The 117,627-nt window shown below is 37.5% G+C and overlaps 1 protein-coding gene across 5 annotated transcripts; it reads right to left on the reverse strand.

The window, feature by feature from the left end:
- Nucleotides 1-6,084: 6,084 nt before the first annotated feature.
- On the reverse strand, nucleotides 6,085-113,547 carry SLC9C1 (solute carrier family 9 member C1). 5 transcript variants are annotated; one of them, XM_078452990.2, is made up of 30 exons: nucleotides 113,462-113,547; nucleotides 112,906-113,103; nucleotides 95,310-95,556; nucleotides 94,085-94,185; nucleotides 91,467-91,595; nucleotides 89,044-89,209; nucleotides 85,718-85,843; nucleotides 80,896-81,057; nucleotides 76,343-76,442; nucleotides 70,628-70,771; nucleotides 69,235-69,409; nucleotides 65,653-65,734; nucleotides 63,347-63,513; nucleotides 61,401-61,526; nucleotides 57,812-57,909; nucleotides 51,927-52,046; nucleotides 43,934-44,129; nucleotides 42,298-42,483; nucleotides 40,287-40,436; nucleotides 38,501-38,552; nucleotides 37,025-37,173; nucleotides 28,575-28,700; nucleotides 27,117-27,215; nucleotides 26,420-26,593; nucleotides 19,326-19,457; nucleotides 19,007-19,192; nucleotides 17,239-17,365; nucleotides 16,334-16,380; nucleotides 9,135-9,222; nucleotides 6,085-6,497 (listed from the first exon to the last, which is right to left on the reverse strand). In XM_078452990.2, exons 3-29 carry the CDS (start codon nucleotides 95,458-95,460, stop codon nucleotides 9,157-9,159), a joined length of 3,537 nt encoding a protein of 1,178 aa, XP_078309116.2. In that variant the 5' UTR covers nucleotides 95,461-95,556; nucleotides 112,906-113,103; nucleotides 113,462-113,547; the 3' UTR covers nucleotides 6,085-6,497; nucleotides 9,135-9,156. The 5 variants fall into 5 exon arrangements, with proteins under 5 accessions (XP_078309116.2, XP_078309117.2, XP_078309119.2 ...); XM_078452991.2 differs by lacking the exon at nucleotides 112,906-113,103; XM_078452993.2 differs by lacking the exon at nucleotides 70,628-70,771.
- Nucleotides 113,548-117,627: the final 4,080 nt, after the last annotated feature.

A 117,627-nucleotide genomic window follows, 5' to 3' on the forward strand; every position in this document is an offset into this window, starting at 1 on the left:
TTACCAAATTAATTTAGGATGGATTATGTGTGGCAAGTGGTACAGTTAATTCTCTTGTTTAGGACTAGTCATTGTTAGTCTTGAGAAAATGTATACAATGGATTGTATCTGCTTGGTTCCATAAAAGGGCAAGATTCTTCTGTTTTTGCAGTCTCCTTAGTGAATTACCTGTGGTTTGCCTCACAACCCAGTTTAGTGCTTATTCAATAATGAAAGTTTCTACTTTTGTAGAAAGATTTTCTGGGGCAGCAGGGGATTTTGTTTTTCATTGTATTTCTCTAACAGTACCTCCATTCAAATTATCATTAACCTTCAGGTAATCAACTCTAGGAAAGATGGAAGGTGGCAGATTTTCTTATCTTGGAAATATCTGAAATTCAGGAAATGCTGTCCTCAGTAAATTAAATGAAACAATGAAGTAAGAAAGAAAAGTCTTTTTTTTTAAAGTTGAAGACAGCGCAGATGTGTGTGTGTGGTTGGGGGCGGGGGGAGGGCGGTGGGGAACAGAGAGAGGGAGAGAGAGAAGCTGAAGCAAGCTCCATGCTGCCAACGCAGAGCCTGACGTGGGGCTCAAACTCACAGAACAGCCAGATCATAACCTGAGTGGAAACCAAGAGTCAGGCGCTTAACTGACTCAGCCACCCAGGTGCCCCTAAGAAAGAAAATTCTTAACAAAGCATATATTAAAAATTAGCTGTGTCCACTGAATACAGGTCAAAGAAATCTAGAGCTGCACTAATCTGTTTCTCCCATTCTCTTCTGTCAAAACCACTTCCTTGTCCAGGCTGGATAACTACAATAAATTTTAGGAAATATCTTCCAAGTTATCTAAAGCCTTCTTTTTTATGTATAGGAAATCTGGGATAACAGCCAATGGTCTGCCATTCTGTGTATGAAAAAAGTGGTGGGTGTTTGTGAGTGTGTGTGTGTGTGTGTGTGTGTGTGTGTGAGAGAGAGAGAGAGAGAGAGAGAGAGAGAGAGAGAGAGAAAGAGAAAGAGGATATGAAGTAGTCTTGACACATTGTTATAACTTAGAATTAACCTTTCTCTTCCCCATTACCTTCAGGAAACAATGAAAAAAAATTCAATGCAATCTAAAAGTCCCTCTCCTCAATGGTTTCTGTATCTTTCACACTGCCTAGAGGTCAGCAGCAGGCAACCAGAAATTTTCAGCATCACGAAGACAAAATGGCCCAGGACGTTTAGCCAGTGAGTAAGACTATTACTGACTCATCAGTATGAATTAAGATATCCCAGATTTGGGGTAGAGTGGTTTGAGCAAACAGGCTGGACATTGCCCCATGGGTTGCTAGATTCATTCCAATGTAGAACAAAGGCTTCCTTGAGTGCAGTCAACGTCACAGGGATGAGGGCTGGAAATCAATCTGCCATTGCTGGGAATCACTCCTTAACTTTTCAGTTTCACTTTTACTTGGGCCACTAGATGGAGAAGTTGAGCTGAGTGAACGTGTTAGCCATGCTCGCGAAAATTTCCTATGGTTGTGTGAGGTAGCAGGAAAGAGCGGGACATTTATAATACACACATTTATTGCAATTAAAACGACTCTGGACTAAATAATCTACCCTCACTTCACAAATGAAAGTAAAGCAGCCCACATCCCACAGAAAGAAGCCAAAATAACGAAACTTAGAATCAGACCATTCTCTTTATCCTTCTCCGTTCTAACCCCAGTGCCTACTACATGAGAACTATAGGAATTGAATTGGAAATAAAAGCCTGGGTCTTGTTAAGCAGATGATGGTGAAATCAGAGGAAAGTTGAGTTGAAATCTTCAAATTTACTCTTCTATCCTTTGGCATTACTGTAGACAATTGGTGACCCATGCAAAGACTGTTTTGCTGTATCTCAAGATCATAGACTAATATAATAAAAATAGTTATTTGTTGAGAGCTTCCTATGATCCATGCACGTGTTATATGTTTTTAAATATAGAAGCATCTGGGTGGCTCAGTCGGTTAAATGCCTGACTCTTGATTTTGGCTCAGGTCATGATCTTATGGTTGGTGAGATCGAGCTCCACATGGAGCTCTGCACTGATGGTGTTGGAGCCTATTTAGGATTCCTCTCTCTCTGCCCCTCCTCCTCCTCTCTTTCTCTCAAAATAAATAAAACTTAAATGTTTTTAGATATAACTTCTCATTTGCTCATGCGAACATTCTATGAGTAAATACTATTTCCTCTATTTTATAGATGAGGACACCCAGGCTCATAGAAGACAAATTAATGGGGTTTTTGGAGTGGTTGTGGTGATAAGGTTCTGGGGTGATAGGGGTTTGGAGCCGACGGCCAAGAAAGAATTCTTGAAGACATCATTGGTGCAAAAAGGTGATTTTATTAAAAACAAGGGGACAGGACCTGTGGGCAGAAAAAGCTGTACTGGGGTTGTGAAGAGTGACTGGTTATATACAGTGGAGTTGGGGGAGGTAAAGCCAAGAAGAAATTTCTTAAAGGGATTTCCATATGCTAAAGAAGACTCAGAGATTACTGGAGGCCTAGCCATTGTCAAGCTAAGGTTGTTTTTCTTTATAGCAAAGCACTAACATTAAGACAGTAGGGAGTTCCTGGACTTTAGGCTATTGATAAGATTGCCTTTTTTTTTTTTTTTTTAATTGTACTAAGGTATTTGCAAACTGATGGACACTCATCAGTTTAACCATTTGTTTTCTGACATTTCCTTTGTTCTTGGGTGGCCAGAAGTGCTGAGGAATATTACATGTATCTCCCCTGGGGGGGGGGGGGGAGTGGGCAGGATGTGCTAGCTTGTGTTTTGCCCTCAGCTTGCCTTATGTTCCCTCATCAGTGGGGTCTAGAGCCGATGGCCAAGAAAGAATTCCTGAGATGTCTTTGGTGCAAAAAGGTGATTTTAGTAAAGCACGGGAAAAGGACTCATAGGCAGAAAGAGCTGCCCCAGTACAGGATGGATAGACTGATATACTTGGGAGTTGGGGGAGATAATGTCAAAAGAAAGCTTTCCAAAGGGATTTTCATATGCTAAAGAAGACTCACAGGATCCTGGAGGCCTAGCTATTGTCAAGCTAAGGTTGTTTTCTCCTCTAGCAAAGCATTAACATTAAGACAGTAGGGAGTTCCTGGAGAAATGTGATACTCTGCCTGCCTCAAGTATTTGTCAATGGGCTGTAGGTTCTAAGGAAATTTAATTATATCTGCCATTTCCTTCTGCCTTTGTTTCCCACATTAAAGTGGCTTGCTCAAGGACACCCCATAATAAACAAGAGAGCTGGAAAGAAGTCCAAAAAAAGAGTGTGGACCTTATCTATTCACTGTCCTATTCAATTAGTACTTGTGAAAAGAGGAACTTGGCTTTGAATTCTGGTCTGTGTCATTCCGATGTGTCTGGAAAGACTGAAACATGCCAGATATTTGGAGTGTGTTGTGCTTCCCAGTTCCTGGGTAGCTTTCAAACGCCTGGCTGGTTCAACTGCCAAGGCAGGTTAGAGACCTTTCAGTGAAGAGTGATTCTTTAAGCTTCTTCAATCTCAAAGAATTGGATGCGATAGATCTAGCTCTAGCCTACTCCTTTGTAGACTCTTGTGGTTAGAGAAGGGAGCTGGGAGAGATATTTATCTGTAAGGAAAACCCTTATGGATCATTGTATGCTAGGAAAAGACCTGGTTAATTTAGGAATTCTTGTAGAGTTAGGAATCTAACACCTTAGCTAAGATTTCCCTGGTCTGCTTCCTTCCCAAAGGTCTTAAAGGGAGGGTCAAGACTGCATGGTGTGATAGTATTGAGAGGTATTCCTAAGGATAATTTTCCAACTGCTTACTTTGTGGTGCAGAGTATGAGCTGATTAGGAGTCCTGGCTAATGTCAGAGAGTTAGTTATGTATTTGAAACTGTGGCTATTTGTTGCTGGTATTCCCCATTAATGTGCATTTGGTTTGAAACAGGAGTTTCAGTACCTCCCTAAGTGAACTTTGGGGCTGGGATGTTCTCATATAGCTCCACTGACTTGCCAGGAACCGTAACACAGAGGGTAATTTTTGATGGTAAGAGGACCATTTGGCGACAAAATGGGAATTTGTCCAGCTTACTGAAAGGGCTCTTATAAATCTAATTACAGGTGGATGGTATAGCACTTCCCTGTCACTGTTTGAGCCACAAACGACACTTGGGAAGAATGTTCATTTGCAAAGTTTCCTGTTTCTCATTAGTAACACTAATATAGAACACAGAAGATTAAAATGAAGTGTCTGGGGGAAAAAATGACAAACTAGGTTTCAGCACTGTGAACGTTAAAAACTAAATTAAAAAATCCAAGAACCAAAGGACCAAGGAAAGCCTTTTATCTAAGAAAGTTAAAAGCAGACGTTCTGGGCTTTGTAAGCAAATAAGTGGGTTTCCTCTGAAGAGTCAAATGGAAGTGAACTCTAAGCACCCTTCTCAGGTCAAAGTCTGTGTATTGCGTTCTTTCAGATGAGGGGACAGTCCTGGGCACACAGACACCAATATCCTGTTGATAGGGGGTGGGTACCTGTCATACATGGTGCTGGGATTATTTCATATCTCAGTGCCTTGTTCAGGGTTTTTTCCCCACGTGAAAATGTTTATACCCCAGGACACAAACATGATCAGACACTGACCACGACTGATATTTATGGAGTGTATCCTCTTCTCCAATGGCTCAGATATCCAAGATAAAGTCTAGGGAATTTAAAAAGCGTCACAAATTATACTGAATGTCCTTGCAGGATTTAAGGCTCAGTGTCATTACATCTGTGTGACTGAGTAATTTGCCTGAATTCCCTAAGTTCCATTATTTTCTCTGTAAAATGAGGCAATGATAGAACCCACTTCCTACAGTTTCTGTGAGGATTGCCTGAGAGTCCGGGGCTTACTGAGCTTGCTGTAAGTGACAAGCTACTACTGGTGGAGAGCTCCTTCCCCACCTGGCGTCTTGTTCAGGGTGGAGGGCTCTACTCTCTGTTGCCCTGACACTCATGGTCTGTCACCATCTCATTCATTCTGCTGAGGTGGAGTGGCTTATCAGGTTGATGAATCTGGAAGCAGGATCTCGACGTTCTTTGTCCAGCCCCTTCTTTCTGATTTGAGAATGAATTTGACCTTACGAATCTTACATTTTCTATTGTTCTCAGCTAGGCAGTAAGCTTAATGATATATACCTACAATGGTCAATCCACCAGTTTTGGGGGTCAGAAGGCAACCATGTTCTTCATGTCAGTTCCATCACTAATGAAGGTGTATGTATGTGTGTGTGTGTGTGTGTGTGTGTGTGTGTGTGTGTATGTGTGGTTTAGTCTCTAACGGCCTTAATCTTTTCTTTTAAGTTTCATTTGGTTCAACACTTAGCAGAAGAAGGGCACTCATTAACAGGGTTCCTTCAAACACTATCAGAGCTGCTAGTTAACTATCACTGGGGGGAAAAAAGCTGTTGAGTTCAGTTTTATAGAGAAGTGATAGTAGTTTGATTTGACTTTCCCAACAGAAACAAACCAAACTGTCTTCTCTGCAAGGACGTTTTATGAATGGAGTCTTTACTCTTGGCCTCTGAAAATGTGTCTACCACCAGCTGTAGAAGACAGCATTTAGCATTCAGGTTTCCAACCCCGGGTGGAAGCATGGTCCTGAAGATATAGATTTAAATGCTTATTAATTCTTCAGATATTTATTTTAGGATGTACTGTACTGGAGGCACATGTGGTATAAGAGCTAATCACGGGCTCATTTTCAAATCTGTGAGATTTTTGGCAAATTACACTCACCCTTTCAGTTTACACATTTGTAAATTGGAAATAATAGTACCTACCTCTCATGCTTGTGGTGAGGATTACATAAGCATTTGTTAAACACCTAGCATATAGAAAGCATGCAACAGCTCTTAACTGGTTGGGATTATTTTTTAAAAGGATGCCAGGCATCGGGCTCGTTGTTGTAGTGAATCGATGAACAAAATGGACACTGGAAGTTTCATTTAGGACTGAGTTACATTGTGTAAGTCTAAATCAGTTTCCATTCTTTACTATTTTAATTCACTGAGTGCTCCCCAAATAAGTGAAGTACAATGAATGACAGAAATCAATACTTGGTTTAAGATCAACATTTAAACTGCGTTTTATTAGTGTTCTGTTTTTCACAAAATGAATCAAACCATTTTTACTCTAAGAGCATTATGCAAACTATCTAGGTGGCCTAAGCTTATTTTCTGGCTCTAAAACTAAAATTTGTTCTATGATTTTCTGAGATGTTCTAGATACTTAAATTAATAGATATTTTAAATGAAGAAAATTTTCCAAGAAATATGTTTTAGATGGAATGGTTGCAAGGTGCATACATATTTCCATGTGGCACCAGGATCATCCACACAGGATCCAGCTTGAACTTACTCCCTTCTGATGCAGGGAAATGTGTTTCAAAGCACATTCAAAACAGGAGGCATCTTGTGACAACAGCGCCGTTACATGCGTCAGTTTTCAAAATAGTATTGTCAACCATGCCTAACAGAGGTAGGAAGGGAAAAAAAAAAACAGATGTAAAAGAACTTTCAGTCTTTCAACATTGACTTACAACCCCAAACAGGATATACTAGAGGGTCAGTTTCATTCCCGCAGGAAATACCTCCTGGTCATTATTGCTAAACGTGAGGAAGGACGTTGGGTGAAATGTGAGTTACTCCTGATTCACAAAGTGGTGGTAGTGTGGTATAAACTGGGAGTCAGAGTCCAGGAAGCCACTGGGGCTTGCTGAACTGGACAGGGACAGTTTATGGACTGTCAGGAGCATGATGTGTCATTGTGGGAAACACTGAGTCTTAGCTCTGGCTGTTACCACTCCTTCTCACAGCACTGGGATCGCCCCCAGTGCCAAGTGTAAAGGGTGACAACTTTCAGATCATGTATGTTGGAATAATGCTTAGTAGTTTTACAATCATGTTGTTCATTACAAGGTCAATAAAACTATGTAAAATAAGAGAAGTGAGCACACCCATCCCTACTCTTACCTTTCTAACACCTAATTGAAACATTTGGGTTTATCTCTTCTGGATTATTTTCATGTTAAAAAAGCTGTATGTATGGGTTTGTCTTCCTTTTCATATTTTACATTGTACTGTATACAACTAACCTTTTTAATGGTTGGATGATATTTCCTCTAATGGATGTTCTGTAGCGAAATTAAATACTTTCTTACTATTGGACACTTGGGACTCTTTTTAATTTTTTGGCATTAGAAATACTGGTGCACTGGACAGTTTGTACATATGTCCACTTCACTACTTTGGATTATTCTCTTTGGATTGGTTCCCAAAAGCAAATTCATGGAGTCAAAGTGTATGAACATTTTTATGACTTTTGTTTCAAATTCCTTTTGCTCATCTACCAGCAAAATATAAGAAAAGTATTTTCATTTCTGTTTCATCAACTCTATTTCAAAGGAAACAGATGTTACCATGGAATAAAATTTGTTAATTTGAAAAAGCAAATGTTGATACTTCATTATTTTATTTCGTACTTCTTATTTTCTCTATAGTCTGGGTATTGTCTTTTTCCTGAAGAAAAATTTCCTGAAGGCAAATTTCCTTAAATTTACCTATTGGAGTCATGGTGTTTTCCTGATAATTTTGCATATACTTTTCCCAGGTAAAGATGTTGATCATAATACAAATAATTCTTGCAAATAGTTTTTCATGAATACAATTTATTGTCAGATTGGTTGACATACAACATGCAGTGCTCATCCCAACAAGTGCCGTCCTCAATGCCCATCACCCATTTTCCCCTGTCCCCCACCTCCCACATCCACCCTCAGATTGTTCTCCGTATTTAAGACTCTCTTGTGGTTTGCCTCCCTCCCTCTCTATTTGTAACTATTTTTTTCCCCTTCCCTTCCCCCATGGTCTTCTGTTAAGTTTCTCAAGATCCACATATGAGTGAAAACATGGTACGTGATTTTCTCTGGCTGCCTTATTTCACTCAGCATAATACCTTCCAGGTCCACATTGCTGTGAATGGCATGATTTCATTCTTTCTCATTGCCAAGTAGTATTTTATTGTATATATAAACCACATGTTTATTTTTGAGAGAGAGTGAGGGAGGGAGCAAACCGCTACTGGGGGAGGGGTAGAGAGTGCAAGAGAGAGAGAATCCCAAATAGGCTCTAGGCTCAGCTCAGAGCCAGACATGGAGTTTGATCCCACAACTGTGGGATCATGACCTGAGTCAAAATCAAGAGTCAGACACTCAACCAACTGAATCACCCAGGTGCCCTTAATCTATTTTTAAAACGGTCTTTGTCACAGGAAGTAGCATCTAAGAATTAGAAGTTTTTAAATGGAGATACAAAGATTTATCTGAAGGTCATTTTTTAACCCAGAGATATGCTTTATGTAGATTAGAATCATATAAAGCATGCACACGCTCTCTCTCTCTCTCTCTCTCTCTCTCTCTCTCTATATATATATATATATATGTATATATATATATATATATATATATATATATTTCCCCATTGGTGCTGCATTTTGAACAACCAACAGCCAGCAGACTGGTCTACTCCCTAAACGTCTTGCTGTCTTGTGTCCCTTTTCTAAACATCCTCTTCCCTTCTCAACAAAGGCCGTGTTTATGTAAAACAGGAGTTGTTTCTCTTTGGATTCCTTTGAGTTTAAGCTGCCACTCTCCACAGTGTATCTTGTGTTGTTATATAACTGCCTTCTAATCAGTTTTGCTTCCTTAACTAGAACAGAAACTTGAAAATTAAAGTCATCACGAACTACCTGTTTATATCTTCCATCATACATGGCAGCCTGAAAAATGACTTCCTGGGTTGGGGGGCAGCCAGTTTTGCATGTACAATTAAGTAGTAGAATGTAGAGAGGAGACCATGAGTCTATAAAGTTTTCAGAAATCTAGATCAAGGAATCTTATTTTAAAGTTAATTTTCCAAGTTAGAATTTGGAAATAGTGTCATTAGAAGAATGAACTGGCTATTGGAAAGTGACCATATTGCAAATAATGGCTAGTGGAAAGTGATATAATTCACACTGTCACAAAAGAGCCACATAAATATGGCTTTAGCCTGTATCTCCAAAGACAGGCATGATCCGGATCACATTGAGGAAACTGAGGCAGCTTACCAGATTTTCATTTAGTTTTATTCTAGATGACCTCATAGACGTCCATTTCCTCCTTGATACTATCCAATAGCCCTGTAGATTCTTGAATCTAGAAATGGAGATAGGAGATAGGAGTCAAATTCTGAGACTATTAATAAGAGTCCGATTTATAAAGCAGGACAGATGTCAAATCTGGTCTACAGAGCAGGGGACTGAGAATTAGAACTTCTGGCATTGGCAGCGCTGTGTGCTCCATCCTGGACCCCAGAACACTTTGTAAGGAGCTGCTGGATTTGGGGCATGGGACTTTTTATTATGTAAAGGTATAGCCACAGTTCTAGAGTGTGGTGGGAGGAGGGGTTGGGGGAGGAGGAAGGGAACTGGCCCAGAAACACCCGTAACCAGGATCTAACATCAGGGAGAAAAAGCATTTACTAAATAACACAAGTTGACAATTGTCTCCATAAGACTCACTCGGTGGTGTTTTTACCATTTAATAAACTGTCTCTCATTTCCACACTATTTTCTCTATATTAACCGCCTCACGCAATCAGTTTTTTTTTTTTAATTATGAAAACGGAGCACTTTGGGGGAATCTGTACAGGGAGATCATTAGCTTCCCTGGCTTCTCACTCAGTTCTTCAATATCTACTATTAAGCTGACTCTTATGAGTGAGGCAGCCTGCCCAGGCTAAGGAGAAAGAAAGGCTAACCAGTGGCCTCCAGGTACCATCTAATGCTGGAAGCCGAGCTATCCAATCCAACCAGCCTGATGGCAGGGCCCCAGGCAGTGGACGGATCGGGACTGCAGGGCGGCCCATAGACAGTGAAACTTCTTGTACTTCCACTTTTATGTAATTTGGCCTTAATAAAAGTACCTGGGGAATTGTCTGTTGGGGAATTGCCCTAGACAGGCCCCCTGGGAAAAGAACTATTGGGGAAAGAAATAAGGTTCCACAAGGAAATTGTGCGGCCCTACGTTTAGCCCTTGCCACCCCCTATAAAGACTCCTCTACCTGAAGGAAGGATAGCCCCATATATTTCCCAGCCAAGGAGGGGCAAATGGATTTGAAAGCCCCACACCGGCAACAGAGGAGTGTATCTATGGGCACAAGTTACTCCAACTCGTAGGCCCACTTGGCCCCCAGGAGGCATTCCAGATGATGACTGAACCTAGTCGGTTAAAGTACAGAATGGTCCATTAGTTCCTAGGTGCATTGTGTCTCTGAGAATGTATAAGGTGTGGTTCCTAAGGCCCTCCTGGCCCCCTCCTGGCATCTCACACCGAGGGGAACATTTTTGTTCCTCAAGCCACAAATGGTTCAAGGAAACAACTAAGAGGTCATGTCCCTGTAACTGTTCCACTTGAGGTGTTGAGAGATAGATGACCTTTCATGAAAACAGCAAAGCAAATGCTCTATAGATTATAGATAAATGTAGATACATAATGAAAATAACGTAAGAAATTAATCAATAAGCAAAGGGCAGGAAGGAACGTTATGAGAAAATAACCATGTTATTCCTTAAAGGGTGATTACCCATAGGAACATTTTTAGAATTAGGTAATGCTAGAAAACATAGATGATGCATGCTACAAGGAAATTGCTAACAAATATATAATGCCACGTTTGCCACAATAAAACAGCCAGTTCAACACAATAAAGCAGCCAGTCCATTTTTATTTTTATTTTATTTTTTTCACTTTTTCGCCGATGTCATTCATCCTTCGGGAGCCCCTGGACCTGCTGGAGTTGGACTCCGGCAATCTAACATTTTGTCTTAAGTGTTCTCCTCATCTTCTTCATTTTTGAAATTGTAATTTCCCTTTGTTATTTCCTAGTCTTCAGCAGCAGCCATGTTTGAGAGAATTAGAGGAGATGCCTGTATCCCTATTGTTTTAGAAATTTAGTGCCTGGAGGGCACAAGAAGTTTGGAGTAGTCTACCATGTTAAGAAGGGGTTAGCAGAGAGTAACAGAAATTAATGGGTACAGATTGCTTGTTATGTGCCAAACGCTATGCAGTGTACTTTCCATTTCTTTAATCTGCATGGCAGCACTACACGAGATACATATGGTTATCATTCCTGTTGTCTAGATGCAGGAAGTGATGCTTAAACAGGTTAAGAAAACTGTCCAAGGTCATGTGGCTAATAAGTGATGGAACCAGGAAGTAAACCAGGAATCTCATGCCAAAGCCTATATTCTCAGCTCCTATGCTATTCGGTCTACAGTTCCAGGCACTGAGCAACAACCAGGAAATGTTTGAGGAAAAGATTCCCCAGAAAGACCCCAAAATATTAAAAAAAAATTTTTTTAATGTTTGTATTTATTTTTTTATTAAAATTTTTTTTAATTTTACTTTTTATTTTTTAAAATTTACATCCAAATTAGTTAGCATATAGTGCTACAATGATTTCAGGAGTAAATTCCTTAGTGCCCCTTACCCATTTAGCCCATCCCCCCTCTCACAACCCTTCCAGTAACCCTGTTTGTTCTCCATATTTATGAGTCTCTTCTGTTTTGTCCCCCTCCCCGTTTTTATATTCTTTTTGTTTCCCTTCCCTTATGTTCATCTGTTTTGTCTCTTAAAGTCCTCATATGAGTGAAGTCATACGATTTTTGTCTTTCTCTGACTGATTGATTTCACTTAGCATAATACCCTCCAGTTTCATCCACATAGTTGCAAATGGCAAGATTTCATTCTTTTTGATTGCCGAGTTATACTTTATCCATTTTTTCTATTCATCCATCGATGGACATTTGGGCTCTTTCCATACTTTGGCTATTGTTGATAGTGCTGCTATAAACATGGGGGTGCATGTGTCCCTTCAAAACAGCACACCGGTATCCCTTGGATAAATGCCTAGTAGTGCAATTGCTGAGTGGTAGGGTAGTTCTATTTTTAGTTTTTTGAGGAACCTCCATACTGTTTTCCAGAGTGGCTGTACCAGCTTTCATCCCCACCAACAATGCCAAAGAGATCCTCTTTCTCTGCATCCTGGCCAACATCTGTTGTTGCCTGAGTTGTTAATGTTAGCCATTCTGACAGGTGTGAGGTGGTTTTGATTTGTATTTCCCTGATGATGAGTGATGTTGAGCATTTTTTCATGTGTCGGTTGGCCATCTGGATGTCTTCTTTGGAGAAGTGTCTGTTCATGTCTTTTGCCCATTTCTTCACTGGATTCTTTGTTTTTTGGGTGTTGAGTTTGATAAGTTCTTTATAGATTTTGGATACTAACCCTTTATCTGATATGTCATTTGCAAATATCTTCTCCTATTCTTTTGGTCGCCTTTGAGTTTTGCTGATTTTTTCCTTCGCTGTGCAGAAGCTTTTTATTTTGATGAGGTCCCAGTAGTTCATTTTTGCTTTTGTTTCCCTTGCCTCTGGAGATGTGTTGAATAAGAAGTTGATGCAGCCAAGATCAAAGAGATTTTTGCCTGCTTTCTCCTCGAGGATTTTGATGGCTTCCTGTCCTGCATTTAGGTCTTTCATCCATTTTGAGTTTATTTTTGTGTATGGTGCAAGAAAGTGGTCCAGGTTCATTCTTCTGCATGTTGCTGTCCAGTTTTTTCAGCACCACTTGCTGAAGAGATTGTCTTTATTCCATTGGATATTCTTTCCTGCTTTGTCAAAGATTAGTTGGCCATACATTTGTGGGTCCATTTCTGGGTTCTCTATTTTGTTCCATTGATCTGAATGTCTGTTCTTGTGCCAGGACCATACTGTCTTGATAATTACAGCTTTGTAGTTTTGTTTGAAGTCTGAGATTATGATGCCTCCTGCTTTGGTTTTCTTTTTCAAGATTGTTTTGGCTATTTGGGATCTTTTCTGGTTCCATACAAATTTTAGAATTGTTTGCTTTAGCTCTGTGAAGAATGCTGGTGTTACGGTGATAGGGATTACACTGAATATGTAGATTGCTTTGGGTAGTATTGACATTTTAACAATATTTGTTCTTCCTATCCAGGAGCATGGAATCTTTTTCTATTTTTTTGTGTCTTCTTCAATTTCTTTCATAAGCTTTCTATAGTTTTCAGTGTATAGATTTTTCACCTCTTTGGTTAGATTTATTCCTAGGTATTTTATGGTTTTTGGTGCAACTGTAAATGGGATCGATTCCTTGATTTCTCTTTCTGTCACTTCATTGTTGGTGTATAGGAATGCAACCGACTTCTGTGCATTGATTTTATATCCTGCAACTTTGCTGAATTGATGATTCAGTTCTAGCAGTTTTTTGGTGGAGTCTTTTGGGTTTTCCATATAAAGTATCATGTCATCTGAGAAGAGTGAAAGTTTGACCTCCTCCTGGCTGATTTGGATGCCTTTTATTTCTTTGTGTTGCCTGAATCCAGAGGCTAAGACTTCCAGTACTATGTTGAATAACAGTGGTGAGAGTGGACATCCCTGTCTTGTTCCTGACCTTAAGGGGAAAGCTCTCAGTTTTTCCCCACTGAGGATGATATTAGCGTTGGGTCATTCATATATGGTTTTAATGATCTCAAGGTACGCTCCTTCTATCCCTACTTTCTTGAGAGTTTTTATCCAGAAAGGATGCTGTATTTTGTCAAATGCTTTCTCTGCATCTGTTGAGAGGATCATACGGTTCTTGTCCTTTCTTTTATTGATGTGATGAATCATGTTAATTGTTTTGTGGATATTGAACCAGCCCTGCATCCCAGGTACAAATCCCACTTGCTCGTGGTGAATAATTTTTTCAATGGTTTGTTGGATTGGGTGGCTAATATCTTGTTGAGGATTTTTGCATCCATGTTCATCAGGGAAACTGGTCCACAGTTTTCCTTTTTAGTGGGGTCTCTGGTTTTGGAATGAAGGTAATGCCAGCTTCATAGAAATAGTTTGGAAGTCTTCCTTCCATTTCTATTTGTTGGAATAGTTTCAAGAGAATAGGTGTTAACTATTCCTTAAATGTTTGGTAGAATTCCCCTGGAATGTCATCTGGCCCTGGACTCTTGTTTTTTGGGAGAGTTTTGATTACTACTTCGATTTCCTTACTGGTTATGGGTCTGTTCAAATTTTGTATTTCTTCCTGTTTCAGTTTTGCTAGTGTATATGTTTCTAGGAATTTGCCCATTTCTTCCAGATTACCCATTTTATTGGCATATAGTTGCTCATAATATTCTCTTATTATTGTTTTTATTTCTGTTGTGTTTGTTGTGATCTCTCCTCTTTCATTCTTGATTTTATTTATTTGGATCCTTTCCTGTTTCTTTTTGATCAAACTGGCTAGTGGTTTATCAATTTTTTAAATTCTTTTAGAGAACCAGCTTCTGGTTTCATTGATCTGTTCTACTGTTTTTTGTTTGTTTGTTTGTTTGTTTTTGGTTTCAATAGCATTAATTTCTGCTCTAGTCTTTATTATTTCCTGTCTTCTGCTGGTTTTGGGTTTTATTTGCTGTTCTTTCCCCAACTTCTTAAGGTGTAAGTTAGGTTGTGTGTCTGAGATCTTTCTTCCTTCTTTAGGATGGCATGGATTGCTATATACTTTCCTCTTATGACTGCCTTTGCTGCATCCCAGAGGTTTTCGGTTTTGGTGTTATCATTTTGATTGACTTCCATATACTTTTTAATTTCCTTTTTAAGTGCTTGGTTAGCCCATTCATTCTGTAGTAGGATATTCTTCAGTTTCCAAGTATTTGTTACCTTTCCAAATTTTTTCTTGTGGTTGATTTCGAGTTTCATAGCGTTGTGGTCTGAAAATATGCACGGTATGATCTCGATCTTTTTGTACTTACTTAGGGCTGATTTGTGTGGCAGTATATGGTCTATTCTGGAGAATGTTCCATTTACACTGGAGAAGAGTGTATATTATGCTGCTTTAGGATGGAATGTTCTGAATATATCTGTTAAGTCCATCTGGTCCAATGTGTCATTCAAAGCCATTGTTTCCTTGTTGGTTTTTGATTAGATGATATATTTATTTTCGAGACAGAGTGAGACAGAGCATTGAACGGGGTAGGGTCAGAGACAGAGGGAGACAAAGATTCTGAAGCAGGCTCCAGGCTCTGAGCTGTCGGCACAGAGCCCCAGGTGAGGCTCAAACTCTCAACCACGAGATCATGACCTGAGCCAAAGTCAGATGCTTATCTGACTGACCCACCCAGGTGCCCCAGAAAGACCCCAAAATATTAAGGGAGGGAGTGAACTTCCTGCTTTTATGCAGGGGATGGGCAATGAGTATTTAAGAGAAGTGTTGGCCTCTTGAAGATCAGAGAGACACAAGAGAAACACCTTCAGCCTCCCCCACAGAACCTGTAATCACCTTTCATTCAACATACATTTGTGAGTAGAGATTCAGGGGAGAAGCAGCATGCGTTCTCAGAGTTACATATGCAGTGCTAATGGGCAAAATGGACTTGATGTAAAACCTATTTCTAATAACCAAATACACAATTTTCTGGCTTGTATATTTTTAGCAGACATCTCTCAGGTTCTGGGTATTATAATCAGCATCTCCTGGAGTAATACAAACAGCTTGGCACAAACTAGATTTAAAAATAAATTCTCTACCCTATCTGGAACTCTCAAGGATTCAGTCTACAGGCAGGCTGGTGTAGATGTAGTGAGGTACTTCCATTTAATTCTCTGCCCCAGTTTCATTTCCAGGGCCCTACACTGTTTCATAACTTGGGATCTTGCTGTAAAGTTGGCCCAGGATTTTGAAGATCCCAAGATCCCCAAATTACCTATCCAAGTTCATAGCAGAGTGTGAAATTAATATTTAGGGGATTTTCTGAAGAACTTAGGTTAGCCTGGGGTAGATTAAATTAGTGCATTTATTACGGAGCTCCTGCTTTGTGACAGGCCTTGTGGATAATCGGGCAAACTGTCTTCAGGTTGGGAGCTCCTGGATGCAAAGCCAAGGTAGCAATGAAGGCTTCAGACCAGTCAAAATTTCAGCCCCAGGTGGAAACATGGGAGGAGCTCGTGTACATGACAACCCTTGCCACCCCAATAGTACGTGGTTGCTAATATTCAAAAGGAACATTCTGGTATCTTCTGAACTTCCTTTCTATTTGTCATTTATTTAATATTTAGCTAAAAATATAAATACAATTTCCACTGTACCCTAGTCTAAGAGACAGTGCTCATATCGAAATCTGTAAAATGATTAGCAGGTAAACTCCTCCCGATTAAGAGTTTAAATTCCAGACTCTCTTTTCCCCAAAATAAAGCTTTTAAAAGTACTGTTTTAACTTACCTCACTCTTTGTTTCACATTGAAGATCTTTATATAGTCTGCTTGTAGCTGGTTCGAAAAAGACTGTGTTAGTTCAAGCACTGAAACAAAGGACTATTTCAATTAATCCAACTATCACATTAGACCAGGTTTAATCATTCACACTCAGGGCCTGTGATTTGAAATTGGTGGTAAACTCAATTGGTGGGAAGAAGGGTCACTTTTTTCAAAAAAGGCTTAAAAGTCTTTTATAATAAACATTATGTAGTGACACCTGGGTGAGTCAGTTGGTTAAGTGTCCCACTCTTGATTTTGGCTCAGGTCATGCTCTCACGGTTCATGAGTTCAAGCCCTGCATCTGGCTCTGTGCTGACAGCACAGAGCTTGCTTGAGATTGTCTCTCTCTCTCTCTCCCTGCCCCTCCCCTGCTTGCTCTCTCTCTCTTTCTCTGAAAATAGATAAATAAATGCATTTTAAAAAAGATTATGTAACAAACAAAGTTTAGAAAGAGAAAAAATTACCTATTGTTCTATCGTCTCAAACACATTTATGTTAATGTGTGTTGAGAATGAATGCCGGGCCCACTGGTAATTGGAACAGTCACGCAGTACAACACTACTGTCATTATTACTACTATATAAAATATTTTAATTTGGGGGAAGAGCTAAAATTCTCTCATTAAACTTTTTCCCCATATTGTTTTGATTACATGATTATACATGTTTATTTTTATAGTTGAAATATAGAATAATTTCTACCATAACATGGATATTCTCAGTCTGAATTCACCCATTGGATATCAAATATGGCAATTAAAATTATTTCTCAATGCTCTAGATAGAATTCATACAATAGTTCCCAAATACATCTATGGGTATTTTATAAATGGAAAGTAAGTTCTCAGTTACTCAAAGAAATCTAACTCACATGTTGGTGTTGTTGGAAGAGATGCTTTACGTGAAGGTACATACTTTCTAGTGTTCCATCTGAATTTTTTCACATCAACGAAATTTTGAACAATCATTACCTTTGTGAAATCTTCAGTGCCTTGCACCTGAAGTTTGACAGAATATAAGGTAATAAATGAGTATATATCATACAACTAAATGTTTCTCTGGTAAGCTCCTAACTATCTCAAGACCTCTCTAAATATCTGGGCTGAAAAGTAAACATAAGTATGAGACAGCTACCTTAAAATACCTGGATGTGTTGGCTTTTTGAAACTCAATATTCCATATACTTTCACTGATTTTTAAAGTTTCGCTCATTTCTCTTACAAATGAGAAAAATGATTAAGAGTTAATCATTAACGGTCCTTTAAAACATCACCCAGAGAGATTTTCTATGTGGCGAAAAGAAAGTTTAAAAAATAGTGAATTTCAGGGTGCCTGTGTGGCTTAGTCGTGTCCTACTTAAGTGTCCTAATTGGGCTCAGGTCATGATCTCACAGCTCTGTGCTGCAGCTCAGAGCCTGGAGCCTGCTTCTGATTCTGTGTCTCCCTCTCTCTCTGCCCCTCCCTGCGCACGCTTTGTCTCTCTTTCCTTCAAAACTAAATAAACATTAAACAATTCTTTTTAAATAGTGGATTTCAAGAAATCCTTCAACCTGTGGGTGGTTTTGGTATTTTTGGAATCACATTGGTACTCAAATCTACAGTAAGTGGGGCTTTCTGTCTAGGAGAGTAGACAGACTTGGGTAGGTTTTAGGCTGCCTTGAGAATCTCTTAGTTGGCCATCTAAATTCCCAACCAGCACCCACACCCAAGCTCTGTTATTATGTATTCAAGCATAGAGGTAGGGAGCACCACAGTTAAGAGTAATGTCTTACTTCCTCTCATGTGGCTATCACGTTGGTGCTGGTGGCGTCCACTCAGAAAATTTTTTCTTGTGACCCCTTCTCACCTTGGGATTCCTCTTATCCCCACCTCATGTTTTTCTTGTGTCTCAAATCTACCCTGTAAGTACTTCTATCATAGCTGTACACGTTTTCTTAATATATTTATATGTTTTTCTTTTCACTTAGTTGGCAGATTTTTTGAGGGCAAGCTGCAGATCTCATTTGTCTTGATCACTTTAGCATCTAGCACTGTTTCTGTCATATATTAATTGCTTAAAAATATATGCCTAATTTAATTGACTCTAGGTACCTCTTTCAATTTACTTTCTGTAGCTATATTTTGTATGTCCCCTGATTCCTCCTGACATGTGCCTCTCTTATGCTACCCAACACACACACACACACACACACAGAGCTTAAATATGAGGAGTCTTTCACTTCTATATTCACTTGAAAAGTAGCTGAGGAAATACCACTGATACTCAGTTCAGCATGGGCCTGGCAGAGCCTTTCTAGAGTACTGTTGATGCAGTCCAGAGAAAGTGGTCCTTCTGCATTGTGTAAATGAACTTAATAGACCCTCTTTTGTTATTTACAACAGCACCAAAATCTAACTATAGCCAAAAGGTACAACTTGGCCAGCCTCATTAACATTGAACAGGGATATCTTGGTGTTTGGGCTACCCTTTGCCAAAGGTATCAGCGGACTTGGGGTGTGTGTGCTGTGTATGTGTGCTTCTGGAGTGGTAAGGGAAAGGGAGAGGATGGAAAGGTGGAAAAGTGGCAATTTTTGTAATGTTAACACATTGTTGGACATATGGCATATTGACCCGAAGACATGAATCAACATTTCCCTACCTGATAGCATGTTATAGGAATTAAAGAAGGTGCCTTATAAGCTTTCCGTAACTGACAATCTTCTACAGCTCCATGTATGAGAATGACATAGATTACAGTTTCATCATAGATATCAGTTTTGGTGTTCTTTGGTATGTCTTTTATGCAGACGTTACAGAGTTTTAATTGCATCTTGTAGTTCCAATCCTACAAGGAAAACACAGTTTCATAACCTATGGTTTATAAGGTTTAATATAAATTCCTAAATAGTTAATTAATAACAGTACTTTAATAAAACTCCATTCAGAGAGAAGAGTGAGTTCATACAAACACTTCTTACCTTATAAGATAAACGTTCCCTGATTTTTTTGGCAGTAATAGAAAGACCAAGTTTTAGCCACATTTTATATTCAATGTGAGGACAACATTGCTCAAAAGCTTCATACAAGTGACTTTTGGGAATAAAACATGTCTGAAAAAAGGAGGATACAAATTTAATATTTCATTCTGTACACCTATAGTTTAAGGATATAAGGTTTCCTCATTTACATATAACATTAAAACTAAGAATTTAAATGATGTAACATTCATGTTGTTGCCTGGAAATCTGATAAGATGTGTACAGTAGTAAATATTGGTGTGATTTTGTCATAAATTAAATATTAAAAGGCTACATGCTCCAATGAGATGTTCGTTATTATTGTTATAGATTCTGAAAAAAAAAGAAAATAAAGTATAAAAAATTATTTAAGCTTTAACTAAAGATATGAATATTTCTAAAAATACATTATTTTAGAGAAGTAAACTTTTTAACTAACAGTAAAATGCCAATGCTAGCAATGATCAGAATATTGGCTATCAGGAATAAGCTATTAAGAATATACAAGACACTGTGTATGTTGCTTTTTATTTCTCATGGGTAAGTATGTACGAGTGGTATTGCTGGGTAATATGGTAATTGTGTGTTTAACTTTATAAGAAAGGGTTGAGACATTTTACAGTCTCATCAGCCATGGGTGGGAATTTTAGTTGCTTTATGTCCTTGCCAATACGTGGTACTCATTATCTTTATTTTTAGCCGAAGTAGTGGGTATGTAGTGATACCTCATCACGACTTTTAATCTGAATTTCTCTGAGAGCTAATGATATCAAGCATCTTCTCTATGTGCTTCTTCTTTTGTGAAATGTTTGTTCAAATCCTTTGTGTAATTAAAAACAATTTTTTTAAGTTTATTTATTTATTTTGAGAGAGACAGAGACAGCTTGAGTAAGGGAAGGGCAGAGAGAAAGATGGAGAGAGAGAATCCAAAGCAGGTTTTGTGCTGCCAGCGCAGAGACTGATGCAGGGCTCAAACTCAAGATCGTGACCTGAGCTGAAACCAAGAGTTGGAGGGAACTTAGCCAACTGAGCCACATAGGCACCCCATTTTTCCCAATTTTTAATTTGGTGATTTGTCTTCTCATTTTTGAGTTGTAAGAATTCTTTATAAGTTCCATTGTCAAGTACTTTTTCAGATAGATATTGTGAAAAATTCCCCACCGTCTGTGTTCCATATTCTTTATGGTGTCCTTTAAAACAGAAGAAGATTTTAATACTAGTGACATTCCATTTATCAGTATTTCCTTTTATGGTTAGTGTTTTTTGTGTCCTGGAAGAAATCTTTGCCTACATCAAGATCTTTGTGTCCCTTTAGAATTTTTGTAGCTCTAATTTTAATGTTTAAGTCTACAATCATTCCAAATCAATTTTTGTGCATAGTGTGTGGGGCCAAGGCTCATAGCTTCCATGTGGATATTTGGAATTTTCAGGATCGTTTGTTGAAAATGATATTATTGTTAAAGATCGATTGACTGTGTATATATGAATCTGTTTCTGGATTTTCTTCCTTATTCCACTGATCTATATTGTCTTAATCTTAAGCTAATTCCACATGGTTTTGATTATAAGGATTTATAATAAGGCTTTAAGTTAGATAGTATAGTTTGTCTAACATTATTCTTTTATAAGTTTTAATTCACGTGTATGTAATATACAGTGTTATATTAATTTCAGGTGTATAATATAGTAACTCAACAATTCCATATATTAGTCAGTGCTCATCAAGATAAGTGTACTCCTGGGGCTCCTGGGTGGCTCAGTTGGTTAAGCATCTAACTTTAGCTCAGGTCATGATCTCATGGTCCATAAGTTTGAGCCCCTCATCGGGCTCTGTGCTAACAGCTTCGAGCCTGGAGCTGCTTCAGATTCTGTGTCTTCCTTTCCCTTTGCTCCTCCCCTGCTCGCTCTCTGTCTCTGTCTCTCTCTCTCTCAAAAATAAATAAACACATTTAAAAAAAAAAAGGTAAGTGTACTCTAAATTCTCTTCACCTATTTCACCCATCCCCCCATCTTCCTCCCCTCTGGTGACCACTTGTTTATTCTCTAAAGTTAAGAGTCTGTTTTTCAGTTTCTCTCTCTCTCTCTCTCTCTCTTTCCCCCCTTTGTTTGTTTGTTTTTTAAATTCCAATGAAATCATATGGCATTTGTCTTTCTCTGACTGACTTATTTCATTTAGCATTATACTCTCTAGATCCGTCCATGTTGATGCAAATGGCAAGATTTCATTCTTTTTTAATGGCTGAATAATATTCCATTGTATAATATTCCATTGTATATACATATATACTAGATCTTGTTTACCCATTCAGTTTATCCATTCATCTATTGATGGATGCTTGGGCTGCTTCCATAAATTGACTATTGCAATTTGAGTATTGACTATATATCCCTTCAAATTAGTGTTTTCAAATTCTTTGGGTAAATACCCAGTGCAATTAGTGTATCTTAGGGTAGTTCTATTCTTAATTTCTTTGAGGAAACTCCATACTGTTTCCACCATGGCTGCATTAATTTGCATTCCCACCAATAGTGCACAAGGGGTCCTTTTCTTCCACATCTTTGTGAACACTTTTTTTTTTCCTTGAGTTTTTGATTTTAGCCATTCTGACAGGTGTGAGGAGATATCTCATTGTAGTTTTGATTTGCATTTCCCTTATAATGAGTGATGTGTCTGTTGGCCATCTGTATGTCTTCTTAAGAAATGTCTATTTATACGTTTTGCCCATTTTAAAATTGGATTATTATTTATTTTCTGGTGTGGGGTTGTATAAGTTTTTTATATATTTTGGATACTAACTCTTTATCAAATATGTCATTTGCAAATATCTTCTCCCATTCAGTAGGTTATCTTTTAGTGTTTTGTTTTGTTTTGTTTTGTTTTGAGAGAGAGGTAGAGAGAAAGGGTACAAGTGAGTGAAGGGCAGAAAGTGAGAAGGAGGGAGAGGGAGAGAGAATTCCATGAGGGGCAGAGAGAGAGAGAGAGAGAGGGAAAGAGAGAAAAGTGAGGCTCACCTGAAGTGGGGCTCATGTGGACCCAAAGTGGGGTTTGAGCTCACCCAAAGTGGGACTTGAACTCATGAACTATGAGATCATAACCTGAGCCAAATTTAGATGTTTAACTGACTGAGCCACCCAGAAACCTGGTTATCTTTTAGTTTTGTTGGTTGTTTCCTTCACTGTGCAGAAGGTTTTTATTGTCATGTAGTCTCAACTAGTTAATTGTTGTTTTTATTTTCCTTGCTTCAGGAGACATAATTAGAAAGTACTGTTACAGCCAATGTCAGAGAAATTACCACCTGTTCTCTGTTCTAAAATTTTATTATTTATTTATTTATTTATTTATTTATTTATTTAAGTCAACTCTATGCCCAACATGGGGTTTAAACTCATGACCGTGAGATCAAGAGTCACATGCTCTACTGACTGAGACAGTCAGGCACCTCTATTCTAGGATTTCTATAGTTTCAGGTCTCACATTTAGGTCCTTAATCCATTTTGAGTTTACTTTTGTGTATGGTGTAAAAAAGTGGTCTACTTTACTTTTTTGCATGTAGCTGTCCTGTGTTCCCAACACCATTTTTTGAAGATACTGTTGTTTCCCCCCCATTTATTATTCTTGTCTCCTTTGTCAAATGACCATATAATTGTGGGTTTATTTCTGGATTTTTTATTCTATTCCATTGATCTATGTGTTTCTTTTTGTGCCAGTACCATACTGTTTTGATTACTACAACTTTGTATTATAATGTGAAATCTGGAATTGCAATACCTACAGCTTTGTTTTTCAAGATTGCTTTCACTGTTTGGATTCTTTTGTGGTTTCATTCATATTTTAGGATTGTTTGTTCTAGTTCTGTGAAAAAATGCTGTTGGTATTTTGATAGGGGTTACATTAAATCTGTAGATTACTTTGGGTAGTACAGACACTGTAACAATATTTGTTGCTCCAAGCCAAGAGCATGGAACATCTTAATTTCTTTCATCAGATTAGGCTGGGGGGAGGGGAGAGGAGTTAAGACGGCAGAAAAGTAAGGGGACCAGGATTTCCCTTGTCCCTCAAACACATCTGAATTGAAGTCAAATCACTTGGAACACCCAGAAAATCAATCTGTGGAGTGGCAGAAGGATCTCCACAGGTGGAGGGAGACAGCTTGGTGGGATTGAGGTGCATGTATGTGAATTGGGGAGATAAAATGGCATAGGCACAGAGGGTATGGAACCCCTTCTGTGGAGAGACAAAAGGAGAAAAAGAAAAGAGGGGCTGTGAAATTGCGGTATTGAGTTAGCACAAGAGGAAAACCTCTCCAGACCATGGACTAGCAAATGAGAAATATGAAGAGAACCAGTTTCTATTTTGCAACAGCCGTTTGAAACTTGGAGTTTTCAAAAATGCACAACTTTCTCCAGACCAGAGCTGGCCATTGTGTGCACCTGGCAGGGAGGGGAGCTAGACCCAGGGCAAGGCCCGAACACATGAACTGTGAGATCATGACCTAAGTGGCAGAAGTTGGATGCCTCCCTGACTGGGCCACCCAGGTGCTCCCAGATATTGTTTCGTTTTATGGAATCACTTAGTTCTCTAATTCTCCCCGGTGATCTAGTAATTTCTGTTCCCTCCTTTTTTCAGTTTCATCATTTTCAATAATTTTATCTTCTAATTTTTTGTTATGTTTATTTTTGAGAGAGACAGAGACAGAATGCAAGTGGGTTGGGGCAGAGAGAGAGGGAGGCACAGAATCCAAAGCAGGCTCCAGGCTCTGAGCTGTCAGCACAGAGTCCGACTCAGGGGCTCAAACCCACGAGCTGTGAGATCATGACCTGAGCCGAAGTCGGATGCTCAACTGACTGAGTTACCCAGGTGCCCCAATTATTTTATCTTCTATTTCACCTATTCTTTCCTTATTATTTCTATTATTTGTCTTCTAGTTCTTTGACTCTTAAAATGTTTTCTGTAATGTTTTATTTATTCCTGAGAGAGAGAAAGACAGAGCATGAGTGAGGGAGGGGCAGAGTGAGAGAGGGACACAGAATCCGAAGCAGGCTCCAGGCTCTGAGCTGTCAGCACAGAGCCCCACTTGGAGCTTGAACTCACAAGCCCCAAGCTGTCTGACACTCAACCAACTGAGTCACCCAGGCACCCTTGACTCTTTTTTACTGCTATCTCCAATTAGGTGTTTTTAGTTCTAAAATTTCCATTTGACTCTTTTCTATATTTCCACAATATCCTGATATTTTCTATCTCGTTTCTCATTAAGGATATATTTTCCTTTAATTTTTTGAACATATTTCAAAGAACATAGTTCTTCAAATCTATTATCAATAATTATTTAGTGCCTAATCCATATTTTGGACAATTTCAATGTTGTTTTCTATCCATTGGGCACTTTTTTCACACTATAGACCACATTATCATGTTTGTTTGTTTAGTAATTCATTATTGTTATTCTGTAACCAGAAACAGAAGGCTATAATATGTTTATGAAAATCTCAGGTATCATATAATTTTACTTGTAAATATTCTAATATCCATCACTGAATAATAGACACATTAAGTTTTCCCTTACCCTCTTCCTTCTCCCATTCCTTTTTATATGTCATTGGTGTGTTGAGAAAAAAAATGGATCATTCATTCTGTGGACCTCCCACATCTTTGGATTTAGCTAGTTATTCCCTTCTGATGTCAATTAACTTGTTTCTCTCCTTCCTGAATTTTCTATAAACTGGTTAGATCTATATGTTTTTACTCTCTCAATTTTTTTTTTTTTTTAATTAAAGAAAGGGGCACCTGGGTGACTCAGTTGGTTAACATCCATCTCTTGGTTTTGGTTCAGGTGATGATCTCATGGTTCATGAGTTTGAGCCCTGTGTCAGACTCTGTGCTGACATCATGGAGCCTGTTTGGGATTATCTCTCTCCCTCTCTCTGACTCTCCCTGACTCCCACAGGCATGCTCTCTCTCTCTCTCTCAAAAAAAGCAACCCACAAATATGTATCTATCTATTTATCTATATATATATATATATATATATATGTGTGTGTGTGTGTGTGTGTGTGTGTGTATGTATACACACACACACACACACACATATATATATAGGCTTTTAGTTTTTTCTCATTCAAGAAGACTTCATGGTAGTGCCAGTACTTCTGCTGCATCATATCATGAGGTACGTGATGCCCAATTGTCCAACTTTTAGTGATGCTACAATTGTTTTTAGGTGGTGCAAGCCTTGTCCTTTCATTATGATGTTTCCCATTAACGTTACACTTAGTAGTTTCAGCATCAATTGATAGTTGTTGCCTATTTACATTATTTCATTTCAGATGGCAAAATGAAATATGCTAGGTCTCTGCTTCTATATTTGTTAGCTGAAATTCTGTATAGAAGAATATTACTTAATTTTTTGTTGTTGTTACCTTGAAAAAGTTCATAGAGGAAAGGCAGGATAAATGTTTAATTCTTTCTATTTTTTAAAAGAACAATCCATGTTTAGAGTAGTAAGTTGATATTCCAAAAACCTTATTGGAAATTAAATGAATTTTGGTATCATTATCAGCTTATGGATTTTTATATATTGTGGGGTTCAATTGTTTGAAGTCATTGTTCTTTTAGAGTTCAAATTAGGCCAGTGAGAGCCCCTGTTGTTTTGAGAATTTTGTCCTCATTGTGTCTAGGGAAACTTCCATCTACTTTGTTCAACTTTTTTTATTAATAGCTATTAGTTCTCTGACTTTTTTCCTTACTTAGTCCCCCGAATTATGGTGTTTACAGTTAAAATATCTCCTCTAATTTCCCCATGAGAGACCTCATTTAATCAGTTTTTCTGGTTAAAATCTTTTTTTCAACATGGCAGAGCAATATTTATAAGCCATTTTGTCAGGGCATTATACTGGGTAAGTATAATTTGGTAACAAGTTTTGCTCCCTTACTATTCCTATATTTTTTAAAATTATCATCAGACAGCAAACATATGCTAGGTACAGAAACAACCTTAAATTTGATACTACATATTGAATGAGATACAACAGTAAGACAAAATGTGATGTTTTCTGACCTCCACTACAGTTTTGCAGGTAGCAGAACATATCATCGGTTTATTCGTTAAGCAGTTTAACTCTCCTATTATTTCCCCACTGATCACAAAGTCTGTGTAAGTTATCTGATCATCATTCTCCTCTGACTCCCAGAGCATTTGGTCAATTCCCAAGCCAGGCTTTGATCTTTGAAGCTGTTCAGAACAAAGAAAGATAAAAAAACATATGTCAATTACCCAAACTGTCTAAATTTTGACTTTTTTCTTTTGGTTTTAACAATTTTAATATGTACATATTATTTTGAGGATATTTATTACTTGTACCTTTTAATTCAAATTTATTAAATTAGCAATAACTTAGAAAGAAAAGAATTCTTAGATACTGCAGTCTTTCTGATTTCTTCTACTCAACTAACCTATACCTGCTTTAGGATGGCTAAATACCTGATTCAGATAAACATAAGAAGAAAACAACTTATACGATAATATTCCATCATAAAGATGATCCTTTGGATGGTTTCTTACTATCTATGGGAAAGTATCACTTAAAAGGTGATACATAATGCTAACCATTATGTTTGAATAAGAAAATTGAATGGAAGCTATTGTCCTAAATAAAGGAATAATGCAGTTCTTAACATGGAAAACTATGAATTCTCAATTTCATAGAGTTTTTAACTAATGTTCACAAATGCATTTATGAATAACTCTGACTTACCTTCACCATACCTGATATTATTATATAAATTCCTTTGGGCTCATCACCTTCTTCAAATATATCATTTCCGCAATCAAATGTTACCACTCTGGCTCTTTCCTTAAAAATATCACCAAATATATAAGATATAAATACTATTTTAGCAGTAGTTGGTGATGTTGAAATTTATATTTTAATAAATTTTTTGCATTTTAAAATACCACTTAATAAGATCTGACATGTTGTGTTAGTAAATTTATAAGAGAAGATAGGAATTATGAATATCAAAGAAAGAAAGTGGATATTCATAGATCTATATAACTTCATAAATGGGGTATTTATACATGGATTAGAACAGAAATAATTTAATGTAAGAATAAGAATGTAAGGGAAAGATAAAAAAAATATTTAATCTGGATGGACAATAATGAGAACAGATGCAGGCTAATGTCATATATATGTCTCTTACATAGTTATACTGTAAACAACAGATAAAGTAAATAAAAAATTCATTCATTCAAAATATATTAAGCAGGTGGATAAATATAATTGGTCCTTTGGCACCAAGTAGATACAAAAAGAGAATGTTATTAGAACAAGTTAGACCTATTTATTTCCGCATTCAACAAACACTCTTTGAGCACTCTTTGTGTAATATGCAGAGTGCTAGGGTTTGGGTATACAAAATATGGATGAGCTAAAGAGTATAGTACAGGGGCGCCTGGGTGGCTCAGTTGGTTAACCATCCGACTTTGGCTCAGGTCATGATCTCATGGTTCATGAGTTCGAGCCCCGCGTCGGGCTCTGTGCTGACAGCTCAGAGCCTGGAGCCTGCTTCAGATTCTGTGTCTCCCTCTCTCTTTGCCCCCCTCCCCCCCAACTCACACTCTGTCTCTCTCTCTCTCTAAATAAACATTAAAAAAAAAGAGTATAGTACAGAAGAGAGATGTAAAGGTGATTGCAATGCAATGTACTTAATGCTATAATGAAAGTATATAATGGATACAACGCTGACACCTTTGGTCCTCCAAACTCAGAAAGGATCACAGGTTGATCTTCTATTGGTGGGATATTTGCCTCCAAAGCCTACTTTTCTGAGTATTTTGTAAGGATGTTTCCAGAGAAGCAAGATTTGAAAAAAAAAAAAAAAAAAAAAAAGTAAAAACAAAGGGCATTTCAAGAAAAGTAGCACCCCCAGAAGAATGGAATTAGAAAATAGTGTTAAAGGGCTTGGGGCACCATGCAAGGTTCAGTATGAGGTATATGATGAATAGGCAACAGAAGATTAAAATGGAAAGGGAGGCAAGAGACAGACTGTGGATAGACTTTGCATGTCATTTAAAGGGATTTTTGGGATTTTATCCTACAGGCGATCAATGACATTTAAAGACTTTTAAGCTGGAGAGTATCATAGTCTCTTTTTAGAAAATCATTTGTTGGTACATTAAAAATGGTATTACCAGGAAATAAAAATATTACCTGAATGAAGCTTATATGATCTTTTTCTTTATCTAGCCATGGAATATTGTAGAGTGCTTCTTTAACAGTAAGTGGTTTGATAACAGGTTGAAAATCAAGTATCTCTCTTTTTTTGGCCATTATTAACTAAAACCATAAAATTTAAGAAAAAGGATGAATAAAATTGTGTTCAAAGAATGTTTAAAAAATATGACTTTGTACTATTTCCTTTTCTTGCTCTTCTGAGATTTTGTTCTTCTATGGAACCCTTCAACCTCTCCCCACTGATATCCTTTTTCCGGTATCATTATTCTGAAATCATAGATTAAACACTTAAAACTAAACCTTTTTACTGAACTATAGCAGATAAAAAACACACAAATTATAGAGTCTAATGGAGTTTAAATGGGACTTAAACCCTCTCCTTTCTCCTTTCTCCCTTTTTTGTTCAGTCCCTGCGGCTGTTTCCACTTTTCCACTTTCTCTCCAGCTACTTTTGGGGAGGGCTGCTTTTCCCGTACTCCCCACCCCCCCCCAACCCCAGTCTCTGTCCTCTCTCTGAAAGCAAAAACAGCTCCCTGCCCTCCGTGGTTTCTCTCTCCCCCAGTTCACCTCTCTGCACTGTGTACCTGCTGAGTTCTGTGGTTCAGGTTGTGCACATTGTTGTGTTAATCCTCAAATCAGTTTTCTAGGTGTGCAGGATGGTTTAGTGTTGACCTCAAAAGTGCACAAATCATAAATGTCCACAGAAAGAACATTTACAATATGAAAAGATCTGGGTAACCAGCACCCACATTAAGAAATAAAACATTTACTGCACCCTAAAATCCTCTCTTATATTCTCTTCCAGTCATTTCTTGTATCCAAAGACAACCACTCTTCTATTACCAGAGTTTAGCTTTGTTTGGTTTTGAGCTTTATCTGCATGAAATCAATGAGTATGTACTTGTTTGTGTCTGGTTTGTCTACTATTGATCTACTATTCATCAACATTTGGGGTGCTCCAGTTCTGGGCTTTTGTAATGCTGCTATATTTGCTTGCTGTACATATGTGCACATTTCTGTGACTATATGGTTCCGTAATCCAATTGCTGTGTCATATATATGTGTTCAAATTGAGAAGCTTCTGCCTACCAATTTTCCAAAGTGTTTGTGTTACTTTACACTCTCACTCTGATGTTCCAGTTGTTCCACGTGATGGCCTACAGTTGGTATTGTCAGTTAAAAACCATCAGGTATTCTGGACATAAGCCCTTTGTTGGATATATTTGTTTTGAAAATATCCCCTACCTTTTTGTGGCTTGTCTTTTAATTCTCTTGTTTTCTTAATAAAGAGAAGTTCTCAATTTTTGTGTTGCTGAAATCCAATTTTCTATCCTGTTTAAGAAATCTTTGCCTATGCCAATATCATAAAAATTATCTTATATTATCTTCTAGAAGTTTATTGTTTTACCTCTTACAGTTATGTACAATCCATCTAAAATTGATTTTTTCGTGTGTGGTGTGAGATAAGAATTCAGGTTCATGAATGAAATAGGTTGAAGAACAGAAAAACACAAGAACTACTGAGCCAAAGTTAAAACTAAAGTGGAGAGATACGTTAATAGATTGTCAATATTACTAAGATGTCAGTTGTCTCTAAATTGACATACAGGCTTCTTGGAATCCCAATGGAAAGTTCATTAGATTATTTAATGGAAATTGACAAGTTGATTCTAATGTTTATTTGAAAATACAAAATGCCAAAACTAGTCAAAATAATCTTGAAGAAAAGAGCAAAAGCTGGAAAATACATAAAATCAGATATGAAGATTTATTATTAAGTTCCAGTATAAGATGGTGTGATATACATTGAGAAAGATTCAATGACAGATAAATAAAATGATGAAACAAGAATCCAGAAACTCATCAACACATACACAGTCATTTAATTCATGAAATACTCCACTGAAGTTTAATAGGGTATGATAATCATTTCTATAAATGAGGTTGAGTCAATTGATTACCCATATAGGAACAAAATGTTAATTATTTTTTTAAGAGAAAGAGAGGAGTGTGAGTGGGGGAGGGCTAGAGAGAGAGGGAGACACAGAATCAGAAGCAGGCTCCAGGCTCTGAGCTGTCAGCACAGAGCCTGACATGGGGCTTGAACTCACGAACCGTGAGATCATGACCTGAGCTGAAGTTGGACGCTCAACCAACTGAGCCACCCAGGTGCCCTGGAAAAAAAATGTTAATTTTAACCTAGCATTGTTATGTAAGGCATTCTAGAGACCCTTAACAGTAGAGAACAAACTGAGGGTTGATGGAGGGATGTGGGTGGGGTGATGGGCTAAATGGGTGATAGGTATTAAGGAGGGCACTTGTGTTGAGCACTGGATGTTATATGTAAGTGATGAATCACTAAATTCTACTCCTGAAACCAATGTTACATGATAGGTTAACGAACTAGAATTTAAATAATAATTTGAGGGGTGTCTGGGTGGCTCAGTGGGTTAAGCATCCAACTTCAGCTCAGGTCATGATCTTACAGTTCGTGGGTTCAAGTCCTGCATCAGGCTCTGTGCTGACAGTTCAGAGGCTGGAGCCTGCTTCAGATTCTGTTTCCATCTTTTTGCTCCTCCCCCACTCATGCTCTCGTTCGCGCTCTCTCTCTCTCTCTCTCTCTCGAAAATAAATACATGTTAAAAAAATTTTTAAAAAAATTTGGAAGAGAGAGAGAGAGAAAACCCTTAATGTTAAAATCCTCTAATCAACTGGTATGATTTTTTGCTCAATCAATCAATCAATCAATAACATTGGTTTGGGTTATTATTTCTATTTTCTACAGAGTAAACTTTTCCCATAATCAGGTATATTGGTCTTAGTGGTTTTTTTCTTTTTTCTTGTTTATTTATTTATTTTGAGAGAGAGAGGGAGAGAGAGAGAGAGAGCCTGATGCGGGTCTTGGACTAAGGATGATGAGATCATTCCCTGAGCCGAAATCAAGAGTCTGACACTTAACTGACTGAGCTACCCAGGTGGCCCCAGTCTTAGTTGTTGTTTTTTTTTAGAGAGACAAAGGGTGTGAGTGAGAAGCAGAGAGAGATGGGGAGAGAATCCCATGAGGGGCAGAGAGAGATAGACAGAGAGAGAGAGAGAGAGAGAGAGACAGGGCTCACTCAAAGTGGGGCTCATGCTCACCAGAAGTGGAGTTTGAGCTCACCCAATTCAGAGCTTGAACTCACAAACCATGAAATCATTACCTGAGCTAAAGTCAAATGCTTAACTGACTGAGACACCCAGGTGCCTCATCATTCTGCTCTATTTAAATCCATTTTCTCATAACCTCATTAGCATTGAACACTGACTCCCCTCCACCCCATTATTGCTGATTTAATGGGCAAAATGTGGTATGTGTTAATAATTCAGTTTCTATTTCCTTAGTTACTAGAGATGTCAAATATCTTTTCAAACATTCATTAACAACTTTTCTTTTTGCCTGTGAAATGCCTGTTTCATATTCTTCTCTCACTTTCTATAGGATTCTTTGTCATTGATTTGTGGGAACTTTTTAGGCATTATTGCTATCACTACTTTGTGTGTAATTAAAAAAAATTTTTTTTAATGTTTATTTATTTTTGAGAGAGACAGAGACAGAGTGCCATCTGGGGAGGGGCAGAGACAGAGGGAGACACAGAATCCGAAGCAGGCTCTAGGCTCTGAGCCATCAGCACAGAGCCCAGCATGGGGCTTGAACCCACAGACTGCAAGATCATGACCTGAGCTGAAGTCAGTTGCTTAACCAACTGTGCCACCCAGGCACCCCTGTCTTGAGTATTTTTAAGTGTACAGTTCTATTTTATGTGTACATTCATACTGTGGAATCATAGCACTATTCATCTTCAGAACTCTTTTCATCTAGCAAAACTGAAGTTCTATGCCCATCAAACAATAATTCCTTATTCTTCTCTCTCCTCAGCTCCTGGAAACAACCATTCTTCTTTCTTTCTTTCTTTCTTTCTTTCTTTCTTTCTTTCTTTCTTTCCTTCTTTTAACTTTTTATTTATTCATTCATTTAAGTAATCTCTACACCCAATGTGGGCTTGAACTCATGACCCCAAGATCAAGAATCACATGCTTTTCTGACTGAGCCAGCCCAGTGCCACCACCATTCTACTTTCTGTCTGTTAAGATTTTGACTCTATACAGAAGTGGAATCATATTGTATTTGTGTTTTTGTGACTATCTTATATCATTTAGACTGTCCTTGAGGTTCATCCATGTTGTGGCACATGTCAAAATTTTCTTCTTTTTTTTTTTCTTTTTAAATTTTTTTTAACGTTTATTTATTTTTGAGACAGAGAGAGACAGAGCATGAATGGGGGAGGAGCAGAGAGAAAGGGAGACACAGAATCCAAGGCAGGCTCCAGGCTCTGAGCCATCAGCCGAGCCCGACGCGGGGCTCGAACTCACAGACCGCGAGATCGTGACCTGAGCTGAAGTCGGACGCTTAACCGACTGAGCCACCCAGGTGCCCCAGAATTTTCTTCTTTTTTAAAAGGCTGAATAGTATTCCATTCTGAGTATATACCACATTTTGCTTACCCATTCATCCATCAGTGGACACTTCAATTGCTTCTTTTTCTTAGCTAGTGTAAACAATGCTACTGGAGTGCTATCAACAATAGGCAAATTATGGAGAGAGCCCAAATGTCCATCAATTGATGAATTGGTTGAGAAGATGTGGTATATACATATACAATGGAATACTACTTGGTATGAAAAAGAATGAAATCTTGCCATTTGCAACAACGTGGATGGAACTAGAGGGTATTATGCTAAGTGAAATAAATCAGTCAGAGAGATATATGATTTAACTCATATGTGGAATTTGAGAAACTTAACAGATGAACATAGGGCAAGGGAAAGAAAAATAAGATAAAAACAAAGAGGGAGACAAGCCATAAGAGACTCTTAAATACAGAGAACAAACAGAGGGTTGATGGGGAGGATGTGGGTAGAGGGTGGGTTAAGTGGATGACAGGCATTAAGGAGCACTTTTTGGGATGAGCACTGGGTGTCATATGTAAGAGATGAATCATTGGGTTCTACTCTTGAAGCCAAGACTACACTGTATGTTAACTAACTTGAGAATAAAAACAAAAACAAAAACAAAGGAATGCCGCTGGGATCTCTTTGAGATCCTACTCTCAGTTTTTTAAAGTATATTCTCAGAAGTGGAATTGCTAAAACTTAGGGAAATTCTTCTTAAGTGCCATACTGTTTTTCACAGTGGCTGTACCATTTTACATCCCCACCAATGATGTACAGGGTTTTTGGTTTTGGTTTCTTTCATGATACTCATCCTAATTGGTATGAAGATTTCATTGTAGTTTTGAGTTGCATTTCCTTAATAATTAATGGTGTTAAGCATCTTTTCGTGTGTTTATTGGTTATTTGTGTATCTTTTTTGAAGAAAATATCTATCCAAGTCCTTTGCCTATTTTTGAATTGAGCTGCTTGGTTTTTGTTGTTGACTTTCAAGAGTTCTCTATATATTCTGTATATTAATTCCTTATCCAATACATGATTTGCAAATATTTTCTCCTATTCTGTTTGTTGCATTTTTATTTTGGTGATAGTGCCTTTTGATGCACATGAAGGTCATAATGTACATTTTTTTAAATTTCCTAATTTTCATGAAGTCCACTTTTTCTATTTTTTTCTTTTGTTGCCCGTGCCTTTGGTGTCATTTTAATAACTTATTGTCAAATACAGTATCATGAAATTTTGCCCTCTATTTTCTTCTAAGAGTTTTACAGTGTTAGGTCTTACATTAGGTCATGGGTTCATTTTGAGTTAGTTTTTGTAAATGGTGTCAGGTAGGGGTGCAACTTCATTCTTTTGCATGAGGATATCCAGGTTTCCCAGGAACGTCATATAGTTGGATCATGTTTTTGTCTATTTGCCAATCTTTGTGTTTTGTTTGGAGAGTCAAATCCATTTATATTTAAAGTAATTACTTATAAGGGAACAGTTACTTCCATTATTTTACTATTTTTCCTACATATAGCTTTTTGTCCTTTATTTCCTACATACTGGCTTCTTTTGCACGTAGGGTTTTTTGTTTTGTTTTGTTTTGTTTTGTTTTGTTTTGTTTTGTTTTTGAGTGAAACACTTAAATTCCTTTCTCATTTATTTTTTGGGTATATTCTTTGTTATTTACCTTTTAATTTCCATGATGATTACATTTAACTCCCTAGAGTGTAGTACTCTAATTTAAATGTATATCAGCTTAACTTTCATGACATATAAAACTCTGCTCCTTTAATAGTTCCATCCACACTCCTTTCTGTTGTTACAAATTTATATCTTTATACGTTGTGTGTCCAAAATATATGTTTTTAAATGTGTAGTCTCTTATATGATGTAGGAAACAACATATAGACTTACAAGCCAACATTATCATAATGTTAGCTTTTAGACTAATAATTGTTTCAAATGTTCTAGTCTCTTAATCATGTAGAAAACAAAAAAAAAGTGGAGTTGCAAAAAAATTATTACAATAATATTATCTTTTATCATTGCCCATGTAGTTATCTTTACTAAGATCTTTATTTCTTCATATGGGTTCCAGTTATTGTCTTCTGCCCTTTCAATATGTAGGGCTCCTTTTAACATTTCTTTCAGGGAAGATCTAGTCATAATAAACTCCCTCCACTTTTGTTCATCTGGGAATGTCTTAATTTCTCCCTCATTTCTGCAGGACAGTTTTGCTGGATATAGGATTTTTGGTTGATAGTTTTTTTTTCCTTTTAGCACTTTGAATATATCAGCCTGCTTCTTTCTGATCTCTGAAGTTTCTGATGAGAAATCTGATAATAATTGTATTGAGGCTTGCTCATGTGTGATGAGTTGCTTCTCTGTGGCTGATTTAAAAATTTTCACTTTGTCTTTTGACAGCTTGATTACAATGTGTCTTGGTGTGGGTTTTTTTGAGTTCATCCAACTTGGAATGTATTGACCTTCTTGAATGTTAATATTTATGTCTTTCATCTAATTTGGGAAGTTTTCAGCCATTATTTCTTCAGATATTCCCTCTGTCCCTATCTCTCTCTCTCCTTGTGAGATTCCCACAGTGCATATGTTGGATCGCACGAGTCCCTTAGATTTTGTTCACTTTTCTTCAATCTTTTTCTTTCTGTTCCTCAAATATGATAATTCCCATTGTTGTGTCTTCAATGTGACTGATTTTTTTTTCTACATGTTCAAATATGCCTTTCAGTTCTTGCCACATAAGTGTTATATACTTAATGTTAGGTTCACACTTAAGGATTTAGTTTTTAATTAATACTGTGAATAGAATATTTTTCTATATTTTCTTTAGTTGGGGAAGAATTTTGAATGTTGATAGTATTTCTGAATATTCTATAATTTATCTTATTAAGCCTATATTATTAGGCTTAATATATCTTATTAAGTCTATTAATTCTCTAGGATTTTAAATTAAACCATCAACATATAATAACTGTCTTTTCCTTTTCCCCAAAATTTTACCTCTCAATTTCCTTTTTTTTTTTTCTTGACCTGGCTAAGACTTCTTTTTCCTGACTTTAAATGGTATACTTATAAGTGTTTTGACATCTAATACTATGTTTTAAATTTTTAATAGAAACTCTTTATTGGATTAAAGATGCTATTTGTTAGTCTTGTAAGAATTTTTAAAAATATTTTGAACAATTAATTTTGTCAAATGTTTTTTTCTTCTTTTTAAATCTTTGAATAAGTTCTATAGCTATTTTATGAGCTAAAACCTTCTTAGTCATAGTATATTACTTACTAATATATATTTTATCATATATATTACTTACTAATATATTACTTACTAATAATATATACTTACTAAACTTTTAATATGTTACAAGATTCAATTAGCTACTATTATGTTTAAAAGTTTTGTATATGTATTCACAAGCATAATAGCTTTTGGATTTTTTTTATACGGTTCCCAATTTGGGGAATAAATTTTCTACTTATGGAATTAGTGGGACCCTCTATATTTTTATATGTCATGGTACTAATAATTACCTTAGAGAAAGGAAATGTAGTTATTTTTCACCCTATAGTTGGGTGTTCTTATAAATCATGGAATTCTATGGGAAAAGCTGTTTCGGTGGCACAGGTAATTCCCAGGAAAATATTGATACCCACTCTAGCTTAGTAAGGAGTAGTTTTATCATACCCCTGATTTGGGAGCAAAGCATAGAAAGAGATGGTCCCTCACTTTGGCAAGAAATGGAAAGAAAAGCTGACCACTGGAATTCAAGAAGGAAATGCTTTATGCTATGTGCTTTTCTTTAGACAATTATTTTAATGTGGATATTCATATACCAGAGATGGTCTGTAATGGAAAATCAAAAGTAGGTTTGAAGATCATGGATGACTATATATCAAGAAAGTATATTTGTTTTTAAAATATGCTACCTTACCTTATTAATTTCAGAACCTTCGATTTTATGAATAATCCCTTTTGACCTAAAAACCTTAACAATTTCTCTAGCCAAATTGAGCATGACATTAATCTCCTCCTTTGTTTTCATAGTAATAGCAATTTCCGGGTGATCATACTCTAAGTAGCCTGAAAAATAACACAATATTTTCAGAAAAAATAAGAACATTATTTAAATATTTCATGTGGACAATAAGCTCAATATTTTTGCTCTAAATCCATGGAGTACAACCCTCAACACAGAGAAATATATCTTTCCCTGATGAGTCCTCTGCAATCAATCATAATTCACCAGCAGCAGCATAGTTCTGTTTACCATTTTCTTGTCGGCTTGTACTTACACCTATGCCCATGACGAAGGACAGACAGCCCCAGTCGTAGGATTAGCAGTTACACTGATCCACTTGCATGGAACACTGAGAGGCTCTTCTGGTTTCTAGGTCTGGGGTTTATGTCCCGCTTTTCCATTCTGTTTGAATTAGGATTTTTGACTACAAACTGTGCACTTAGATATGGCTTTTGATTAAGTCCTCTCATTCATCCTGGGTTATTGCCCACCCAGCATGCCTGTGTGTCTAGATGACTCATCCATCTATGCTCTTCTGCCTGTCTTATCTGGATTCCTAAATGCCCACAGAGCTTCATTCACTTAGATTCTACATTTGGGCTTTTATGCTCTTCTGCCTGTCTTATCTGGATTCCTAAATGCCCACAGAGCTTCATTCACTTAGATTCTACATTTGGGCTTTTCCTTGGTGATGACTTCTTGTCTGGCTTGATGACTACCTGCCGTGCAAGATCTCTCAAGTCCAGTTCCATTCTCATGCTTGCTGTACCCTTTTACTGCCCACCATCTGTATCAAACCCCCTCCTTCTCCTCACACATGAACACTATACTATAGGAGTGTGTCTGTCCCACTTCCAGTATTAATCCTCTACTAGGAGCATGATGTGGCATGACTCAGGGAATAAGCTGGTGCCATGTTTAGGCATAGAGCCTTCCAGGAGACATATCAGAGATCTGTGAAGCTCGGTTGTGATTTCAACTTATGAAGCTAAATCTTCACATGGCAACTCTATGGCAAGTGGAGAGAAAAAGTAACTTTTTCCCCTGTATTGCTCAGGAAGGTATGTGTACTTTTGGTTTGGAAGAAAATAGAATTTATAAGGTGATAATAGTGTGTATAAACATGCAGTGCTAATGTGTTTCCTTTAAAGAGGAATTAAAAGGGCTTCATTGAGGTATAGGGCAGAAAGAACAAACGTGGAGAGGTAATATTACACTAAACCCATGCAGCCAAAGATATGATCATGTTGATTGTTGAAGTTACTCACTTTATTATTAGTAATAAATAGGTTGCCTTAACAATCGGTTTAGTTGTCAAAACAACTGCCTTTCAGAAGTAATGATAATAAGAGATGGTTGTGCTTAATCTTTAGAATGAGGGTTACCTACCTAGCTCTTTCAGAGCACGTCCTGTATTCTTCATTATTCTCCTTAATAATACCTACGAAATAAAAGAAGCATTATCCCCATTGGAAAACAAGCTGTTATAAAATGTCTTTACATTTGCAGCTGATGGATTTTTAACCTAACTAATAACTTTAAAGAAAAATATGATGGGGAGCTTTTTAGGGATTAGAACTGAGTTTTGTGCAATAACCTTAATTTGCTCCAGGAAGAGTGGTAGAGAGAGTAAAAAGTGGCATAACAGGTTGATTTTGAGAAGCCTGAAGGCACGTCATATTTTTTTTCTCTAAAAGTAACTTGCTTTAGGTTACTATTGATTCTGAAAAACACACGCATGGTAGATATTTTCCTCTTCAATGTTATTAAAGCCTCTAAATTGGGGATACAGGGGAAGCTTTCAATCTTAAGTGAGGTAAAATGTTTGGCCAAGCTGTGTGAGAGCAGTAGGGACTAAAACCAGACAACATCTTAGAGATTCAGGTCCTTTTATATTTCCTACTGTGTATTCTCAAATTCCAGGGCTAAATATCCTTTTTCCAGGTTAGAAAAGGTAACAAAATTCAGAAAAACAGTTTGATTTATTTATTTTTTTTATGTTTATTTATTTTGAGAGAGACAGAGACAGCATGAGCAGGGGAGGGTCAGAGAGAGAGGGAGAGAGAGAATCCCAAGCAAGCTCCTCATTGTCAGCTCAGAGCCTGATGTGGGTCTCGAACCCATGAACCATGAGATCATGACCTGAGTAGAAACCAAGAGTCGGTCGTTCAACCGACTGAACCACCCAGGCACCACCAAGAAAACAGTTTTAAAGTTCCAGGTGATAAAGAAAGGAAAGATAATTTTGTGTTCTACTACATATCATCAGTTCAATTTTCCTGACTATCGAGATTTGGGTACATTTTACACAGAATTTAGATGTTCTAAATTGCCTTGAAAGGTAAATGTTTCACATAGTTGACAAACTTGTGAGAACATAGTGTTAGTCTGCCTCAGTCAAAACAGTAAAAAACAAAATCTAGGGGGTGTCTGGCTGGCTCAGTCAGTAGAGCATGCAACTGTTGGAGCCACACATTGGGTGTAGAGCTCACTAAAAAAAAAAAAAAAAAAAAAAAAAGGAAAGGAAAAAGAAAAGAAAGAAAAAAGAAAACTAAAATCTAGAACTTAGGCCCTAGAATTCTCTTTGCTGTTTACTACCTATGTGACTTTGAGCATAATCATTCAACCTCTCTTGGCTCCCCCCCACCTTAACTGTGTAGTGAAAGAATTAGACAAGGTTTCCTTCTAGATGAGTTATTATTACTCTTCCCAGTTTCCAGATCCCCATCCTTTGCTTCTATTACTATTTACCGTGGGGAAATGAGGCATATAGACAGGAGGGGAGCCTTTGGGAACTATGAGGAAGTTCTGGTTGATCAACACTGCCATCACGTCTCATCCTCCAGTGTTTCCTGTTGAGCACAGCTATAGGTGAAAGATCCTGCAACTTGGATCAGGAGGGAACTACCCACTGCACACAGGCTTTACAAGAGCTTCCACAAGAATGAAAAGGTGGGTTGCAAAAGCCTCATGACTTGCTACTGTGGCACAGACATTTCATTAAGGAGGCACTTGAGTAATACAGGTGTAGACTAGTTTAAGTTTTTACAGAAATCACTCAGGGAATCAGGAGTCAGGGACCACACCTACACATAGGGACAGAGAACATAATGGGTGGGGCAGTGGAGGGACTGGAGGAGTAAACCCTCTCCTTAGTATTTAAAGTTTTTCTCACCTGTTTAACTTGCTTAGAACTTGAAATTTGATCAATTATAGTCATTATGTCTGCTTCACCTTGGATATAACCTTTTAGTATAGCATATTTAAAGGATAGCTGATGACTCATCTTTTTATCTATTATTTGCAGCAACTTGGGGGTTATGAGCTGAAAAAAGCAGAACTACTATTTAATATAAATTGTATACATTTAGTTAATTATATGTCTATTAGTTTACCTAAAGTAGATAATGCTAAGAAATAACATTCTTTCAACGATAACATTCTTTCAACGAGGTTCTTAGTTATTTTATTCATGATAACTTTATAACTTCATGACTACAGCTATTTCCTAGTAACTAATAACGTTGGGCACCTATGTGAAGTGATGACTTTACTCTTTACTTATGTCCCTTATAGAGAACTGGATGTTATTTTCAACTGACTTAACTTCTTGGAAAACAAAGCAATTAATCTTTTGGGTTTAAGTCAAAAAATGTCTATAAAGTATTGCTATTTTACCTGCAAAATCTCCTACTAACCTTCTTGCTAGAAGGTTTATTTGGAGGTTAGAACCCACCACAATTATGCTTCTTGTGTGACCCCACCATTAACTTCTCGTTGTTTCTTTGCTGAGGTTTACATTTCCAGATTATCTCTTACCACTGAGCAATCCCCTCACTTCAGTAGAGTTGGCTATTTCTGGTGTCCTGTCTATGCTCCATAACCTCCATAGTCTGCCTTCCAACCACCTGCCATTAATCCTAGAAGAGCTAGTTTATGTTCATCTTTCAAGATTCAGTTCAAGTATCACAAGTATCACCTAATAAAGGAAGTCTTTTTTTTTTTTTAAATCTCATTAGCGTTGTGTACAGACTCTGTTTTGCACTTGTATATTCTACAATATAACATTGGAACATCTAGATGACATATCATTTCCCTTCTACAATGAGTTCTCTGGGGGTAGAGAGTACAGATAATTTGTCTTCATGTTCCAAGGACTATCATCTGACATAAGATAAGAGTTCAGAGTTTCCTGAATATATATACAAACTTTTCTTAAGTTGTTTACCAGTTTTTTTCATTTAAAATATTTGGTAGACTCTGCATATCTTCCCATCAGAAAGAATTAAGTAGTCACTGAATACACTTTACTTGCCTTCCTTAGGTCAAATTGCACACTAGCATTACTTACGGTCTCATTTAGTAGTAAAACTGGAAAAGCTACCAGTTGCATACTTTTAGACCTAGTTATTTCTCTTGGTAGCACAATTATTTTTTAAGCATATGTAAAAAAACTTTAAATGTAAAGATTCTAACCTATTAGTTTTATTTCTAGATGAACTATGTTTTACTTAGCCTTGTATCTCTCACAGTGCTTGTATGTGTATGTACCTTATTTGTGTATGAAGAGAGAGAGAGGTGGTGAGAGAGAGGGAGAGTATATCTGTATCCATATACATACTTCATATGCTTTGTGATGAGTGAGTTTCATGTCATTGAAATAATTGTATAGAAAAAATATCATACTTGTCATAGAAAGGTGTATTAGACAATCAAAGGTCATTTCGATGCTGTGATTTTATATTACTATGAATTTATATAACATGAAATGTGCATTTTTCGGTTTCGTGACGTGTATGAATTTATACTATTTGTTTTGTCACTGTGAATGGTTTGCATGGTTGTTTTGTTGATTTTATACCAGGTATCTATACCAGGTATCTATAAAAATATACATAATTTTGGGGTTAGTTTATATTTACATTAATACGGAATTTGTCATGTACTCTATTCAAGGAAAAGCTGTGATGAACATTTCTATACTTTCATATGCTAAGTAAACTACAAATATAATTTGGATACTCATAAAACACTGTTACAAAATCTAATTTGTGAAAGGGATATAACATTTGAAATATAAACATCATTCCAATAGAAAGTGGAAGCCATAAAACTAGTAAACTTTAGTCCATATTTCATGAAGCAGTCATTAGAATTTGAAAATGAATGATTTTATAGTTCTTTACCTTTAAAATACGTAGTATGCGAAGAAATCGAACAATTTTAAAAAAGATTACAGTTTGAATAAATTCAAAAGTATAAGTAATGTAATTTGTCTCAGTAAGAATTACATCTATGATGCCGACTAATGTAATTGTCAACTCAAATAGATTCCAGGTATGTGAAAAATATTCCTTCCTCATTGCAGCCATCTGTTGATTTTAAAAAAACAACAACACATTATCTTGTTTGTTTTTGCTTTTACTGCAACATTTTCTACAATAACTGAAATATCACTCATTAGGTTTTTTTCTCTGATCTACCTTAAGACTACTTGTCTGAAATACTAGTAAATAATCATATTAACTTGAAATTAAAATGGTTGGAATATTGAAGCGTCCATTCCAAGGGAGAAACTATTCAAAATTCCCTACTATTTTATGACAGTTCATTCTTTCATTCCTTCTTTGTTTCAGAAAACCTACTATAGCTAAAAGAATGGGAAGTATTAAAAATGACTGGATTCAAGCCTGGGAAATTGGATTTCCAGTGGAATTTTGAAGGGAGAGTAGGCTTACAGAAGATAAATTTGTTAAGAATATGCTGTTTGAGATGTTTGCACAGTATTTTGTTGGGGAGATCCAGTCATCAGTTGTCTGGGAAGTCATTAGACTATAAATGGTAGTTGATGCCAGGGAAGTGAATGAGATAGGTATGGTGTGTGAAGCTCTTTATTCTTTACGTCCACATCTCCTATCTCATATACCATATCCTTCATGCAAATCTAACACCTTTCCGATCTCCATGCTGACCAACCCATCCCTAAGCTCCAGTCACTGGGAGTGACTTTCTTTCTTGTGGGCGTCCTAGTGTTGCTTCTGACTTTTCCCTTATTTTTGTTCATCAAGCTATGTACTCACATACTCAACCTCCACTTTTCGATCCATATGACACAATACTATAATCAATTTGTGGGGGGTTATTTCCTCATTTTACAACTACCTTTATATTTGATTTAAAAATCAAATCATGAAATGTTTTTCAAGTTTACAGGGATATGTATCACTCTACCTATCTATCTGTTTATCTATCTAGTATTAAAAAAATAAAATGAACACTACTACCCTGCTAAGTTTAAGAACACTGCCAACACCTTTGAGACTCCCTTCAACACACACCATTTTGAACTTTATTTGTGCAAATACAAAATCAGTTCTTAAAGTATGGATGTTGGCTATTGAGTTGCCTTAAAAATTTACTTATCTTTAACGTTTTATTTATTTTTGAGAGATAGAGCGCGAGCAGGGGAGGGGCAGAGAGAGAGGGAGACACAGAATCTGAAGCAAGCTCCAGGCTCTGAGCTGTCAGCACAGAGCCTGATGCGGAACTCACACCCATGGACGGTGAGATCGTGACCTGAGCTGAAGTCGGATGCTAAACCAACTGAACCACCCAGGCGCCCAAAAAATTTACCTTTAAAAATTAAAGTTTATTTGTTTGAGAAGTGAAAGAGAATTTCACATACTCCTTTAGAAAATTGTGTATAGCTAATGCTGAAAAATGAAGTTAGGGAATCTCTCTGTGAGACATATAGCATGTTCATGCACATACACACACACACACACACACACACACACACACACACACACAATTTTGGATTACCTTAAGTAGGGCCTCCATGATATAAAATGTAAGAAAAAAGTAGTTAGAATATTTTAATTCATGCTCATAGATATCATTTAATTCAGGTATCCAAGAAATTGTAATCGGAAACATATTCATCATTATCACAAGATATCCAACATACTCAAATTCATTAGTAAATACGATTTTATGGCATGACTGAAGAAAGCAATGTCTGCAAAAAAAAAAAAATAAGTTTTATCTGATAAAATAATTATACGGAATTATTTTCATTATATGCTCAGCTATGTTCTAATCATCTATAGCACAGAAGCCAGCTTAGTTCTGGGTAGGAACAGTCACTCCCTAACACTTTCTGACATCCCACTTCAGATGCTGTCCTTTTAATTTCCCCCTCTGCTAAATGTCTGCAGGCTGATTTCCTTTCTTTTTCCCCCACCTTGGTCAACTTTCATTCACTTTTACTTTTTTAAAAAAATTTTTTTTTAACGTTTATTTATTTTTGAGACAGAGAGAGACAGAGCATGAACAGGGGAGGGGCAGAGAGAGAGGGAGACACAGAATCCGAAACAGGCTCCAGGCTCTGAGCCGTCAGCACAGAGCCCGACGCGGGGCTCGAACTCACGGATGGTGAGATCATGACCTGAGCCGAAGTCAGACGCTTAACCGACCAAGCCACCCAGGCGCCCCTCATTCACTTTTACTTTTAATAGAAATACTTTTGGTCACAGATGGGAATAATGCAAACTGAAAGTATTTTAAAAAATCATAAAACAGGGGCACCTGGGTGGCTCAGTCAGTCAAGCCTCCGACTTCAGCTCGGGTCATGATCTCATAGTTTGTGAATTCCAGTCCTGCATTGGGCTCTGTGCTGACAGCTCAGAGCTTGGACCCTGCTCCAGATTCTGTGTCTCCCTCTCTCAGTGCCCTCCCCACCCCCGCGACCCTGTCTCTCTGTCAAAAATAAATAAACATTGGGGCGCCTGGAAGGCTCAGTCAGTTAAGCGCCCCACTTCGGCTCAGGTCATGATCTCATGGTGTGTGGGTTCCAGCCCTGCATAGGGCTCTGTGCTGACAGCTTGGAATCTGGAGCCTGCTTGGATTGTCTCCTTCTGTCTCTGCCCCTCCCCCACTCGTGCTCTGTCTCTTTTTCTTAAAAAGAAATAAACATTAAAAATAAACAGACAAATAAATAAACAAACATTAAAAAAATCATAAAACAAAGTCAATCCCTTCCACCTTCCGGAGATGACTAGGATTAATAGTTTGAATACTGTTTTAAATGTAATCATTATCTATAAACACAAAAGAAATTATATTATACGTTTTGTTCTGTAATTTTTTTTCTTTTCTCTTAACAATGTGTCATGAGCATCTTTCTTTGTCAAGGCATAAAATCTGAGGGAAAAAAATGCCAGGAGGTGTGGTAGTGGAATAGTATACATCCACACTTCACCAAAAAATGTAAATTCATGCATATGTTTTGAAAAATAGTTTCTGTACCAAGTATGCCAGGGACTGGAACTGTGGATACAAGGATTTACTTATGTATTTTTATTTTTTCATTTTTCAAGTAATATAATAATGCATTATATTGTTAAAACTCAAGTGACGTGATTAATCAGCTGCTGAATTCAGATTAGGTAAGTAGTGGATCGATCTCCCTACTCTCAGAGGTGGATCTGTATTACTCAGGACCTGAAACTTTTACAATTTGGGACCCTGAAGATGACATTAGGAATAAATTATGATCCTGTCTTCACATTCCCAGGGACCTCTAAAGCCTTCGGCAGTGACTGTGTGAGGGAGGAGCCATAGAGAGAAGCCTTGTTAAAAGGCGCACTATTTATATAATTTGAAGAGAAACCAGAGTATAAGCGAAGCCTTGTCAAATTCTGCCCATCTCAGTTCTATCTCCAGAATGCTATTTTTACCTTTTTTAAACTTTCAGCTGTATTGAGGTATAATTAGATATAAAATTGTAGATATTTAAAGAGTACATCGTGGTGATTTAATGTATACATTATGAAAAGAGTCCCCACACTAATGAATTAACATATCCATCATGTCCTATGATTACCTTCTGTGGGGGATGAGACCTTTCAGGTTCTAGTCCTTTAACAAATTTCAACTATACTATTGAGGGTTTTCAGCTAGAGTCACTGTGTCTTATATCAGATTCTCAGACCTGATTCATCTTCTAGCTGAAAGTTTGTAACCTTTTACCATCCTTTCTTTATTTCTTCAACCCCTCAGCTGGTAACCAGGTAACCACTTTGCTATTCTCTATTTCTATGAGTTGATTTTTTCATTTTTTTCTTTTGTATACTCAACACATTAGTGATATCATGCAGTATTTGTCTTTTTCGGGCTTATTTTCACTTATCATAATGTCCTTGACGTCCATCTGTATTGTTGCAAAAGGAAGGATTTCCTTCTTTCTCATGGCAAATGATATTCTCATATACCTTATTTTCTTCAATCAATCATACACTGATGGACAATTAGGTTATTTTCATATCTTAGCTACTGTGAATAATGTTGCATTGAACATGGGAGTGCAGATCTCTTTGATATCTTGTTTTTATTTCCCTTGGATATGAAAGGAGTTTTCACTGGATTGCTAGATCATATGGTAGTTCTATTTTGATTATTTTGAGGAATCTCCAAGCTGCTTTCCATAGTGGCTGCATCAATTTACATACTTATCAACAGTGTACAAGGGTTCCTTTTTTTCCACATCTTTGCCAACATGTACTATCTCTTGTCTTTTTGACGATAGGCATTCTAACAGGTGTGAGGTGATATTTCATTGCATTTTGATTTGCATTCCCCCGAGGAGTAGTGATATTAAGCACATTTTCAGGTATTTTTTTTACCATTTGTATGTCTTCTTTGGAAAAGTATCTATTTATTTCCTCTGAGCATTATTTAATAGGGTGTTGTTTTGCTTTTTTGTTGTTGTTGTTATTGAATTGTATGAGTTCTTTACACCTATCAGTTACTAACCCCTTATCAGATACATGATTTGCAAATATTTTCTCCCACTCCATAGCTTTTAATTTTGTTTTTTTCTGTGCAGAAGGTTTTTATTTTAAAATAAATTTTTAAGATTAAAATTTTAAAATTAAAATAAATTTTAAGATCACTTGTTTTATTTTTTAATTAAAAAATATTTTTTAATGTTTATTTATTTTTGAAGAAGAGACAGAGTATGAGCGGGGGCAAGGGAGTAGAGAGAGAGGGAGACACAGAATCCAAAGTGGATTCCAGGCTCTAAGCTGTCAGCACAGAGCCTGACATGGGGCTCAAATCCACGAGCCATGAGATCATGACCTAAGCCGAAGTTGGATGCTCAACTGACTGAGCTACCCAGGTGTCCCTATTTATTTTTGAGAGAGAGAGAGAGAGAGAGAGAGAGAGAGCACATGCACACACATAAGTGGGAGAGGGGTAGAGAGAGAGGGAGAGAGAGGGAGAATCTTAAGCAGACTCTATGCCTATCCCCTGACTGTGAGATCATTGTGGCCTGAGCCAAAATCAAGAGTCAGATGCTTACCCAACTGAGCCACCCAGGAGACCATGTGCAGAAAATTTTTAGTTTGATGTAGTACCACTTGTTTACTTTTGGTTTTGTTGACTTTGTTTTTGATGTCAAATCCAAAAAGTCATTGCCAAGACTGCTATCATGGAGTGTATCTCCCATGTTTTCCTCTGGGAGTTTTATGGTTTCATGTCTTACATTCAAGACTTTAGTCCATTTCAAGATTATTTTTGTGTATGGTGTCAGATAGTGGTCTAGTTCCATTATTTTGCATGTAGCTGTCCAGTTTTCCCAATGTCATTTACTGAAAAGACTGTAATTTCCTCATTGTATATCATTGATATACTCATCCCATCTATACACTCGGGGATTCAGGGAAATAACCACACAGTGGACTTGCTGGATTATTATGAAACAGACTGGGTCAGAGACTCCCATATATTATCTGGCCTAAAAGCTTCCTGTCTAACTTGAGAGCTATAACAACATTTCAAGCCTTTGGTATCAGTACCATTTCTAATGCCATATCCCATGGTCTTTAAAAAAGTCTGGGTATTCTTTTTTTTTTTAATTTTTTTTAACGTTTATTTATTTTCGAGACAGAGAGAGACAGAGCATGAACGGGGGAGAGTCAGAGAGAGAGAGGGAGACACAGAATCCGAAACAGGCTCCAGGCTCTGAGCTGTCAGCACAGAGCCTGATGCAGGGCTCGAACTCGTGGACCGAGAGATCATGACCTGAGCCGAAGTTGGACACTTAACTGACTGAGCCACCCAGGCTCCCCAGGGTATTTTCTTTTTCTCAATGCAAAGTAACTCTGGTAAAGTGACTTAAACGTCGATCTGAGAAAAGATTGAGGCAATATTTATCCCATGTATTTGTGGTATTGCTGTAGATCTTTCTCAAGGGCTCTGGTTCTGAGAACTGACTCAGAAGGAAAGGGTGGGGAATCATGATCTTCCTTTGTAGTAGTTGATCTGATCCCTTTGCTCACCAGTTCTCTATCTTTAGAAAAGTCAAGTAAAATGTAATTAACTATTTGTCTATATTGCCCTTTGACACACATTATTTGTTAACCATTCCCAGGTCAAGGTACTCTGACCGCTACTCCAGGTTTGCTGTCCACAAAAGAAAGTATGCTCACCTTGCTTCTGACACTTAAGTGCTGCCATCTGTCTTCTGCTATTCCCAAATCCTTTCGATACTGGTAAGATGAATTCCATGGCAGCCCCCACTACTGTCAACTGTGCCTTGCAGAAGACATCTATCATTGAGTTTCTCAGTGTTGCCTCATGAAACTAAATGTCCTCTGGTCCTTTCCAGGGAGCAAAGTCATGTGGTGGGTCATTCATTCTCATATAATGATCTAGTTAAATATTCCAATTTTTATCATCTGCACTTCATTTACTGTAATTTATTGGCCTGGTCAAGCTTCAAAGAACCATCCCAAGAGTATAATAGTACCAGCTCCAAGTGTCCTTGGCAGAATGTTGAACCCTGAATCATCACGGATAAGACCACTATGCCAATAAATTCTCCCCAATCTGGCCTTATGTTGTAACCTTGTGGTCCAATACCCTCAAGACCCATTCTCTTATATGTTCTACTAGTATTTGGTAGTATTAGTCAGGCCCTGTAATTCCTTTAGTAGATGAGTTGTAGTCTCCTAAAGAAGGCACTATATTTTCCCCTCTGACCGTGTTGAGATCTGACCCGGGAAATTACCTTAGAAGCAATGAAAGGTAGTAGAGAATAACCTGGAAACAAAGAAAAGTTTTACCTTGTGATATATTTGTGGGCACTGAAGGTGACAGAAGGCTACTATTCTCTAGCAGGAAAAAAGATGGCTCCTCTGCCAGGTTAGCGTATACACAAGCATGTGGGGGTTCAAGATCCTCAGCTCTATCCATCCAAGTGTTACCACTTTAGATCTCAGTGTCCTGACCCTTTTCTCTCAGAGCCCTCATACTGACACAGAAGCCTTGTCATTGCTCTAGGCATTTCTTATTCTTCGTGCAGCTCTAGTTGCGTCCCCTTAAAACAGATACACTATACCCACTTTTTGTTCGATTCGGAATCATTTAAGTTGAATTTTTAATTTTAAGAATTATGTGTGTTTTTGTATCCAGTTTCTTTCGGTGATTGGACTTGTTCACGTTTGTGATTCCATCACATCTTTTTTACACATTTACATTATTGGAATGTTATTCAGCCCTTAGTAATAAATGCTCCTATCTGGTAAGTACTTACCCAGTGCTAGTCCCTGGACTAGGTGCTTATAAGCACACTATACATTCTTTCCCACAGTCCCAGGAGGAACAGAGGAGAACCCAACTGGCATACTTTGGTACCCATTGTGGGTCAGTTACCTTGTCAGAGGCCTTACATATCAGCCTCTAGAATATGACACAGATGTTGAGAACTGAAAAGCTCATTCAGATAATAAATGGCAGAGACTGAGATTCTAAACCAAGCCATTGGGACTCCAGAATCTGCACTTGAGATGAATGATATTTAGAGACAGCCTACAGGGTACACTATCAATTATAGTTTTTAAAATCTCTCTTTCTTTAAGTTTCATCATCAAAAATAATTACTCAGAAAGTTGTAGCTTTGGTCAGTATTGAAGGCTTAAAAAACTATAATATGGAAATATCTTTCTAGTATTTATTGAGTATGGTAGATTAAAGAGAGCCATATAACCTTTGATACTCTTATTGAGAAGAGGGGTCTATATTTCTTCCAGTTACATCTAAGAAAAGAAATAAAAGGCATCCAAATTGGAAAAGAGGAAGCAAAATGATCTCTATTCATAGATGACATAGTCTCGTATATAGAAAATCCTAGCAAATTCACAAAAAAGCAGAAGAGCTAATCAATGAATTCAGCAAAGCCTCAGGATGCAAAGTTAATATACAAAAATCACATACTAGGAATGGGCAATCCAAAAATGAAATTAACAGTTTCAGGGCACCTGGGTGGCTTAGTCAGTTAAGCATCCAGCTCCTGGCTTTGGCTCAGGTCATAATATTGCAGTTTGTGAGTCTAAGCCCCACATAGGGCTCTGCGCTGACAGTGTGGAATGTGCTTGGTATTCTCTCTCTCTCTCCCTCTCTCTGCTCCTCCCCTGCTCATGCCCTCTTTATCTCTCTCAAAATAAACAAATAAAGAAAATAAATAACTTAAAATTAAAAAAAAAGAGAAAAGTTTCATTTATAGTAGCATCAAAAAGAAAAAAAATATGTAGGATTAATTTTAACCAAAGATTTCTTTGCCGAAAACTACAGGATATTCCTGAAAGAAATTAAAGACCTAAATAAATGAAAAGTCACCTCAAGTTCATGATTTGGAAACCTTCATATTGTTAAGATGGCAATACTGCAGATTCAGTGCAAAATCCCTATGAAAGTCTCAATGCCATTTGGTTTTGTTTTTTGCAGAACTAAGCACATCGTAAAGTTTATATGGAACTACCTACATCATTACGCCAATCTTGAAAAAGAGAGTAAATTTGATAGATTTATATTTCTTGATCTTGAAATTGTATAACAGCTATGGAGCAATTTGGTGGTTCCTCAATAAATTAAACATAAAATTATGATATGCTCCAGCAATTTCATTCCTAGGTGCACACCCAAAAGACGGAAAGCAGGTATTCAAATACTTGTACATAAATGTTCGTAGCAGCACTGTTCACAATAACCAAAAGGTGAAAACAACCCAAATGTTCATCAATGATGAGTAGATAAAGAAAATGATATATCTGTACAATTAAGCCATAGGAAGGAATAAAGTCTTGATACATGCTACAAAGTGGATGAAACTCATGTTACTGATACATTCTACCATGTGGATGAAAACATTGTGCTGAGTGAAAGAAGCCAGAAACAAAAACTATGTATTGTATGATTATAATTATATGAAACATTCAGAACAGGTAAATTCATAGAGACAAAGCAAACTTGTGCTATGCAGGAGCTGGGGAGCAGGGAGATTGGGGAGTAACTAATGAGTGCTGAATTTACACTGGATGCAATAAAAATGGCATGGAATTTGATAGAGATGATGGTTGCCAAACATTGTGAATGTACTAAGTAACACTGAATGATACACTTAAAAATGGTTAATCTTGTTATGTGAAGTTTACTTCCATAATAAAAAAAGTTGTTATACTGTTTCTTTTTTTCTTCAAGTAATTTTTTGCATGTATATAAGTAATTTATTTATAAACTACCCCCAAATATTTTCCAATTTATTCAGGATATAATTTAAAAAAGTTTGTAAAATATTTTATTTTTAAGTAATCTCCACACCCACTGTGGGTCTTGAACTTACAACCCTGAGATCAAGAGTCACATGCTCTATGGACTGAGTCAGCCAGGCGCTCCCAGGATATAAATTTAAAAAATTAAAAGGGAATTTAAAATCAATATAATAGCACTTCTAGTAAGGTTTAAAATCACTTACCTTGATGGGATCCCTTTTTCCTTTTTAGTATTGTACACCCAATTGAGCAATACTTTTCTAATAAAGGCAAGAAGTTTTTTGCTTTCAGAATAAGTCTTTATTGTCTCAGGACTCATATATCTGGGGGGGGGAAAGAATCATTAAATATGCTTTAAAATTTGGGGGATAGATATAATGTAGTATTATCAGAAAGTAGTAAGACAATTTTGTCCATCGATAACTGGAATTAGGGCACTCTCATGAGCATAGGTCCAAGTCACAAAGTTGTAGATACAAGTAGATATATAATTATGAATTTAGATTGTGGGGCTCACTCATTAGAGTATAAAAAACCCAGAGAAACATGGTTTATAATGGAGAGGTCAAGGTTCGGGGAAGGAAAGAATAACACGATTTAAATATTTGGAATTCAAATACTTCCAGGCTTTCATGTTGGATCCCCCATTACCTAGTGAAGCAATAAACAAATTACCTCACTAACCTGTTTGCTCTATAAAATAGATGTAAAAATATACATGCCAGTCAGGGATAATTAAATGAGAAACTAGATATGAAACATCCAGCCTGTCTCACACATCCTCTTATTCCTTTGATTTTACCTTCTGGGCAGGTAGTTGGGAAACTTAGGGGGAATATACACATGGTGGGTAAAGAGTTATGGGTACTTAGGAAAATCAGTGGTCATAAAACCCCAAAAGACAATTTGGTAGCATGTATCCCATTGTCTCTAGGTTTCTTCTGGCTTTTTATTGAGGCAGCTCAGATCTATATGCTGTGATTTGGTCTTGCTTAGGCAAGTCCCTTAGTTTTCATTATCTTCATCAGAAGGAGGATAGGGTTTTGTCTTTGGGTCTGAAGCCCCACTTTAAAATATGCCTTAAATAGAAGGGCATTGGTGACTTGCATTCAAAGGTGTACCTTGTCCTTCCTCTTGATTATACTGTTCTTACTCTGAAATTTGAGCAATTTCTCTGCTGCAAGGATACAGGCATAATTGAAAAGAAGAAAGTCACTGCATTCTTTGTGATTCAATAAAATAATGTAGCAATTACATGGAAAATCACCAACATACATAGGACTTGATTTGTTCCTAATCTTAAAAATATTTATTGAACGTATTATGTTTGCTAAAAGCTGGGGAGAAACCATAAACGAATACGGATCTCTGCCCTTAAGGATCCAGCAGATAAGTAGAGTAAAACATGAAAATAACAATTGTAGTGAAGGGCAGTAAGTGTTGCTGGGGAGATGATAAACAGTAGGGCACTTTGGATCCATCAAATGGGGGGCATTTAATATAGTCTTGGGGAATCAGGAAACCTTCCTGAAGGAATTAATGACTCAACTAAGATCTGGTCATTTGATTAGTTCCTACCAATCCTAGAATTCTGTGATACCAGTAATTCTGTGGTATTTTACAGCCCAAACAACTAAGTAATTCAAGCTCCTGAATTCTTATTTTTTACCAACACATTCACTGCTTAGACCTGATTTAGGAAAACAGTTATATATCTCTTTGGTTGGATAGTGAGGCAGGTTAAACTTTGAATGGGAGCTCTGTAATCTATTATTCAAGTGACATGGGGTAAATTGTTTATAATCTCTTAGTGCCTCTTCGTTTCTCATCTGCAAAATGAAGATAATAGCACTTACCTCACAGGACTCTTAGAACATTAAATTGGTAGTACATGTAACATGTTTAAAACTATGCTTGGCACAGCACTTAATAAATGGAAGCTCTCTATTCAAAGAATTCTTTCTTAGGCAATGACACAGGCAGTTAGCACAGGACCTGTTTAAATCCCCAACTCTTTATCTCCTTAGACTTGTTTTATTGCCACAGGACACACACTTGTTTTATTGCCACACAGGACACAGGCTACTGGTAGGAACGACCAGCAAATGGCAAAGTAAATGCCAAGGCAGCCCAGCAAAGCAAGTACTGAATATAAGTGTAATTAACAGGAAGTTCTCTGGGGATTGGAACACCATTCCACTTATCTTGCTATTCCCCACAGTACTTGGCATACACCTTTGCACATATTAGTATTTCATATTTATCTCCTTCATGTGTGACTAAAAAATTATATATTCTAAAATTTGCCTTTGTTATCCACTATGCGTCCGTTCAACACTTTGACCCCCTTCTCCCACTGTTGGCCTCCTGGTTTTGGGTCATCATAAGCATATATTGCTTCTGCCTTCCTGGAGGATTTAAAGAGGAAAAATCCAGGCATTGGGTTGAATTGCTCAATGTTGCTTTTTTTTTATATTAACCTTGCCTGAAGAATGCAGCAATAATGCTTTTCAGCATGTTATATTCATTCTTTTATAAACTTCCACTGTACATCTGTCTTCTTTAAGTGTTCATCATATTGGATACTCTATATGGAAAATCCAAAAGGTTCCACCAAAAACCTGCTAGAACTGATCCATGATTTCAGCAAAGTTATAGGATATAAAATCAATGCACTGAAATCGGTTGCATTCTTATACACCAATAATTAAGCAACAGAAAGAGATATCAAGGAATTGATCCCATTTCCAATTGCACCAAAACCCATAAAACAGCTAGGAATAAATCTAACCAAAGAAGTGAAACATCTGTACACTGAAAACTATAGAAAGCTTATGAAAGAAATTGAAGAAGACACACACACACACAAAATGGAAAAATATTCCATGCTCCTGGATAGGAAGAACACATATTGTTAAAATGTCAATATTACCCAAAGCGATCTACATATTCAATGCAATACCTATCAAAATAACATCAGCATTCTTCACAGAGTGAGAACAAACAATCCTAAAATTTGTATGGAACCAGAAAAGACCCCAAATGGCCAAAGCAATATTGAAAAAGAAAACTAAAGTAGGAGGTATCACAATCCCGGACTTTGAGTTGTATTACAAAGGTAATCATCAAGACAGTATGGTACTGGCACAAAGACAGATACTCAGATCAATGGAACAGAATAGAGAACCCAGAAATGGACCCACAAGTGTATGGCCAACTAATCTTTGACAAAGCAGGGAAGAATATCCAATGGAATAAAGACAGTCTCTTCAGCAAGTGGTGCTGGGAAAACTGGACAGCGACATGCAGAAAAATGAACCTCAACCACTTTCTTACACCATACACAAAAATAAACTCAAAATGGATGAAAGACCTCAAGGTAAGACAGAAAGCCATCAAAATCCTCAAGGAGAAAGCAGGCAAAAACCTCTTTAACCTTGGCCGCAGCAACTTCGTACTCAACACGTCTCTGGAGGCAAGGGAAAAAAAAAAGCAAAAATGAACTACTGGGACCTCATCAAAATAAAAAGCTTCTGCACAGCGAAGGAAACAATCAGCAACACTAAAGGCAACCGATGGAATGGGAGAAGATATTGGCAAATGACATATCAGATAAAGGGTTAGTATCCAAAATCTATAACGAATTTATCAAACTCAACACCCAAAAAACAAATAATCCAGTGAAGAAATGGGCAAAAGACATGAATAGATGCTTCTCCAAAGAAGACATCCAGATGGCCAACCGACACATGAAAAAATGCTCAACATCACTCATCATCAAGGAAATACAAATCAAAACCACAATGAGATACCACCTGATATCTGTCAGAATGGCTAACATTAACAACTCAGGCAACAACAGATGTTGGCAAGGATGTGGAGAAAGAGGATCTCTTTTGCAATGCTGGTGGGAATGCAAACTGGTGCAGCCACTCTGGAAAACAGTATGGCGGTTCCTCAAAAAATTAAAAATAGAACTACCCTACGACCCAGCAATTGCACCACTAGGTATTTATCCAAAGGATACAGGTGTTCTGTTTCAAAGGGGCACATGCACCCCCATGTTTATAGCAGCACTATGAATGGATAAAGAAGATGTGGTATATATATACAATGGAGTATTAATGGGCAATCAGAAAGAATGAAATCTTGCCATCCAACTATGTGGATGGAACTAGAGGGTATTATACTACCTCTAGTGAAATCAGTCAGTCAGAGAAAGACAAATATCATATGACTTCACTCATATGAGGACTTTAAGATACAAAACAGATGAACATAAGGGAAGGGAAGCAAAAAGAATATAAAAACAGGGAGGGGCACAAAACAGAAGAGACTCTTAAATATGGAGAACAAACTGAGGGTTACTGGAGGGGCTGTGGGAGGGGGGATGGGCTAAATGGGTAAGGGGCATTAAAGAATCTATTCCTGAAATCATTGTTGCACTATATGCTAACTAACTTGGATGTAAATTAAAAAAAGTAAATTAAATAAAAAAAAAACTGAATAGGTGCCGTCTTAGCTCAGCAGGCAGCGTGTCAGTCCGATAAAAAAAAAAGCTGAATAAAGAATATCACTTTTACAAATAAAAAAATAAAAATAAAGAGGGTAGATCTCATGTTAAGGGTTCTTATCATGAAAAAGGAGGGTCGGGGGAGGACATAAGGAAATTTGGGATGTGTTGGATATGCCTATTACCTTGACTGTGGTAATGGCATCATGGGTGTTTGCATATGGGGAAACTCATCAAATTGTATTCACTAAATATGCGCAGTTCTTTGTATATCAATTATACACCAATAAAGTTGTTTTCAAAAAAACTAAAAAAAAAAGTGTTCATCATATTGTTTTAAAGTGATCACATTTGCCCAGCCCTCTTCCCCAGTCCCCTAACACCACTGAGGTCCCATAAGCATTTGAACGGCCTCAAGCTGGCGGGGCGGGGAATGGAGGCCCTTGTACTTATACTCATTAATCAAGAAAACAAAATTTTAAGTAAGATATATTTTATCTTCCTACCTTGACAATATAATGTTATAATTATTTGTATGGCTAGGCTTGAAATGGAATCTCTTATTCTCTTCAACATCTGTACTTGAACTGCAATGAGACTGCTGCAATGAGACTCCAGTCCGGCTGCTTCTCTTCCAACACACGGCTTTATCCCTCTCTGTGCCACAGGCCAGTACATGTGAGTGGACACCATGCTGGCACTTCTCTTGGCTCTCAGGGTGTGCACACCAAAGGCCCAGTTTGCTTGTGAGCTAATGGCCCAGGGGAAAAGGCCCAAGAGGGCCTTACAAATGAGCTGAGGACCATCTGAGCAGATTATTGGGGTCCTTAGCACCAGGGGTGTGGTCTAGAATAAGAAGGTATGTCCGAGCTTTGGGTGGCCATCATGTACCTGCATGACAGTTTAACTCATCCCTTTGCCCACTCAAATATCTTGCGTCCTTCCAAGGAGATCTGAGGCTATTCTTAATGTGCTGACTTTAAGGAACTTGCTATGTACTACAGAGGCTTACAGCAAAAGTAACTATTACAAGAACATGCTGAGGATTAAGAGAGAACATATAGGGGCACCTGGATGGCTCAGTCAGTTGAGCATCTGACTCTTGGTTTCAGCTCAGGTCTTGATCTCAGGGTCATGAGTTCAAGCCCTGCATTGGGCTCCACAGGAAGGCATGGAGCCTACTTTAAAAACAAAAATTAAAATTAAAAAAAGAGAGAATACTCATTAAAAGATGTGTCTGGAGGAATTAAGGAAGTCTTTGACCTTACTGAGGCATTCAAGTAGTCTACAAGAGTCTTTTACCACAGCTCAGCTGTGGAGGCAAAAGGAGAAAGGGAAGAGAATCTCAGTCAGAAGAAGTGCCTTGTTCAAATTTACAAAAGTGTGAAAAAGTAGAGCAAGTTGGGAAATTAAAAGTGGGTCATTTGGCCTGATTTGGGGGTGTAGAGCAGTCAGTGGCTTTCACACATAATATGGGATGATCCCAAAGTCGAAGAAAGAGCAAGAAAACTCATTTGCCCGATTCCCTAAATGCAGTGGCTGGGGATGGCGGTGTTCTCTTGCCAATATACTTACTCTCCCTTCTTTTCACCGAAGCTTCCCACTGCACCCACCAGCACCTGGGCCGCACTCTGGGACAGAGTCTCATTCGTGTATTGTCTCTGGTAGCTTGCCTAAAAGAAACATGCGGTCCAATTGTTATGTAGCATGGTTAATGATAACACATTAGTATTCCCTTTATGGAAAAACAGTCTGTGAGAAAAAAATTCAGAATCCCTAAATAATCTAGTATCGTTATAAAAAGAATGTTTCTGTAAAGTCCAGATCTTGAGATCAGTGTAGAAGGTCTGTCTGTGCTTTGGATGGAATCAAACTGGTTCTATGGGAAACTAGGTTCCTGCTAGATGTGAACTAGACTTTCAAGAATAAGTGGAGTTCTGGGGCCCAATAAATGTGGGAAGTTCCTGCTGCGAGTATATCCCTATCTTAAAAGCTTATAATGCATCTTAGAAATTTAAAGCTCTGAGAAATCCTGTAGTAGAGGATCCTGGTTTATATGTTTAATTTTTCCAAATGTTTTGACAACAGAACTCTTGTTTTCTCCAATCTATCATAAGTATTAAGTGAATTGCCACTGTGTACAGAAAATATTCATTTGTTTATTCAGTCTGTATAGTGAGAGACCACTTTGCTTCAGGCACTACTTTTGATGCTGAAGAAACCATTGTCCGACACTGCCCTGGCCTCAGAGTGCTGACACTGTTAAAAATCTCTGTATGAACCAACTTTCTAAATTGGAATGCATGATGTAACTAAAGACTTCTGCTTTCATAGAACATATCCTGTCTGTACAGGATATGGATATTAAAATGCATTTTTGTTCTTGGGGGATGCCAGAAAGGGATAGAACTAATTTAAAGAATGAGGGAACAAAAGGTTGTTTGTCCATGATACAGGAATTCAACAGTCTACTTAAGCTTCATTAAAATATTTATAAAATAATGTGAGATAAACATATTTTCAATATCCTCAAAAGTAAACACCATAGTATGTAGAAAACTAAGGAAACTGAAAGTAATATGGAACTCATGAAAGCTTAGCAACACAAATGACAATGCAGTTAAGATACTAGAAATATGTTAATTCTTAAGTGATCATTCACACCAAAATGTAAGAATTTAGAGAATGGTTGATTCCTTAAAATAACCACCATTTATTGATCTCCCTACCATACTATTACATTAACTGACATGTTTTATGCAGAATTATTTAATTCTTGCAGGAAACTTATGGGGACGATATTTTAATCTGTATTTCATAGATGAGAAAGCTGAGGCTCAGAGAATTAAGTCATTTTCCCAAGATCACATTAGAAACCCAGTTCTCTCTGAATTTAAAACCTGTCTCCTCTTCCCCCAATTATGGTTGGGGGATGTTGCCTCTTCTATACCACTGTCTCACCATGCTGTGCTTCCTCTTCTAATGTACAATAGTAGAGAAGATATTGTCCCAGTGAACAATAACTGACTGAGGAGCGCCTGGGTGGCCCAGTCAGTTAAGTGTCCAGCTCTTGATTTTGGTTCAGGTCATGATATCACAGTTTGTGGGATCGAGACCAATGTCGAGCCCATAGCCTGCTTGGGATTCTCTCCTCTCCCCCTCCCCTGCCCCGGTCTCTCTCTGCCCCCCCCTCTCAAAATAAATAAATAAAATCTTAAAACAAAACAAAACCAACAGTAAATGGCTGAGATTTATTTTTTTTAATGTTTATTTATTTATAATAGAGAGAGAGAGTGCAAGTGGGAGCAGGAGAGAGAGAGAATCCCAAGCAGGATTGGGATTGTGCTGTCAGCACAGTGACTGAGATTTAAATAAAAACTATCAAAGCTTTAAAAACTGTAATAGACCAATTAATATTATGGTTGGAGCAGTGAGCATTAGAATTGACATTGTAGAAACCAAATCAACTAACCAAGGTAAGTGTGAAAATATGTCTAGAACAAAGGAGGGCTAAAAAGATGTGAGGCAAGATAAAGAGCTGGAGAACAGAGCAGAAAGATCCAACTTACTTTAAAAAATAAGGATTTCCTGGGGCACCTGGGTGGCTCAGTAGGCTGAGCATCTGACTCTTGATTTTGTTTCAGGTTGTGATCCCATGGTTCTTAGAATTGAGACCTGCATTGAGCTCTGCACTGCTAGCATAGAGCCTCTCTCTTCCTCTCTCTCATAGTCTCTGCCCCCCTCACTTGTGCTCCCATGCTCTTTCTCAAAAATAAACAACAACAAAAACAAACAAACAAAAGTATTTCCTGATTCAGACCCAACACGTAGCACAAAAATCAACAAAGATATAATGGTAGAAAACAAACATTTAGGGAAAGAAACCAAAAAGATTCATGGTGGATATGTTGCAGAAAATGTAGAATATCATATATGGAATGAATCCAAGAGTTCCTGTAGTTAGCATTTTCCTATTTTATGAATGGAGAGAATAAAGACTGAAAAAGAATAAATCCTAAGACATACATCATATTATTAATGAAAAGCAAGATCCAAAATGGAATGTCCTGTATTGATTTTGAGAGATCTCGAATACATATTTTCCTGAAATAAATTAAAAATCTGGAAGTGACTCAAAGACATGATGTCATAAAATCTGCTGGTGGAGCAAAGCACCATATGGGCATAATAAGTTCATCCTTAATGGCACTGCCTCAATTGCTTAATGAAATTTATTCAGGTCCTTGGAAAAGCTGCCTTTGAGATTCAACCTGTCTGCCAGGACTACTGCTGAAGAGAGGACAATTATACCCTACAAACCTTCCATTTCCCAAGTTAGATTGAACATATAGAATGCTTGGAATCCCGTATGGTTAGAATAGATGAGACATGCACGACAGTTCCATATGCAATGAGGAAGGCCCAACATGAACAATAGTAAATAAGCTATTAGCAAATTCCCACAGAGTCTGCTTTGTGGCTGTGTCACAGAATTTCTTTAATTTTTATTCAAGATTTGATCTGGAAGCTACTACTATCTATTTGCAGTTATTAGCAGACTTGGTGGTATCTTTCACAAAAACTTGGTGTGGAACTGGAGGTGGATGGTGTCATCGAAATGACCGCATAACACGTGTGAAGGTTGAATTCAACTGTAATTCCTGCCATTGGGATCTGTGAGATTCCCAAATCCTCTTAATAAAACACCTTTTACTTAGGCCAATTTGGATGGATCCATTTTTCTTTTCTCTCTTTTGGCAATCAAGCAGATTCCTAAGACAATGCCAAACTTCCCTTTGCCTTTATAACAATCTATTCAGTTCAGCAGGTAAGCAAAATCTAGATGTCTTTAGCAAGGGAGAAAGCTTTCAGTATAATTTTAGGCCAAAATATAATTTTATTTTTTTATTTTAGAGAGAGATAGAGCTCAAGTGGGAGAGAGAGGCAGAGGGGGAGAGAGGCAGAGAGAGAGAGAGAGAGAGAGAGGAGAGAGAGAGAATCCCAAGCACGCCCCATGCTGTCAGTGCAGAGCCTGATGCAGGGCTCAATCTCAGGACCCTAGGATCAAGACCAGAGTCAAAATCAAGAGTTGGACGCTCAGCCAACTCAGCCACCCAGAAGCCCCCACAAATATCATTTTAAAAGTGTATAATCAAGTACTAACTATTTGTGCTGACAAGAGACGCCTGTTGGCCAACTCCATTGCTTCAATGTTAAGGGTCTCATCTATTTCCTTGTTACAGGCTAGACATTTCACCTTTTGATGTTCTGTTGTTTCTCCTTGGCTCAACTAAGTAGAAAGAAATAACAAAAAAGTAATACATGAATATTAATATATTGTTTAGCATAGCCCTCAAGCAATTCACATAACAATTTGGTTTGAAAATTATAGAAAATCTGCTAGATACAGAAAAAATGTTCAGATGAGTTTCGTCATCATTTCACAGTTATCTAGAAGGTAAAATAATTGCCAGTTTTTGGGAAAAGGAGTTATATCATATTTTTACCTTTACATGGCATTATTGAGAGTTTATAAAGCTACCATGTGTATAATCCCACTTTAAGCCAATGCTTCTGAAAGTGTGGTCCCCCAGCAGCCTCAGAATCACCTGAAAATTGTTAGAAATGCAAATTCACGTCTGGGGGAACAGGGCAGAAATCTGTGATTTTACAAACCCATCCCATGATTCTTGCTGCAGTTACAGTTTGACAATCACTGCTTTAACCTTATCGATTAAGGTAGAATAGAAAATGAACTTGGCCTTGAGAGATGGGAGTTATGGATAACTTCATTTTACATATGAGAAAAGCTGAAGCTTAGAGAAAATAAAACATTTGCTCAAGATCACAAAGCTATTTATTAAAGTGACAAAGCTAGGATACGAACCCAGATTTTCTGAGTCCAAGGCCAGTGCTCTATCTGTTATACTGTTATAGTCCCCCTTGTCTGCACTGTAAAGAGGAGATAGCAGTTGTTTGGTCACCTGCTATCTGAAACAGATAAGGTATCAGAGTGGGGGCCTCAACGTTGACTCTGAAGTAGAATCAGCTGGGTAAATGGAATAAAAATACATATTGTTAGGACCCTCTTCAGGCCACTTGCATCAGAATTTCCGGGGGAGGGGTTGGGAAATAAAGCCATATTTTAATAAACTTTCTAGAAGATTCTGATGCAGCCAGGTTAGCAAAAGGCCACAATCAGAAATTGGGAGCTATTATAGAAAATAATTGAATTTGATTTGGTGCTTGTCTTATCCGGAAATTCCTGGCAGTATTCCTATAGATAGGGGGCTTGGTTCTGGATCCCCATCTAGAGCGTACTGGTTAGTGGATATGAAATGGATTTTGAGGAATCCTACTTTATAGCAACCAATTATCTTATGGCTATACTCGTAGAATTTGGCTCCTCATATTGTATGATGCAGAAAAACACTGCAAAAACTGCATCATACAATATGCATTAAAACACTGCATTGAAAACTGGACATGACATAGGAGATAGCAAAACAGCAGTAACATTGAGAAGATTCCAGAACAACTTTTATTATTTCTTCTTATGGCAACCATTACTGATTGGTGAGTTACATATGCTTCAACCACAGATATTCTAAAGCATATCTCAGAAGCAGGAGGTGACATCTCACTCACACCTAAACTTATGACACTGGCTTTGAATTCTGTTTTATATCAAAAAATAATATTAATCATAAGTTAGGGGCTAGCAAGTGCTTGGCAAATACAGTAGTGTAAATAAATGCTGAACAAAGGCACCTGTCCACCATCAATCTAGCAAAAAACTAGCCATTTTCTAAGACTCACTCTCCTCTTTTTATGGTAACTTTTAAAGGGAGCTCCAATTCATCACTCCTTTTGAATTTTACACCACTTATTTTCTACCTACTCAAAGAGGTTGTCACTTCTATGCTGCCCCACAATGATCACAAAATTCCCTAAGATCCCCTTCTTACTATTATGACAGTGAGCCCCCAGTACAACTTCTGTATTGCAAGTATTAAAAATTGTGAATTAATATTTACAACATTTATACTTACTTAACATAATTAGTTATATCTGCTTTGAAAGAATCAACAAAAGATACTATTTGCTTACTGCATATGGGTTTTGAAGGACAATTGCTTTCTCAACCATATTCCAATCTGCATTAGCAAGATCTTTGTCAAATTTGAGTGCAGAAGCTGCAGATTTGGTTAGCTCTTGAAAGTGTTGAAATGTACAATAAAGAGATTTATATTTTGTTGATGTGACGTCATGAAGACCTTTGATACAGAGAACATGTTTTATCAATAATAAAGATGCCACCATTTTGAATATGGATTATAAGTTTCCCTTTGTATTTTTGATTTAAGTTAAAGACTCAGCATATATTGTTTAATAATGGGAACCCTGACAATTTTAAGCTTTTCTACTTTCATACTCCTCAAAAACACTGAGGTACATAATGGTAACAGTAATAGTTAATAATTATCGAGTGCTTAACATATGCTGAAAAACACATCTCAGCACCTTGAATGTATTGTCTCTGATTACCTTACCCACCTTTTAAGGTAAGTCCCTTTTCCCAGTTTGATAGATGAGGAGACAGAAGAGAAGAGGTGTGATGATTAATTTTATGTGTCAACTTGACTGGGTTACAAGATAACCAGATATTTGGTGTGTCTGTGAAGGTGTTTCTGGGTAAGAATAATATTTAACTTGGTAGACTTGAGCAAAGCCGATTGACCTCTTCAATGCAGGCAGGCCTCATCAAAACCATTGGAGGCCTGAACAGAACAAAAGAAAATTCATTCTCTCTGCCTCATAGTCTTTGAGTTGGGACTCAGTCCTTTCCTGCCTTCACAATTTGGACAGGAACTTACACTATTGGTTTTCCTAGTTCTCAGACCTTTGGACTGTAGATCTTGGGGCTTCTCAGCTTCCATAATCATGTGAGCCAACTTCTTATTGTAAATCTCTTTATAAATATATGATATATACATATAATATCATATACAGAATAGATGACATATACATATATATGTGAGATATAGGAGATATATATCTACACATTCATATATCTGTACTTCTGACATATACATCCTGACATATACATCTCATATATATGTACATATATACAAATATACAGACTATATGTAAATATACATATATGCAAGAGATACACATGTAGGAGGTATTGATATAGATATATACATATATATACAGAGTATATATACATATACAATCTACCCTACTAAATATAATATTGTATATATTTATATGATAAGTGTTTGATATGTATTTGTCTCCAGACCTCATTAAGGTTTGAAGGACTCTCAATATTAAGCACAAATTCCTTTTTATGAGCCATAGACGTTTCCTTGGAAAGCAACGATGTTCTGTAAGCAAATGTTCACTGCTCTTAGTGCAAGTAAACATACTCCACAATAAGAATTTTAAGTTTATTTAGCTACTAAGTAGAACATATGATGCTCTTTGCAAAACTTTCCCTCTTTAATCTTTCCTTTCCAATTTACTATGTTAAGGCTCAGAGAATTTAAAAAAGTAAAGAGAAAAGATTTTGTTACAAATACAAGGAAGGAATGCAGATTGGGTAATGAAATACCATTCATAAAGATGGACTCTCAGATTGATTAAAAATGCCATTAGAGGGGCACCTGGGTGGCTCAGTTGGTTAAGCCTTGGCTTAGGTCATGATCTCACAGTTTCATGAGTTGGAGTCCTGTGTCCGGCTCTGTGCTGATAGCACAGAACCTTCTTGGGATTCTCTCTCTCCCTCTTTGTCTGCCCATCCCTCACTCATTCTCTCTGTCTCTCTCTGTCTCTCTGTCTCTCCCTCTCCCTCTCCCTCTCCCTCTCTTCCTTCCTCTCTCTCTCTTAAATTAAAAAACGAATTGCCGTTAGAGTGAAAACGCTGTGTGCAATGGGAAGGGTGATAGAGCAGTTGAGAATATAATGGATTAAAACATCAGAGCCATTTTTTTTTTCTAGGTTTTCAACTGCCACATGAATTTTTAACTCTCTAGATCTCGACTTTTCAATTGTTAAAAAGTAGGGGATGAAAACGGACATATTGCATAATGCAGTTGCTTCCTAAAATTGCTATTTCTGCTTTAATGCTCTTCAGCCCACAATCAGTTATCCACAGAAGTAGTGTTAACCATATAATTACACTTACTTGCTTAAAACCAGCCAAGAAATTCCTTTTGCTGACAGTGTGGAGCCTGCTTGGGATTCTCTCTCCCTCCCTCTCCCTCCCCTCCTTTCTCTCTCCCTCTCTCTCTCTCTCTCTCTGACTTCCCTTCCCCTACTTGAGCTCTCTTTCAAAACAAATAAACATTTTAAAAAATGTTATTAGAAAATGTTTCTCTTCACTCAGAATAGTAATTAGTAGGGCTTACCTAGTTTAGTAACTGCCATTGGCAAAATAAATCTATTGACAATCAAGGTAACTAAGCAAACTGACACTCCATGAAATAATACCTAGAGTAGAAAGAAAAATACAAAGTAAGTAATCATGACAATTTCATGCACTATATTCTATATTTGCTAATGTAAGTTAAACCAGGCTGTATTAAGTCAATAAATGCTCATAGTAGAGAAGAATATGAATGTCAGGCATGATGAAAGTACTCTGGGTATTCTCTATCTCCCTGCATAGATTTTATTCATGCTTTTGGAACCAAATCAATACTCAGGACACATGATCTGACAAGTAAACAAATACTTATGGAGACATTGGGAACATAAAAAGCTTGTCCTTAAATTTCACTGCTGCACTTCTTGGGCCTTGGGAATATGCTTGTACTTTATCAGTTCTTATTCACTACACATGCCACCATGTGCATAACCATGAAGTTCTGTGTTCAACACTACCAGGCACCTCTGTATCAAATAATTCTCTTCATCTGGGGTAAGAGAAGAGCTCGGGGGTCTTGCTATGTTTGCTTACCTCATGTTTTGCCTCTCTGCCATCCCGTCATTGTCAGGAGGGAGGGACAATTAATATCTCTGGTGCCACTAGATTTTTTTTCTCTGCTTATACTCCCAGTTGGAACAATACTTTTCAATCTAAGACCGCACACTTCTGTTGACTTACATAACTCTAATTTCCAGAACTTATGTCATACCCCCAGCCTTTCATTTTTTTGTGGCTACAGATGGAGGTTAGAGACAGAGCCTGAAACCACACCAGAGACTCTCCAGGTGGCATATTAGAATCATGGGGAAACTTTAAAATACTGGTGCCCAAGATGCTCCCACTGAATATTCTGATTTATACGAGGGTGGAGCCCACACATTAGTAATTAGAAAAACTGAGGTATAATGTACATACATTGAAATGTACTTGTTTACCATTTGATAAATTTTGACATTGTATACACCCACATAACCTTCAATCCTATCAAGATGTAAAATATTCTTATATCCCGCCCCCCCCCCCCCAAATATCTCTAGTTCTCCTTGCCAATCAATCCCCTACTCCACAGGAGGTCTGATTTCTATTTCTATAGATAAGAACTACCAATTCTAAAACCTTCATGTAAATTGAACATTATGTTTCTCATTGTAGTTTTAATTTGCACTTCCCTAAAGAAGTGATGTTGAGCATTTTTAATGTGCTTAATGGTAGATATAGCTTTCTTTGTGAAGTATCTGTTTATCTCTTATGCCTGTTTTAAAAAATTAGGCTGTTTTTCGTTTATTATAAAATTGTAGAAAATTTGAAAACTGTATTCGATCACTTCATATATTTTAACCAGTTTTATAGTTGTTTACTATAGGAAATAAGTCTGATATCCACTATTCATCATGGCCATGGCCAGAATTCCACACGCACTGATAATTTTCTAAAAGTTCCTGAAGCATTCTAAAGTGCGTCCAAAATTGAGGATCACTAAGTTCGTTAATTTAATAGTAATAAAAGTTAATTTCTATATAGTAAGCATAGAGCACGATATATCAGGCTTATTTAATCCTCACAACAGTTCTGTGAAGTGAATACCAATATTGTCCAATTGCACAGATGGGAAATTTAGGCACTGTCACTTAGCCAAGGTCAATAAACTTGTGAGTAGTAGACACAAGATTAAGTTATTTTTAACCTTTACTCTAGTGCTGCTTTGTGAGTATTAAAAAGTATTAAAAGGTTAGCTATAGGGTTCAGCCAAATTAAATGAAGTGTTACTTTCTTTTCAACTAGTTACTACTCTAGTGAGGGCATCTCACTAAATGATTTTATTTACTAAGGTTTTATCTCAAAGCATTATAATCATCAACATAGCTCATATTTATTGTACATTTACTATATGCTAAACAATGTATTAAGTATTTTATGTACATTTTCTATTTCTCATACTAACCCTTTGAGATAGTGGTGTGCTAGAGCTGGTTTTTCCCAGTTCATGAGAGCTGATCATTAAATTTTCAGGAAGTTATTGAGCTGATTGATGTTCTCTTAGTGAGAGTGATTACACAATGGAAATTGGCAAATACTACAAATTAGGACTCCCTCTGACCCCTAAAAAAGTTATTTGTAAACATTTGCTAAAACAACCATTGGTATTATTATCTTTTAATTTTTTTAATGTTTATTTATTCTTGAGGGGGGTGGGGGCAGTGTGACAGAGGGACATTGAATCCGAAGCAGGCTCCAGGCTCTGAGCTGTCAGCACAGAGCCCGACACAGGGCTTGAACTCACAAAGCTGTGAGATCCGTGACCTGAGCCGAAGTTGGACACCCAACTGACTGAGCCACCCACGTGCCTCAACCATTGGTATTTAGTCCCTTTTAGAATGATGAAACAGACATGTGCAATGAGGTAGGAATTAAATAACTTGGTGATGGTGATACAGCAAATAGCAGTCAACTAGAAATTTCAGAACCCAGATCTGTGCACGATGTCTACCATTGAACTGGTCAATATGTATGGTAAGGAACTGACCTTGATTCTTTAGGCATGTGTATATAGGTTAAAAAGGAGGAGAAGGTCATGGGATAGTAGATAGTTTTGGTTTTAAAAGAAGTGTTTGAATGCTTAATTTTTTAATGTTTGGACTATTATCTAATTAGACATACATATATTCCCTGGATGCTCTTTCCTTTATATTTGGAATTTATGTGTAAAAGAAAACAAAAACAAAAACAAAAAACACCACAATGGAAGTATTAGATGCTTGTGATATCCGCACAGGAAATTTCTTACAGAGCTCCTTGTAATGATCTTACCTTAAAATAAGGTAGAGGGAGAGTCAAGCCCATTATGTTCTGTTAGGTAGAGTTTGGGGCAACTGTAAGTGAAAAGGTAACTTCACTTGACAATTAAAATGTTCTGATTCCTAGCATTACTAAATGTGGCTTCACAAAGTTACAGAAAGCAATAGAGCTAATAATAAGCAGGTTTCTGCTTATCTCGAATGGTTATTAGGAGTAAGTAAAAATAAAAACACTTATTAGGTACATACTCTGTTTCAGGTACTATTTTAAATTATTTATAAGTATTTTTTAGGTTCATTTATTTATTGGAGAGACACCGAGAGAGAGCGTGTGTGCTTGTGCACATGGGGAAGGGGCAGAGAGAGAGGAAGAGAGAACCCCAAGCAAGCTCCATGCTGTGAGTATAGAGCCGTACACAGGGCTCGATCCCATGACCATGAGATCATGACCTGAACCAAAATTAAGTGTTAGATGCTTTATCAACTGAGCCCCCAGGCGTTCCTTAAATTATTTATAAGTTTTAATTCCTTTAACCTTTGTAATAAACCTATTTTAAGAGTGTAATGAAAGGATTTAGGAATTCCTAAGCCAGAATGTTCCCCAGGAAGAGGAATGTTGCCAGGTGTTCTTCCTCTATCCAATCTTGGCATCATGGCTAGATCACTCCCACAGTCCAAGTGGCATGAGCTACCTCACTACTAAAATATATTTTAAGTACACAGCAACAGTATTCATAATATGTGAAAAAAAAATCATTTATCTTTACTTGAGATTTTTCCCTCTCAGTTCCAAGAGGAAGGTCAGAGTAGGCAAGGAGAAGAGCCATGTTTATATTAGGTGTTCCTTTCATTTCACTCCAGATCATTATGAACGCCCAACGCCAGCTGAACCCATGACCAAGTCGAGACAAAAGAGGGCTCATTAATAGAAAAACCAGAAGTCTAGAAGACAAAAGAGATTTTTAAAAGTTATTGTTGCCATAGATATTTTCACCACTACCCCCATTTCATTCTATTCTACTCCAATATATTTCCTGTGGAATACCAACTCTCAAACAAATGAGCCATATTTCACACACTGTTAGCATGGCACCAGAAAAAAAAAAAAAGGCAGAAGGGCATTTCATGGAGAGATACAAGAGTATGGCATTATTCTCTTCATTTATTTCTGTTAGGTTTCTAGAAGGTTAATTCCACATCACCCTTGAGTGGCGTTTCTTGAGGTAGAAAAGAAAAAGTTAGAGATGCTTTGTTGATATATTTTATTCTGGATCCCAAAAGGAAATAAAAGCAAATCTAATGAGTGAGAAGTGAAGGGAAAAAGTGCCCTCCTTTTTTTTTTTTCCTTTGTAGATTTTAATCTTGCTGAATCTATCTGATATTGGCCAATTCATTTTTATTTTTTTCTTTTAATCGCACATCTCCTACATTTTACGCTAGTTGTATCTCATAATTTCGGACTCATTTCTATTTATTTGGCACTAGCCAACTGATGTCAACTCCCTATTAATTTTCCTAGATGGAAGCAGCATGTTAACAACACTAGTGATGGAGATTGAAGAATCCTGAGACTGCAGTGATGGTGGTTGTTCCTCCTCTGTGTCACCTCCTCTTCCCTTACAAGGGCAAGGGCAGACTCTTTCCCACCTCTTATCATTGAAAGAGAGCTACAAAAATTATTTAGGCAAAAAGGACATTTACAAAGAAGATATTCTTATGATTGTTAAAAAGCTATTTCTAACTATAATTTAATCACAACAGGAAATTATTTGTTATATAATATTAGGCAAACTAAAGCAACATAGAATTTTTATTTAAGATCAGTGTTGAACTTTATGAAACCTCATCGGAAAAATAACATTGGATGAAATATACCAAATGTTAATAGCAGTTGTCTCTAGGTAGTAAAATTATGAAAGGTTTTTTTCCTTCTAATTATCAAAAATTTTATAAAGTGCTTAGATTGCTTTGAAATTCAGTTAAAACCGGAATTAATACAGTTACAAAAAACACTAAAACACTAATTTGCTAGTGATTCCTTGGCAAGTTTAAAAGGCAATTCTTCATATTCATGCTAAGGCATGAAACATTTCTATTTAAAAAATCTCTTTGGGTTTAGTCAATGCCTTATAAATAGAAAAATTCAAATGAAATTCTTACCTTAAAACAATAAGTGTGAAATAGATATTTAATGAATAATATATATCAGAAAATGATATATATAAATATGTATGTGCAGGAATTAGAAGTCCAGTGAAGGTAAACACCATAAGAAAAGCAACAAATGATAGACAATTCCAGAATCTGCATTTTCAGAAAAAAATGTAGTTAATTATAGTTAACTAATCTAACACATTTATCACAAGGCTTATCTATGTGAGGCATTGTGCTAGGCCTAGTCAAAAACATAAAGACAGGGCACCTGGGTGGCTCAGTCAGTTGAACGTCCAATTTTGGTTCAAGTCATGATCTCATGGCTTGTGAGCTTGAGCCCTCTATTGGGCTCATTGCTGTCAGTGCAGAGCCCGATTCAGATCTTCCCTCCCCTCTGTCTGTGCCCCCTCAAAAATAAATGAAACATTAAAATAATAATAATAATAATAAGAAGAAGAAGAAGAAGAAGAAGAAAAAGAAGAAGAAAATAAAGGTAATTAATGCATTTACCTACACACTCAAGGGGCTTATAATTTAACTGGGAAGAGAGGAGCACTCAGACAAGTAAATAAATAATTCTAAAGCAACTTTAATCAGTTTACACTACAGGTAAATTAGTGTCTTTCTTTTGGATTGATTTTGAAAACATGTTTTGGTTGTAGTTGTACTATTTGACAGAATTTATTCGGGCATTATGGTTCATGTAGCTTGAGAATACTGATTGTGAACTCCTTGTATCATTGGAAAGAGCTAAAATCATTTATCTTTAAAAAAAATACTAAACTGCCAGTCTGCTTTACACAATGATAGGATGAAGGCTTGTCCTAAAATCTAGCTAGTCCTTGGAAGATGTAAATTAATCCTTTATTCTAATGAGTGCCCTTTGTAGATTTTCCACTGGGGATTTGTGAGCATGTGTACATCCTATGAATTTTATGTATTCAATGTCACGATATTATATTCATAAAAAAATAAATTGAAAAGATTAGAAGGGTACATGAATACCATTTTATGAGATGAAGGTAGCTTGGTTTAACCATATGCTACCCTTTAAAGATAATGATTATTTTTTCTCCAGGACTCCTGATTGGCCAAAAAACAAATTCAGTATAAAAATTAAATCTTTCCCTGTTACATTAATAAGAATTTTCAGGGGTGCCTGGGTGGCTCAATCAGTTAAGCGTCTGACTTCAGCTCAGATCATGATCTCACGGTTTGTGAATTCAAGCCCCACACTGGGCTGTGCACTGATGGTGCAAAGTCTGCTTGGGATTTTCTCTCTCTCTCCCCCTCTCTCTCTGCCCCTTCTACTCTCTCTTTCTCTCTCAAAATAAATAAATAAACTTAAAAAAATAAGAATTTTCAGTTTTGAACTATATTTAAGAACCACAAATACCTAGGCATTATTAGAGAAAAATTCAATATAAAACATCCTATATTAGGAAATGTTAAGTCAAAACATTCAAAATACTTTCTTTATGACTGAATTTAGGCTAATTACTCTAGGCTGTGACCAGCATTCAAATCACCAAGGAGGAAGTCAAACTTTCACTCTTTGCAGATGACATGATACTTTAGGTGGAAAACCCAAAAGACTCCATCAAGAAACTGCTAGAACTGATACCTAAATTCAGCAAAGTCACAGGATATAAAATTAACATACAGAAATCGGTTGCATTTCTATACACCAATTAATGAAACAACAGAAAGAGAAATCAGGGATCAATCCCATTTACAATTGCACCAAAAGCCATAAAATACCTAGGAATAAATCCAACCAAAGAGGTAAAAAAATCTATACACTGAAACTATAGAAAGCTTATGAAAGAAATTGAAGAAGACACAAAGAAATGGAAAAATATTCAATGCTCATGGATTGGAAGAATAAATATTGTTAAAATATCGATACTATGCAAAGCAACTTATGTATTCAAAGCAATCCCTATCAGAATAACACCAGCATTCTTCACAGAGCTAGAACAAACAATTCTAAAATTTGTATGGAACCAGAAAAGACCCCAGATAGCCAAAGTAATGTTGAAAAAGAAAGCCAAAGCTGGAGGCATCACAATTCTGGACTCAAGCTGTATTACAAAACTGTAATCATCAAGACAGTATGGCACTGGCTAAAAAACAGACACTCAGATCAATGGAACAGAATAGAGGACCCAGAAATAGACCCACAGATGTATTGCCAACTAATCTTTGACAAAGCTGGAAATAATATCCAATGGATAAAAGACAATCTCTTCAGCAAAAAGTGTTGTGAAAACTGGACAGCTCCATACAGAAGAATGAACCTGGAGTACTCTCTTACACCAGACACAAAAATAAACTCAAAATGGATGAAAGACCTAAACATAGGACAAGAAGCCATCAAAATCTTAGAGGAGAAAGCAGATAAGAACCTTTTTGACCTTAGCTGCAGCAACTTCTTACTTGACATGTCTCTGGAGGCAAGGGAAACAAAAGCAAAAATGAACTATTGGAACCTCATCAAGATAAAAAGCTTTTGCACAGTGAAGGAAACAATCAGCAAAACTAAGAGGCAACCAAGAGAATGAGAGAAGATATTTTCAAATGACATATCAGATAAAGGGTTAGTATCCGAAATCTATAAAGAACTTATCAAACTCAACACCCAAAAAGCCAAATAACCCAGTGAAGAAATGGGCATAAGATATGAATAGACACTTTTCCAAAGAAGACATCCAGATGGCTAACAGACACATGAAAAAATGCTCATCCTTCATCAGCAAATAGAAATCAAAACCACGATGAGATACTACCTCACACCTGTCAGAATGGCTACAAGTAACTCAGGCAGCAACAGATGTTGGCAAGGATGAGGATAAAGAGGACACCTTTATCCACCTATTCTACCACTGTTCATGGAATGCAAACTGGTGTAGCCACCCTGGAAAACAGTATGGAGATTCCTCAAAAATTAAAAGTAGAACTATCCAACAAACCAACAATTGTACTACTAGGTATTTATCCAAAGGATATAAAAATGCTTATTCAAAGGGGCACATGCACCCCAATGTTTACAGCAGTATTATCAACAATAGTCAAATTGTAGAAAGAGCCCAAATGTCCATCTACTGATGAATGGACAAAGAAATAGTGGTATATATGTACAATGGATTATTACTCAGCAATCAAAAATAATGAAATCTTGCCATTTGCAACAATGTGGATGGAACTAGAGTGTATAATGTTAAGTGAAAGAAGTCAGTCAGAGAAAGACAAATAAAAATATTATTTTATTCATATGGGGAATTTAAGAAACAAAATAGATGAACATAGGGGAAGAAAAGCAAAAATAAGATTAAAACAGAGAGAGAGACAAACCATTAAAGACTCTTAAGTACAGAGAACAAACTGAGGGTTGCTCTCAAGTGTTGGGTAGGGGAATGGGCTAAATGGATGATGGATATTAAGAAGGGCACTTGTTGGGATGAGCACTGGGTGTTATATGTAAGTGATGAATCACTAAATTCTACTCCTGAAACCATTATTACACTACATGTTAACTAACTGGGATTTAAATTTTGAAAACTAATTTTAAAAAGGTAAAAAAAAAAACAAATAAAAAAATTTTTAAAAAGACTTTACCTATTACCAAAAGAGATGAGAAGTTATTAGGTGGTTTTAAACAAAAGAAATGATTTGGGTAAGAAGGAAGTGAGGTGGATGAAGATCAGTAAAAGGTCATAAGATTGACACAGTGTAGTGTCAGCCTATTTGCAGAACTGTTCAAATCTGGGTCCTAGAGGCTGTAAGCTGAAAACATGGGAGATGATGATCCCCTTGTCTTGGAGAGTCGCAAGGCCCTGCAGCAGATTGTTGTAGAATATAGGAGGATTTGCTATTGTCATCTTAGGTTTTTACTGTCTTGGAGAGTAGGATCTGACACATGTCATATTTTTGACAGTAAGATTCTTAACATTGAGATTATGATGTGCTCATTTATATGACCATGTACGTGGGTGGCTGAAGCAGGGGGGCTGAACAGGCTCATAGGAAGAGAGGAGGTCCAGGAACTGAAAGGTGGAATAGAAGGATCAACTGTGTGGGTATTAACTGAAATCACTGAGAATGGTGATGGGGTAATGGTGCTGGAGAGTCACAGTGAGAGGACGGTCAATATCTTCACGAAATGGAGAGTGTGATTCAGGGATCTAGACATAACTACAGTCAAGAGAGTGGCAGAGAGTAAAATCTGATGGCATGAGCTTCAAAACTGGGTTCTTCTCGGGAAGAATGAGAAAGTATGATCTAGAAATGACTTTAAGGTATAGAAAGATCACCAGCCTCAACTCTAGGCTCAGTAGTACCCAGGATGTGGGTGAGAAAAACAACTTCTAAAGGAAGCAAGGGAGTAAATGCCTTCAGGGGAGATCCAGCATTTAGTTAGAGCAAAAAGGTGAAGGGAGACTTCAGAATCACTTCACAAAATCAGATTTAAAACATGTAACATTTTTATTTCTTCCTACAATAATTAATTGTGGCCCAAGTAATTCTGCCTAGGTGTTGGTACAATTGGCTTCCTTTGTAATTGACATGAAATTTCAGTAAAGAGTTCCAAAATTCTATTAAGATTCTATACTTTCAAACTTCTGACTTCTGAGTTTATTCTATCTTCTATAACATCCTGCAAAACTCCAAAAATCATTGATTATGTTCAGGGCCTCTTTTACTCTATGTTGTCATTGTGCGAGTTAAGTCAAGTTCTCAGCCTGTGTGTTGTATCATTACAGAAAGCACCCTTCTAGCAGGCTGGCACAAATTCCACTCTCCCCTAAGCTGGATGCCCTTGAGCAGGGCACAATTTGTAAATTTGTACATATGGCCATATTTTCTTTTATAACACTGCCAATCCTCTTCAAATGCCCTAGCTTTATCTTTTAATTTGCTTTGCATGCCATCTCTTCATTGTCCTTAAAATATTGGTCTTCTAGCAGCAGCGCCAGGCTGAGCCATATTGGAGCTTGAAGCAAAAGGAACTATCAGTAGTCTTGTTCTAATATTTCTTTAAAATGTTTACATTTTCACCAGGGTTTTTTTGCATTAATTTCTTTTTTTTCAAAAATAATGCATTAAAATTTAATTAAAATTTTTAAAAAATGTTTATTTATTTTTGAGAAAGAGAGACAGATTGTGAGCAGGGGAGGGGCAGAGAGAGAGGGGGACACAGAATCTGAAGCAGGCTCCAGGCTCTGAGCTGTCAGCACAGATCAGACACAGGGCTTGGACCCATGAACTTTGAGATCATGACTTGAGCCGGAGAAAGACGCTTAACTGACTGAGCCACCCAGGCGCCCCCAAAAAGTATTGCATTAAAAGATTATTTATCTTGATTACTGAGTCTTTTGGCACCTTCTTAAATTTTGTGCCTGTGATGAGTGTCTCGCTTGCCTTACCTTAGTCCTCGCCTTGTCTAGTGGGATTATACTGGGAATTACCGAGTAGATGGTCAGAGACTTGAGAGAATTAGGGGGAAAATAGAGCCAACATGAACTCAGGTAAGGTTACAAATTTTGCCTAAAATTAGAGGATTAGAAGACACAAGCAATAGAGTTTCTAGGAAAGGTTTTTATTGAGTAGTTTTCAAGTCAATATCTTACTTTGATAGATATGTAGATATAGATATAGCTATTATTACAATATTATAGCGGCCAATGCATGAAAAAATATGAAAATATGCTAGCTACTCACTCTAGAAGAAGTGCTTCAACTCCTGGTTTAAAACTGGTAGAATTTAAAAAAAGTCCCATAATGGCCAGGGTAAATATTCCAGACATTCCAACTAGTTCACCTATTTTAAAAAGAAATAAATATAAAGTATTAATTTAAGATCAACAGTGGTACAAATTTTGCTCAAGATGAAAATATCAGATATCTTGATAGTATAGTAACTTTATAGAGAGGCTACCCTACTTGGTTTCAACTGGATTATATTGCAGGTTATTACCACCACCTATTGTCCCTCTTCCTCCTCAGATTCACACCCAGCTGTATTGTGGCGTCTAACATTCTTGCACAGTTTTGGCTTCAGATCATTGCCAACAATTTGAAGCTCATAAAACTCTTTTACTGTGTTCTCGTGCAGCCAAAGCACCCTCTACAGGAGTCATGTTTTTAGAGGGGCTCTGGAGGGATAAAATGGAAGTGAGCAAATGGGTTTTTTGGACTAGCCCACTTCATATGCTGTCTTTCTTGGGAGACAGTAGGAGATAGAAATGGTTTGACTTTGTGGCAGGACTAAGGGAGTCAAACTGGTAGAAACCCAATAAGGATATACTTCCCCAGTTTAATTTTGTTTGGGTGCATTTACTGTGTGAGAATGAAAAGCATGAAAAACTGGAATATTCTTAAAAGTAGCTGTAGTAGACTTATATTCCCCCTTGCAATATGAAAGTAGCATATTATCAATGTAAAAAATCCAAATAATATGGTACAGTATAGAGATTATATATATATATGTGTGTGTGTGTGTGTGTGTGTGTGTGTGTGTGTGTGTATTTTTTTTTAATTTTAATTTTTTTTAAAGAGGACCCATAATTCAATGACCCAGGCTTCAGGTCCAGATCATCCCCAACTTATGCAAGTTTGACTTACAATTTTTTGACTTTACAATGGTGTGAAAGCAGTATGCATCCAGTAGAAATGGTACTTCAAATTTTGAATATTGATTTTTTTTTCTCAGTCTAGCATAACCTCTTGTGATGCTGGGCAGTGGCAGTGAGCTGCAGCTCCCAATCAGCCAGGCGATCATGAGGGCGAACAACCAATACACTTACAACCATTCTGGTTTTCTCTTTGAGTCAGCACTCAATAAATTACATGAGATCTACTTTATCATAGAATAGACTTTGTGTGAGATGATTTGCCCAACTGTAGACTAATGTAAATGTTCTGAGCAGGTTTAAGGTAGACTGGGCTAAGCTATGATGTTCAGTAGGTTAGATATACTAAATGCATTTTTGACTTACGAAATTTTCAACTTACGATGGGTTTATTAACACATAGGCCCACTCTAAGTCAAGCAGGATAGGTATAATTTTAACAAAAAAATTATTGGAATTTCTATAATGGAGAGAACTACATTTTCTCAGAAGAAATAATTTGATAAGCTAGTTGAGAATAGAGAATGAGACCCAAAAAGGAGCTTCAAGTATTAAAGGATACTTGCTGAATTACAATACTGGACACAAGTGGTAAAAATTAAGCAGGAAACGTGGAAAAGTGAGATTAAAGGTAGCTATCAGGTTTTATAAAATCATGAATTACATAATGTAACTTCCCTTATGAGCTTCCTTGTCCCCATCTTCAGTAAAATTTACTAAGAACCAAAAACATCTATATATTTAAAAGGAGGTAGCAGAGATCATGAGGAGCTAACCTACAAAATTTTTCAGAAATCATGAGGAGATAGATCTTTGGGTGCTCAGAGGCTAAAGAACTGGGAATTTAAGATAATTGGATCAAGATCTTTGAGAGCAGTGGAGTGAGTTCCCAGTGAACACTCACCATGGCATACATCAAGCATACATGCACACAAAGTCACACAGTAAAAAAAGCTATAATGAGATTGTACAGTAATAGAGTTCTGTAACTAGTTTCTTTTTTCCACTTACTGTTTAGCAGACTCTGTTCTAGTTAATAAATAAAAATAAAAATTAAAATTAAAATTTGTTTTAATAGTAAAGAGTATTGTGGATATTCCACCTTTATCATATTGCCATTACTTGTCAATTGCCAGGTGTATTTGGATCAGTTATTTTCCCTTCCATCTCTTTGGCTTACTTTACATTACTTTGTTACAACAGTTGTATTTTAATTACTGGTGGCTTGTTAAATATTTAATACCTACCTAATAGAGAAAGTTCTCCACTTTTTTTTTAAGCTATCTTGTCTATTCTCACATTTAGTATTTCCAGATGATATTTCAAATTGTTTTGTAAAATTTCAACCCCCCCCCTCAAATTTCTATTATTTAATTCGGACTGTAATACATTTTAATTTTATGAAATTGGTATCATTATCACACTACCGAGTCTTTCCCTTCCAGAGATGGAAAATTACAAGTTTTATATTCTTTAGTTTAGTCCTGGCTAGAAATGGTACCTTAAGCCAGGAACTAACACTTTGGTTAGTCAGTTTTGAATTATAAAAGAAGAGGAAAATGTGGACATGGGCACTTTGAGGAGATCAAGTCCTGGACTAGTTATTGTAATTTATTAGGTAACAGTGACACCTGGAAAATATTTATAGGGAATATCTTGAAGATACTAATAATATGAACATTAAGCCAGGTTGGAGTGAAAGTCCTTTTACATTAGATTTATATTTCCTCTGTACCTTGTTTTCAGGAAATTCTGTCCTAGAAGTTTTCTTTCTAAAATATTTATAGAGACATTTTAGCTCTAAAAGTTTATAATTATTTTGGGGGGTATAACCCTTAACCTTGAGGCTATGCTCACTTACTAATTAATGTTAGAGAAAAATTATATTTTCTGGAATATATTTTTGTAGAAATTTAGGTATCCACAATTAAAGTAGTACGTGATGAATGTATCTGTACTGGCTGTTCCCTAGATGTCTATTAATTCATTAATATGATTCTATAAACTCACTTGGTTATAATTGGCTTTAATCTCCTGATTAGTTAGGAAGCCTCAAGATCCTATATTCTACCTTTCCTTCCTCAGACATGAAAATAATGACTCTTGTTAGTCTAACAATTCTAAAAAGATTTTCTCTGTTTCAGTTTATTCCAATTTTATATTTCTCAGTAAACTCTTATAATTTTCCATGTTTAGACTCAAACTTCTTAAGTTTATTCCTTTATATTTTATAAGTTTTTGCCAATGTAACGAGTATCAAATTTTCATTATATTTTCTAACTAACTACTGCTGGCTTATAAGAACACGATTTTTTTTTGTATATTTATTTTATATCAAGCTATTAAAAAGCCTTTTGGGCTTAGTTTACTAATTAATTCTTTTGAGTTTTCTATGTAATTTAAAATGTTGTCACTAATGACATCATTTTCTCTTTTAAAATTATGGATAAATGTCTTTCTTTTTTTTTTTTTTTCTTATTGCATTAGCTAAAGCTTCCAGAACTACTTTAAATCATCAATATGAGAATAGGCAACTGTTTTACTCCTAAATGTAAATGAAAGTGCACAGTATAAGTTGGTAACTAGATAACTAGGTATTAGAGTAAAACCTTGGATTGTGAATAACTTGTTCTGTGAGTGTTCCACAAAATGAGCAAACATTTCTAATAAATTTTAACTTGATAAACAAGTGATGTCTTGCCATACAAGTAGTATGCGACACCAAACACCATGTGATCACAACTGGGCGAATGGTTCTTGAAATTCACTTTGATAAACAAAGTGCTGTGGATTACAAGCACGTTTCTGGAAAGAATTATGTTCACAAACCAAGGTTTTACTATATTTACTGCACATGCTAACTCCAAGTCCTTTGCAGGGCTGTCTGGAAGAGCAGGGTTGAATGAGATTCTGAGGCTGCATCAGAAAACAGTAATATGATGAATGATTAATAACTACCATACTCCTGTGAGGAAGAAATGGTGGCAAAGGGATTAATAATATTGATAGATTTTCTAATATTTAGACTTACTTGATATGAAACTTCTATTTTGATTTCCTTTTTGATCTAAAAGCTGTCCAGAAAAGTATATTTAATTTCAGGCTGTTAGAATGACTATTTTTAAAGACCCTCCTTTTGTAATTAGTAAATTATAATTGCATTGTGATTGAACAATATTTGGGATTTTATTAAAATGCTCTTCGAGTCTAGTTCATTTCCGTAAATGGTCTACAGGTATATATGTAAAGGATATGTATTTGGTTTGGGAAGATAAGACTGTATATCTTATAAACCAAACACTTAAGTGTTTATTTATATCTTTTTATAGCCATAATTATTTTTTGTTCAATTGGTTATGAAATTATCTGGGAAAGGCATGATAAAGTATCTCATTGAAATTGTGATTTTGTCAAATTCCTTTGTCTTTTATAATGGCATTTACTTTATATATCTTGACACATTGATTTCTGTTGTATAGATACTAATATTTTTATCAATTCTGATAGGTTATTTTAAAAAAAACATTCCTCCAGATAAGTTGAATGGTTTATTTTACCAACTTTGCCTGGTATGTATCTTCCCGTATCTTTGTATTGAGTTTTTTTGTGTCATTTAATTTTAGGCATAGGCCCCAGACTTACAAATAAAAAAGACGAGGTACAGAATTGACAAGCTGAGACTTATGTGATTGACATCATCACCAAAAACAGTAGCCATCCACAATTGGATCAGTTTTGAACTCAGAATTCCAAACAAGAAACTTGCTAGAAAATAAGACCAAATTTCAAATAGGATGTCAAAAACTGAAAGAAAGGGGAACAAACAGAAAATAGTTAATAGAGCTTACTTGATCTTAACTTTAAGTGATAATCTGGGTCAACTTTTCTTTTTGTTCCTATCTTTAAAACTAGCCATTGGGGTAGATGTATGGCATTTTCTTATTCCTACATTGAAAGAGTTTCTATTCAAATGCTGAGAGCCATACAAGTTGGCAAAATTCAGTCAGTTTCATTAAAGAGCTTCTTTTGATCCCCAGTAAGAAATATACATTTATTCAGTGCCAAACAGTGTAATAAATTTTGGAGATACAGTAATGAATAAGAAGTAGAAAGTCTCCAAACTCTTGGAACTTATATTCTATATCTAACATGATACACACAGGAAATACAGAAAAGGAATGCCTCTGGGTCCCAGCTTAGTGAATCTCCTGTATTGTTGTGGCTTGTCAAAGCAACTGATTGGTTCCTTATTGTTGAGTATTTCATTTGCTTCCAGTTTTTTCCCTGATAAAATGCTGCATTGTATATTGTGTATATTTCTGCACATGGTTTTTTGTACTTCTCTGATTACTTCCTTAGGCTCCAGAAGTGGAATTTGCACTAAAGAATAGTTGCTCCTTTACTGATATTGTCATATTTTGCCAAATTTCTTTCCACAATCGTTATGACGTCCTTCCCAGGAAAACAGGAAGCCTAAGCCCTTGATGGCCTTGGTTGCTGGAATCAGGCATGCCAGTGGGTGAGAAAATACCCCCACTTTTACAGGGTGAGGAACAGAGGAATAGAATTTGAATCACAGATAAAAGCAGGTCCTGGGGTCAGGAAAGCAGAAGGGTCAACTGCAACAGAATAGGTGGAGAGCAAGAACGAAATGAAAACAAAGAATGGCCAACAGAAAATAGAGCAACCACAACAAAAAGCGAGACTAAATTTGAGAATAAGTAAATCTTGAACTGTGTTCTGAGGTGGCAAAATGAAAGAGAAAAAAATCTTTTATGAGTCCCATTTATAAACGTCCACTATGGGAGAGCACACTGCTCAGAGTGCTGAGACAATTTAGATTCCTTCTTACCTAGTCCTGTGCCCATGTTTCTAGGTCTGCTAAGTGGAAAGATGTAGCATCTGTAGGGATAGTATGAACATGGAAGGGGAGTTTCAGGAATGGCCTTCTAGGTCATACCTGTTCAAGGCATGGGGTTACCCGTAATGGCAATCTGGGGAGTCTAGTACCTCCTACAACTGAAACAAAGAATGGAGGTCGACTCTGGTTTCAGAAGGATGCAGGGAATGGGAGTTAGAAGACCCAATTTGAAGGTTGCTTTCTTTTTTGAGGTGCCTGGGTGATTCGGTCAGTTAAGTGTCCGACTTTTGATTTGGGCTCAGGCCATGATCTCATGGTTCAAGAGTTCGAGCCCCATGTCAGGTTCTGTGCTGACAGCTTGGATCCTGCTTGGGATTATTTGTTTCCCTCTCTCTCTGCCCCTCCCCCACTTGTACCCACAGGCATGCAGGTACATGCTTGCACTCTCTCTCAAAATAAAATAAATAAACAAAAAAGAAGAAAGTTGCTTTCTTCTTCTCTTTTTAATGTTTATTTCTGAGAGAGAGAAAGAGAGACAGACAGAGTGTGAGTGGGGGAGGGGAAGAGAGAGATGGAGACACAGAATCTGAAGCAGGCTCTAGGCTCTGAGCTGTCAGCACAGAGCCTGAAGCATGGCTTGAACTCAGGAACCTACCTGTGGGATCATGACCTGAGCCGAAGTCAGATGACTAACTGACTGAGCCACCCAAGCACCCCAGTTTCTTTCTTTTTATTTTTTAAAATTTTTTTAACGTTTATTTATTTTTGAGACAGAGAGAGACAGAGCATGAACAGGGGAGGGTCAGAGAGAGAGGGAAACACAGAATCTGAAACAGGCTCCAGGCTCTGAGCGGTCAGCACAGAGCCCGACGCGGGGCTCGAACTCACGGACCGGGAGATTGTGACCTGAGCCGAAGTTGGGCGCTTAACTGACTGAGCCACCCAGGCGCCCCTCCACCCCAGTTTCTTTTTTAAGAAAGGAAAATAGTTTCTAATCAGGAAAATGTTTACTGAATGTAATTATTAGACTGGGAAAAACCTCAAAGCAAATCCAATATTTCTTACAAATTTTTTAAACTCCTATGCAAATTGGAAAGACAGACCTCTAAGTACAGTAACTCTTCTTAATTTTTCTCTTTATGAAATATGCGCTAACTTCAAAAGACAGAGCAACAGTGTTTAAATAATTGCATGAGTTTTTAAAGATAATAATTATTATCTGAGTTATCCAAAAATTATTGATTCACTATTTTGTCAATTGGTATAAATGAAATATCAGCAAATCTTGTCATACATCTTTTTTCTTAAAGGAAATTTTTCTTTCAACGCTGTTAAAAATTCAGAGAAACTCCTAAGGGCTGAGGGAATAAGTTCACTGTTCTGTTCCTCCTTCAGCAGAGTTTTTATTATTGTAGAGTGACTACTTATAGTTTTTACTCCTCTGAAACCTAAACACAAAATTCTATTCCATTAATTATTATCAAAATTATGAAGCAAACTCTGTGAAAGCAGGGACTATTATGTTCATGGTTGAAGCACTAAGGCCTAGAATAGGAACTGTCACATAGTACATATCAATAAATAATTGTTGTATTAATGAATGAATGAATGGGTTAATGAATGAATTTCCATATCAGTACCCCCCTATATTCTTTTGACTTGCCAGTGAATATAAAAAATATTCTCTCGATTACACTGTAGATGTCAACTCTGATAAGGTTCTCTGACATTCTGTGGTCAATATTTACTATCTTAAATGGAGCTTAGTAGAATATTGGACCAAGTTTGGGCCTGGGCATGGATCCTTCCAACCAGCATGTATGATGATACCTCTCTGCATTTTTCAGTTTCCCCCAAGAGTGGTCCTTGAGTTTTTAAGATGTTTCTGAACATAGACCTCTCTGTGTTGCTCACCCTGGTCTTCTTCAGGAAAGCCCTATCTGCAGGAGGTCTTATGGTAAAAACTCTCTGAGTGACATATTATATCACTTGCTTGTGTGGTCTGGATTTTGGAAGAGGTTGAATGTCTATGGTAGTTAGACTTTCTCACATACCACAGATGGAACATATGAAGCACTTAAAGAAGATGTACCTTCCTGTGCTAAATTGGGTTTCCAGGTTCACCACAGATGTTCCAAGTTGCCATGGCCTGGGTAAGCTAACTGGATATAGAGCAAGGCTAAAGGTGGGTTCTCCTGATGCCCAAGTAGGGTAACTGTCCACCATGTGGACGAGCTCCCTTGAGGAAGACATGAGAGGGGTGATGATCCCTAGAATGTGTGTTATTCAGAAAAAAATAATCTTTAATTCTTAGTTTTAGGCATTGATTATGAAGATGTAAGGCAAAGATGGGTCAGAAGAGAGGTAAACAGGAACATTGGCTGCCCAACAGTGAGGTAGTTTCCAGGGACCATGAAAGCCACTACATATAGCTAAAACTTCCTCTTCCTGAGTGATTAGAAAAGTAATTTGAGATATACTTAATTGCTGGGGAAAGGGGGTAGTAGAAGGATCTGGCTCCAATATAACGTATTATTTGTCATCTTAAAGACCCCTTTGATGCACTAGAATGTAGTCTGGAAGCACCCCTTAAATGCTCTTTTTTCAGGACGATAGAAGGGTGAAATGAGATAATGCCACAGAAGGCCTTAGGGCACAAAAGACATCCAGTGAGTGGAATAGTATACGTCAAGAATTTTCTCCAGGAGACTCTAATCATCACTTTTCCAAAATTGGTGCAAATAGCAGCACACTAAAAAAAGTAAATAACTTCTTAATATTACTTTGAAAATATTTGACTTCATAGACATCCTTAAAGTGTCCTGTGGACACCCTCTCCTGCCGCCCTGCCCAAGGTAGTGACTATCCTCTGAGAACCACTGTTGCAGGAAGAGGGTATGGGGTTTTGATCAGGGAGGGGCATATAAGATGGTTCTGGGATTGCTGGTGACACTATATTTCTTGTCCTGAGTGATAATTACACATCTATATATTTTATAATCATTCATCATAGTGTGCATGTATCATTCATTATATATATAAAATACACAGACATATGATAGAGTAATCAACAATACTTAGGTTCAGGGTTTTCTGAATGTGGTAAATGAACTCATGAAGGCCTTGCAATCTCTCTGCTTAAAGCCCTGTTCTCAGGCCCTGAAGATGGCCATGTCACTCACACTTGCTCTTTAAGCTGACAGCTTTCCATGTTGCCCAGTGAAGCCAAGGGCAACGGCTGCATCCCTCTCACCACCAGCAGGTGCACTGCCTAGCTTGTCTTCCAAGTTCATCTTCAACTCATAGAAAACAACATCTCTCATGTTCTTGTTGTTGAGCATTTGGACTCAGCCTAGGTCTGTAGAATGCTTCCCCTATAAGCGTCCTCATGAAAAGTCTCAACCGAGTCTCACAATAAAACCACAACAAATATTAAATAAGAAATATGTGGTAGTGCTTGTAAAGGGTAAATCATTATACTAATGCTCACGATTATATTTGTACAAGCATAAATTATGGTAAAAGATTACAATATCCATGTCAGCTTTTAGAAAATACAAGATTCTAATTTTAAGAAATTTAGGGAAAAAAATAGGTCCTTACCTAATGAATTGTTCCCCTTTTGTAGGTTGCCATTAATATCATCAATACTATTAAACATAATCAAAGACATTATAGAGGTCATCAGACTTTCTCCATTAATTAAATTGGTGAGGCTTCTAGAAAGACCTATGGAAAAGAAAATATTTTGTTTCACTAAAGAAAATCATCAATATTAAAGATTAAACTTTTATTAGCAAGTAGAAGTATATTCTTATCTATCGATTTATATCACATACTTTTCCCATATACTTAAATAGACTTTAGTCATATTTGAAAACTCCCTTCAAGGAAATTTAATTATATATCAACTTTAAGTTAAGTCTAGACTTCCATAATTAGGAATCAAATTTATTGTGGTTGAGTATGGTTTATTTAACTAAGATAATAAGCTAGAGCTGTTATTGCTTGTTTTAAAGCCCAGATGAAAACATGAAGTTCATTATTTTTTTAATTTGGTGATTTAGTCAATATAAATACACATTATATATTTAAGGCAAGATAGGGAACAATGACAGAGGGATAAAGGAAATTCATAAGCCAAGCTTTATAATATGGTGCCTAAGCAAAGTATTCATGCAATTGTCAAGATAATCTCACTATGATTAGAAATTCTCTGACTTTTCCATACATTCCTGTCAAAGGTTTTAGAGATTAAGCTCTATGAAATGGAAAGCACCCTCATATTATGTACTCCCATCCTAATTTCCCTCCACTTGTGGTGATACTCTAAGTTTAGCGATCAATGATCATTTTTCTCTATTAAATATGCCTGTAACGGCAAAACTGTAACTTTGAGCATCTTTAATGACTTTCTAGATGTCTGTAGGAAGGAAATGTTATTTCATGACCCAACCATTCTATGATCACAACCTAACACACTAAGTATGTTGTTGCAAGACAAGTCAAGTCAAGGCAGTGTGTTCTTGTGGAGGGGAAGTGCACTGATGGTCTAATTCTTTTTAAAAAAATTTTTTTTTCAACGTTTTTTATTTATTTTTGGGACAGAGAGAGACCGAGCATGAACAGGGGAGGGGCAGAGAGAGAGGGAGACACAGAATCGGAAACAGGCTCCAGGCTCCGAGCCATCAGCCCAGAGCCTGACACGGGGCTCGAACTCACGGACCGCGAGATCGTGACCTGGCTGAAGTCGGACGCTTAACCGACTGCGCCACCCAGGCGCCCCACTGATGGTCTAATTCTTCACCTCGTTATGCATCCATGCCCTTTCCTGTAAAACTACAGTTTCTCTCCTCTAAGAGATCCAGTCTGTTCTGTTATGAGACTTGATGCAAGCAGAGGCTTGGGAAGGATTTTTGCTTCCTATCTCGGGTACCTCTGCCACCACCACTATAATGTCCCCTGGCTGTGCTACTGGAAGATTGTGAAAATATGTGGAAGAAAGGTGGATTTCTCCAAGGGTCCATCCTTGATCACTTAGCCCCTGGATGATCTTCCATCTGACTGTAGATTCATTAGTGAGCCCAGGCCGTATCATCACAACTGCCAGACTCACAAAAAATAATAAATAACTGTTGTTTGAAGCCACTGTGTTTTTTCTTACTCAGTTGTTGAAACTCAGAGTTGTTCTTTACTGAGAAAAAACTAACTGGTACTGTTATGTAATTATTCCAACTTGGAAAATAGAACTATAACAAATTGTAAATATGTGAAAATACACAACTGACATGGGGGCATAAGAGTCAACAGACCATCGAAAGCTCAAGACGGTGTGAAGGTACTCATGCACTCATAAGCATAGGCAGATTTTGTAGGTGTGTGGGAGTAAAAGAAAACAAATATAAAAATCTTGCTTTGTCAACTCAGGCAAAAATGTTGCGAAGAGAAAAGTACTTTATTTTTATTTTTTTAAAAACTACAAAGTGAGGAGAAAAACAATATTCCAAAAGTCACGGCAAGATGGCCAAAACGTATGAGCATAACTTTGGAAGATAACCCAATAATTTACATTCAACAATGATAGGCCAGGCAATCACTGGATTACTAACCAGATTATAAGATTATAAAGTTGAAAGAAGTATGTAATGCTGTCAGGTAGCACAAAACTTCACTAAGTCCTGTGAGTGGAAAAGGGGCGGGCACTGACAGAGTCCCATAGAGGCAGGGCTGGGGGATAGACGCTGGGGCCTCCTCTCCTTTCTGTTTTTCTTTTTTAATTAAACCATTTTGTTTAATGTTATTTATTCTTGAGAGAGAGACAGAAACAGAGCATGAGTGGGGGAGGGGGAGAAAAAGAGGGAGACACAGAATCCGAGGCAGGCTCCAGGCTCTGAACTGTCAGCACAGAGCCTGGCCAACTTTGAGATTATGACCTGAGCTGAAGTCTGACGCTTAACCGACTAAGCCACCCAAGCACCAAAACTCTTACCTCACAATCTTAATCTCTTTGATTTAAGAATTGGCTTTCCTTTATTCATTTAGGTAGATTGATGTGTCTCCTCTATTCTATTTCTACTTCCCTCCAGTAGCTTCTCCCCCTATAATGGTCATAAAATGAGAAGTGTGTATGTGTGTGTGTGTGTTACATCAACTTGGTACTTTATTTATTTAAAAAAATTTTAATGTTTATTTATTTTTGAGAGAGAGAGACAGAGCGTGAGTGGGGGACAGGCAAAAAGGTAGATAGAGTCTGAGATACAGGGTTCCAGGCTCTGAGCTATCAGCACAGAGCCTGACATGGGGCTGGAACTTGGGAACAGTGAGATCATGACTGAGGCCTCAGTCGGCGGATTAACTGGCTGAGCCACCCAGGCACCCTGACTTGGTACTTAATTTTAAATATAGATTTATTTCTCCTAAAATAGTACACTCTGAAAACACTGTAAGATTAGTGACTTTACTGTTTTTGACTTTCTGCATTTTTTGGTCTTAATGGTGATGACTCCAAATTTTTTTGTTTTTTGTTTTTTTACAGATGGCATTATCCTAATTACAGTATTTTCAAAGGAAAAGCAGTATTTGACAATAGAAATGTCATCACAATGTATATGCAAATTGTTCACCCTCAGAACTTTTGGTTTAAGGTAGAAGCATGTATAAAGTCAAGGATTCCAAATAATCCCTTGTCTTATTCCACAAGGGGATGAAAGATGAAAGATTTTAAAAATATATATACTAGGTAAGCCCATCACTAACATTTCATTTTGTTCTAAGCATCAGCAACCTGAATCTCTATGCTTAATTCCCAATGCCCAGAACCTCATTTCATATAGTGAGAAGCTACAGTGAGCAAAAGATCTTAACACTAGACACATTAAATGCAGAATATGATATTTTAAATGTAGAAAAAGAGGAAAACATATACCTACCAAGGTCTCTTATAGCAGCTGCAGTCAGCATGGGATCTGAACTCATGAGGATAGTTGCAAATAATAACCATGGAGTGGTTTTCAAAAGTAATTTATTCACAGATGCCAGATACCAAAGAATTAATGTATAATTCATTAAAAAGCCAGGAATTGTAATTAAAAGTATCTGCAAAGAAATTTTATGTATAGAAAAATCAGATTTCCTTTTTATCCTATTTTGAAAAGCAGATTATCAGGATTATTAGAGATACAGAATCACACTGAATCCATCAAAGGGAAATTTTAAATTATCTTCTTTAATAAATATGTGCTTGCAAGTCTGGAAATAAGAGGCAAATATTGCAATGAGATTCTTAGGACCTATGACACAGCACTTGTAAGAAATAGCATATAATTAAAAGGGAACTTTTAAATTTCTTGATAAGGTCATTGAATATAAATATGTATGTGTAAAGGTATATGCATACACACCATATATACTCACACTTATATATACACATTTAACTATGCATAAAACTGAAACCTAGCCTATTAACAGAGAGAAAAAGAACAAGTTTACAAAGAAGTTACAAAAGAGGAAAAGGAGGAGAAAATAAAATAGAAAGAATGTAGAGAATTGGCAGAGGACTATAGAAAAGATGGGAAGAAAAATTCTATTATTCTAGAACTGGAACCTGGCCTTCTGCCTTCCCACCATTGCCTTCTACTTTCTTTTATTCTATCAGTGGCAGCTATGTAGTAAGATTTCATTGCCAGATGGTCTTGGAAAAATGTGACTGTGCCTGAAGCTACCTATAAGAATTCAGAACTGCACCTCTGTGTTCATTGTAACATTTACAATAATGTGAATTTACACTATTTACAATACTTATTTACAATAATAAGACATGGAAGCAACCTAAGTGTCTATCTATAGATGAGTGGATAAAGAAAATGTATTATATATGCAATGGAATATTACTTAACCATAAAATAGAAGGAAATCTTGCTATTTGGGACAGCATAGATGAAACTTGAAGGCATTATGCTACATGAGATAAGTCAGATAGAAAAAGACAAATGTCATATGACCTAACTTATATGTGGAATCTTAAAACAACAACAACAACAACAAAAAACCCTGAGCTCATTGATACAAAGAACAGATTGTCAATAGCCAGAAGTGAGGAATCAGGAGGTTGGGAAAAGGGATGAAGGGGGTCAAAAGGTACAATCTTCCAATTGTAAAATAAATAAGTCATGGGATTCAATGTACAGCATGGTGACTGTAGTGAATAATACTGTACTGTATATTTAAAAGTTGTTAAGAGAGTAGACCTTAAAATTATGATAAAAAATTTTTATAATACTGTGGTGATGGATGTTAACTAGATTTATTTTGGTGATCATTTCAAATTTTTTTTAATGTTTATTTATTTTTGAGAGACAGAGAGAGAGACAGAGCTCAAGAGGTGAAGGGCCAGAGAGAGAGGGAGACACAGAATCTGAAGCAGGCTCCAGGCTCTGAGCTGTCAGCACAGAGCCCGATGTGGGGCTTGAACTCAAGAACCGTGAGATCATGACCTAAGCCAAAGTCAGACGCTTAACTGACTGAGCCACCCAGGCACCCCGGTGATCATTTCAAAATACAACAAGTATCAAATCATTATGTTGTATACCTGAAACTAATATAATGTTTTATGTCAATTATATCTCAACTAAAAAATTTTTAAAAATTATAAAAATTTTGTAACGATGTGGAAAAATGCTCTTACTACCAATATTAAAGAAAAAAAGCAATATATATGTATATGTATAGAAAGTATAGCTAATTTTAATAGTTTTGCTTCTAATGTAATTTAGGTAATGGCCTTATATTTACAAAGCTGTTTTAATTACTTTGGAAGAAATGTATACCCTGCTTAAGATTTGGAGTATTTTTTCTTCAAGCTCTTTCCTTGATGGGGTTCAAATATCACATGATTAGGATAACATAATGGTTTGTGATTTAAAGTTATAGCTGTTTCTATGAGTATTCTCTGTTTTTGTTCATGTGAGTAAGGGAAGTTTTAGAAGGTGGGTATTTTAAAAAAGACTTTTATCAAAAATAATTAAAAAACTGGACCAAATGTTTTCATAATAGCTCTCTAATAGCATCTCAGAGTTAAAATTATAACTGGCATTAAGCCCTGCAAATCAGATTCTCAGAATTACTTTTTTTTCCTCTGTAATTTTTTTTTTCCTGAGCCCTCAATATGCTGGTCAGTCGCTAAGATATAGTTTATTCACTAAAATATAAAGCTAAATTTACTTCTCCCACACTTCGTACTTTTTCTTTGTCTTCTTTGTTTTATAGTTTAGAGCAAAATTTTAAAAATTCGGAGCATAGATAACATATAGTAGTTCATGAGTGAATGATATTATTAGAAAAGATTACTTCTTACCTGCCAAAATAACTTTTGGAGCATGTAAACATCCATGTCGAATGCAACGTTAAAGATAATTATTGGTGTAAATATATTAAAAAATAATTTTGGACTCATCCATTGTATGGCATCTGTGTATCTTTGCACCTAATAATATAAAAATACATCATTTCTCACTTATCCATCCTCCTATTAGCATACAACACATGCCAGACACCCCTCTCTCTAGCAAAAGAGAAAAAGATATATCACAATGTAATAGGTGCTAAAGTTTTAACTCTACTGCATTTTCATAATTTTCCATCAGATTATTACCAGTAACAGAGGAACGTTAATGCACATCTCCATGCCCATTTTATTTTTTAAATAGCAGCTATAGAAAGTACATTGATATGGGTACAAAAGAATGTGTAGGAGATTTTCAGGCATACAAGAGGAAGACAGGTTTCAGGTAGATGGATTATCATGCACGATGTGTACAAATGAATAAACAATCATATCGCATTTCAGAAACTACAAATAATTAACCATGGCTTATATGGAAAATGTGCATGGAAGAATAGTAGGAATAAAAACTCAGAAGTTATGCTGTTAATGAAATGATTAATTAATGGTGTTTGTCATAAAATATTTAGTTGATAAATCCTCTTATGGGCATCCACTCAACATTTGTTTACTAAGGAAACACTGATTACTTGCTGTGTGAGGTGGTATCTTTGCCTTTGGGAGATGATTCTGCCTGGGTCTCTCGTGTTTCCCCATATCTTATGAGTGGAGGCATTGATTGCTTTTCTTCCAGACTATCTTTCAAAAATATATGTATGGCTAACAGCTTTGGAAGAGAGAGCCAAGTGTCTCCTTCTAGAGAAAAGAATTGGTTTACTGTACTGTACAGAGCAATAAAGATAGTGTCTCTCTCTAGGGCAAGAGGTAGGATGAGCTTACTGCCCATCACAAAATATTCAAGTTCTTTAAACTAAGGTTTCTTCTCTTATAATGCAATCCATTGTGTATGTGGGTTTCACTGGACCCTCTTGGCTTCTCCCTGCGGCTCCCGGGGCTCATGGAACAGGCACAAGAAGATGCTAATAGTCTGGTTTCTGCTATTACTATCAGTACTAAAGTCCTTTGTCTCAGGCCCAGAAGTCCCTTGTCTTTTGCCAGGACCATGAAACTGTGACAGGCTAACTTATTACTTGCAGGCAGAGTAAAATCTTAGGCCCTTCACAGTTCTTGACTTATGTTCTCTTCTTCTAAAAGGTTACTGACAAATATAAAAGTTTATAGAAGCACTTAATATTGCATATAAGTCAAAATCATACGGTTACAGAACATGTTCATAGCAATAATGTGCTCATAACAAATGAAGTAAGAATACTTCTGGCTCTTATACGAATACATGTTTTCCATAATGTTTGTTAATATCACATCTCCTGTTTGTTTGTTCTCATTCATGTTCTGATTGACTAGAGCAGATGATGGAAAATTATGGCCCTGGGCCAAATCCGACTCAATGCCTGTTTTTGTCAAGTCTTACTGGAACACAGCCATGCCACTTCTTACATATTGTCTACGGTTGCTTTTGAATTATAATGGCAGAGTTGAGTAATTGTGACAGAGCTCATATGGCCTGTATAATCTAAAATATTTACTAGATGGTCTTCTATAGAAAAAGTTTGCTGCCAACCCCGAGGCTAGAGAACTATTTAATGTGTCAATAATGCATTCTACGTCCCTTATTGTAAGATAGTCTCTCTCCTCTACCTGATTCCAGTTGTTCTCAACTTTTTGTAACACTGCAGCTGCCATGACTATATCTACAGTTTGCCTTCCTCCTTACTTCCAACTTCAGGTAAGTGGTCCAACATCTGTTTCTTGAAATCTTGTAAGCCATACACACTTAAAGACTAGCCTCTATTGTAATAGAAATCTTGTAAAATATTCCTAACTGAAGCAATTGATTGGTTCAATGTCAGAATTATCTTGCTACAAGAGACCTGTACTAGCAGCTTAATCTCTCTGGACTTCTTCTTTTTCTCCTTCTTCCTCTTCTTCTTCTTTTTAAAAAAAAATTTTAATGTTTTTATTTATTTTTGAGAGAGAGAGAGACAGAGACAGAGACAGGGCATGAGCAGGGGAGGGGCAGAGAGAGAGGGAGACAGAATCCAAAGCAGGCTCCAGGCTCTGAGCTGTCAGCACAGAGCCCAACACAGAGCTTGAACCCACAAGCCACAAGATTTATGACCTGAGTCAAAGTTGGACATTTAACCAACTGAGCCACCCAGGCACCCCCTCTCTGTGCTTCTATCTTATGTACCAATTCTTGTCTAAACTTTTGAATTCTGCTTAAACTCTCAGTAGCTGCTCACACGCTCAGTAGCTGTATGTGTACTCATTCTCTGAGCTGCCCACCCCCTTCCAGACAGTGGCTCTGTTTTGACTGTGTTTAGCTGGATCTCAGCTCTTCCATGCCTGGTTCCTTTTTTCACATATCTGATCTGATAGTATCCATATCACAAGCATCTATCAACTGGCAGAACAGTGAATTGGCAAGTATTTTTTACAAATTTCCTTAAAATTCCATCTTTGAATTTGTATGAATCTGAGGCATAACACAAAATATTTACTATACACACCTTGTCAGATGTAAAACTTAATATTTCAAAACTGCATCCAATTAAAAATAGTATCACAGGGAGAGGAATTGGAAAGTCTTTTAAGTGCAGGTTCAAAAATGCTGCAGAAAAATACATTTTTACTGAAAGGCAATGAAATATGACACTTACAGAACTTTAATTTGATATACTTTCTTAATGCTGAGGACAATGAAATACTGTTCCACTTTTTACTTATTTAATTCCAGTAATTAAAACCCTCTCTTATACTTAAGCACACTGAATCAGTGTAATTGCTAATCTGCTGGATTCTGTATTTACCTCTTGTATGAAATATCTCATTTCCTTAGAATCTTTAGTAAATATTGCTAGCAATCACTGGCTCTTGGGTTATTACTAAATACTTATAGCAATTTTTTTACATGTTATAAATCAGATATTAGTTTCTTCAGCAATCCTGCAGCAAGAGGTTAATAAATAATTAAAGTTTAATGAAATCTCCTAGATGATTTTCAAAATAACAATGAGGAACTAGGTATAATAATTTGCCCAATGAGAAAAACTAGCTTCCTATTACTGGTTATCTACTATGCATTAGGCAGCCTATAATGAATTTCTATCAAAGTACAATAAGCAATATCATCGCATTTCCTTCAGTTTAATGTTTTCTTTTTTCCACTTTTTTGTAATATAATTTCTAATCAGTCAAAGAATGCAAAAAAAAAAAAGAAATCTTTTGATTTCTATAGTATTCTTTTCTTCTCATAAGGGCTAGACATAATTTATCATTTGAACAAAACCTATGGGACACCCTACCAAGTGCTTAAAAAGTAACTGACACATTCAGAAGACCCAAAAATTCTTTGTTCAAGTGAACAAAGCACTACACGACTAGCTTTAATATGTGAATAGTTTATGATAAAGCAGATAAGAAAAATACACCAACCCTTGAGTTTTTGATTATCTGCTTCAATTCTTTCAATCATTTAAATCTAACCATGACCTACCAAGTAAAAAGACATGAATACTTTGAACCCAAAGAGGATGAAGACAATGAATCAGACTCTGCATGTCTCTTCTTAGGGACAGATTATCATTGGATTCATTTGGTTGGTAATCTTGGGTTAAAAGTATAAATTTAGGAACAAAATTCTAATATTCTATTACTGCTACTGTCCTCAATTCTATATGGTGACATTTACAAGATATATCCATAGAACAAACTCAAAGAAATAGTTACACCTACCTCCAACTGTGCAGATCAAAGACAGTATTAGAATGATTTCAGGGAGATCTTCAGAACTAGTCATAAATGTAATTCTGAGAAAACCCACCCATGTGCTGGAAACCGTTTTGGGAAGAAAAGTGATATTAGACACACTGGAATTCAAATCCATTTTGTTGTTTCTCACAAACCATCTGATTTCAGCTCTTATGACTTGGCAAAGTCTTCACAGGATCATAGGATTGTACAATTGGCCTTCTTGGTTTTTCTTAGGAAAAAAAAAAGAGGAAGAAGAAGAAGAAAGAAGCTCAGATTTCTCCTTAATTATTTCTAGTGATATCTTAGGGTCCACCAAATTTAAGAAAGCTTTCCCTTTCTATGATGCTTTCATTTTAAAGATGATAGAAAAGGTACAACTCCAAGTGATAGAGACTAGCCAGTGTCATCCTGTGTTCACTCCAAATGCAAAGCATTATTCAGCTGTTATTCACCCTCAATCTACCCAACTGACTAAAAGCGGTTTTCATCTAATCAGTCAATGGGACTACCAAATGGTGCAGGTTACTTAGTTCTGGGGATGGACAACTGAGGGGTTTATCTTCAACTTATCTGAGCCTCTGGAAGCATGTCCTGGCAGCTATTCCAAAGTGGGAAGTGGGATGGGGTCAGAATATTCTGATCTCTGGAGAACTTAAGATGGCAGAGAAGTAGGGGGGACCCCAGGCTTTCCTTTTTTCTCAAACACAGCTGTATTAAGATCAGATCACTTTGAAAACCAAGGAAATAGATCTGCAGAGTGACAGAAGGATGTCCACAGTTGAGAGGGAGACAGCTTGGCAGGTGTGAGGTGCATGAAAGTGAATTGGGGGAGAGAAAAGCGATGGTGCCTTGGAGGGGATGAAACCCTTTCTATGGAAAGACAAAAGGGAGAGAAAGAGAGAGGTGTTAAGAAAGTGCTGCACTGAGTTCATACAGAATGAAAACCTCTCTGGACCATGGACTGGGGGAGTGAGAAGTACTGACCCAGTTTTTGTTTTTGTTTGTTTTTTGTTTTTTGTTTTTTTTTTGCAAACAATGTTTGGAGCTCAAACTTTAAGATTTTGGAGTTGTGCAACTTTCTCCGGACTGGAGCTGTGGCTCTCACTCCTGGGGAGGAGGGAGCTGGCCCCGGGGCGCATACTGTGGTGCAGTGATCTATGGGGCACACTGGGAATACTTTTGGAAGAGGATTTATTGCCTCCTAAGGACAAAAGGCCCTGCAGGTGCCAGCAAAAGGCCTTTCATCGCTGGGGGACAGAGGTGCACCCAGAGGAAATATAGCCTTTGCTGCTTTTAGTGGTGCTACACCATAGATGCCATACACTGCAGGCGTGGGACTGTTTCTCAGGGACAGAGGACTTCACTTAGTGTGGAGAGGCTCTACTCTGGAGGAGAGGAGCAGATCCACGTGGTACAAGGTCCTTTAGGACCTTGGGTTTTGAATCCCAGCCACGCACCAAAGATAAAACTCAGGAGAGCTGTGGTGCAGGGCGAGTTGACTGTCCTCATTATTCTGTGAAGCTGCCTGAACGGTGGGTGTGTGAGCTTCCTGGTCTGGGGCTGAGAGATTGGGGTGGCAGCATTCCTCCCCCAACACCAACACAATGGGACTTCAGAGAGCAACAGCAGTGTCCAGTGGAGGCAGGACCGCTCACACCAAACCCTACCCTACGTTCCTGGCAACTGCTTATTTACTGGGGCAAGACCGACTCTAAGCCAAAGCAGTGGACCTCTCCTCCAGAAGACCAGCACAGCCAACATCCCCAATGCACTAAGTGCACTGGAAATCCAGGGCATCAAAATGACACCTACAGGCTTTTTTTCTTTGTTTCTTTCTTCTTCTTTTTTCTTTTGGAATCAGGCTCATAGTTCCTTTCTGTTTGTTTGGTTTTGTTTTGTTTCATTTCCTTTTCTCTTTTTTGGATCAGGCTTTTTTTTTTCTTTTCTTTTTCCTTATTTTTTTATTTTCTTATTTTTTCCCTCCTTTCTTTTTCTTTGGAAACAGCCTTATAGTCTTTTTATTCTCTGTTTGGTTTTTGTTTCCTTTTCTTTACTCTTTTTTTTTTGGATCAGGTTCCCCTCCCCCCCCCCCCCTTTTTCCAGGGTTACTTCAACAAACAAATCAAAGCACACCTAATTAAAGGTCCAAACACAGAACTATTTCAAGCAAGGAGGAGTTCTGCAGAGGACTGACAAGAGGGAAAAAACAGCCAAAACACAATAGCACAATGCACACAGCATACACCAGAAACACTTCCTGAAGTGTCAGGCCTTGGACAGCGTATCAGCCCTTTTTAATATAGCAGTATTCTCAGGTGTAGGACACAATGAGCTTTTAAAACATGGAAAAGACAGAAACTTAGCCAAAATGATAAGACAGAAGAATTCTCCCCAAAAGAAAGGTCAAGAAGTGGGGTGCCTCTGTGACTCAGCAAGTGGGTGTCTGACTCTTGATTTTGGTTCAGGTCATGATCTCATGGTTTATGACTTGGAGCCCTGCATTGGGATCTACCCTGATGACAGCATAGAGCCTGCTTGGGATTATCTGTCTCCCTCTCTCTCTGCTCCTCCCCCACTAGTGTTCACTCTCTCTCTCTGTCTCTCTCTCTCTCTGCAAAAAGTAAAAATAAAAAAGAAAGAAAGGTCAAGAAGAAATCACAGACAGGGACTTGACCAAAACAGATATAAGCAATTTATCTGAAAATAATTTAGAACAACAGTCATAAGACTACTAGCTGGACTTGAAAAAAGCATAGAAGACACCAGAGAAACACTTATTGCAGAGATCAAAGACTTACAAACTCATCAAGATGAAATAAAAAATACTATTACTGAGATGCAAAACAAACTGGATATGGGGCAACAAGGATTGAAAAAGCAGAGGAGAGAATAGGCAAAAGAGAAGGTAAAATTATGGAAAATATTAAGCTGAAAAAAAAGAGGGAAAGGAAATTATTATATCAGAGAACTAAGTGATTCCATGAAATAAAACAATATCTGTATCATAGGAGTCCCAGAAGAAGAAGAACAAGAAAAAGGAGCAGAAGGTTTATTTGAACCAATTATAGCTGAAAACTTCCCTAATCTGGGGAAGGAAACAGACATACAAGTCCAAGAAGCACAGAGAACTCTCCCCAAAACCAACAAAAACAGCTCAATACCATAACATATCATAGTGAAACTTGCAAAATACAAAGATAAAGAGAATTCTGAAAGCTGCTAGGGACAAAAGGTTCTTAACCTTACAAGGGTAGACACATAAGGTTAGCAGCAAACCTGCCCACTGAAACTTGGCAGACCAGAGAGGAGTGGCAGGAAATTTTCAATGTGTTGAATGGGAAAAATATGCAGCCAAAAATTCTTTATCTAGCAATGCAGTCATTCAGAATAGAAGGAGAAATACAGAGTTTCCCAGACAAACAAAAACTGGAGGAGTTCATGACCGCTAAACCACTAAAATAAGAAATTTTCTGGGAGACTCTGAGTGTAAAGAAAAAAAAAAAACCCAAAAAACAAAGACCAAGGCAACAAAAACTACAAAGGATCAGATAACATCACCAGAAACATCAACTCTACAGGTAACACAATGGCAATAAATTCATATTGTTCAATAACCACTCTGAATGTAAATGAATTAAATGCTCCAATCAAAAGACATAGGGTATCAGAGTGGATAAAAAAACAAGATCTATTTATGTTCTGTCTACAAGAGACTCGTTTTAGACCTAAAGACAACTGTAGGTTGAAAATGAGGGGATGGAGGGCAAACTATCATGCTCATGGAGGTCAAAAGAAAGCTGGAGTAGCCATATGCATATCAGACAAACTAGATTTTAAAAGAAAGACTTTAATAAGAGATGAGGAAGGGCATTATGTCATAATTAGAGAGCCTATCCATTAAAAAGATCTAACAATTGTAAATATTTATGGCCCTAACTTGAAGAACCCAAATATATGAATCAATTAATTAATAACAAACATAAAGAAACTCAGTGATAATAATACCATAATAGTAAGAGACTTTATTTTACTTTTTAAAAAAGTTTATTGATTTATTTTGAGAGAGAGAGAGAGAGCACAAGCAGGGGCAGGGAGAGAGGGAGACAGAGAGAATCTCAAGCAGGCTCTGCACTGTCAGCTCAGAGCCCAACACTGGGCTCAAAGTCATAAACTGTGAGATCATGACCTGAGCTGAAACCACGAATTGGACACAACTGACTGAGCCACCAGGTGCCTCTGGTAGGAGATTTAAATGCTCCACTTACAGCAATGGAAAGATCATGTAAGCAGAAAGTCAACAAGGAAACAATGGCTTTGAATGACACACTGGACCAGATGGACTTAACATATCTATTCAGAACATTTCATCCTAAAGCAGTGGAATACACATTCTTCTCGAGTACACGTGGAACATTCTCCGGAATAGATCACATACCGGTTCACAAATCATCCCCAAACAAGTACAAAAAAATCACGATCATACCATGTATGTTTTCAGATCACAATGCTATGAAACTTGAAATGAACCAGGAGAAAAAATGTGGAAAACCGTCCAATACATGGAGATTAAAGAACATCTTACTAAAGAATGAATAGGTTAACCAGGAAACTGTAGAAGAAATTAAAAAATACATGGAAGCAAATGAAAATGAAAACACGACAGTCTGAACACTTTGGGAGGCAGAAAAAGCAGTCCTGAGAGGAAAATACATTGCAATTCAGGCCTATCTCAAGAGCAAGAAAGATAGAAAGGTCCCAAATACACAACCTAATCTTATACCTAAAGGAGCTAGAAAATGAACAGCAAATAAAGCCCAAAACCAGCAGAAGGGAAATAATAAAGATTAGAGCAGAAATAAACGATATAGAATAATAATTAAAAAAACCAGTAGAACAGATCAATGAAACTAAGAACTGTTTCTTGAAAGAATAAACAAAATTGATAACCCCCTAGCCAGACTTCTCAAAAAAAAAAAAAAAAAAAAGAGATAGGACTCAAATAGATAAAATCACGAATGAAAGAGGAGAAATCACAACCAACACCACAGAAATACAATTATAACAGAATATTGTAAAACCTTGGTTTGGGAGAAGAATTCATTCTGGAAACATGTTTGTAATCCAAAGCACTTGTATATCAAAGCGAATTTCCCCATAATAAATTATGGAAACTCAGATTTCATTCCACAATCCAAAAACATTCATATAAAAATGGTTAAAATACTGTAATACAAAATAATAAAAAAATAAAAATAGAAAGACAAATAAATTAACCTGCACTTACCTTTGAAAACCTTCGTGGCTGGTGTGAGAGACAAGAGAGAGGAGGGATGGTGTGTAGGACGACTTTCACTATCACTAAAGGAATCACTGCTATCTATTGGCTCAACGGAATCTTTTTCTTTTTGTGCAACTTTAACAAGAAACCTATCCAATAACACTTGCTTTTGCCTTCTTTTAACAATTTTGTGGAAATGTGATACTGCATTGTTGTTAAACAGATTCATTGCTCACACTGCTACAGCCTTATTTGGGTGATGCTTTTCTCCAAAATTTTGCACTGTTTCCCATATTTTATACATCTTCCTAATCTCATTTGAAGTGAGGGGATTCCTCTGCCTTTTTCTCCTTCTCCTCTGTAGGCAAGATGCAGACGTAGACTTCTTATAAAATCTTGCAATCATGGCCACTTGCATACCTCATTCATACTTCTCAACAATTCCCTCCTTAACTTCCACTGTAATCATCTCCTTCTTCTTACTGCCTTTCTTGTCAACATTTTTCTGCATGGGGGCCATTGTATATGCTTGCACAAATGTTGACTACAGTACAGTATTAACAAATTCTTGTCATATACTGTATTTAATGTAGTTGGCAATAAGGCAGCAGACAAAAAGGTATATATCTGCGGGCAACCTGACCTAAAATGAGGCAAAGCATTCCTAAGCTTAACTTGTACGGAAAAGCAAAGGACTGTCCATAGGGGCTTTGAAGTAACAAAAAATACACCAGTGCCAGTTGTGGGCACCTTCCAATATTCTGAAAAAACACTGACTGCTGCCAAACACCACGGCCTGATACCAAGCCTCTGAGCATAGGAGACGATCCACAATCCCGCAGAGAAAGAGAGAAAAGAAACATTGGTTCAGCTGTGATCATGTGATGTTCAGCATCACATACTATTCATATTGCAAGACATTGCTTTTTTAACAAGTTCAAATTTATTAGAAATATGTGCTCATCTTGTGGAACACTCACAGAACAAGTTACTTGCAATCCAAGGTTTTACTGTACTATGAAAAATTATATGCCAACAAACTGGATAATCTGCAAGAAATGGACAAATTCCTAGAAACTCACACACTACCAAAACTGAAACAGGAAAAAATACAAAATTTGAACAGACCCATAACCAACAAAGAAATTGAATCAGTTATCAAAAAATCTCCCAACAAATAAGAGTCCTGGGCCAGATGGTTTCCATGGGGGAATTCTACCAGACACTTAAAGAAGAATTAATACCTATTCTTCTCAAACTGTTCCAAAAGGTAGAAATGTAAGGAAAGCTTCCAAACACGTTTTATGAAGCCAGCAATACCTAGATTTCAAAACCAGACAGAGACCCCACTAAAAAGAAGAATTACAGGTCAATATCCCTGATGAACCTGGATGCAAAAATTCTCAACAAGATACTAGCAAATCGAATTCAATAGTACACTAAAATAATTATTCACCATGATCAAGTGGGATTTATTCCTGGGCTGCAGGGCTTGTTCAGTATATACAAACCAATGAACATGATACACCACATTAATAAAAGAAAGGAGCATTTGACAAAATACAGCATCCTTTCTTTATAAAAACCTTAAAGAAAGTAGGGATAGAAGGAACATACCTCAACATCATAAAGGCCATGTATGAAATACCCACAGCTAATCTCATCCTCAATGAGGAAAACCTGAGAGCTTTCCTACTAAGGTCAGGAGCACGACAGGGATGTTCACTCTCACCACTGTTGTTCAACATAGTACTAGAAGTCCTAGCCTCAGTGATCAGACAAAAAAAAATAAAACATCCAAATTAGCAATGGAGAAGTCAAAATTTCACTCTTCACAGATGACATGATACTATACTTGGAAAACCCAAAAGACTCCATCAAAAAATGGCTACAACTGATATGTGAATTTGGCAAAATCACAGGATATAAAATCAATGTACAGAAACCAATTGCATTTCTATACACCAACAATGAAGAATCAGAAAGAGAAATCAAGGAATCAATCTCATTTACAATTACACCAAAAACTGTAAGATATCAAGGAATAAACCTAACCAAAGAGGTAAAATATCTGTACACTGAAAACTATAGAACATGCATGAAAGAAATTGAAGAGGACACACACACAAATGGAAAAACATTCCATGCTCATGGATTGGAAGAACAAATATTGTTAAAATATCGATACTATCCAAAGCAATCTACATATTCAATATAATTCCTATCAAAATAACACCAGCATTCTTTACAGAGCTAGAGCAAACAATTCTAAAATTTGTATGGAAGCAGGAAAGACCCCAAATAGGCAAAGCAATCTTGAAAAAGAAAACCAAAGCTAGAGGCATCACAATTCCAGACTTCAAGCTCTTTTACAAAGCTGTAATCATCAAGACAGTATGATACTGGCACAAAAACAGACACTCAGATCAATGCAACAGAACTGAGAGTGCAGAGATAGACCCACAATTATATAGCCAACTACTCTTTGACAAAGCAGGATACAGTATCCAATGGAAAAAAGATAGTCTCTTTAGCAAATTGCGTTGGGAAAACTGGACAGTGACATGCAGAAAAATGAACTGGGACCACTTTCATACACCATACACAAAAATAAATTCAAAATAGATGAAAGATCTAAATGTGAGACAAAACACAATCAAAATTCTACAGAAGAAAACAGGCAGCAACCTCTTTGACCTTAGCTGCAGCAACTTTTTACTAGACATGACTCTGGAGGCAAAGGAAATAAAAGCAAAAATAAACTATTGGGACCTCATCAAGATAAAAAGCTTCTGCACAGTGAAGGAAACAGTCAGCAAAACTGAAAGGCAATCATCAGAATGGGAGAAGATATTTGCAAATGACATATCAGATAAAGGGTTAGTACCCAAAATCTATAAAGAACTTATCAAGCTCAACACCCAAAAATAAAAATCAAGTGAAATGTGTAGAAGACATGAATAGACATTTTTCAAAAGAAGACATCCAAATGGCTAACGTACAGATGAAAACATGTTCAACATCACTCATCATCAGGGAAATACAAATCAAAACCACAAGATACCACCTCACACCAGTCTGAATCGATAAAATTAACAACACAGGAAACAAAGATGTTGGCAAGGATGTGGAGAAAGAGGAATCCTTTTGCACTGTTGGTGGGAATGCAAACTGGTGCAGCCACTATGGAAAACAGTATGAAGTTTCCTCAAAAAGTTAAAAATAGATCTACCCTACAACCCAGCAATTGCACTACTAGGTATTTATCCAAGGGATACAGGTATGCTATTTCGAAAAGACACATGCACCCCCATGTTTATAGCAGCACTATCAACCATAGCCAAAGTATGGAAAGAGCCCAAATGTCCATCGATGGATGAATGGATAAAGAAGATGTGGTATATATGTGCAATGGAATATTACTTGGCAATCAAAGGGAATGAAATCTTGCCATTTGCAACTATGTGGATGGAACCAGAGGGTGTTATGCTAAGTGAAATAAGTCAGTCAGAGAAAGACAAATATCATATGACTTCACTCATATGTGGAATTTAAGAAACAAATGAGATGAACATGGGGGAAGGGAAGGAAAACTAAGATAAAAACAGAGAGGGAGGCAAACCATAAGAGATTCTTAAATACCGAGAAGCTGAGGTTTGCTAGATGGGAGGTTGGCAGGGGGATGAGCTAACTGGGAGATGGGCATTGAGGGCACGTGTTGGGATGAGCACTGTGTGTTATATATAAAGGATGTATCACTGGATTCTACTCTTGAACCCAATACTACACTGTGGGGAATAAGTTTAGGAATTCCCTGGGCCTACACTGATGGGTTAACAAGGCATAAAGAATTACAAAGCCACAGGATGCTCACACCCAAGTTTGGGTAAACAAGATTAGGTAAATAGGTATAGAAAGGGTGGGGCAAAGGCCCCAATATATCCAATATAGAACAAAGGTATATGAGGTAAACAAGATTAGGTATTCAGGGTGGAAATCGCCCCCCAATTTAGTATTATAGCAGAAAGCTGCTTTCACCGGAAGGAAGGACCAGATTACATAAACAGGTAAATAGGGCTATAGGCCGCTGCAGGGTGAAGTTGCCCAGAGAGGAGCTAATTAACAAAAGAATGGTGCCTTGTTGACCTTGAGGTTACATGCTCTATCTGTCTTATCCCCTAGTCTGGCTAAGATAAACAGATATGGCGCCTCACATCTGTTAACAACCATCTGCTCTGTGCCAGGATTTTGTTTTATATTGACCCAAACCCCTAACACCGAATATCTTCAAACCCCCCTTTTCCTCACATCCATGAGTTAATGTTCACAGATTCGTTGTCTCTTTGTGTATGTGAGAGACTAAGAGAAAAATTACCAGGTGTACTCACAACTGCAAAGACCCCCCCCCCCCCCCCCCCCCCCCCCCCGCCGACCGTTCCCAGAACCAGCCAGGGCGTGCCCAGTTGTGGTCTGACCTAAAGGCGGGAACCAATCAAGTTCTGCTGAGTGTTCAAATTTAAATGTCAACCAATAACAGCCCTGTAACTGCAAAAAATCCCTAACTTGTTTGTGCCTGTCTATAAAAGAAGCTGTAAGATCCTCGCTCGGGGCCTCTTAGCGTCACCGGCAACGAGTGCGCGGAGGACCAGGTTCGAACCTGCAATAAACGACCCTTGACGCTTGGCTTTGACTCTGGACTCTGGTGGTTTGTTTTCGGGGGGTCTTTTGAATCGGAGTATATCATATGTCCATCACCATGTTTGTAAGCCTTCTGATCCTAATAAAAACGGAGCAAGGACCTTTAACCGGGGCTCTTGTCTTCTTAAGGACATTAGCAATCTCTCGCATTTTATTCCTGTGTCCCGCTTTCTTGCTAAACAAGAAAGAACTCTAGATCCAAAGTCTCCACTACACTGTATGTTAACTAACTTGAGTTTAAATAAATAACTTTTAGGGGCGCCTGTGTAGCTCAGTCGGTTAAGAGTACAACTTCGGCTCAGGTCATTATCTCACGGTTCCCGGGCTAGAGCCTCGCATCAGGCTCTGTGCTGACAGCTCAGAGCCTGGAGCTTGCTTCAGATTCTGTGTCTCCCTCTCTCTCTGCCCCTCCCCCACTCACAATCTGTCTCCCTCAGTCTCAAAAATAAATAAACATTAAAAAAATAACTTTTAAAAAGATAATACTGATCTCTTGTTCTAGCAAGACAGAAATTAATAGACCATATAATATTCCATTATAGCCTTCTTTTATCTCATTTGGGAGTGATAAGCCAGGTTTCTCTTGCTTTCATATATTTATATAGCAACAAGTACATAAGAAAAATGTTGAAACCAAAAGGATTTAAAACAGGTAAGTTGTTACATGTTCTATCTCATTGTTACTTCATGGAAGAGGACCCATAAGGGCCATGATGTGTCTTGAAATGTGTGTTGTTTTGAAGAAATAGATAATAGCTACAGGTCTGCTAATCTCATCTGCTTCCCATGCTAAGGAAAGTTTTAGGTGGGCATCTTAAAGTTCATGCAGGGAATTCTTCCAATTCTATCTTGTAAAAGAATTGCCCTTTTCTTATTTTTATGTTATGTTTATTATATGCCCTTTTCTGATTTTTATTATATCCCCTTTTGTGATTCTAAAAACAATATTGGGGGGGAACTAAATACATGAATACATGCTTATCATGAATGCTTTTGAAATAAATATGGAAACAAACACTTCAGAAATCAGGAAAAAATCAACCACAGTCATGCGATCTAGTGATTCTTGTATGTTTTATTTACACAGTTGGGTTCATTCTTATTTATTATGCTGTTTTCCACTTGGTATTGTATCACTAGCATCAAAGAGCCTTGTAAACATCATTTTCAAAGGTTATATCGTATTAGCACCAATGTAAAAGTGCTGGCTGTAGTCAGACCGCCCGCAAGCAAAGGCCTGATGGGCTGCAGGTGGCAGGGTGAAAGACTTGGCAGCTTACTTCAACGCTGTTGGCCTCAGTTTTCCAATCCATATAGGTCCCTAGTCTGTGTAACTACTCTCCGTATTTATTATTTTTATTTGACATCACCTGCAGAGTTATAATGATACCGGGGCTTGGATACTCTCCTCAGAGACTTCTATTTAAGTCAGTCTAAATTGCAGCCTGGGTTCTTCCATTTTAATGTGTGGTGAAGGTTAGCAACAACTGTGATTCACCCAATTCAAAGGCAACATTTCTCAACTTTTTTTCTCAAAGCCAGTTTCTTTTTAATATTCTTTTCTTTCATTTAAAGTTCTTTTTCCTTTTCATTTTTTATTATCAAAGTGTGTGCATATTATATATATATATATAAATTTACACCAAGTTAGTTAGCATATAGTGCAATAATGATTTCAGGTGTAGAATCCAGTGATTCATCCCCTACGTATAACACCCAGTGTTCATCCCAACAAGTATCTTCCTTCATGCCCCTTGCCCATTTAGCCATCCCCCCACCCAGAACCTCTCCAGCAACCCTAAGTTTGTTCTCTATATTTAAAAGTCTCTTATGTTTTGTCCCCTTCCTTTTTTTATATTATTTTTGCTTCTCTTCTTTTATGTCCATCTGTTTTGTATCTTAAATTTTACATATGAGTGAAGTCTATGATATTTGTCTTTCTCTAATTTTGCTTAGAATAACATCCTCCAGTTCCATCCATGTTGTTGCAAATGGCAAGATTTATTCTTTTTGATTGCCAAGTGGCACTCCATTGTATATATACCACATCTTCTTTATCTATTCATCTGTCGATGGACATTTGGGCTCTTTCTGTAATTTGGCTATTGTTGATAGTGCTGCTATAAACATTGGTGTATGTGTCTCTTTGAATCAGCATTTTGGTATCCTTTGGATAAATACCTAGTAGTATAATTGCTGGGCCATAGGGTAGTTCTACTTTTAACCTTTTGAGGAATCTCCATACTGTTTTCCAGAGTAGCTGCACTAGTTTGCATTCTCACCAGCAGTGCAAGACTCTTCCCCTTTTTCTGCATCCTCACCAACATCTGTTTTTGCCTGAGTTGTTAATGTTAGCCATTCTGACTTGAGTGAGGTGGTTTCTCATGGTTTTGATTTGTATTTCCCTGATGATGAGTGATGTTGAGCATTTTTTCACGAGTCTGTTATCCATCTGGATATCTTCTTTGGAAAAGTGTCTATTCATGTCTTTTGCCCATTGCTTCTTTGGATTATTTGTTTTTTGAGTGTTGAGTTTGATAAGGTCTTTATAGATTTTGGATACTAACCCTTTATCTGATACGTCATTTGCAAATATCTTCTCCCATTCTGATGGTTGCCTTTAGTTTGGCTGACTGTTTCCTTCACTGTGCAGAAGCTTTTTATCTTGATGAGGTCCCAATAGTTCATTTTTGCTTTTATTGCCCTTGCCTTTGGAGACGTGTTGAGTAAGAAGTTGCTGTGGCCAAGGTCGAAGAGGTTTTTCCCTGCTTTCTCCTCTAGGATTTTGATGGCTTCCTGACTCACATGTAGGTCTTTCATCCATTTTCAATTTATTTTTGTGTATGGCGTAAGAAAGTAGTCCAAGTTCATTCTTCTGCATGTCCAGTTTTCCCAGCACCACTTGCTGAAGAGACTGTCTTTATTCCATTGGATATTCTTTCCTGCTTTGTCAAAGATTGGTTGGCCATATGTTTGTGGGTCCATTTCTGGGTTCTCTATTCTGTTCCATTGGTCTGAGTGTCTGTTTTTGTGCCAGTACCATACTGTCTTCATGATTACAGCTTTGTAATATAGCTTGAAGTCCGGGATTGTGATGCCTCTAGCTTTGGTTTTCTGTTTCAGGATTGCTTTGGCTATTCGAGGTCTTTTCTGCTTCCATTCTTTTTGAGAATTTTTGCATCCATGTTTATCAGGAAAACTGGTCTGTAGTTCTCCTTTTTAGTGGGGTCTTTGTCTGGTTTTGGAATCAAGGTAATGCTAACCTTGTAGAATGAGTTTAGATGTTTTCCTTCCACTTCTATTTTTGGAACAGCTTCAAAAGAATAGGTGTTAAGTCTTCTTTAAATGTTTCATAGAATTCCCCTGGAAAGTCATCTGGCCCTAGACTTTTGTTTCTTGGGAGACTTTTGATTACTGATCCAATTTCTTTACTGGTTATGGGCCTGTTCAAATTTTCTGTTTCAGTTTTGGTAGTTTATATGTTTCTAGGAATTTGTCCATTTCCTCCAGATTGCCCTTTTTATTGGCATATAATTGCTCATAATATTCTCTTATTATTGTTTGTATTTCTTCAGGGTTGATTGTGATCTCTGCTTTTTCATTCTTGATTCTAATTATTTGGGTCCTTTTCCTTTTTCTTTTTGATCAAACTGGCTAGGGGATTATCAATTTTATTAATTCTTTCAAAGAACCAGCTCTTAGTTTCATTGATCTGTTTTACTGTTTTTTTCATTTCAATAGCATTGATTTCTGCTCTAATCTTTATTATTTCCTGTCTTCTGTTGGTTTTGCATTTTATTTTCCTTTCTTTTTCAGCCTGTAAAGTTTAACATTAGGTTGTGTATCTGAGACCTCTCTTCCTTCTGTAGGAAGGCTTGGATTGCTATATATTTCCCTCTTATGACCCCCTTTTCTGGATCCCAGAGTTTTTGGGCTGTGGTGTTATCATTTTCATTGGCTTCCATGTACTTCTTAATTTCCTCTTTAACTTCTTGGTTAACCCATTGATTCTTTAGTAGGATGTTCTTTAGTTTCCACGTATTTGTTGTCTTTCCAACTTTTTTCCTTATGATTGATTTAGAATTTCATAGTGTTGTACTGACAGATATGAACTTATTGCCATTATGTTTCTGTATCCAAAAATAAGAAAAAAAATGAATAGTTGGACCAGCGAACAGAATGAGTTCCAGATGAAATTACATCCAGTTTCCCCTAGAAGTCAAATTATGAAGCACTTTATAATCCATACACTAATCAGGGGGAGAGACTTGTGGTCATCCTCTGGGGCTGGGTTGGCTCAGTTGGATGGGGCTTGGTGTAACAGCTCCCTTCTTCACTAGGTGGTGCTGCTTAGCTTATTGGGGTGGATCAGTATGGCATGTGTACATGTATATGTGTATGTGCAGGACAGGTGAAAATGGCATCATCCAGCTTCCCAGTCTGCAGCATCAGAACTCTGTGCTTTTGCCAACCAGCAATCAAGCATCCCTCCTTTGTCCCCAGCTTCTGTCCACTACCTGCTTCTACACTGTTCATGACCAAGACATCAGCCTGCCAAGTGGCACCTCCCTCCCAAATTTTATCTCACTTTGTGTTATATCTCACATATGACAGCCCGGTGGCTTGAACCCACTCTGACCTCCAGGGGAGGGTCTCACCGAGCAATGGCTGGATGCTGGCCTGCCCCCCAAATGCTCATGCAACTTCACTGCTGCAGAGACTCAGAGACTGTGGCCGGGTTCCAGCCTGCCCCAGAAAAAATTTTTGCGATTGTGTAGCAGTAAAAGTTCTAGGACTATGGTAAATCATAACACACATCTGGTGCCAGGCTTCACTGCACCCTAGCGTCCTTGTTCCAACACTGCAAATGTGGCTGTAATCCAGGTTCTGCTGGGATCTTCTTTGCCTGTGGGGAGGCTGCATGGCTTCTACCAAATGTCCTCCTGGCAGGGGAACTCTCTCTCCCTGTGTGGCTCTTGGACCCTTTGGACCTTGCTGTCTGCTTTTGGGGATTCACCTTTCCCATCACAGCACCACTACATATTAAACTACAGAGTTTCTGACTCTGTGCTCCCCTGTTTCTAGAGTCCTAATGGTATTGAAACCCTCTCCCTTCTCCTTTCTCCCTTTCTTGTTCAGTTTCTTGTGGGTGTTTCCACCCTTTGTCTTTCTCTGCAGATGCTTTTGGGATAGTGCTTTTCCTGTATTCTCCCCGCTGTATCTGTCTTCTCTCTGCAAAAAAAAAAAAAAACAACAACTCCATACCCTCCATGGCTTCTCTCTCCTACAGTTCACCTCTCTGCACCACGTACCAGCCAAGTTCTATGACTCAAGTTATGCAGATTGTTGTGTTAGTCCTCAGATCAATTTTCTAGGTGTGAAAAATGGCGTGGTGCTGATCTAGCTGGATTTCAGGGATGAAAAAAGCAGAGAATTTCCATGCTATTCCACCATCTAGACCCCTCCTCTCCCTTCTCTTTTTAATATTCTTGAGTCGGGTTTTGTGAGAAAGAATATCAATGCCCTTCAGGCAAAGACCACCAGAAACACATGTGGGATTGACAAATTGGGTTCATTATTGACAAATTGGGATAACATTCAGCCTGGGGAAATGTGAGGTGTTTCAATAAAAGGATGTTAAAATTACTGTGGATCTAGGCTGTGGTTGAGTAATTCTGGAGGCAAGTGAGAGTTTACTATGGATTGGGTGTTATATAGATTTGGTGTTGATTGGGTCAGAAAGCAAGGATAATTCCGTGACTGGGTATCTTAAGAAATCTTCTCTATGGGGAGGGCAGAATAGAATGAGGATAAAGCGGTCACAAGTAAAGAAGCAGCACTCATTTTAGCCAAGAGAGGGGATGTTTGGTATTCTATGGGTTGCCCAGTGACTTTTTGCTTCACTTTATTATGGTTTCGAATGACCTCATATCATGTTAATGTTCTGTGAGATTGTTTGCGTCCAACAGGCAAATAATATGGACTGGGTAAAAGCAACAGGCCAGCTTGTAGTGACACTGAGTGACACTTAGCTTTGAAATCAGACTAGTTCCCTGATGTCAGGGACTTCTTTTTTGTTTATTTGTCTGTTTTTTGTTTTTCTTCAAAGAATTTCTAAATTCCCTAACATTACGTTAACATGTCAAGAGCTGAAGTTTAGACCGACCAGGGGATATTGATAACCATATAAGTGCTAGAGCAGAGCAAGGTTAGCCGTTCCTCTAAGACAAAGATTCTTAACCTTGGCTCCACATTGGAATCACTTAGACAGTTTTATAAATACAGATGCAGGGGTCCCTGGCTGGCTCAGTTGGTAAGGCATGAGACTTTCGATCTCAGGGTTATAAATTTGAGTCCCACATTGGGTGTAGAGATTACTTAAGAATAAATTCTCTAAAAAAAAAAAAAATACAGATGCATGGGTGGCACCCCCAGAGGTTAATCTAATCGGTATGAGGTCTTGCCTAGGTATTAGCAACTTTAAAATCTTTCCAGTGATTCTGATGAGTGGCCATTGTTCAGAAGCACTGTCCTAGAAGTCCGTGCCATTAGGGAACAACACTGTGATAGATGGATCATAGTTGCTCTTAGTTAACATCAAACTATTTAGGAAATGTTATCAATGTCACCCACTAACTTGCCCACTGGTACTCCAGAACCAAACATCTTGGAGCAAACAAACTTCACCAAAAAAGGAAAAGTATTTTTCGCAACATAAACATTCTTACATGCTTGCAGAATTTAAAACAGTTAAGAAGTCTATTTTTCAAACTAAAAGTAGGGATACATGTTCCCATAAGCATTTTTCTCATTTTTAAAATTGTTTATTTGAAAACTTTAGTAAGCGCTTACACATTTAACCTTAATCAATTCCTTTCAGGAAAGAATAAAATTACTCCAAATCTTAATTATCCTTGAAATTCAGGGATCGAGCTCAACATAATTTCACTATCTGCCTGTAAATATGTGGCGAATACTCAGTTGGGCTTTTTCAACCTACACTCCAAATTTTCCTAACAAACCTCTCACCGAAGGGGAGATCTCATTTTATGTTAACATGTAAATGTTAATATGCCTGTAGTTTTTAATATTTTAAAAGACACCGGTAAAGAAGTAGCAGTGAGACTAGACAGATTTTGCATGTAATTAAAACTCTTCTTCAGCTTAATGAAACCGACTTTTGACAGCTTTGGAGAAGTTTATAAGTCCGGGTCTCATCACGGAAGAAATACTGGTTTGTCTTGAAATTACCAGCTAGGTCTCCTACATTAATTTTTCAACGGATTCGACAAAAACCTTTGTGTGTGGAGGTCCTTAAGGATGGCTCTCTCAAAACTGGCCTGTAGCTTTGTCCTCAACAGTCAGCCTTAAGAGATTCCCTTTGTCATGGAAAAGTGTAAGTCAGACTAGTCAGACAACCCCCCCCCCCCCCCCCCCCCCCCCCCCCCCCGAAAATGGGAAGTCTTTCTTCCTTCTCAGTCGCCCTTTCCAGGACTCGGCTGACAAGAGCATCCTGAAGAGGGCACTGTGGCATCCCAGTTACCCAGTTATCTTCACACCTGCCAAGCTCCGGCCCCATGGTTCACCCAGTTATCTTCACACCTGCCAAGCTCCGGCCCCATGGTTCACGACAGAGGCGATGCACCGCTGGGGTTGGCTCCAGTAAACTGTCCTGCCACACCACACAGCAGCCCTCTTACTCACGGACTCTGGGGGGGGGGGGGGGCGCGTTCTGTCGCCCTCCTAATGCCTCTCCACTCCCAGGGAGTCCTTCCTCCCTCTCAGCTCAGCTCCACGCACCTGAGGAGAGCGACCGCGGATGGCATCAGGGTGCTTTCTGCTCAGTGCCGCAGCAAGGCAAAGGGAACGAGCACAAGCCAGGTAAATAGTCTGGAGGGATGATACGGGAGGAGTGATGGGCAATGGAGGATGATATGGGCAGGGGCCAAGGGGCAAACATTCCAACTGAGAGGCTTGTTGGCCTTGATTTCGCTGCCGCGGGAAAACGGGAAAGGTGGAAACTTGAGGAGGGAATGGCTGGCCGAAACCGGTAGCTGGAATACCGCGGGAGCATTGGCTCCTCCCCTAAGGTAAGGCTGAGGCGGAAACGCTAGAGGGAAAGGGCAGCTTCCTGAAAGGGAAATTAGGGGAAGCTCACCGTGCCGAGCCTCAGAAAGAGTATTCCGGAGGGATAAATGAGAAGTGGAGACAAGCTATAATCCGTTCACTCCAGAACAGCCACAATCAACCGCAACCTTGCTGGCAGTTAACTTGTTCCAAGCCCCGCCCCTGGTCTGCACCCATTGGCTTCAAGGTCATAGCTCCTGACCTGATTGGCTGATGACCCGCACTAGCTGATGCTCCTCGGCACCATTTCCCCTGCACTACCAAGGCAAACTTTGAAGTTTTAAGGTCAAGATTATTTTAAAATGATAATAAATAGATGAATAAAGGTGAAAAGGAACCCCAAGGATTTTATTGCTATATTAATGTAATGTTTTGGAACAATGGATTTCTGGCAAAGAGCCGATGGACACTGCTTTCCTAGAATTCTGGAAGAAGTGGGTTTCTTGGATAAAACAGGGTGGTAGAGATTTTGAAGTAAGAGGAGGCAGATTGCTGGATTAGAGAGGGAGATACATAATCTGAAGCAGGATCCAGGCTCTGAGCTGTCAGCATAGAGACCGATGAGGGGGCGGGAAGGGGCTCGAACTCACAAGCCCTGAGATCATGACCTAGGCCAAAGCCAGGCTACTTAACCGACCGAACTACCCAGGTGCCGGCATTCCTACACTGTGAAGTCCCACTACCCCCCTCTCCTTAGTTCAAGATGACAGGATATCTCATTTTGCCTGTCTTTGAATGTCTACGTCTGCGTGGATTCCTTATACATATGAAATTAGGTTTGATTTTCTCCTTAATCTGTCTCATGTCAATTTGATTTTTTTCCAGCTAGAAGGGCCTTGGAGGGCAGAGAGAATTCTTCTTCCTTGACAGTATTAAAACCTGTTTACTTCTAATTCTTGATGAATTGTGTTTGTTTAACACATGTCCCTTCAGAGTTATTTTGGTGCATTAGTAAATGCCACAAGAGTGGCCTAGCCTGTGTACTATAATCATTCAGTAGAAGCAAAGTCATGATCACTTTTGACTGAGATAGTCAGTGAAGGTTCTCCAAAGGAGACAGAATTTGAGCCTTATTAAGACAGGCAGGAACTGGTTGAATGGATGAGTTTAGTGAAGAAATGTGGGTCTCTGGCAAAATAAAAATCACCTTATCTGCATTATTTGTATATACATGGGAGCCTTCAAGAATACAGAGATAAGTGATCTAGACAGTTATCAATAGTGTAGAATGTGATGTGGGGCCACTAATGAGTGGTCAAGAAAGAATTCTTGACACTTTTTGGTGCAAAAGCTGCTTTTATTATAGCCTGGGGACAGGACCCGTGGGCAGAAAGAGCTGCACTGAGGTTGGAGGAGTGACTGATTATGTACTTTTCTAGTTAGTGGGGGTTAGAGATGGCACAAGTCTCTAAGGAATTTGTGCACGTTAAAAGCAAGGTCTCTGGGAGCTTGGAGGGCTAGCTATAGTTAAGATAAGGTTGCTTTTATTGTTGTCTAGTAAAACATTAGTCATGAGACTTATCAAATGTGTATTAGTGGGTCATATGTTTGAAAGTTGATTGCTAATATATATCTTGGGGGGGGGGGCAGTGTTTATGGTTCTTAGAGGGAAGTAACACTAACAAGAGCAAAGCTGTAGCTTTAAAGAAGTCCTTGAGGGACCTGTAGGAGTATTGTAATCTGTATGCCTCAGGCTCAGGACTCCTGCCTGGAGACCTGGAGCTGCAGCAAAGCCCAACGTTTGTTCTTTTTCTCCTGTCAGTATGTATAACATAAAAGCAGTTATGTTAATCATTGTTGAAGGAGGTCATTGAGAGGATATGGCCACTGGTTGACCCTTAAGCTGGACCCAGGTTCCTCACTCCCTCCCCTGTCCTTGGAATATACATTCTGCCCGCTGTTCCCACAGTAGGAGGCATTTGTAAGGATGCAGCTTGAAGAGAGTAATGTGTGTTAAGACTACCTGAACAGTATGTGTGACAGAACCCAGGTGAGCCCTCTGTGTAAACTTTTAGGACTCTGGCAGGTGGGTACAGAGATCTATGTATCTTGCAACTGCCTAAGAAAGCCTTGTAAGTAAGTTGTCTGCTTATTAAACCTGCTGCCTACGAATCTGGACTGGCTGCCTCTATTTTCAATCTCTCCTTGCTCTCCAAATACAGGGGCCCGTTTCAGAGTTCACTCTGGAAGCTCCCCAGTTTGCAGACCAGCAATTATTCATGCAAGGAAATAATGAACTTTTTTTGTTTTGTTTTGTTGTTTAGAATTAGAGGTTGGCACAAACAAGGTAATGTCTTAGCAGATTTTGATAGATAAACTAAGGTTACATATACTTGGACTTTTGTGAAATACTATTATGTGTTTGGGACACGCTCCATAGTTTACTGTAGTGGGCAATGGAATAATATTGGTCTTGATAGACAGGTAGAAGATTGTCTTTTTGTTGAGGAAGCTAAATAGTAAATACAATGGGGATAAGGATAGACCAGGAAGCTGAGGAATGTAGTTAAAAAAAAAAAATCTCAAGAGATCAATGATTCTGGATTCCACGGATGTACAATGGATGGCCATTAGAATGTATTAAAAAGTGAAATGGAAGAAAATCTTTAAAATATTTTTTTTGGTTAAGTTTTAGCAGGTACACATACACACACATGAACGTATATTAGTTTCACAACTTTTAATTTTCACGTATATATCAACCCCTGAAACTACAGCCCATAGAAAGATGCAGAGTATTTTCAACAACCTAGAATATTTCCTGTACTTCTTCCCAGTCAGTATCCCTTTCCCAGAATTACCTTTATTGGATTTGTATTACCCTTTAATATTTTGCCTATTCTTACATTTTCTATAAACATAATATGTATTCTTTTGCCCCTGATTGCCTCCATTCATTATTATTTTGTGAGATTCATCCATGACATAGTTTTCTTCTTTCTGTTTTAGTGCTGCATGGTATCTAATCTTATGAAGAGTACTATAATTTACTTATCTTTTTTAGAATTGATACCATTTAAATTGTTTTGAGTTTGGGCTGACACAAATAAGGCTTCTATCACATTTTTGCTTATGTCTTTTGGTGGGCATATTAATTTATTTCTCTTGGGTGTATATACCTAGGTATATACACCTTGGGTGTATATATCTAATATATATTAACTCCTAGATATATACACCCAAGTCAAAGGGCATGCAAGATACAACTGTGGCAGATAACTGCCAAGATGATGGTGCCAATTTAAACTCTCACCACTCTTTTTTTTTAAATGTTTATTTATGTATTTATTTATGTATTTAAAGAGTGAGAGAGAGAGAGACTGAGCAGGAGAGGGATGGATGGGGGCACAGAGGATCTGAAGTGGGCTCTGCACTGACAGAAATGAGCCCGATGCTGGGCTTGAATTTACGAACCAAACTGTGACATCATGACCCAAGCTGAAGTCAAGACGCTCAACCAACTGAACCACCTAAGCCCCTAAACTCTCACCAGTCTTGCCAACACTTGGGATTGACAATCTTCTAAAAAAAATGTTAGTTATTCTTTTGGATGTTTGGTATTATTGTATTTGTATATTTCATTTTCATTTAACTGATGAATGACAATGTTGAGCACTTATCTTTTCATGTGTTTTTTGACCACTTGAATGTTCTTGTTTATGAAGTGCCTGTTTAAGTCTCTTGCCTATTGTTAAAAGGTGAATTATGTGGGACTTCCATATCCCAAAGATAGAGTCTGTGTACTTTTTCCTATCCCTCCCAGTAAGTACAGCTAAAAGCCCTGGATGTTATATATAAAACAAACATGAGAAAGAATCTTAAAGAAGAAGGGAAGAAAGGCCAGATAGGGACCTTGAGACTTGAATAGCTGCACTGAGATGAGTTCCTTGGGTTTTCTTTTTGCCTCATTTTATCTTGGACTGGGTACTACAGAAGCTGGAAAAATGGAAATGCCAGTAAGTATAGATTTTTAAAAGACTTCAAAAAAAAAAAAAAAAAAAAGCCTGTTCTTTCTAGCCACGTGGCCAGGAATGGATGATCTAACAAGATGGAAAATGTTTACCAATAACTGCTTTACTCCAGCCAAACTCCACAGGGAAACTTGAGCCATCCCCTCCCTTACACACAAACAAATGCACACACCAGCAAGAGCTGAGTGGAAAGCCTAGACTTGACCCATGCCAGACCTCACATTGG

The sequence above is a fragment of the Panthera onca genome, chromosome C2, assembly GCF_046562875.1.
Source record: "Panthera onca isolate mPanOnc1 chromosome C2, mPanOnc1 haplotype 2, whole genome shotgun sequence".
NCBI classification, from domain to species: Eukaryota; Metazoa; Chordata; class Mammalia; order Carnivora; family Felidae; genus Panthera; species Panthera onca.

Bases quoted from the DNA above. Each gene is read 5' to 3' on its own strand.
- SLC9C1 (XM_078452991.2), bottom strand. From the start codon at position 95,460: ATGGATTTGAATTCCAGTGTGTCTAATATCACTTTTCTTCCCAAAACG. The intron at 61,527-63,346 runs GTAAGCAAATAG...CTTTCTACTTAG, and splicing joins TCCTTCAAAACCCATATGCA to TTGAGCCAAGGAGAAACAAC. The intron at 52,047-57,811 runs GTAAGTATATTG...TCCCCCCCCCAG, and splicing joins TTCGGTGAAAAGAAGGGAGA to ATATATGAGTCCTGAGACAA.